The sequence below is a fragment of the Gymnoscopelus microlampas genome (assembly GCF_963454915.1).
Source record: "Gymnoscopelus microlampas genome assembly, chromosome: 1".
NCBI lineage: Eukaryota > Metazoa > Chordata > Actinopteri > Myctophiformes > Myctophidae > Gymnoscopelus > Gymnoscopelus microlampas.
This window is the reverse complement of record NC_139962.1, coordinates 14,862,949-14,986,288: the sequence shown is the minus strand read 5'-3', so window position 1 is coordinate 14,986,288 and position 123,340 is coordinate 14,862,949. Positions and strand designations below refer to the sequence as shown.

At 42.3% G+C, this 123,340-nt stretch overlaps 5 protein-coding genes and 1 pseudogene across 8 annotated transcripts in view; 2 read left to right on the top strand and 4 right to left on the bottom strand.

Moving 5' to 3' along the window:
* Nucleotides 1-9,610, bottom strand: part of fbn1 (fibrillin 1) — an 81,934-nt gene extending 72,324 nt beyond the window's left edge. Inside the window, exons 1-6 of the mRNA XM_084053879.1 lie at nucleotides 9,296-9,610; nucleotides 8,262-8,592; nucleotides 5,091-5,173; nucleotides 3,518-3,616; nucleotides 1,939-2,034; nucleotides 1,624-1,719 (exon numbers count right to left, since the gene is read on the bottom strand). Coding sequence (XP_083910005.1) covers nucleotides 1,624-1,719; nucleotides 1,939-2,034; nucleotides 3,518-3,616; nucleotides 5,091-5,173; nucleotides 8,262-8,455 — 568 coding nt within the window. The 5' untranslated portion in view covers nucleotides 8,456-8,592; nucleotides 9,296-9,610. The remainder of the gene's footprint in view (nucleotides 1-1,623; nucleotides 1,720-1,938; nucleotides 2,035-3,517; nucleotides 3,617-5,090; nucleotides 5,174-8,261; nucleotides 8,593-9,295) is intronic.
* An 18,343-nt stretch (nucleotides 9,611-27,953) lies between these two features.
* LOC311033395 (SHC-transforming protein 1-like) lies at nucleotides 27,954-41,912 on the bottom strand. Of its 2 annotated transcripts, XM_084040904.1 has the most exons (14): nucleotides 41,738-41,912; nucleotides 41,430-41,501; nucleotides 40,792-41,354; nucleotides 39,878-39,948; nucleotides 38,957-39,020; nucleotides 36,613-36,732; nucleotides 36,445-36,498; nucleotides 34,982-35,033; nucleotides 34,433-34,559; nucleotides 33,454-33,637; nucleotides 31,766-31,838; nucleotides 30,081-30,156; nucleotides 28,852-28,999; nucleotides 27,954-28,739 (listed from the first exon to the last, which is right to left on the bottom strand). In XM_084040904.1, the coding sequence occupies exons 2-14, from the start codon at nucleotides 41,476-41,478 to the stop codon at nucleotides 28,611-28,613; spliced, it is 1,710 nt and encodes a 569-aa protein (XP_083897030.1). In that variant the 5' UTR covers nucleotides 41,479-41,501; nucleotides 41,738-41,912; the 3' UTR covers nucleotides 27,954-28,610. The 2 variants fall into 2 exon arrangements, with proteins under 2 accessions (XP_083897030.1, XP_083897031.1); XM_084040905.1 differs by lacking the exon at nucleotides 41,738-41,912 and having other exon boundaries at nucleotides 41,430-41,515.
* Nucleotides 41,913-44,073: 2,161 nt separating this feature from the next.
* On the bottom strand, nucleotides 44,074-71,025 carry secisbp2l (SECIS binding protein 2-like). The gene is made up of 20 exons (XM_084059676.1): nucleotides 70,804-71,025; nucleotides 63,495-63,706; nucleotides 59,593-59,920; nucleotides 59,256-59,439; nucleotides 58,156-58,287; nucleotides 57,279-57,502; nucleotides 56,088-56,112; nucleotides 55,148-55,263; nucleotides 54,800-54,928; nucleotides 54,090-54,200; nucleotides 53,814-53,981; nucleotides 52,663-52,804; nucleotides 51,871-52,031; nucleotides 51,101-51,233; nucleotides 50,783-50,945; nucleotides 49,498-49,718; nucleotides 49,064-49,218; nucleotides 48,205-48,424; nucleotides 46,230-47,655; nucleotides 44,074-46,088 (listed from the first exon to the last, which is right to left on the bottom strand). Exons 1-19 carry the CDS (start codon nucleotides 70,822-70,824, stop codon nucleotides 47,006-47,008), a joined length of 3,495 nt encoding a protein of 1,164 aa, XP_083915802.1. The 5' UTR covers nucleotides 70,825-71,025; the 3' UTR covers nucleotides 44,074-46,088; nucleotides 46,230-47,005.
* Nucleotides 71,026-72,705: 1,680 nt separating this feature from the next.
* cops2 (COP9 signalosome subunit 2) lies at nucleotides 72,706-85,702 on the bottom strand. 2 transcript variants are annotated; one of them, XM_084062003.1, is made up of 13 exons: nucleotides 85,560-85,702; nucleotides 83,278-83,391; nucleotides 83,025-83,102; nucleotides 81,756-81,881; nucleotides 81,566-81,655; nucleotides 81,396-81,473; nucleotides 80,565-80,739; nucleotides 78,704-78,882; nucleotides 77,947-77,999; nucleotides 76,582-76,679; nucleotides 76,395-76,477; nucleotides 75,438-75,496; nucleotides 72,706-73,208 (listed from the first exon to the last, which is right to left on the bottom strand). In XM_084062003.1, the coding sequence occupies exons 1-13, from the start codon at nucleotides 85,617-85,619 to the stop codon at nucleotides 73,064-73,066; spliced, it is 1,338 nt and encodes a 445-aa protein (XP_083918129.1). In that variant the 5' UTR covers nucleotides 85,620-85,702; the 3' UTR covers nucleotides 72,706-73,063. The 2 variants fall into 2 exon arrangements, with proteins under 2 accessions (XP_083918129.1, XP_083918130.1); XM_084062004.1 differs by having other exon boundaries at nucleotides 85,566-85,702.
* A 13,195-nt stretch (nucleotides 85,703-98,897) lies between these two features.
* Nucleotides 98,898-99,295, top strand: LOC311063558 (multifunctional methyltransferase subunit TRM112-like protein; annotated as a pseudogene). Its single transcript has one exon. The product of its transcript is annotated as a multifunctional methyltransferase subunit TRM112-like protein (transcript).
* Nucleotides 99,296-120,249: 20,954 nt separating this feature from the next.
* On the top strand, nucleotides 120,250-122,524 carry LOC311050286 (X-ray repair cross-complementing protein 5-like). Its single transcript, XM_084064294.1, has one exon. It carries the CDS (start codon nucleotides 120,254-120,256, stop codon nucleotides 122,441-122,443), a length of 2,190 nt encoding a protein of 729 aa, XP_083920420.1. The 5' UTR covers nucleotides 120,250-120,253; the 3' UTR covers nucleotides 122,444-122,524.
* Nucleotides 122,525-123,340: the final 816 nt, after the last annotated feature.

The window sequence follows — 123,340 nt, the reverse complement described above, 5'->3', positions numbered from 1 at the left end:
ACCATGTATTTACTCTGAAATGTAAAGAAGGGAGCACTCTTATTTTAAAATCTAATCACTTTCTGTCATTCACATCTGGCCAATGGGTAACTTGGCAATGCAAAGCTAGTTAGGTTGCTTTGCTGTGGAAGACACCAGCAAAATGTTTTTCAACCACTAGATTAGTTCTACTTCTATGTCTGTTCTCACACACACTTTTACATCATTTTGTGGTCGCTATCATAATCAACCTGTCACTCAACAACAAGGTAAAACAGGTGATAATTCTAGAGTGTGTTGGAAATCCTCCTGGGCGTTTAAAATACTGGCAAAATTGGAAACAATTTTCTCATGAAGGATGAGGATGAGTAGGAGACACCATCTTCTATGAAGATGAACTCTAAACATCCACGTACACACACACACACACACACACACACACACACACACCCATCCACATGTACTCACACAACCAGCCACATCCACATATACCAATAAACTGCACGTCTGTTTCAGAAACCATCTGTTTCAGAAATCAACACTGAGCCGAAGTGTACCTAAAGCCCTTCACATACAAACAAAAAAATGAAGCCTTCGCGACGCTGGCATAAAAAATCCAGTGACACCACTTCTTAAGAGCTTCTAAACAGCCTCACGGAACCCCTAGCCAAGCTTCTAGCACAAGAAAGAGTGGAAACTTGAATCACAACGTGTAGACCAGTACTAGATAAGACTGGGCTCTGAGTTGCCATGGCAGGCTGATATCATCTTGTTAGTTCCATGTTTAAAGGGGACACTGAAGTAAACCAGAGGACCAGTGTCCTCAGCCAGGGCCAACTGACAGGCCTTTAAAGTCTGGCCTTGTTAAGATCGATGTCAGTAATTAGAGGGTCTGCTGCCAATCCAAATATTAGCTTTACAAGGTCATTTGTGTGACCTCCACGGGTCATCACCACAACAGACCCCCAGCCTGCCTGCCTGCCCCCTTAGTGTTCGGAGATACATACATATACACTCCACACATGCCTACACACGCATGCACACAGACACACACGCACACACACACGGACACACACGGACACACACACAGACACACATTTGACACAAACGCAGGACAGGCAACACTCACTTTGCGTGTGCTTGTATACTTTCGAGACCTTGCTTACATGTGCCAGAGTTGAACCACAGGGGGCGGGGATGTCTCCGGTTTACAAACAGAACACATTCAGAGAGACATTACATTCCCCAGAGCATCGTTTGAAAGCAGATGTGGAAAATAACGGTCATTTCTGAGCACCGGGCTTGACATGCGAGTGTTCCACAACAAACCACATAGCCATGAACATACGCCAGCTCTGTGACTATATACACACGACCTGCTTTAAGCTCAATTTGTACTCCATCACACACAATGGTGTCTCTTGCCGAAAATAACTGATCTTCAAGCTATCAACGCAACGCATTGCAACATGAAGTTAACTGGAAGATCTGTTATTTTGGGCAAGTCTCCTGTTACAGAGTAGAACTGAGGCATAAAGTCACACTAGCCACCAGCATTCAGCATGAGGTCACATATTTTTGTACAAAAGCGATACATTTGTCAGTACAGTGCATTGCTTGCTACTGCAATGTGTTACTCATTACCTCTCTCGCACTGAGCCCCGGTAAAGCCATAGGTACACACGCAGCGGTTTGGAGCCACACACCGTCCACCATTAAGACAGCCACTTTCACACACCGCTGAAGAGAGAGAAAAGGAGAAACATGTGAGAAAATGGCAACCGAAAATTAAATCAACTAAAAGCATATACAGAATGGGAGAACTAGGACAGAGGTGCTACGTCCTCCCGGTGGGGGCTCCTCACTGGAAGGTGAGCCAATAGGGTCAAATAGCAGTGGCGAGCCGTGGGAGGAATTAATTGACATATATGGTCATATGGTTGGTAAAGCGGTCCTTACGTTGGCCACAGTGGTTTCCCACGTAGCCCTTCTGGCACTGGCAGTTGTCCTCGGCACATGTGCCCCCATTCATACAGCGGATGTTACAGTGCTGAACTGTGGGAAGAGGATCATACACACACACACACACACACACACACACACACACACACACACACACACACACACACACACACACACACACACACACACACACACACACACACACACACACACACACAGAGAGAGAGAGAGAGAGAGAGAGAGAGAACAAAACGGACACTTTAGAGGTTACACTTACAACAAATGCACTGTAAACCAGTTTTCTTTTTTGTAAATCACGTTCAGATATTCCCAGAGCGTTATTGTGAGAAAACATTTGAGCAAACGTGCTGTGAGTTGAAACATGGAAAGAGATGTTGATTGTGGATTGCCTCCAAAGCACACACGCCCATTCCACATGCATGCCCGCAATGCACGCACGCACGCAAGCAATGCACGCACGCACGCACGCACGCACGCACGCACACACAACAAAAACAATCCATGTCAAGAGATGGTCCACTATTTTCAAGAGCATGATTGCAACATAGATCAATTGTTGCAAGTTTGGGTGAATATCAAGCACTGTTTTGAGGGGAATCTTTGGCCAAGTATCATTATGGTAATGTGCATGTACTAAAGAATCATTATGGCAATATGCATGTAATATAGAAGAATTATGGTAATGTGCATGTGCTATCCAATCATTATGGCAATGGGCTGTACAACTGAATAATGCTGGTAAGTAATTTTTTCATGTAAACATGAAAAAAAAAAGGAGAGGATATTACACAGTAAAGTCCTCAGTGTTAATTTACACTACAAAATTGACAATTTGGTTAAGTCTGTGCACTCTCAGAGACACAAATCACACACTCATCAGTTGCAAAGGACATGGAGAGAGCGGAAAGATTTCCATCCAGAAATATTCTCTGCCTGTATGGTTTTTCAACACATACGGTAGGCAAATACACCACAATATTAGCCTAAATAGCTTTTTTCCCCCACCAGCCCTAATTGAATATGGTCAATTGCTTATAATTGTTTGTGTGAAGGGTTTGCTAAATCTCTCCATAACATTACTGCCCTTTGTTTCAAAAGGAAAACAAAATGTACACATACGTTCTAGTGCTGTTCTCAAATAAGCATTTGGCTAGCTTTAATGTTTTTATATGCAACATAATATTATATAATATTAAACCATAATATTCAATTTTTTTTCTTTTTTTTGTATGCTGTATATACAGGTATTGATTTGGCCACCTAAATGTGCATATTATAAACACAAATCTATCAACTACCACTGGCAACCAATCAGCATAATGCTGAAAGGTGTGTCCTGGGTGTAACCAATTAGCATTATCAGTAACCAATCAGCATCATATTAAACGGTGTGTACTGGGAGTAACCAAGCAGCATCATAAAAGGTGTGTACTGGGAATAACCAAACAGCATCATATTAAAAGGTGTGTACTGGGAGTAACCAAGCAGCATCATAAAAGGTGTGTACTGAGAATAACCAAACAGCATCATACTGGGAGTATTGGGAGTAACCAACCTGACTTGGAGCCACAGGAGGCTGAGATCTGACCGGTGGGACAGGTGCACATGTTGGGTCTGGAGCAGAAGCCATCTCCACATGAACTCCGGCAGATAGCTGCAAACATAATCACGACCTGCAGCTTAAAATGTGTGGTATAATAACAGCTTAAATCATTGTGTTCTAATTTGTTTGTTTTTTATTACAACAAGTTAGCGGACAGAGACAGGACAGCTAGGACAGAGAGGAAGGATGACACCATGCAACCCAGGTCCAGGCATCGAACCGGAGACACTGCAACCACACACTGGGTGAGTCATCAGTGGCACCCCTCCTTCATGGGCTTGGAGAGGAAATCTATTGGCTTATCGACCTGCCTCTCACAGGGTTAACAGCGTTTTCAGTTTAGAGTTTCTAATGGCAACATAATCCATGAACTAAATCTCATATAGAAGTCAGATCTATAATACTTAAATACTGTAACAGACCCTAGTCCAATTATAGCGGCTCTGCTTTTATTTGAACCCTCATCGTGGTTTAAGGAGACCACTTGGCAGAGTGATGCTAAGCAGTGCTTTTTCTTTCTTTCTTTCTTTCTTTCTTTTTTGACACTTACCGTAACTAAAAGCCTGTGTGTGTATTTTCGTGGCGCTTGCTGTTTTGAACCTGTTGTTCTGTTTCCCACAAGTCTATTGTTGGCCTGGTCCCCTGCACCCAGCTCCCACCAGGTAGAGTCCAACCACTGACCCCAACCCCCTGAACCCCACTGCTAAACAATGTCATTAGAGTGCTGGCCAGCCTGTCGGACAAATTACAATCACACAACTCTACAGGCTCTCAGACTTTACTGTCTGGAGAGAGAGAGAGGGGGGGAGGGGGTCAAGCCATCCAGTGCAATTTATTAAGAACAAGGTGCCATTTGACAAAGAACATTGGCAGATGGAACACCAGAATGTAAAAGTACATGTAAATGTGCCTAAATTAAAAGGACAATACCTAATCATTTCCCTATACTATTCTCTGATTATCACCACACAGACGTTACCACATTTGCATCTGCGTGGTGCAGGGGGTAAAGTTCCCACCACCAAATCCTCTGCGGGGCACCCGGCAGAGAGAACGAGACGACGCAGGTTGCTTGTTTTTCCATAGACGCCAGGTTCTATGGAAGAAACAAGCAACCTGCGTCATCTCGTTCTGCGCGAATGGTGGCTCGTTCGCGACATTCAGTGCATGTTTGAGTATCATGAGACTCCACGATGAGCAGGAGTAGAGAAAAAACGAACTTTGCATCGGTTATATTAGGCGAATTTCAGCCTTCCACGCGCCTCCCATTATGCCAACGGAGGGGGTCGCCAGACTGGACGAAGGGGACTCTCTGGAATAACTCAACGTCCCTTTCAATGTTGGTGAGTGATTAGCGACACATCAAAGATAACACTTAAAATGTCCGGATCTCTCCTTTAAGTGGACCTGTAGTCGTGTTACAGAACAGATATGTGTTGCTGCACTGTAATCTGTACTATATGTAAACGCACGTGAGTCTCAGTACAGTGCCATAGTGTTGAATTAGAAATGTAGCGTTACTTACGGACAATGCACTGGTTCCCTCCGGTCAGAGTCTTCCAACCTGGACAGCAATAGGCATTGTTTCTTGAGCCACACACATTGGGTCTGGGGGACAATACATCATCCAAGAGTATAAGTAAAACAGCAAGTTCAGTGGAGCCTTATTGGTAAATCTGTTACACTCTCAGTTAGATTAGAGTTAGAAACTGTCAATTCAATTTTATTATAGTACCAAATCACAACAAGTTGTCTCAAAACGCCCTACTTTGTGTTATGCAAAAGTTGCGAAAATGACAGATCTACAAGCTCACAATGTGTTGCAATGTGGGGCATTGTGAGCTTGTAGATCTGATTTTAAAGTGAAATAAATAAATAAATAACATAAAGCATTAAAAAACACAAAAGACAATTATAAAAAATCAACAATAAACAAAAGAAAAAAGTATTGTTTCGTTTCATGTTCAAAAAGGAGTAGGAAGAAGTATGAACTTATATACTCCTCTCAACCACTGTGAGATGATTCAAAAAACACATAACTCCTATATAAAACCCCTATACCTATATTATCTTATATATCAATATATCACACATATACCACTATATAGATAACTATACTTACTATAATATATCTATACTTACTTTAAATTAATTATATATAAGTATTTATCACCATCTATTAAGTGTTAGTATATATCACAGTGCACTCCCTTGCACACCATGCTCCTATATACTAATCTTAATTGCTTAATTGCTTCTCTTAATTTTACGATTATAATACATAACTCAAAATGAACGTAACTTTCTTGTTCTATCCTGGACTTGAACCCGGTTTCCTGCGCAAGTGCTGAAATGTTTTACCATTGAGCTAATAGAGCCTACCTGCTTATATTGTATTAACATACTCTACTATACAGATTAGGACAAAATTACATTTTATTCATAAAAAAATGTTACATAGTGCCGCTTTAAATATTGATATACTAATTTAAATAGTAATGAATGAATACAGTTGGTATATAAATATATGATTATATATTCATATAATCATAAATATATGATTGATTATATATTTATATAATCATAAATATATGATTATATTTGTATATACTAATACATGATATATTCCCTTTAATATACACATCTATAAATGATATACATCATAGATTATTATATTATAAATTACTCATATCTTGATTATTGATTCAGTCACTAACATTTTAAGTCAAGCCCATTATAAACACCTTGTGTCAGGTACCTACAGCTTTTGTACCTTCTCTACAAATGAAAAGTATTAACAAGAGCTTGAGACAAAAAGAATAGCTATATAACTGGATCCACCGAAACACAGGTTCCTTTTTTACATTTCCTGAAAAGAAACCGTTTTGGACATACAAGCTTTCCACCCGACACAACTTGATAGATCATAGACCTCACGATGAGTGACACTGTCTTGTGTATTCTGTATGCAGTCTATGAACTTCACAGTAATGTTCACAGACAAAACTCCTAAGGGAAACAGTAAAGCCTAGTGGTCACTTGGCACACTGCAGCTGAAATCAGCCAATTTGACACAAGTTTGCATTCTGCATATAGGCTTACACACACACACACACACACACCCACACCCACATCCCTCCCGCCTCCCATCTACTGTGTATGCAGTTGTCTCATGAATGAACTCCAAACATGTCAGGTGAAAGTGCCCGAGGATATTATTCACTTGTCCTGAGTGACCCTTGTGATCAATTTTGTGTCATAATTCACACACACACACACACACACACACACACACACACACACACACACACACACACACACACACACACACACACACACACACACACACACACACACACACACACACACAGACAGAGAGAGAGAGAGAGAGAGAGAGAGAGAGAGAGAGAGAGGAGAGAGAGAGAGAGACACACACACACACACACACACACACACACACACACACACACACACACACACACACACACACACACACACACACACACACACACACACACACACACACACACACACACACACACACACAGAGAGAGAGAGAGAGAAACCTCTCCAGCAGTGACCCACTGTGTACAGCTGCAGATGTGATTTATCCCAAACTGGGGTGTGGTGTTTTTGGCCAGAAAGAGGATTATGCTGTTAGTCTCTCTCTCTCTCTCTCTCTCTCTCTCTCTCTCTCTCTCTCTCTCTCTCTCTCTCTCTCTCTCTCTCTCTCTCTCTCTCTCTCTCTCTCTCTCTCTCTCTCTCTCTCTCTCTCTCTCTCTCTCTCTCTCTCTCTCTCTCTCTCTCTCTCTCTCTCTCTCTGTGCAAAAGACATTCCTACAGCCACACACGACCAATGGCCTCCTTTGTTTGGATGTAATTTATTATTGCAGTCAGCAGGAATGTAATATTCCTGCCAGTATTTAATTACTAAACTTTGCTCCAAACTTCCCATCATAGACAATCTCATTTGTTGGGTTCCATCTGCGTTCTTAATAAATTAGGCTACAGACAGAAAATGACAGAACCTTATCTCAACCTCTGTGTCAGGACCAGGATGTATGGCTACAGTAGTAGTACATCATAGACTAGAGGAATTAGACAACAGCCACCTGCTCCAATCACTGACGTGCAAGTTTCACTGTGCCAGGATACGAATTTAAAAGAAAAGACATTTGGAGTTTAGTGGTTCTCAACCTTCAGGCCTTGACCCCCCAAAATAATCATATTTGAACTGGGGACCCCCCCCAACTACCCTGACAAGCACTTGGAATTGTAGGAGTTGAGGCATTCAATTTTGTTTGACTCGGTTCCACAGCTTAACATTGTGAAAATAGCAGATCTACAAGCTCACAACGCCTTGTGTTGCGAGGCATTGTGAGCTCGTAGATCGTCTATTTTCAACAACAACAAAAAATCCTTCTACTTATATTATTTCACAATTTGGCCAATGTTTCACCGGTTTTTATAGTCTAGTTTGTTGATTACTTTTGATGCAGAAATGGTCTTTTTTCATTTAATTTCTATTTCTATTTTTTTCCCCTTAAATTGTCACTTTTACTGTCATCATGGGGACCTCCCCAAAATCCCCCCCCCCCCCCCCCCCTCCCGACCCACAGGTTGAGAATCACTGGTTTAGATAAACTCATATTTGGCCAGGTACTATATCTATATAGGCCAACATTGCATTAATTACCCTCTGAGTGCATCAGTTCCTCCCCTCCTCTTCGCCCTGCTGGCTCTGGGCTCAGACTGTCTGCTGTCTCCAGTGACCTCCAGGTCCCCAGGCTCCCCAGCCTCTGCACACATCAGCGACAATGAGGCCACCAGCACCACCACGGCCAACTGCAGCAGCCGCCCTCCTCCTCGACACATACTAGTGTCCAGCATCTTTTCTCAAAAAAAGTTCCCAAAACTCCTCCAATGTTCGGGGGAGAAAGCGTATGCAGTCTTCTAAACAGGTCTGTCCGGCGTCGCCCCAACAACTCCAACGCCCTCTGTCTGTCTGCACACTCCCCGAGTCAAAGCTGCAAAACAATAAGATTTTTTGGGAAGACGCGGAGAAAGTGTGCATGTGATGTCCTGCGGGGAACCGGAAGACTCGCCCCAAAACACGCTCGCCCCCCATTCTTTTTTTCGCGGACCAGCGGTTCTTGTATTCTTTGTATTTGTTTTACTGAGGTTAAGGTTAGGAATACGTTTAGGGGTTAGGCATGGTTTTACTGAGGTTAAGTTTAGGAATAAGGTTAGGGTTTTACTGAGGTTACGTTTAGGAATAAGGTTAGGTTTGTTTAGGCAGCATTGTTTACTGAGGTTGGGTTACGTTTAGGAATACCAGGTGAATACCGCCGGATTTGCCCCGGGGCGACTGTGTTTTGGGGCGAGCGTTTTGGTATTCGTCCTGCGCCATGGAAAAAACAACATCCCTGCTGCAATGGTTCTCAAACTTTTACATTTCAGGGTCTCCCCTGATAACTCCGACAGTGTACAAATGGAACCAAATGGACCCGTTAGGTACACTGTCAGGGTTACAGACTCCATTTAGTCCATTTAGACCCCCCTAAAGGAACCCAGAGAGTCCCTGGAATTCCACTTTGAGAACCACTGCCCCAGCTGAGTTAATGAGGTGACGTTAAGTCAAATTGTTCTAATGATCGTTCAGTGGAAAACAGTAAAGTCATGATTGCCAAAGCTTAAAATTCTTATTATCTGAGCGCACCGTTACCTTACCTTCTCTCCCTGGCAGGAGATTCAGCTTCAGACCCGACAGAGGACTCTAAGTCGCTTTTTTACTTGCAGCAGCTATTCCTAAACAAATCGATTGAAGAAATGTTTCTTAAAATAAGAATAAAGCTGTCAAACCGTGCGACGAACCGCTATAGATAAATGCGCATTTTTAACTCTCTTGCCCCGGCGCATCCAAGCTGTGTCTTGAGTTCGCATGGGTATTAAAGTTAGAGGAGTTGGTGCATTCCAGAGGATGGGAATGGTAAAAGTTGACTCTCTCTCTTGCCTATAGCTCGATGTCTCTCTCTCTCACTCGCTCACACAGCACAACTCTTTCCTCATCCCTGCCCTGCTCAACTTTCTCAATAAGTTTTTTTGTTCTGCTCTCGCGATACAAAATATCCAGCGCAAATGATGCAGCAAAGCTAAGGCAATAAGTGATGTGTGAGTCAGGAGGAGGAGAAGATCAGGACGTGACTGTTTGAGTTCTACTGTGTGGAAAGGTGAGGTTTGTTTTACGCATGATGCCAACATGTGTAAATCACGCACCTGTCATGTGTCCAGTGTCCACGCCACAGGGAAATGTTACTGGCTTAAGTGCAATGACTAATGGGCCCAAAGTAATTATGTATAATAAGTAGGCCTAATATTGTTCTAGTGGAAGTTGCATATCGTTAGCCTCATAGCATTTTGCCTAAGTCATATTTGTAAGGCTTTCAGGAAAGAAGACATTTTTAAAAATCACTTTCTGCTTACAATCATGAGAAAAAGTCATGAAGTCATCTAGGAGGTGACTTACAATCATGAGAAAAAGTCATGAAGTCATCTAGGAAGTGACTTACAATCATGAGAAAAAAACTACCAAACTCTACTCTCCTGCAACACTGCAGCTTCATTGTGTCTTAGTGCCCATGTCCTCAGCCTATCAGAATGCTTGTTACATTCCAAAAACATTTCTGCAATAAGTCAAAAAGTTGACCTGAAATCACTTTCTGCCTAAGTCATTTTGGAATGTAACAAGCATTCTGATAGGCTGAGGACATGGGCACTAAGGCACAATGAAGTAGCAGTGTTAGGCGAGTAGAGTTAGGTAGAAATGTCAATTTGGCCAAAAAATGACATAGGCGGGTGGGGGAGCATATAAGGTCTTGGAGCTTAATGAAGAAAATGGAAATGGATCTGGGCTGGCCATAGGAGACTGATGGCCCTGGGCTCTTTATAACAGTGTTGTTCGCCCCAAAATCAGTTCAAGTTTGCCTGAGGATCTGGGGGAGAAGAATGAGAGGATCTGAGTGAGAGAAGCAGAAGTGGCCAGTGATGATGGGAGTGGATTGTTTTGACAGTAAGAGAGCTCCTCCCGAGTTGACTTGGATCTCTCTCTCTCTCTCTCTCTCTCTCTCTCTCTCTCTCTCTCTCTCTCTCTCTCTCTCTCTCTCTCAGAGCAATGCAGAGCAGAGCTGAGATCATCTTGTACAACACAAGCATGACCTGGGCGTGAGGGGCTGAGGTGGGGGTGAATTTGAAAAAGTGTAATCTGGAGTGCACAGAGGTCAGGGAGTGATGGGAGACAGAGAGAGGGAGAGCTGGGCATCATCAGGAGACAACACATCCTTCATTACCTGTCTACATATCGTACTGGTGAGTTTCTGATCCAAAGTCATAACAACTCATGCCCATCATGGCCTAGTCCTAAGCAGCCATCAGCTGGGTGAAGCTGAAACAGAATTTCACCAGAATTATTAACAGTCTATATACCACATTTTACCACCATCACACAAAGCACCAAACCAACTCACTACACGGCAAAAAAAAGGTTAGGAGGGTGTTCCCTGTAATTACCCTCTCTATTGCCATGATACGATAAACACACATTTATCACAACGCATAACACATGAACACCATGACACATTCCATTGCACATGCTAACTAAATTATACGTGGAATAAAACATAACACATGAATGTTCCCCCCAGGCACACACAGCCCCCACCTGAGGGGGCATAACACAGAGTCCCGGGGATGCTGAGGAGAACACCTCCCTCCATTCCCCTGGGCCCGGAGGCACTGATGCCCCAGTGCCCCTGGTGCTGTTGGGGCACGTGCCCAGGCTGCTACAATAAGCAATGTGGTGCCTGTTTCTCACTTCTCTCTCTCTCTCTCTCTGCCCCCCCCCCTCCCCTCTCTATTGCATGCTTCAGTAAACGCGCCTGTCTTGCGTCATTAGTTCTGTTCTGTGTGGATGTATCAGCCAGTACACAGTCATCAGGACAAAATAATTGCACTGGAATATGAATATGAATGATACATGATACATATATAACAAAAAACATACAGATACCACCATTACACCAAGACAGACACACACACAAAACATACATACACTGTAACTGTAATCATGGGGTTTTTATAATCAATGCACCCACTTTTGTCGTCTAAATGAACGCTATAAGCAATTACTAAGTTTTAGATTTCAGAAATTCTTGAGAATTCCAGCTGAAAATGACAATGTTCTTCTTTGACTTCCTGTTGACATGCTCTCCGATGTGATGAACGTCTTCTCGACAATTTGAATTTTCCATGTGATCTTCCATACCTAAACAGATGTCAGGATATTTATCGATGATGGGACATGTTATTGTTATGTTATTTATTTTTGTCCATATTGACCAGCCCTAAATTCACTGATACTGTAGATGAGACAGCTATGACGACATAGCTGCATGTCTAATGCTTTGAATGCTTTTTTATAGAGGCTTTGTTGCTAATTATCTTGTTTAGCTAAGTTTCAAGGTTCCCATCAGCACACACTATCATGTGGGAGAAAGGAAATGAGGAAAAACAGTGCAGGGTTGGCCTGTGGATCTTTCTTGGCACAGAAAAAGTGTCATTTATAGTAAAATACCTCCCCCTGCCTTCCTTTTCTCTTGCCATCATCTGTCTCAATCCACCCATCCCTCGTTTAATCTTTCTACTGTTAGTAACAGAGCGTGGGCTTCATTTTGGGGAATGTTTACTCCCCTGCCCTAAAATGGCTGAACTACAAGGCCTGAAACAGAAGCATTGAAATAGCAGTTGGCTAAACAATTAAACAAGTCAAACTTCTACTCCTGGTTAAAAAAAAAATACTGTCTCTGCATAATCCAAAGGCTTGTGTTAGACCTTAACCCATTGAGACCTGGAACGCATCTGTGTCACTTTAGATGTCTTTGGCTATTCAAAAATAGCAGATATACAAGCTCATAGCGCGGCACCGAGTGCCGCGCTATGAGCTTGTACATCTGCTATTTTTGAAAAATCTATCTTTCTCAAAAAACTGTAAGGATTTAGAAAACATCTTTTAGAATCGGTCCTCAGGTCTTAAGACAAGTTTCTGCCACTGTCAAGTTATCCTGACATAATGTATTCGATATTCCCTCCTTTTCTTTTGCTTCATTGTCAAGCATGATGACTCTCCTCTGCAGCTATGGCACATATGTGCCCACTGCCCGGCACATACCGCCAATACATGTCCTTGTCTATATTTTCTTATACATATCCCCAAGGCAATTTTTAATAGCTTAGATTGGGATCAGTTCTGGCTGCGCTGAGAGCAGTATAACTGTAGCGAGACTTTCTCACACTGTGTGTTGTCTTTGGCTCCGTTAGCCGTGGTTCATTTCCTTTTGTCTTCTGCAGCACAACGGCTGCCAATATTCATGTGAAATATTTCAAGAAAATGAGCTGAAGCAGAAATGAGCCTCTCTCTCTCTCTCTCTCTCTCTCTCTCTCTCTCTCTCTCTCTCTCTCTCTCTCTCTCTCTCTCTCTCTCTCTCTCTCTCTCTCTCTCTCTCTCTCTCTCTCTCTCTCTCTCTCTCTCTCTCTCTCTCTCTCTCTCTCTCTCTCTCTCTCTCTCTCTCTCTCTCTCTCTCTCTCTCTCTCTCTCTCTCTCTCTCTCATATGCCTGTGAATTGTTGGGGAGTTTGGCTTCGGTCTTTTTTTGTCATGAGAATAATGCAATAATGGAATTCTTACACTTGCATCGTCACATATGGTCTCGTTCAGTACGCGCACCACAGGTATACAGCACAGAGCTCAAACACAACCACAATGGAACTCTGGGGAATCTCTCCTTGCCTTTCGCCTGCAAAAGCATTGTTTCGTGCATATATGTGATGTTCATAAGCATTGTTTGAACTCCTTTCAAATAAAAAAAGCCTATTCCAACATGGAATATGTTGCAGCTCTGTATAGCTTACCATGCTGTGGTTGGAAGTCCAAGCATAGCGCAGATGCCTGCTGTAACAACAGTGATGATGAGGAATGAAGGACCACCGAATGGACAACAGTCATCTTCCTGAGTTTAATGAGCGGGGTCCATGCTGGATGGCTCTCAGCCATACTTGTTCCCTCGTTTCTTGTCTGTGGCCAAGAAAACAGAACTTCAATTCACACAAGACGCAGACACTTGAGACTTGATCAGAAATTAGGACTTTTGACTGGACTTGGACTTGGAAGTTTCAAAGTTTTCAAGATTTTTCAAATCCTATATTAAAATTGGCTTATGGGATGACCGGCCGGGGGACCACGGCCACATCACACCCTGACTCAGACATAACCATAAACAAACCTGATACGCCCATATATAGGCATGTCACTATGACTCAGTCATAACCATAAACAAACCCCATATGCCCATATATAGGCATACATGGAGATCCGATTGTCCAGAGCCACAGACGCTATGCACATATATGGTCATGTGCATATACTCGGCTCGCGCATCGGCAAAGATTTGAAGGAGTGCGGTGTCCGCCGCCGAGTTGTTCGGATATGCGGTTGTCCAGAACCACCGATCCAAGCTATATGCCCATATATGGGCATGCCAATATACAGGGTATGGGCATATACTAATGACATCGGGGATCTCCATATATGGGCATAAAAGAAAGGGACACAGGTAGACAGGCAGATACAGAGATCTCCATAATATGGACACAAAAGGGACACAAACAGACGGGTACAACGAGTCCTCTGAAAAAGAACGGCGGTGCACACATCTCGTTTTTCAAAAATAGCAGATCTACAATTTAAAGTGATCGCAAATATGATAACTTTAAAGTTGTGTGGGTAGCGAGCTCTGTTGACCCTGTGTTACTGAAAATGAGTGGATCTGTACCTATACTGATGCATAGACAGTTTCACAGACACAAATGCATGTAGGCCCTACACAGTACTAGACAGATGCAGTACTAGGTATAATACAAACACACAGATTCAATCGGGACCCGTCTCCTCCGGGATCACGGTGGTTAGTATTTTTGGCTGTTTGACCATCCACTCTGGTCTGTCCGCCCACTTATCTACCCTCAACGTACGATTTATGCAGTGTTGGTGTCCCCCCACTCAGATCTGACCATCTTAGGGATGGAAAACATTCCCCACTGAGATTTCCTGCGAGGGGTTCACCACCGCCACCACCATCTGTAAGAAACACTCAAGCACAGATGTAGAGACCCATAAACACTCTCCATGCAAACACGCGCGCCCGTGGAGAAATACTCAAAACGCACGTCATATTAAGCATGATTTTCACTTCATCATATGACGATATTGAATGCCGGAAATAGCCGATCTACCAACTCACAATGCATTGCATCCTCACGTTGCGAGATTGTAGACTGGCTATTTTTGGTATGCAACACCATCGTACAGTACAATGGCGTATACATTAGGCATTAAGTGCTGCTAAGTGAAGTGTGCTGTTCACGTTACACCATCCATTCAAGCCATATAAACATACAGGGCCCTATTATCAGTGCTAGTTTACAAGTGACATTGTTTTTGCCCAGTGCCCATGTTTTATAATTACCAAAATATTCTCTCACCCATCTTGCGCCCAGGGGCATATTGGTCTTAAAATAAGGTGTGGTCTGGCTCATTGCAATCTTACGTACAATGAGAAAAGTCAAAAAGGAATAGGCTCGGCCTGGACCACTGGCGTAGCGGTCCAGGCACCAGGCATATTGCATTAGTCAAGTGCCCATTTGCACCAGATTTGCAGAGGGATGCACCAAAAACCTATTCTCTTCTGTAGATTTCACTTTCACTTTGTGCACGAACAGATCTATTTACTCAGCAGAAAACCATTTGCGTCACCTCTTTTTTTTCTATAGAAATGTGACAGGCGCAATCACACCTCAATATTCTTAAGGGAAATAGGAAAATACTATAATGATTGGTCTAATTAATGTTAAATGCCCAAAACACACACATGACTAATTCAGAGTCTAAATATCCCTTTGTGCCGCGCCCGCGCACCTCCGCTCAGGTAATGCGTTGTTTAATTACCACAATTTGATACCCCCCCCCCCACACAATTGCGGCCTCAAGCTTCTAAATAGGGCCCACAGTCTGTCTTCACAGTGTAACCAAGGCGGCAGCAAGCTGTCAGGATTGGTTCGTACATATGTTCCCTCAGCCCTGTATTCCCTCAGCCATTCCCTTAACCCTAACCCCAACCCTAGGCTGAGGGAACATACTGTAGGGCTGACCAGTTCATGACGAGGGGACCAAAGGAAGTCACATTTATACCTCAGCAAAAATGATGGATTGTTGTCTGAGAAAACGTGTTGCGAGGCGACTGAATGAAGGTGAAGATTGACCAAGGAATGATATGGACAGGATGGAGAATGACAGAAAAAAAATCACCTATGAACATTGCAACTTCAAAATAGATTTTCCACGTGTCGCGTGATTGATTTTCCACTTAATCCACAAGTTAAAGTTTCCTAGGGAGATTACTGGGGAAAAGGGGGTGTGTGAATTATGTTGAGAGAGAAGCTGATAAACAGCCAAAAGACACGCACATCCCAGACCTACTAGGCTGGGTGCTGGATCAAAAACAGTAACAGTATTAAAAAAAAAAAAACGCACACCAATATTGCTGCTCCCAAATGCATGTTTACTTGTGTAAAGTTTCAAGCCACCAGGCTCTTCCTCAGACCTCAGATAAAACATTTCGCACACCAATATAGCCGTCCAGGTGGCTCGAAACGTTACACAAGTAAACATGCATTTGGGAGCAGCAATATTGGTGTTATTCTTATATGGTGTGTGAATTATACCTGTTATCAGTCATTCAATTCAATTGAGGGATCGAATCAGTCAACAACTAGAAAAAGTGCTCCTCGGAGGCAGCACTGGTTCGTTCATGATGTGAGGCATTTTGTTCAAAACGGTCCTGCAAACTTCAGATGCCAATCTTAGCCAATCAGGATGGAATATGAAAAATCGGACAGATCCTTGTTGATCACATGACTATAGAGGTAATCTGTACTGATTTGCGTGATGTTTGGACAAAATCTGTAGGAGTAATATATAATATAATGTTTTTTTTTGCAAAAATCTGCCTCCTGGTGGCGCTATAATAGGCAGATGTGAAAAATGCAGGGCAGGATTTCATTTCTTTGCAAGTCTGCAGTCCACACCATATTTGGGAGTAAGCAGACTAATTTGACCCTTGTTTATTTCAGTCAGGTTGTGTTCCCGCATTATTATTGACGGACACGGATCACTCAAATTAATTGAATGACTGACAACAGGAAGTGATTGATTGAAACCTTTATTTATTCTCGAAAAGAGCTTGGCCTTTATTCTCGAAAAGTGATGCCCATAATTCACATAAGGCCTCATGGGACACCGGAGACTGGTGGTTTGTCAGATAAGGGGACAAACCAGTTCATGCAGTACTGGACAGAGCATGCTGGTGTCAACTGCAGAGGAACAGAGAGCATAGCAGAACAACAATGGTGAAATAGTCCCCGTTTTGATATTGGCCAACGTAGAAGTTTTGATCTGATTCTCCTACGTCTGCCTGCCTCACACGATAATCCTGGAATCCCCCACCCCCTCATCATCATCATTACGCACGCCCGCACACACAAACACACACACGCACACACACACACACACACACACACACACACACACACACACACACACACACACACACACACACACACACACACACACACACACACACACACACACACACACACACACACACACACACACACACACACACACACACACACACACACACACACACACACACACACACACACACACACACACACACACACACACACACACAGTCAAATCCAGTCCACTAGTCCAGAGCAAACAAAACAAAACAAAACAAAACAAAACAAAAAAAAACATTTCAAAGGAAGTGGCAGATAAGCATGGCTGGTAACTGAATAGCAACACATGCATGTACACACATGCAAACATACTTTTCTCTCTCACGCACACATGCACACACGTACGCACGCACACACGCACACACGCACACACACACATAAAGCAGCTAACTAAGAAATGAAATCGTCCTAGTTTAAAAAATGGCAATGATAAAGTGGAACACAGTGGAAAGGTGGACTTTGGGAGACTGTAAAATAACTCGACTTATTTAGTTTTGAGGACTTATCATTTCCTCTGATCCATGGCACCATCAAAGGAAAAGCATTGATGTGTGTGATTGTGTGTGAGGGGATCCCCTGTGCCCCAAGAGATATCCCGCAACAGTGTGCACACACCCACCAACACTCTGGAGACGAGGCGAGCCGAGCCAGGGATATAGGGCTGAGGTCAAAAACTGTGGCTACGCCTGAGGTCAATTATGTTGCATGTGAGAGCACAACTCAAACTCTCGCTGGGTGCACGGCCTGGATGACTCCAGTAGTAGAAGGAAATACCAGCATTCACCGATAATACTGAGGATAGTTGCCTTTAAGTCCTTTTATACTTCATCGTATAACGGATAGCGAAAATAGACGATCTACAATCTCACAATGTGTGAGCTTGTAGATCTATTTTCACTATTAGAGGTTTTTTGAATATATATTTTTTAATGAAATTCCAAGAGAATTAAGATAATCAAATGGGGTTTGGGAATTCTCTTGAAAACGTTTGCACCTGACATGCCCAAAATAGGGTTGTCAAGCCAGTTTGCAAGTGGTTAATGCACAATGCAAGGATTCTACAGTGCATGGTCAACAGAATGTTTCAAACAAACAGAATATACAACCGGATGCCTACTCTGTTCACAGTGGAGGCCCACAAGGGGCCTGATGATCTGGAGAGTGGCCTACTGTCCTTGTCAGAGTACAGAAGTCCTGACGTCACTCGTTCATCCCCTGGGTCGTAAAGTAATATCTCTATGGAGAATAACATTGGGTCATCATAGAATCGTCTCATATAAGAATTGTGGTCCAACAATATAAACAAACTGTCTTGGCGATATTGTCAGGGGAGATGTCTCTGTATCGTTTATGATAGTCAGTCACTCATATTTGAAACTGTCCGTTTCTGGCGAAAATGTAACTAATTCGGCGGAAGTAACATTAGTGTTTTCTCACCGTCAGTTGATGCTTCATATCCATATGAGTAAAACCGCCAGGTTCATTTGTTTATTTTGGGAACACAGTTCTTATTTGACGCGATATTAAACACGTTTATGGGGGTTCCGAACGGCGGGGGAAAAACGTGACCCAGGTAGGATGCATAAATTACGTCAGACTTCGGTGCTCTGTTCAAATGATATTAAACTTGAGTGCCGGTATTTCTTTCCGCCGCTAAGCCTTTGGGTAAACAAGTGCCATAGTAGACTGCGTCGACTCTGTCCGGTATGCAGTGTGGTTTGATCCTCTCTAAGACACGTCGTCACTGATTCCCGTACAACAAGGAGGAAAGAGGAACATACAGGAGTCCTACTGTAGGACCAGGACCAGAAATAGTGCTGAAACAGGTGCGAACCTCATTGAAGCCTTTTCACTCCTTCTCTGTTTCACCTCTGGCAGAGACATGTACAGTAGATGCATAACAACAACACAGCAGCATGGCCCAATATAGCAAATGCTTATGTGCTTCCTCCCATGCAGGTCAGGGCTGAACTCTGTGTGACTCTGATAACATTGAAATGAGGAACAATTTCACGCTGCTGCACTCTGGCTGCTGTTTATGACTTTAATTGTTCGTCACAGTGCTTCGGGGTCTGGGAACACTTTTGTGTGTGTGTGTGTGTGTGTGTGTGTGTGTGTGTGTGTGTGTGTGTGTGTGTGTGTGTGTGTGTGTGTGTGTGTGTTAAAGACAAAAGCAAGCGTTCACTCTCATTTAAAAGCACTCAAAAGAGCCACATTTCTTTACCTTTCATCTTTTGTGTCTGAACTACAATGCTAATAATGCATCATCATCATTACCTCTATTAGGGGCAGTGGTGGAAGCAGCAGGCAACTTTTTATTTTACTGAAGTAAAAATAGCAATACCACAATTAGTCCAGGGGCTAATCCTACATGTCTCTAGTTTATATCTTAGTGTGATAACCCTGCCTATTAGCTTAACAAACCTACCCCCATATACGGCAAAATGACACAACCCTGATTTCTGTATAATTTATTATGACTTATAGGCAACATTTTTGGAATACAATGGTTACAAATAGTTGATCCTAAGGTAATTTTTGTAGTTCAGATCTCAAGAACCACCCGCCTGACCGACTTCAAACTTGGCGTGTGCGTACGTCGTAGACGATCGAGCCAAGCGAGTGTCGAGATGGTCAAATAGGCTGCTACGCCCATATAGGCCTATACAGAGATCCGGTTGTCCAGATCCGCCGATCCGACCGATATGCCCATATATGGGTAAGCCCATATATTACTCAAAGTAACTAGCAAAGTAATTAGTAACTAAAGCTGTCAAATATTGTAGTGTTGCAAACAGTACAATATTTGCCTATGAGATAGTGGAGTAGAAGTATAAAATATCAGAATGTGGAAATGCCTAAAGTAAAAGTACCTCACTGTACTTAAGTACAGTACATGCATAAATGCACTTTATACTTTCCACTATTAGGTATGTAGGTACTTTATTGATCCTCAGAGGGAATTTAGGTGTCACATTAGGAGTCTATTAGGGCTGTGTTTACAAAAGCACATCCCAATTCCCAATAGGATCAAGCTGGATCAAGAGATAACTTGTCAAATGAAAGGATTTTTATTTACAGCAGTAAATAAAAATCCTTCCTCTAGCTATTTGGTGTGCAGATTTAATCTGACGAATGCACAACACATGGCTGTGGCGATTAAGGTAAAGTGTGTAGCTTCAGCTGCAGGCATTTTTCACTGTCTCCAGTAATGACTTCTGTGATCCGAGGATGTTTACTCTAACCACCTCATAATCTACAGTCTATAACGGTCCTGTGATGCTTACTGTTAAGTTGGGAGAAAATATTTGTGTCATGACAAATTGGAAACATTTCAGTGATGGAGACAAATGTATTTGTCATAACTTATCACTTGTTGTCTCCGCCAGGCCAGACCGCCGAAGGCTGGACATAGTGTTTTCGCCCCTGTCCGTCCGTGTGTCCGTCTGTCCATCTATATACATGTGTCTGTGAGCAGCAAATCTCCGGCACTGTTGGCACTCACACTCCCAGTAGGCCATGGAAGAACCTCATGGTGGTGCATGCAATCAAGATGTATCAGTCAGAATCAGTGCAGGCTTAAAGGTTGGGTAAGTGGTTTGCGTTGGTTAAAATAATTGTTAAATAGCTCTATATTCTGATAGTACTCATTGCTATAGAGAGTTTGTTCAGTATTAGGAGTCTCCTTGTCTCTCCACCTCTTTATTAAACAGAAAATGCATTTTCGTTTTAGTTTCAGTTTCATTTCCAAATGTATTCAACCAGGACAGAGAACTCAATCAGGATACAGATTAAACAAGTGAAATTGGAAGTGATGACACTAAGAAATGAGCAGACAAAATTGGAACTGGAACACTATACAAATTAAGCTTAAAAATGGGTACTTTCTCCTGATTGGCTGAGATTTTGACACCTACCGAAAAATGTATTTTCTGTTTATTAAAGAGCTGGAGAGACAGGGAGACATCTGTTACTGAAAAAACACTCTATAGCAATGATTACTATCAGAATACAGTATTTTAACCTTTTAACAAAATACTTTTTGTTTTAACCAAAAAATATCACTTACCCTACCTTTAATGCAATGGCTTTAGGTGCTGCAGCACAGGGCACCAACCTTGGGGGGGGCACCAAACGGCGGGGCAAAAGTGAAAGAAGACTCAACTATCGGCGCCGGAATTTTGAAGAAATGGCTGCAGAAGGAGCGCTAAAGCGGTCGTGGCACCGGGCACCACGAAGGGTTAATCCACACCCCATGGTCAGACTTTTCAGATTCCATTCCAATTGGCGATGACTTTCTTCTACATTTCACGGGCCCTGGCTAAGCAACCCACCCTGGCGGAGACCTGCTGTCTGAGGAGCACAACTTTCTTATTGCCTGTTACAGGAGTAACAATATTTTGTTCAAAAAGATGTGGCGCTTTTAGATTTTGTTCTGTAAGAAAGTTATAATGATGTATAACTCCAAGTCTATGGTCTATTACATTTAGGCTCAGAAACTCTCAGATTGGAACCATTCATGTTCACATCAAACCGCGGGGGTATTACTGTAAAAAGGGGCATTAAACTTTTTTTTTTCCAGAATGAAAAACATTGGATTCTGTGTTCTAGCATGTATCTGCCTTGACACAATAAGAAAATATAGGTGAAACAATGCAATAATTGCATATTTCTTCACCCAGCAGAGTAACAGAAGTCCATGTGCAGCTGATCCGTTTGTTACAGGGCGAACATACAGTACTGTACCTGGCATCCGCAGAGCACATGCAGTTTTAGTGGCTGTGAAATGCAGTAAGGCACCATGGCATGGCTAGAGGAGCAATGATGGTGACCTTTTAGTTTATATGACCTCATCGCAATTTCTTAAAGCTGCCTATGCTCACAAAAACAAAACTGCATGGAGGCAGAAACAGAATGATGCAGCTGTTGTCTGGTGTTTTGTTTTGTTTATTTTTTACCATGAACACATATTTCTTGAGTGCCACAAATCTAACCACTAATCAGTTACTGATTATTCCATTTATTTATTCTTCAACATTTCTAGTCAGTAATCAGTAACAGTAATTGTTCCCTATTCACTGTTCCAGATTAAAAAAAAACATTTTAAAATGTATTTTTTATTCCCCAAACTGTTGCCTGAGGCATTATCAACCACCTCTTTGCTGAGTACTCCTCTGAGCTAATGAACGTGCTGTTAGAGTTCAAATGATGACCTCACAGCAGGTTTGACAGCATATGACCGTCAGCAGGCGGTGTGTGTGTGTGTGTGCGTGTGCGTGCGCGCGTGCGTGCGTGCGTGCGTGCGTGTGTGTGTGTGTGAGACTGGCATCACACACTAGGTCATTGTTGTTCTTAGGGAGTCTGTTTGGGTGAGGCCGGCGTGTGACTCAGCGACTGATCAAATCTGTCTAGAGGGAGGGAAGGGAGGGAGGTAAGAAAAATAACTGCACTGGAATGATGATCATTTATTTTCATCACTCATGAGTATAATTATCCATGCTTATCGTTGTGGTGAGCCAACACTTTCTCTCACAACCACCACATGTATCCCTACTCTGGTTTAGATGTGTGGGCTGATTCTGAAAATATCTAAATATTGATAATCCTGAGTCAGAGCTGCTTCAGTAGAATTAGCGATAGGCTAGCGTGCAACTAGAGATAGTTGGGTGGAGTGCCAACCTGCCAATCACTCAAGGGCTGTCATAACTATTCTAGTGACACCTTGTATGTCAGATGTTATGGGTAATGTGGTTGGCAGTTGTGGAGGGGAGGGGTTGGGCTTCAGGTAACCTTTATATTCCCAGTGTCTCTTGGGTCTTCGGCATCTGCATGTGAGAGTAAGTATAATCAGTAGCCTGTATTAGTGTGATGTCCAAAAATAAATCTGAGTTGGCATTGAATCAGTGCTGGTGTAAACACTACAGTATGAATACCAAACAAAGGCTAATCGTTTTTGAATCCCTGTCTATTAAAGCAAATGAACACACAAGGAATTCTGTGATTGTTCCTTCTCATTAATTAGGGATCGTGGGAAACTGAAAAGTGCATGTTCAGAGCTCCACTGATTAGATTTGTCACGGGTATCTGAACAGACAACAGAAAGATCTACAGCTGTGGGATAATTACGGTAGTTCTCCTCCAGTATCAGTTCTTATCTATTCTGTATAGTTCCTTTAGCAAAGCTCCTTGTCATGTGTCAGCGGTTCCCTGACCCCAATCTGACAATCTGCGCCGTGCAGAGGGTGATTAATGTGGGTGAGACCCTCCAAGATTCTCTCTCAGAGGAGGCCAGGGACACAACCCAAAAACAGTCAACAACATACTTTTAGCACACAGTCATCTTTACTTTCCCTAGAATCTCAGAGTGGCAGACTCACTGAGCACAGAGAATCGTGTCTAAGCGTTCAATATTAATACTGTTCATCCTCTTTTGTTTCATGAAATAATTAACAATTTGAAGTGGAACTAAAGTTGACCACGGTTGATCTTACAAACTATCATTCTAGCTTGGAGCTTTAGGTGTGTGTGGGTTTTACAGATGGCTGAAGGACAGCTGTCGTGAAGAGCTGTGCCCTATTTTGCCATGTAGGCTAGTTTTTGCGGATGGGATGTTACAATGCATTAAAATGGCATAGTATAGAGTGTAATGGCCGCAATGTTTTTCACCAGCGCAGATAGAAATTCCATTAATTTTTTCATGAATGTTTCATGGAAATCCTTTTATTAAGTGTTTTAAGCCTGGAATCAAGCCAACCAGGCTCCTGGTGAATCATGACCATAAAACATTTGATTCTGTTCATAAAAATATTTGTAAAATGCAAAAAAAAGGCAACGGTAGAAGACTGTGTACATATTTCAAGAGTGAAGGAACTACTTCTCCCATGAGTAATTGCACATACCTTTCCAATGAATCCAGACAAAACTATCGTTTAGTTTGCTTAACTGTAATCATTGTCTTTATTCTAGTCTTTATATATATTATTAATACTAATAGTGTTGTAAAATTTTGTAGTTGAGTGGTAGTGAGTTTCGGTGATGATGGGCTGCAACAATTCATCTAACCAATTGAGGGCAAGAAAAATACAAATTTCCAAAAAAATCTAAAACTAGGCCGATCGATCGAAGCCCATTGGGAACGATGCCCGTAGGGAATGCATGCCCCTCTGATTATACAATACCCATTGTAACCATTGTCAGCAGTCTACCTGTCTACAGCTACTTAGTGCAGTACCCATTATCTTAGCTCTTCAAGGCCAGTCTATGATGTCAGTCGAATGACGCAGGCCCGGCGCTAGCCGACAACGGGGCGGGGGGGTAACGTACGGGGGTTTACCGACAGCAGCTGAAGTCCACTGACCACTTTCTTAACACGCTGAGGAAGGCTTGACGCCGAAACGCTATTTATTTAAAAATTACCGGAAGGTTTTTTTTTTTAACTGGCAGTATTGACTTAGGGGGCGAGATGGTCCGGTTGAGGGGCCATCGCCCTTCACGCCCCCCCCATGACACGGGGCCTGATATGATGTCATATTGATGACAGCAGGGATCTCCATATATGGTCATAAAAGGTACAGACAGACAGACAGACAGACAGACAGACAGACAGAGATATTTGAATTTGAAACCGCTGGTCCGACCGACTTTGCATTTGGCACATGATACCCTCGGATCTCACATGATATCCTCTGCAATACACACACAAAGTTTGAAGTTGTTTGGTCAGATGGTTCTCGAGATATGCGGGAGACAGACACACACAGACTGACAGAGATTCTGTGCATTTATAGATACTATAACGAAAATGGAAAATCTACATATAGGATAGCCAGCTGTAAATGAGAGTTCATCCCGGTCTTGTTTAATTTCAACTTCCCTTTTTTACAACAAAGGATTTTACAGTGAGGCAATTTAGGTCATTTTAAATCCAGGATATGTCAAAATAGAATATTAAATTAAGGCATCAAATCATATAAATATAAATAAAAAGCATAATATTTTATAGTTAGTTGAGCATTCATTTTACTCTTATTCGCCAGTCAAGTAAACTTGTATGTGTGCCCTACAGCAAGAAAAATACCTTCATAATGACAATTCCACCATCTAGTGGCTGAAAATATTGGAATAAAAATGTCACTATGCAATCAAGTTCAGTAAGATTGATGTCATCAGGTCTCCCCACTGGAAGCAAGCCCACGGTAGAAGGAGCAGGGGAATGATTATATCTAATGGCAAAGCTCTAACTTTATACAGTAGACTGCTAATTTTCACGTCTTCATCACATCCTGACTCGACTACTGCAATAGCCTCCTATACGGTGCCATCTCCAAAGTCCTCAAGAAACTACAGTATGTGTAAAACTCTGCTGCCTGCCTGCTCACCAGAACCCGATTCAGAGACCACATCACACCAGTCCTCCACGACCTTCACTGGCTCCCAGTAAAACACAGAATAGACTTCAAAATACTGCTCAACGCCTACAAGGCCCTCAACAAGCACCCCCATACCTCTCTGACCTCTGCCCCTCCCGCTCCCTCAGGTCTGGTGATGCCAACCTCCTGGTGGTTCCCAAGACAAAGCGATGAACCTGGGGTGACAGGGCTCTCAGTTTCCCCTCCCTTTGGAACTCACTCCCAGCTCAAATAAAAGCTGCCCCCACCTTTGCTTCATTTAAACCCACCTCTTCAAACTTGCATTCCCCCACCTAATTCCAATCTCCCCTTTGTCAATGATTTTGTTTGCTTAGTTTTTATCCTTTTAACTAGTTATTTTCTTAATAAAGTTGTTTCTGTTTGTTTTGTAAAGCGACTTTGAGTACCCAGAAAAGCACTATATAAATTGGATGGATTATTATTATAAATGGTCAAAATGGATAAGAACAAGTTGTGATTTCTGGTTTATTTCTGTTTTCCTTTTTACATTATTGGGGTAAGAATAGTCACATACAACTCCTTGAACTATCACAAACTGATCAAATGAAATTTTCTTTCCTTCTACTTTATTTTGTACCTGCTCTTCTCAAATGCAACTTTTTGGTAATATTTTATAACGTGTTGTGTCGTGAATTTAATAGTGTAAAGCAATTTGTGACACGTATTTTGAAAATATACCATATTCATTATGATTGCTATTATTTTGAGAGAGAGAGAGACTGCCTGTCATATTCTAACTGTCTTCATTTCAATAATATCGACGGCCACACAACCATCACTGGTTTATTTTGTTATTACCCTGTCAGATTAAAGTGTCTATAAAACCACAATGTTTTAATATGTTATATTACCCTGAGTAAAATATCTATAAAGCCACAATGACCTGATATACAGCAGATTAGATGTGTGGCTCAATGAATCGCATTGTAGTCAATATGTCTGTCAAAAAGGGAGAGAGATCTAACTTAATTAATTTCTTGTAAGGTCATGCAGTTCTATTTTTATGGTTTTATGGTGATTTATGAGAGTTGAACCAGTCAGACTGTGGTTTGAACCACACTGTTAGTGGACACAGCTCCCAGAGAACTGCAGGTCGAGTTGACCAAGGACAGCAGATGATTCCTTGTATACAGGCTGCCAATGACCAAACCACTGTCATTTTGGTTTAGTGCAGATATGTGTGTGTATATGTGTATCATGTTTTACAAAATACGCGGGGACCAAAAACCATAAAAAATTAAGGAACATCGTTCTGGTCCCCATGAGCAAAAGGGTCATTTACATGGTTAAAAAGCTAGGGGTTAAAATTACGATAAGATTCAGGTTGATTTAGGGTTAGGATTAAGCATGTATGGTTTGGTTAAGGGTGAGGGATAGGGATAGGATTGATAGGAGTGAGTGAGTGAGTGAGTGAGTGAGTGAGTGAGTGAGTGAGCGAGCGAGCGAGTGAGCGAGCGAGCGAGTGAGCAGTATGCATCTCCACTTTACTGTATGGATGTGAGGCATGGATCATCTATACAGCCACCCTCTCAGAAGCCTGGAGGCCTTCCATATCCAGAAGATCCTAGGCATCGCTTGGAAGGACATAGTGCCACACGCAGAGGTTCTGGAACAGGCAGGCAGCTGCAGCCCTGAGCCACCACCAACTCAGGGGACTGGGACAGGTCAACCCCTCTTCATTGGAGGAATTTTCTTCCTGCTGGACCCTCTCTGGCACTTTCACTCTTCACAGGATTGGGAATATATAAAACCAGGTCCAGCGCTTGTAACAACCTGTAGAAAAGTGTACAAAGAGGAATGCTCGCAAAGACCCCTCCCCCAACACCCATTTTACATGCCCAGTATGCAACTGCAACTGTGGATCTTGGATTTAAATATTCAGCCCCCAAAGGACTGATTCATCGGCCATCATTTTACTATCGTTATCGGCATTTATGCAGCTGATGTGTCCCGATTTGTAACAACCTTTAACTTGGCATCCCTATTTTGTGCATGTCATTATAGGCAAAAAAGAATCTACCATTTTCAGACATTTTCAAATGTAGCAGATCTACAAGCTCACAACACATTCAATTTTTGAAAACATATTGGAGAAGATGGTCATCATCAGGTACGATGGGCAACCATCAAGCAAGTGTTAAATGAAATGGCAAACCCTTGCTGCCAGCCACCCATTAAAAAGAAATGCTGAATACATATTTAATTATCATTTATTAGGAACAAAACATTGCTATTTGAATACTGTATTTGAGAGTGTATCAGTGTGTAGAGGCTGTCTAATAACCAAGAATGAATAAATAAACAAAATTATCCTTTAGTCTATGATTCTGGCGGCTTAGCAGTGAGATGAGATCAGATAGAGGGGAACAAAAAGAGGAATAAGGGGGGTAGCGGTCAACGTGCAGTTGAAATCCAAACAGAGATGACCGTGATTAAAAAATAAATCAGTTCTCAACCAGGTACAATAACAGATATACAGATATCTGCATATGAATGCAGATATCTGTCTAGAAAGGTGCGCTCCTTGGAGTGCAGACCTCCGCCAGGCTTAAGGTTGCCTACACTATGGGCTGTGTCTGGGGTGCAGCTGTCAGGACACTAGGAAGCTGCGGGGGGGGACAGACGTTGTACAACAGACAATGCAACTGTTTTGGAGGTGACATCTCCCTCAACATGTGATTCCAATTTGGATACGATTCGATGTTGCGTTCATGATATATATGGTTTCTTCTTTTTTTGCCCCTTCTTTTTTTGTGAAGGCAATTACAGGCGAACGGTATTGCGTAGGAAAACCCTTGTTTCAATGTGTGATCCAAATTTAGGGCAGATTGGACGCTCATGATTTGTGGCATGTGCAAATGGGTGTGCATGCAAAGTTTCACGCCAATCGGTCCAGTGGTGTCCGAGTCTAGCTGTACACAGACAGTGTCAGTGTCTCTGCAGGATGGGCTGTCTCAGACACAGCTCGCTGGTTCCAGAGACAATGGGCACCTGACTCTCCATGTGGAAACGCACCAGGTGACCGACACTCAGGAAGACCTGGTCACAGGTTCGTACCTAAACACAAACACACAGAGTAACGCCTGCATTTAGAAACCTCTGCCTGCTTATTGCACGAGTACAAGAAGAACACATGTAAACAGCAGGCAGACACACACACACATAGTACCTGTCCGTGTGGATCGACCAGCAGTAGGTGTCTCACGGTGGCTCCCTCCATGCCACTGAGTACGTATTGTCCGGACGCAGAGCTGCTCTCTCTTACCAGGAAGTCTCCACTACAGCAGAGGAGCAGCTCTGCCTGCTCTCTGCTTAGCCTTGGGATGAAATGAGCAGACAAGATGAGAAAATTGTGTTTACTGATCCCTGTCGGAGGAGAAATTACTTTTCTGCATTTTCCCAGCATATGGCTATTCAGATGGCTCGGATGAGCACACAGGGGAGCTGGAGGGGTTAAGTGTCTTAGGGACACTTCAACATGTAGACTGGGCAAGCCGACGACCTTGCGATTCCCAGCGGGCCGTTCTACCCCCTTACGTGATGCTTAATTTATACTGTGTAATATAACGGTGTCCCTCCCTGAAAATAGTCCCTCTACAAGCTCACAACGGCTATTTTTGGCAGGCAACAACGTCATACAAAAATATAAATCAGACAAAAGGTTATTTCACTTTCAAACATGTTTGGGGTCATTTTAATGTCTACTCTGGGTTTTGTGAGCACCCCAAACAGTTTTTATGTTGCTTGATTCAGTATTTAGATATTTGATATTAATTTTATCAGACACGCCCCCTTCCTTTATAAACCCATTGTAACTTCAAACTCCACTTGTTAGATTCATTGAAAACACCCGTCCTTGGTTCTGATGACTGATGCCTTCTAATACATGATGGGGCTGTGTTTTTTCAATTTATTTGACGTTAAAATGACCTCAAACATGTTTGAAAGTGAAACATCCCTTTAAGGCCCTTGCACACAGTGTATGATGGGATTTTTTTATTGATCAATACGTTTTAACGCATCTGAAAAAATGCAGGAATCAAACTGGATATGATTGAAAAAATTATGGACCGTTGCAGTCACTCATCAGATTGCAATTTCGTGCAAGAGGTCATTGAGAAGACTGTGTTTGTGTGTGTGTGTGTGTGTGTGTGTGTGTGTGTGTGTGTGTGTGTGTGTGTGTGTGTGTGTGTGTGTGTGTGTGTGTGTGTGTGTGTGTGTGTGTGTGTGTGTGTGTGTGTGTGTGTGTGTGTGTGTGTGTGTGTGTGTGTGTGTGTGAGAAAGAATCAGACTCTGTGTACAAGGGCCTTTAAGGGGGACATCGGTGATGATGATGACAGACATAATATGTTTGGTTATGTACTGTAGATTAACTAAATGAAATCAATGAGCATCCACCTGCCATGGAACCAGCCTTCCTCCTTGAGCTGGGTCACACACTGTTCAACACTGATGATGTCCGACAGCCCTGTCTCTGATGTAGATACAGTAGAAAGAAAGAGAGCAGGAACAAAATTACACCAATGGTCAAAATATATCTTGCCACAATATGTCACAATATTAAATGTGACAATATGTATCGTCAAGACAAAAGAAACAAGATTTGTGTGTAGGTGAGCCATGATTCAAGATCAATTTTACATTTTGGTAGGGAATGTAGGGATTTTCGATCTGTTGTTACTGTTAGGGCATTCTCCTGAGTAAAAAAGCATTCTTATCCTTAAGTTTCATAAATCTGGGGGGAACGAGGTCAACATAACTCCCCCTGGTGGAGTACCCAAGCGGAACTTTGCAATTAGGATCTTGAACACTAAACACAATGAAAGATGGGAAATTCGCTCCTCCACCCTGAGCTATCCTATAGACTTCAGGGCCAAAGGAGTCAATTACTTACAGGATGGCAGGGACAGAAGTCTCTGGACTGGAGACAAATAGTAAAATATCATCAGCAAATTAGATTTGTTTGCCATGACTTCCTGTCGGCGAAACTTCACCCCGTGTTATTCTTGGAAGTTGGTTCTCTCGGAATGTTGCGGCTTGAGTTCCCTTTAGACATACCGGTATGTTGACTTATTAGGTAACGTATCAAATTAACTCATTCACTGCCAGAGTAAATGAATAACTAAATCAGCCACTGCCAGAGTTTTTGAGCATTTTTACTAACCTTTCAAGAGCCACAGAATATTTCGCTCCCGGACGATCGACACACAGTGTCGCAAAAGAAGGAGGAGTGTCTCTGCTTCCTTCGGAGAAAAAAAAGCGTGTCACCGCGACCCTCCGTTCTTTAGTTATCTGTTGAATATAGCTCGTTCTCCCCATTAAACGCAGAAAAAAACAAGAAAGCAGAGACAAATGTATTTTTCTAAATTCTTTAACATTAGATCGGACGGGGCTGGGTTTGTTGTGATCACGTAATTTCCGGGTATACTCTTCTCCGGAAGTCATAGGATCACTCATAGGTTGGCGAAGAGCACCATCTAGCGTAAACACTGAAAACACCAAAACACGTCAAACACGTCATTGGCAGTGTGGGCTTTGGAAAAAAACACGTCAGACTCGTCAATGGCAGTGAATGAGTTACGCCAAACTGTCCTAAATAACAAATAACAGAGTGAAAAGCACAAATGGTTTTACGGGAGCGGGGAGCCAGGTGCGTTGCCGTCCTCTCAGTATCATGTCGTCAAGTGACCTCCTTTTCTATTTATTTTAAATCAAGGTCAACTGGTAGTTCGTAACCCCCAAATTCACCAACCTCTTTCATCTTTCATATAGAACAGGACCTCCAAACAATGGTTTGCCTTTCTGTGCAGTAGTTTACATAAACATACACGTACAGTTAAGTAACTACGCAAAAACATTAACTGATAAAAAAAGGCTTTAAAGTGTTTCATTTGGCCAGTATGTAAGTGATATTGCACAAACTGTATATGTTCATGAGGTAATTGTTTATCCCCCAAAAATCATGAAGGCTGATTTGACCTTTGAGACAAATAAGTTTGACAAATAAGTCAGTGTGTCCAAAAAAGTAGTTAATGCACTTAATAACAGTCTGGCAACATATTGATGATTGTTCCAATGTTTACCTGCAGGTGGAGCTAGAGTGTCATCAGCTATGGAGCAGTTCTCATACAGTGAAACAGGCTCAAAGGAACATATCTGCAAGAAGAACAGATGAGTCATACACACAAGACAGAGCTGCGTGCGTGCGTGCGTGCGTGCGTGTGTGTGTTTCACAACTATAACATGTCAAATACCCACTAGCAGTTGGTGTACAACTGTAACAACGTGGCCCTAGATTTTAAATGTTTGTGCGATTATCACTCTTCAAAAATAAGGATATAAATCATTCTCCATTTTACTTAGATTTTCCAGACCTGCTTAATGAGGTCTAGAGCAGTGGTTCTCAAAGTGGGGTCCGGGGACCCCACTTTGAGAACCACTGCTCTAGACGTCATCAGGGTGTGGAACCCCCCGAAGGACCAGGGGTCCTTCGGGGTGTTCCAGGGGGTCCCTAGCAAAATGAGGAGCAATTTAATTTCACTATCATTTCACCAGCTAAAAGAGAGAATGTATACTATAGATATTATAGGTTTCACTCTCTCTCCACTGTTATCTCCCCACGTACAGACAGTTAGATATACACATGTACGTCTGCACCAAATATAAACTAACAACAAAACATCTTCTCTTATGGGGGTCCCTGGCTCAAAATCTTTTCAAATGGGGGTCCACAGCCTAATACAGTACTTATCGGTCTGGGGGTTCTTGACATGAAAATGTGTCAGAGCCACTGCTTTAGAGTATAGCTGGGTTATTGAATATGAACATCCTTTCCACAGTAACTCCATTATATCCCACAATCTTGGTTTATAATGACTCATTCTTATGGAAGGACAAGAAGCCTGCACTGTAAAATCCTGAGCGTTACCAAATGGACACAAATGGATCGGTAACTCTCAGAGTAAAAATAATGCTCAGGATTGTACAGTGTAGGATCAATAAGACGGAAAAAAATAATCTTCACTGCCAGGGGTAAAGTGAGCTCGGTTGTCCCAGACATATTATCTTATAAGAGACTACAGTAGATGTAACGCTAGACGAGTGCACTATTATGGAAAATAACTAGCTAATCTCGTTGTCATCATTGTGGTGTTATCTTTGCCCTCTCACGAAGCTGGATGATGTTGTCTTAAAATGCTCATGTGACACTGTAAAAGCAAAACAACAAAATGCACTAAAGGCTTGGCTGCTTTGGCATCATGTCCGATATGGAACAACACACTATTTAGAGCTGGAGAGGAACCATGTGACTGAGTCATAAGATCACTGAAACATTGCTTATTATTAAAAAAAAGGGGGAAATCATAACCTTTGAATAAATTATAGAGAATTACGACTTGAATTATATATTTTTTTACAGTATGCTCATAAAACTATTTTTGCCAAATATTCTAAAGAAACACAGTATAATTTGGTTACCCCCCTCCCTCCTTTATGAGTGATCATTTGAAAATAAAACAAAGAACATGTTGACCTGTGAGCATGGTTGATTCTAGATTGTTTTAACCACTTAAACCCTATATACTTCGTTGACTGGAGTCCCCCAGGTGTCCGTCCTCGGCTCCCTCCTTTTGTCCCCTCTACACCAAATTTCTTTGCCCATTCCCCAATTATGACATGCCCGAAATAGGGTCAGTAGGGTTCAGGTGGTTAACTCCTGAATGCAATACATCTTTCACTGTCAAGTAACATCTTGACTCATCAGTGTTACCATCAATCCATCCTGTTCAGTTGCTCCACTTGAGATGCGCATGTCCCGTATTCCGCCGGGAGGTGGCAATTTTCCAGGGATGTCATTGTAATAGTCATGGTGCTTTCTGTGTTTGCTGTCCTGCTGATCACTACACTTCTTTATAGGCTTTCCTGGACTCCAGGCACTGATTTCTAGAGCTGACCTGCGGTCACACACACACATTTGAGATATTTATTTATGTCCACATGAACAGAAGTACAAGAATGCCTTGTACAAATTGAGAGGCTTCCTACAATAGCTGATATTGAGCAGTACCTTGCTATTTGATGGCCCCTCAGAACCAACTTGTGCACATACACACACACACAATATATATATTCGTTGCTGTCCGGCAGAAACCAGCTAACTCCATTTTGACGCTTTTGCAACACCCCAAAAAAATATTGAATCAATGAAAAGCATTAAAAAGCGCTTCTGACTAAACCAACTAACTCCATTGGATCCTCAAACCAGCTAACTCCGGTGGAGTTAGCTGGTTTTGCAGACTCCAGGCTCCACCCCCTTTTGACCTCCAGCCTCATTGTAAGCTTGGAGGTCCATTCAGCTGTTCTTATCAATGATGAACAAAGCCTCCTAACACCACTTTTTTCATTTCCTGAAAAATTAACATTTTGGAGTTAGCTGGTTCCTGCCGGACAGCAGAGATATATATATAGATATAGATATAGATATAGTGGTTAAGGGTCGAAACACTCTACATACTATAATGGGACACACACACATACACAGCAAACAGCCCAGCCAGCTGGTCACACCGGGGACACGCTGATGCCCTAACCATTCAGCTATTAGGTTGTCCCGTGTTAATTAAATTCTGAGACAATTGACATCAAGGTCCATTTCTACACTGTCAGACTTAATTTAACACTCAGTGTACACACTGGCACTCGCACATCAACATTGGAGTGGACATCAAGGATAAGGAGAGCATGCTTACCTTGGGATGGCAGTTAGAACAGAGGGACCGTGACAGAGCAGCTGGTGAAAGCGTGTCTCAAAGGCCTGACCGATGCTGTTGATAACCTCTGAGGCCCGACCATGGGGACACTCCAGGATGTGACATGCTGGGGGAAGCAGAGAGAAGACAGTACATGAACATATGTCTGCATAATGAAACCAGCAGGTCCAACAACCAACGCCAATGAGCTCCATATCAATTATGATATTAAGATAATGAGCAAACTTGACCACTTAATCCTATGCAGTCCTCCAGGGGTCTATACTTTGTCCCCTCCATTTTTCTCTCTACACCAAATCTCTTTGCCAAAAATTGCTGATCTACAGAGATTGTACAGTAGATCTGCTATTTCCATCGAATGTTTGCCTATTTTTTCAGAGTGTTTGCCTATTATGACATGCCCAAAATAGTGATGCTAGGGTTCATGTGGTTAAAGTAGTAACATAGGGTTTCTTTTGTCTGTGATTCAGTTCAGACAGTATATTGTGTAATGTGACAGACAGGGAGAGGCACAAAACTATCCCCCACCTCTCTGGTTGACAGGGTCTTTGGCAACATAAGCAATGTAATCTGCCATGTCCTACGAAACAGATTCAGAGAAAAGAAGACAAAAGCATGATTCAAAGAAATCAAATATCAAAAGTGTGCACTATGCATTGTGTGTGTGTGTGTGTGTGTGTGTGTGTGTGTGTGTGTGTGTGTGTGTGTGTGTGTGTGTGTGTGTGTGTGTGTGTGTGTGTGTGTGTGTGTGTGTGTGTGTGTGTGTGTGCGTGCGTGCGTGTGTGTGCATGCGTGCATGTGGCTATTTGCTTTTATGGAGTAACAGTAAGTAAGTAATGCTTTGGTATATGATTACAGTTAATAACCTTCTTGATTAATGGCTGTAAGGTGGCTGGCAGGGGTTTAATGAAGAAACATGCATTTGAAGTATCTCCCTTGTGTAAAGGCCATAGCAACCTACATTATTGCATGGTGTTGCCTACTATGTGTCAAAATGTACTGTTGGTAAAATCCTTGGGTACCAAAACAAGACTAAAATAACTCTAACCAGGGCCATTTGTACTCTCTTCAGAGTTAAATGAACACTGTTGGTTTACTGTGTAGTGTACACAGAGACGTTTAGAATCATCACTCTGTTATCCTCCCTAGAGATCTGTGGGCTGTTGCAGAGTTATAACTTCACAAGTGGAGAATTCAGTTAAAATAAAAGACATATTAAGGATTTAGGTTGGACATTTTTCACTCTACTCATATTAGAACATTTGATTATGTGACCTGATTCTATCCTTGTTTTTTTCCTGGCTCTTCCTCCTATCTTCAATTCTTCCTCCCTTTCCTGAAAACTACAGATGGAGCTAGTACAAAATAATAATAATAATAATAAAATGTCACCCACTTCTTAACACATGCAGACCTGTGATGTTACAATAAAGCTGATTCTGATTCTTCCAACAGAAGGGGGTCCAGTAAAGTTAAGGTAAAAAATAAAGCCATGCTTGGATGGTTGTGAGAAGATACAAGACACTGAGGTTAACATTTTCCCATCACGTCCAATAGTCATGCAGTTGCGGTGGACGGGATATGCAGTGGGATACTACGTGACTTCAGAACATGACAAATTCAAAGTATAGAAGAGGAGAGAGTTATGGAGGGAGGTGAACTGCACAGGTCAACAGGAAACAACCCGACCTCACACTGATGGAAGCCGACCAAGCGGTAATTAGACTAAATTAAATTATGTGTGTGTGTGTGCGTGTGTGTGTGTGTGCGTATGTGTGTGTGTGTCTGTCTCCCTGCCATGTAATGTGTTTGTGCATGTTAGAACTTATGCCTGATTCATACTCTGTTACGCGGGGGGGCTACCGAAAATAGCAGTAATAAGAACAATTCATTGGAGTGCGACCCGTTGTGAGCTTGTAGATCTGCTATTTTCGGTGCGAGACACGATGCACAACCGAGTATACATCAGGCTTTAAAAGAAATAAACATACTGGGTCTCCTCCTGAGGCAAACGAGATGGACTGCATGGGGTGGTGGGCTATGGTCTGAAAAAGAGAGAGAACAGACAGAGAGACAGAGAGGTTCAGCTCAGTGTTCCAGTCAATCGATGATAGATTAACCGTTATTAGAGTCCAAAATGAGGGAGCTGAACCTGTCACCTGTAATAAGCAGGCGGTGGTCAGAACCACACTGTCAGTTGACACAGTGAGGTTGACTTGGCTCCCAGAGAACTGCAGGTTGATTTGACCCAGGACAGCAGATGATTCCTTGTCCGTGGGCTGGTAATGACAAAACCACTGTCATCTTATGTTCATATGTAATTTGGTTTCAAGGAGGGGAAAAACTGTTGCTTCCTGGACAGAGATAATGCTACTTTTGTGTATTCATGTGGTCTTATTCTCTTCTCGAGAGGTGCCACATCATACTGCTGATGTCACTGTGTCCTCGCTTGTCCTTAAATGGTGTGTTCTGTTCATGGCATCAGCTTCAGGTGATGTTGGTCTCCGTGCACTGTCCAGGACATCAGTCTCGGATGACATAGGTCGCATCAACTCTGCTCCTTGCATGGGTATCTCGTATTTCAGTATGGTATAGCGTGGAATCCTCTCCAACACAGTGTGTGTTGGAGAGAACAGATCGAGGACAGAGTGACATCAGCAATAGGATGTGGCATCTCTCGAGGAGAGAATATAAGACCCGTTACCACGTTCAGGAGTTCAGTTCAAGCATTGAACCCAGGTGACATCTTTACCCGGCTTCGGAACACTACAAGCTGACCTTGCGGAGAGTGAACAGGGCAGTGTCGAGTGTAACATCTCAAGGCTTTATTTAATATATAAATGGCTGACAAAATAAACGTTGAGGCAGGAAAAAAAGCAGCACAAGTGGTTGAGGTCACACGAGAACAGAGGTGTGACATTCAAGGTACTCTATCTGAGCCAAAGGAGTCATTGCGTGCGGTCCCTCAGGGGTCCGTACTTGGACCTCTTCTGCTCTTAATTGTTGTAAATGATATATCAGCAGTGAAATGCACACTGTACTTATGCTTTACGCAGATGATTCAGCCCTATAGTAGTGACAGAAAGGGATACTCTACAGGTCTTCTGGAGGACACATTGAGAAAGGAGCTGGAATAAGTTGTGGTTCATTTATAAGTTGTGGTTCATTTATAAGATGTCACTGCACCTAGGTCAAATTGAATACATTGTATTTGGACTGAAAAGGAAGATTAGATCTAGGTAACACGATCTTGGTAACTTCTCGGTGTCAGTTATTTTGGAGTGACTGGATTAGTCTCTCTCAGGTCAGGCTATTGCTTCCAAACGTATAAGCTTTGGTTTGCTGTATATCGCTAAAAAGAGGATTTTGACATTAGGCTTGGCTGGTGTCTGCACTGATACAGTGTCACTGTCATTACACTTGCTCCTGGTCCTGGTATATAGAAGGTCAGTGAAGCTAAAAAGAAGAATGCAGGTACAGTAGTACAGAATAACATTATCACATATTTCCTGGTTGTTCCCCTGGCATAGAAAGAGAGCAGCCACACACGTGTACAGTAGCTCAGATGTATTATCTATTATTTATTTAAAAGCAAGGCTTCAATGGCATTGTCTTCACCAGGGATAAAGATAATACTGTCATATTCTGTCAATACTGGTAAAGGGGCAAGATATTGTTTGAGCTCTTCTGCCTTTACTGACAGTGTAGATAGGACAGGACAATACAAAGAGAGAGACGCAGGGGAGAGGCATTAGAGCCTGACAGCAAAGTATGTGGTATGCGAGAGTATGTGGTATAAGCCTGGACCGCTAGGCCAGCGGGCACCCACGCTCTTTCTTTTATATTGGGAAATCAGATAAACATCGTAGGCAGGCCTACACGAGGTAGATTGTTTTGACTATATTAAGGAATGACTAGATTAAGGAATTGTATTTATTAATAATTATATGTTTTAGCCATGTAAGGGCCAATTTGGCCATTTTCAACCTTTGTTCATATAATTATTATTATTATTAATAAGATCACTCTGTGTCTCAGAAGAGGGCTGTGGACAGTTCAGAAACCTGCCTACCAGTGACATCATGGGTAGGCAGGTTTGGTAAATAAGATTTCAAACTTTTTTTTTTCTTTTTTTTCTAAATTTAGAGTAGCAAATTATTTGTTTGCCCTTTTTCTCCCCAATTTAGTCGTTATGCCAATTGATAGAAGAGTTATTTAGAAGAGTTGGACCACATCGAAAATAAGTCTTCTATGCTCATGTGCGTTGTCCTCCAATCAATCAATCAATTAATTAATCAATTAATCAAACAAACAGACAAACAAACAAACAAACAAACAATCAGTGTGTGTGTGTGTGTGTGTGTGTGTGTGTGTGTGTGTGTGTGTGTGTGTGTGTGTGTGTGTGTGTGTGTGTGTGTGTGTGTGTGTGTGTGTGTGTGTGTGTGTGTGTGTGTGTGTGTGTGTGTGTGTGTGTGTGTGTGTGTCTCTCTCTCAATACAATACCTTTTTCTTTCTTGCTGTTATCTTGGCTTCTGATGTCCTTTCACACAGTCTGCTGATTGCTTCTCTACATATCATACGCAAACACATGCGAACACAGGTACACACAAACACACACATAAGAACATGTAGTTATATTAAAGTTATTTCTATTCTTAACATGGTTGTCCTCAAAGAACTCTCTCACACACACACAAGTAGCATTATCTCTGTCCAGGAAGCAACTATTTTTCTCCTCCTTGAAAACAAATTACAGATGAAGGATGATACCCTGGTCGCACATCCTCTCTCTCCCTCTCTCTCTCTCGCTCTCTCTCTCTCTCTCACTTCATCTCTCTCTCCTGGTCTTCCTTGTTATACTACCAGAGATCATTTGGAGGAAATTCATCTAATTGAATTTTCCAGCCCATCATTCAGTGGTGATATTGTGAACAGAGGTTGTTGTGTACTTCTAGGTTTGGCATCCAGGATGATGATGTCAAAACATGAGCAGAAAGCTCTGTATTATAATATATACACTTATAACTTGATTTGCGAATTATAGATCTGCCAAAGCGAAATAAATGACGAAGATTAAAGTACGCAAAAGGATTTTCCCAGCAAAATAAATGAACAAGATTAAAATATGGTAAAGGATTTTCCTCTTACTATCAGCACCACAAATATGAGTATCAGTTGAGCTTAATTCATACTTCGTTGCACTACCGCGTCACTTGCCGACAATAACAGAAGTGAAAAATGTGAGGGAAAAAAGAAAATCATATTTTTTCAATGAGAGGCATGACCTTGGAGAAGTATATGTCGTACGACGAACGTAGTATGAATTAGACTTTAGTCATAGTTCCCTGGTGATCCTTAAGAATTGAACTGCATGGATTCATACATTTATTGCACGTATAGAGACACTGAAAGAGATGATGTTACCGTGTGACTTGCATTCTTGTGTCAAAGTCCAGGGCCCTCATGGACTGGGTCACCTCCACACTGCCCATGTACTGGAACATAACATAAGACCACTTAACAGACATAGACCTATAGTTACACTCTGCAAACTGGCACAAACACCTAGTTGAATGTAGACCACCCCCCAAAAAGGAACGTTTAAGGCAATCTGTCTCCTACAAGAATACTCTCCGTCTCTAGGTCATCTCTCTCCTATTGGCCTATAGAGCTTTTTCACTTGAACCCCAGCATCCATATTCTTGAGGGAACATAGCTAACAATAGCAGATGTACAACTTACAAGAGATTTGGTGTAGAATTTACTAAGTCTAGAGGGTTTAAGTGGCTAATCGGTCATACAGACACCCCTCTCATTCTGGGACTGCATGGGCTTGTACCGTCACCGGATACGCACGCACACAGTCGCACAGCACACATACTGTACTGTACATACACACGTAGCAAGCAGATCTAGAGGGGAGCACAGAGCCAGGATGAGTCACTACTGCCCACACAGGAAGCTGTGTCTGAGAGGGAGGGGGCGAGTGTGTGGGGCAGTGTGGGTATTAGTACTAGTGTGTGTGTGTGTGTGTGTGTGTGTGTGTGTGTGTGTAGGATTTTAGCTCTGTTGACTCAGCTCTCTAATGACAATGTGAATCACACCATAGAGGTGATGCCATATACACGGCAGATTAAAGTGAAAACGTTATTATGGCTTTAGTGAATAAGCACTGAGCACTTTCCTATATTCTAGTACAGCCTCCATACATGCAATTTGATTAACATATGGTGAAGTAAGTGAAGTAAGATTTCAGATTGGCATCTTGAGCCTGTTGGTGCATGGTGGGGTGGGCTTATAAGCATTGTGCGAGCGTACGCGTGTATGTATGTAGGTACCTTAATGTGACGATGAACCACTCTGCTTTCTGGCACGATCGCAGTGCTCTCCTTTGCTCTGGAGGAAGTTTTCCAACAAGGCAGGCAGTCTCTGTGTAAGCGAAGGGGATATCCCGGAGTCCAAGGGAGACTGGCCATGCAATGCAAAGTGATGGGTCGCTTAGTGCACTGTAGAACCGTAGGGTGACCCTGCCTGTGGAGCGCGGTCAGGGGTGCAGGAAGGGAGGTCCGACCGCCGAGTCTCTGATTAGGCTGCGAGCTCCAGTCCGTCCCGGGAGAGGGTCTGCCGGCATGTCCGTCTGAGGTTCCGTCCCCCTGTCTGTGTGTCTGTCCTCTCAAGCCCAGTAAGGAGACAGGGCTGTGGAGTTTGATGTTGGCCATGCGTGGGATGAAACCCTTTAGGGTGGACGTGCCCTGATCGGAGCCGGTCCGGGAATTGACCTGGGCAGAGTTGTGGTTCAGGCAGAGGTCAGCCTTCAGCGGCAGTGGTCCCTGAGGACGGTCTTCCAAAGAGGTCAGAGAATCGTTGCGCAGGCGGCTGTACTTAGTACGCTGCAGCATGCCTATTTAAAGTCGTAGAAGAATTGTTAGAAACCCGATTGTGATTTTCATTTGTCATTAATTATGAGGCTATATACCTGGTAGTCCTGTCTGTCCTTTGAGCCTGGGCAGGGTCTGCTCTCTCATAGTCAGAGACCTGTTGAGGAACGCTGGGACAAATAGATATTGGATGACCCACTTAAACAATCAGGCCAAGTGGTATTATTCAATCTAAACTTGGCTTCAACATCTAAACGGCAGGAACAAAGGAAAGGAAAGCAAAGATGTGCGTAATGAATAAAGTCCCTCTTCATCGACAATATTGCCTGAAAATGGTTTTGATATATAAAAAAGTCAGTTTTTTAATTTTTTGTATTGCAATAGTGTTGGCTATTAAAACACTCACCTGTGTGTGGCAGAATAAAAGTGGTGGGATGGGTGCTGTCCAGTGGGGTCTACAGTCCAGAGTGATCCAGTCAGGCCAGTGCTGAATAAAGTCCAACCATCCTACTGACTCTCTCTCTCTCTCTCTCTGTCCCTCTGTCACCAGGCTCTCTGCTACACTCCCCCCCTTGCTAACTCTCTTCCTCTCCCTTTACAAGGTGAAGACCAATTGTGCAGGTTTCATGAATGAACTCCCTCCGTTTTATGAATGAGAATCTCTCTCTATGCAGAAGGATGAGTGAATGGGGCAGAAGATAGATTGACAGACGGCCCCTCAGGCACTCTTCCTCCCTCCCTTCCCCTATAAACTATCACCCAATCACAGCCGGGCAGGGTGACTCATGCAGCGCACACACACACACACACACACACACACACACACACACACACAGAGCCAATACAGTATAGGCTACTAGGCGAATGCTCTGTTTCTATACTCTATCATCAAATGCTTTCTCAGTACTTCAGAGATGCTGTTCTGCACTATGAGATTAATGAATTATTTAGCTTGCCTTGTCCCATTAAAGAAGTGACCCATCTTAAAGCTATTCAGAATACTGCTTAAGTGCTTATTGATGGCTATATACATTGGACAAGACATATGGACTATAGACATTTTGTTTGTGTAGGCCACCTAAGACATGTGATATTCAAATGTCCTGCATAAGAGGAAGGGGCCGAAGATATTTGCATTTCCGTATGACATGATCCCAATCAGCGCAAACTGCTAAGCACCCACTGAAGAGTACGGTATGCAGTTGCTGCACGCTTAACATGTAGGCGACGTATATTCCCTCTTTGCAACACCACTAAGTAGGCAGATAGACATTTTAGCAACATACATTTTAATAATATATATAGTAGTCGAAATTCGGAGCTAGGTCTGTCACAATTATTACACAATAGCAATTATTTTGCATATAATCTTCATAATCGTTTCCATGTTGAAAAATGTACATACATTTTCAAATGTTTTCCAAGAATAGCAGAAATAGCAAATCTACAAGCTTACAACACGTGTTGTAGCTATTTCGGCTATTTTTTACATGTTCTTGAAAGCGTAGTAGGCCTATTATTAAATGTGTCAGTAAAGTCTTTGTATATTTAAGTTATTTGTCATATCTGACCTGTGCCATTTGTGACAGCCCTTATTCAGAGCTTAAATTAACAAGAAACCCCTGGATGCCTGCGGTGGCTCAGCTCGTTAGTGCACAGATCATTAGGACCAGGTTCCAATCTGACCAGTCATGCCTCTCTCCTCTTCTCTCTCTGCCATTAGTTCCTGTCTCGAGTCTAGTCTATACTGATATGACCCAACTAAAATAAAGCATAAAGATGCCACAAGTAAATAAACCTGTTCTCATATTATTAATCCTTTAAGACCGGGAACGCATCTGTGTGTCATTTTAAGATTTCTTTGGGCTATTAAAAAATAGCAGATCTACAAGCTCATAGTGCAGCACCGAGTGCCGCGCTATGAGCTTGTAGATCTGCTTTTTTTTTTTTTAAGAAAATCGGAAAATGTATGCAAATCTTTGAATATATATATACATTTTTAACTCAAATCTTTGCTTCTGGGGGCACCTGGAATAAAAAAAATCAGATGGGGGTCCGTGGCCAAATACATATCATTTTGGGAGGTCCTTGACATGAAAAAGTTTAAGAACCACTGATATATAGCAGCAAGTAAAAAAAGAAATAAAAGTTGTTAAAAGGGTTAAAGGAGTATATTCGGACAGTAATAATTGCCATGGAGTGTTAGTTCAGTAACAGGGTCTCCCAGCCCTTTAAAAAGCAGAAAATACATTTTCAGGTGGGTTGCCAGGAGAGACCCCATTCATCAGCTTTAATTTTATTTTATAGTGTACCAATTGTGTCTGCTCCCTTCTTTGTGTCATCACTTACACTTTCACTTGTTTAATCTGTATCCTGTGAGTTCTCTCTCCTGATCAAATTGGTATTCTGACCTAAAAATGCATTTTCTGTTTACAGGGAGACCCCTGTTACTGAACTAACACTCTAGTCTATAGCAATGAGTACTATCATAATATAGAGCTATTTAACACTTATTTTAACAAAACAATATCACTTACCCTCCTAGTTGAAACCATATGTATAAAAGATGGATGTTCATACAGTATGTGAGCTTCCTAGGAAACCAATAATATGAATGTTTCAGACTTATATAACAGCTGACAGTACATACAATCTATATATTGGCTCCTCCTAGTGGAGGAGGAGTATAACTGCACTCAGAGTGCACGTCTCCAAAATGAGGTGACGAGACAGCGGTCAAAAAAGATTTATGTAAACAACATTTTAATGATATTAATTATCAGTCCAGATAGTTTAAGTATGATAACAGTTAATGTATGAGAAATAGCCTCTAACAATGTTGCTAGTGCTGTACAGTCTGAAAGAGACAACCTTAAATAGCCATAGAAAGACATGGGAACACGCTGAAAAAGGTACTTCATTCAACCAATTTTTTTTTTCACATTAGTTACAAGATCTTTACTATTACTGTATTTACATAGTGCAAAGAACACACTTGCTGTACTTGAACACACGTTGATGGAATAGCCAGAAAGAAAAAGCCTAAACACAGCGTACCTCTCTGATCATACAAATAGTTTAAAACCATAAAGGTGTGCCCCAGGGCAGTGTAATACCGACATGGACGTACTGATAAGAGCGTGGCTCTGCTGTGGAGTGCTGGGTGGACATACGTTGGATGTAATTCAGAGGTTAAAGGACGACTTCACCCATTTTTAAACCTATCTTCATATAATTGGTCCTCACTAATGATGATGATGATGATAAAAATGGTACAATTTCTTTCTACTCACTCTGTGTCTAGGAAGGCTGTCAACAGTTCGGAAACCCGCCTACAAGTGACATCATCGTTAGGCAGGTTCTCTTTTTTTTAAACAACATTTACATATTTTATTTGTATTTTTATTAACTCATTTTCTGCCAATAACGCATATATGCGTTCTTTAGCATCCATCACTTGCCTGCCAATAACGCATATATGCGTTTTTATATGCGTTTTTAGAAAACAATTTTTTTTTTTTTTTAATTTGACTCAAAGACCTCAAAGAAGGAGATATGATTTTTCGAAGATCTAGACTCCTATCCACTTCCTTGTTAACTTACCTGAGTACTTTTTTAATTTCAATGAAGAATCTCTGGCAGACAACTGCAAAAAATCTGAAATAACTCAGGCAGGTTAAGTGTTAACGAGAGAACAATGGCTTCCATTATAAACTTTAAAGGAATACAAAGCCTGGAGTTTCTATTAGCTTGGATTCCCCATCGCTGATGTCTGTTCCCCATCGCTGAACTGTCCTCAGCCCTCCTCTGAGACACAGACCGAGTAGAGTAAAATGGTACAATATTATCATGAGCATTAGTGAGGACAGATTATATGAAGACAGGTTGAAAATGGGTGAAGTTGTTCTTTAACTGCCGTCAACTGGCCTGTGTGTGCATGTACACATGCACAATACCCTCTGGTCAATTAAAATCGATGGTCAACTGCAGTTAAAGGATTATTCAAGTTTTAAGATGCCCATCTTACTCACCACAAACTTGCAGTCCTCAATGTCCATCCAAAAGGTAGGTTACTTCCATCACTTTACGATTGGTTGGGAGGGACTAGCATTAATATTAGCTAAAGCATTTTGGAGGAAGCAACTTACAGGTGATAAATCAGACAAGCTTGGAGAAATAAACAGATTTTTTTGCTTTTGCTTTGCTGAATGACAGATTGTGTAAAGGTACAGACCAATAGAATGGACCAGGACAGGAACATTATACGGGACACAGAAAGCAGCTAGCAACTCAAGACCATTCCACTCAGAAAACAAAAAAAGAAAATCACCCCCAAATAGTTTCACACTAGGCAAGATCAACGAGACAAGATTATTACAGAGTATTAGAACCATCTAGACATGTTATATACACATGAAGTGTGTTTCACTTCTTATTAGTAAGTCATCATGTCGTTGTTCCTATGTTATTTCAGTTGAATAGAGAAAAAAGGATGCAAATTAAAAAAACATAAAAGAAATAAAAACATTCTGTGCAGACTGACGAGTGTGAGTGGTTTCGGTAGAATGACAGAACCCCTGACACTGTCATATTCTACAAGTAGAAAACAATAAAGCAGTGAGTCAATAGTCAACATAACGCATGCCTCCTTTTATGTGCTGGAACAGTGGGGCAAAACGCATCATGTAAGGAGATAAAGCTAATAAGCACAGCAAAGGGGCAATGCCAACTATGAGCCTGCAATAGGTAGTACACAGCTTCACACACACACACACACACACACACACACGCGTGTACATACAGTACATACAAACACACACACACACACACACACACACACACACACACACACACACACACACACACACACACACACACACACACACACACACACACACACACACACACACACACACACACACACACACACACACACACACACACACACACACACACACACACACACACACAGCTGTGAGCTTCTCTTGGCTCAACACAAACACGTAAAATGGAGCCGAGGCCATCCCAACCTTCATTCGCTGAACAGCAAACCATTGGAGTAACAATAGATAGACCTTTGTCGATCCCACAAGGGAAATTCAGTTGTCACAGAGAGAGTGCAGATTCGTGTTTTGAGCACTGGATCTGCAGCACTCCCTCCCCTATCCGCCCCCTCTGCATCCATAAGCAGTTTCAGAGGAGGAGATCAAACCTTTTCCTCTTCTTTCAAGTGTAAACAGGTTGTGGGCTGAAGACGTCAACGGCACCCCTTCACCACCAAAAACAAAACGAAAAAATAGACAGGTGTTTTAAGTTTGACGAAATGACCGTCTTGTGTTCCAGAAAAGAGGTGGTGTCGGTCTTCAGTCCACGTGAGCTGTATAAGGCTTGTCTACCACTCCTGTGTCTGTATGGGTGGGCCTGTGACCATGTTATTGGTCTGTGGGCATGTATGTGTACGACTGTACTGATTGGTTGGTTGGTTGGTTGGTTGGTTGGTTGGTTAGCTGGTTGGATACCTGAGATTATGTCTGGTGTCAGGGGCTAAAAACGAAAAAAAGGAGAGTTGCTGGTTTTATGAGAGAAGGATATGTGAGAGAGACGGAATGAGTATGAGACAAAAAAAAGAGGGATAGAGCGGGGGACAAAACAAAAAGGAATAAATGAGGCATCATCAACCGTTGTTCTTCTTAACCTCCGTCTTCTCCTTGCCGTCCGTTCTCGTCGTCTCTGGGAGGTCGGCTGAATCCAGCTCCTCCTCCTCCTCGCTCTGCCTTCCCCCCACCTCCTCCTCCTCGTCGTCATCCTCGTCGTCCTCGTCCGTACTGTCTCGGCTTTTCCCCAGCTGCAGGTTCTCCAGGGTCTTGGAAACCCAGGACTCTATGCGGCTGCTGAGGGCCGGCACCTCCACGGATATGGGCTCGGGCGCGTAGTCCTCCTCCTCCTCCTCCTCCTCTTCCGCCTCCTCCAGCATGCCGGGCACCAGGGTGGAGGTGGTGGAGGTGATGGAGGAGTTCAGCTGGTCCCTGCAGCTCCCGTCCAGGGAGCCCGTCTCCGTGCTCTGCTGAGAGGCCAGCTCCAGGCGGTCGTCAGCACGGCCCTCCTCTCGGTCCCCGGGGCCCTGGGTCGGCGCCGCCGCTCTGGACTGGGGAGCGGCGGTGCCAGGACCGCTGACGCTGACGCTACTAGTGTTAGCGGGCGTGGCGTTGGACGGGCCAGCGGCGTCCCTCTGCAAGGCCGAGGGGGGGGGAGCAGGCCGGCTTGGCTCAGCCTCCGCTGGCTCCAGGCTGTCTGTAGGCTCCACCATGTTCCTCCAGTTGGTCTCTGCAAAGAGGACACCACATGTTTGTTTTCAACGCACCGAAACAACCACTTACGCCGTATTTTATCCATTCAATGGTTTTCAAGAACAGCAAAAATAGCACATCTACAAGCTCACAAGGGGTCGCTCGCAGTGTGTGCTTGTAAATTTGCTAATTGCTATGAACATTTCTGAAATCTTTTGAAAATGTTCACCTATAATGACGCGCCAGTTTAATTATAGAGCACATTTCAAAACAACCAAGTACTGTACAATATCAATCAATACAAGCATTGTAAAAAGGCTAAGGCTATAAGGCTATAGGACAACCAAATACGTAGCACCTCAAGTAGACTACAAATGCAAGGGCTTTAGTGTCAGTGGTAGGAGGCTAGGAGCAGACCTAATAGAGAAAGTAGTTTGTTCCACAGCCTCTGGGCTGCAACAGAAATGCCACAATGCCCCTTAAGCTTTAACCGTGGAGGTCAAATGTTCAAACAACATTTAGCTGAAGGATGTGAGTGACCTACAGGTGGAATGGATGGCAGAAGAATGAATGAGTGATGTCTTACCGTACTCCTTCTCGTTGACCTCAGAGATGGGCTCAGAGATAACGGAGCAGAAGGAGATTGCGGAGGCGGCGGAGGGGTTGCGGGAGTGGCCCATGTGGTGTGTAACTTTCTTGACGTTCTTCAGGGCCTCCTCAGCCTGCTCCTGCTCCAGAGCAGACACCATGTCCTTGTAGGCCTTCCGGGCCTCTTCCGTCAGAGACACCAGCCGGTTAAACAGTCCCTGAAGGACAGTTTGTGGCATTGAAAATGGTTGGGGAGAGGAGTGAAAGACATGGGGGGAAAAAAAGATCTAAAAAAAAAAGTCAAGTCACATTTATTTGTACAGCCTTTAAATCACTGTTACTGGCTCAAAGGGCGTTATGGACCCACATTTAACTAAGGAAACAAAACAACACACCCTGTCCTTAGACCCTCAATTAGGTGAGGAAAAACTCTCACTATTTTCGCCAGTAGCTTACCCATTTTCCCTAAACTTCTTTGCCATTTTTTACTATTTTTAAAAACATTTTCAAATAGTTCAAATAGCCAATCTACAAGCTCACAACGTGTCGATGTAGATCGGCTAGTTATACTTTTTGGAAATGTGTTTAAAAATGGGTAAGGTACTGGCGAAAATAGGGCCCTAACTCTAAACTCTTGATGGGAAAAGAAACAGGAAGAAACCTCAGGATAGATGACATAAGAGGACAAAATAGGTGCAGAAGGGTCACATTAGTACTTTGTCCTGTGGGCATAACAGCTAAATTAAATAAATGAATACTACTACTGATAATATTACCGTAATAACAATAATGATAACAGAGTAAAACAGTTTAGATAAAAGGTTTGGTTGAAAAAAGTAATAGTTTTATTGACTAACCTCAGCTCCAGAGAAGTTGAAGATGCCCACCACGCTGACAGGCACTAGTTTGTTGACACAGCGGCCTAGAGCCTTTCTGCCCAGGGCAAAGACAAATGGTATCTCCTGGTCCCTGGCCATGGCAATTACGTTGTATAGTGCTTCATCCAGACCACCTGCAATACACAACAATTAGCACCTTCACAAGTACAAGATTCGAAAGGATAAAATGTAAAATGAATGGCAACTACTTGAAGAATAAAGTAAACACGTTGATTATATATTGAGTTTTAAGAAGGATTGGGGTCTCTGTTCAACATGTAGGTTTTTTTTCCTCCAATACTACTCTACTGCCCTCTGGTGGTTGTGTCCAACACCACATGTAGTGTTAAAGACACACAACTTGTGCTCCTATTATGGCTTTGGTGCTGAAGGGGTTCTATTGTCCTCCTTACCTTTGGCCTGGATCTTCTCACAGTTGGGGGAGATGATGACACACTTGATCTTTTGCAACTTCATGTGTTTGGTGACTTCTCGGAGGCCCATGACCAGGCGGCGTTTAGACTTAGCCTTGGTGGGGTCCTTTTGGTAGACTCTCTCTTGGAAGCGCACCAGCTCCTGGAGAAGCATCGTCACACTCTCATCAATCTCCTTGTTCAGCACCTGGTTACAGTACCTGTGGGGGCAGGTAAATATAGATGTATACATTTAACAGATGTATACAGAGCAACAGACATTAAAGTAACTGTATGATAAATCAGAGTTGCTTCAGCTTGTTTACATAGAAAATGTGCTCTGCTTAAAGCGCCACCCCACCAAGCCTCCCAGTTGTCATGATACTTAATTCTTCCTTGGATACAGAAAGATTCTCTTTTTACCCGTGGCTTGTTGCACTGCAAACAGAGGCATTAAGTGTCTATTGGAACAGCAAAGTAGTGAGGTTACTCGAATACTTGGCCCACCTGTCATTTATGAGATAGTTTTTTTTTCACATATCACCATGTATCCTATTCAAATGATGCATCATTATACACATTGCAACAGATTAAATCAGTGTGCGCAAAAACAAAATTCCATTTGTCGAGCAAGATTCAGTCTTTTTTCTGGTTCAGGAAAAACATTCAAATATTGCCGTTTATTATAACAGCAGACACAGGATAGCATTTGCACGCCCAGAATGGCAGAAGAATTATCAATCAGAGGGCTACGTAGTGTGGTCTGAGGGAGAGCCCTGGTGGTCAGATCTGAGGGGAAGGGTTTGACTCCGGAGGTCTTTAAATGCAGTATGTGTTAGAGCAGGGTGGGCTGAGACAATGGGCTACAGCAGAGGCTGCCCAGGGACAAAGGCCTGTTTGTGAGCGCTGGCATACATTGTGCTGAGAAGGGGCAATGTGCTGGGCATCTGTGCCATACCCTCTACAATTCTTTATTGTATATTCCAGACCTTCAGCTCTCTGTCTATGCTTGGCACAGCCGAGACTGTGATTTTTGGGTGGAACAAATATTTCTGTTGCTAGTCGTTTTGTGTAGTTGACACCACAGCGCGTACTTTTGACATTCCAAATTCCAAGGGAATGAAACGCCCGTTCCGTTTCAAAATCACACAAATACCCATCTCCTCAGGATTCTGTATTTAAGTATATACTGTACGTGTAGGTATGTGTGTGTGTGTGTGTGTGTGTGTGTGTGTGTGTGTGTGTGTGTGTGTGTGTGTGTGTGTGTGTGTGTGTGTGTTCTTACTCTCTAAAGCGACGACTGTGGATCTTGGTAATGGCGTTAGAGGCCATGGGACTGCCAATGCCAGAGCTGGCAGGAGAGCCCTGTGATACTGGAGTGATGCTGTAGGGAGAGTTCTGACTGGCAGGAGACAGGGATGCATCACTGGGCATGCTCAGACCATTCTCTGCAGAAAGCCCAGGCATAGACATTAGACACACTGTCACAACGCACAGCATCGTGGAAAACATACATGGCTGCAATTTAGTCAAGTCAAGTCATCCTGATTTATATGGCACATTTAAAAACAGCCGATGATGAGCCAAAGTGCTTTCCAATCACCCTCTTGGGAGGCAGGTTCTTGCGTGAGGTCATCTGTGAAGTGTTGCTCCTCGTCCGCATGCTCCTCCTGGCCTGAGGAGCCTTGATCGACATTCGTCTTCCCCTTCTTCCCTTCACGTTCCTTCAAGATAATCTACGGACACAGAATGCCCAGCAAGGGTGAGGGGAAAGGTTTACAGAAACATGATGGCGTTAGTTGTCTTCTGGTTGAACGTTGTCTCTCTGTGCCCTTCCCAAATCAGTGACAGTGTTGATTTTGTCGACAAAAACTATGACTACGACTACCTTTTTTCACTGACAAAACGAAATAAAAACTAAGCTACGATGACTAAAACTAAGACTAAATATATTGACAATTTTATCAACAAATACAAACTAGACTAAAATGTTAGGGAGGGACTAGTAGAGAAGAGATCCAGTAGAACTAAAAGACAAGTCATTTTATGTTTGGTTGCGCTCGGGTGTTGCGCTCTGAAAATAGCAGATCTACAAGTAGATTGGCTATTTTCAGCATGCAACCAAGTGTAAAATCAGCCATTACGATGACATCAAGGCACCGCCAAAATACATTTTATTCGACTAAATCAACTGTCGATTTAGTCGACTATAATCTTATGATATTTAGTCGACTAAAACTACACAAAAACGAAAACACTTCAGATGACTAAATAAAACTAAATGGAATCTTATTCAAAAGACTATGACTTAAACCAAATAAAAATGTGCTGTCAAAATAAACACTGATCAGAGAACCTATAAACTCTAGTTACCTTCTTGAGGGCAGTGGGCCGTTTGACTTTGGGAATCTCCCTCTCCTTCCCTCTCTTGATGCGGGGGGTGGTGGAGTCCAGGGCGTTGTGAGGAGTCGAGTACGGCTGCTTCGGTGGCACGTTGGTTGAACCGGAACCATGGAACAGTGCCGTCGTACCCACTGGAGAGTAGAGCGCAGCAGGCTTGTGTGTTTGTGTGGATATCTACCGTATCTGTGTTTATATGCAACCACCTGGATTTGAATTAAGGACAGGTCTCCCATATGGGAAACCCAACATCGACCGCTCACCCAAAGGCAGTGGTGTAAAGTAACAGTACTTTTACTTAAGTATAATTTTGAGGCATTTGTACTTTACTTGAGTATTTCCAATTTCCAATACTTTTACTTCTACTCCACTACATCTCAGAGGCAAATATTGTACTTTTACTCCACTACATTTATTTGGAAACTTTGGTTACTAGTTACTTTGCAGATATAAATTATTACATTATAAAACATAAATTAACCACTTTAGCCCTATTTTATACATAGGCTATTTGAAAATAGCCGCTCTACAAGCTCACAACGCATCGCAACACATTGTGAGATTGTAGATCTGCTATTTTCAAACATTTTAGTACTTTTACTTTTGGTACTTTAAGTACATTTTGATACCAATACTTTTGTACTTTTACTCAAGTAAATTTTGAATTCCGGACCTTTATTTGTACTCCTACATTGCAGTATTGATACTTTTACTTGAGTAAAACATTTGAGTACTTTTTCCCACCACTGCATACACAATACATACCTGCAAAAGTCAATGGCTTGGTGTTGGTGAGCTGTCTGGCCTTCATAGCCTGCTGATGTTTCTCCAGAGCTGCCAGCATGTCCCCCAGATCCAGCTGGACTGGAGTTTTACTCTTCTTCCCTGCTGCTTTGGTGAGAGCCTCCTACCAGGTATGGGCGTGTTTTTTTGTTTCGGGGGGAGCGGAGCAGAAAAAAAAGAAAGCTGGGTCACATCACTGGTCCAGTCAAATGTAAGTCAAATCAACACCGTTCCACTCTGATTAACCCATTGAGACCTGAAGCCGATTTCTACATGTCTCCTAAATCTCAACAGTATTCTGAAAAACGTATGTTTCTGTATCAGTGGTGCTCAAACGTTTTCATGTCAAGGACCCCCAAAATGATATGTATTTGGCCACGGACCCACATCAAAATAGTTTGTTCCAGGGCCTCTCCAGAAGCAAAGATTTTAGTTAAAAATGTTCGCTTTAAAAATATATATATATTCAAAGATTTGCACACATTTTCACGAATTTTAAAAAATAGCAGATCTACAAGCTCGTAGCGCGGCACTCGGTGCCGCGCTATGAGCTTGTATATCTGCTATTTTTGAATAGCCCAAAGTGTAAAATAATGCTTTTTAGCTCAAATCAAAAAATGACACAGTTCCAGGTCTTAATAGGTTAAGTGCATGTTGGCAGTGCTGATTTTGTCGACTAAAACTATGACATAAAATGTTCGTCGATTACCTTTTTTCACTGACTAAAACTACATAAAAACTAAATCAAAGCTGAGCTATGATGACTGAAACTAAGACTAAATATACTGACAATTTCGTCAACAAATAGAAACTAGACTAAAATGTTAGGGAGGGACTAGCGGAGAAGAGATCCAGTAGAACTAAGACAAGTATGTTTGGTTGCGCTCAGGTGTTGCACTCTGAAAATAGCAGATCTACAAGTAAAATCAGGCATTACGACGCCATCAAGGCACCGCCAAAATACATTATAGTCGAATAAATCAACTGTAGATTTAGTCGACTAAAACTAGACGAAATCTGAAACATTTCAGATGACTAAAATATGACTAAAACTAAACAGAATGTTATTCAAAAGACTACGACTAAAACTAAATCAAAATTTGTTGTCAAAATCAACACTGCATTGCTGGTACCTGTAGTTTCCTCTGCTCCATGCTGATCTCAGAGTACTCCTGTGCAGTGGCCAGGGCAGCAGCGAGTGCCTTCTTCCTCTGGCTCTTGGCCCTCTTGGGCACAGAGGTGGTGATGGGGATTGGAGTCTGAACGATGTTGATAGGAGAGTTTTCTGGCAGGTTATCCAGCTATGTGGACAAAAGAAAACGCCATTCGGTTAAGATGCATAGTAAAGTAAAATGCCCCTCTGAAGGACCCTCAAAGAGAGAAGTGTTCTAAGTTGTGTCATTCCTCACCAGGTTCTTAGGGAGTTTGGGCTGCGTCTGCGTTTGGGCTGGGGTGGATTCTGGTTTGGTGTTGCGCTGGACCACCCCTCCTGTGGCAAGCTCGGGGAACTCGTCCTCATCCTGACAGACACAGAAGACCGTGCATTAAAGAACACAGAATACACTCAACCTAAAATGTGCTTGAATTAACTATATAAATCAATAGTGTAGTTCAGTGGTTCTCAAACCTTTTCATGTCAAGGACCCCCAAATTGACACTTATTACCCCGCGGACCCCCATTTGAAAAGATAAGCCAGGGACCCCCATAAGAGAAGATTTCTACGGCTCTAGCAGTGATTCTCAACCATTTTAATTTCAAGGACCCCCAGTTTGACATGCATTGATTAGGCTATGGACCCCCATTTAATGGCATCTCTATCTCTGGGACCCCAATTCATATTGTAAAATCAATGTTAATTTAACTCTGAGAGTGTACAAATGGAACCAAATGGACCCTTTAGGGTCCATTTGGTTCCATTTGTACACTCTCAGAGTTACAGACCAATAAGGGTCCATTTGGTTCCTGTCCATTATTTAGCTGGGGACCCCCTGGAACCCCCTGGAACCCCCTCAAGTACCCCTGGGGGTCCCCGGACCCCACTTTGAGAACCAATGGTGTAGTCTGAAAGTGCCAAATTAACAATAGCAATAAGAGTTTGTTCATGTCAACTTCTGTTACCTCAAAGTAGAGGGGTTCCGGGGTGAGGTCTGTCCCAGAGACCACTCCCGTCTGTAGCCTCCTCTCTCCTGGGGTAGGGTTCATGTTCAGGTTAGGGTGCACACGCCCTGGGTAGCCACTGTGGAAATCCTACGTGGGTAAGAGGAAGGAAAGATGAGGTTGGCTTATCAAAACGTTTTTTTTTTTGTTTTTGGCAAAGCCTTAAAAAAAAAAGGTTTAATTAATCTACACAATAAAGTCCCTTTTATGAAACAGGAAAAGGCAGTGGAGAGGCTGTGAATATTATGTGCCTCTTTACTCAGCTATGTGTACACAATGTTCACAATGTTTAAATGGGATGGGCCGCACCTGTGAGAAGTTCCTCTGGTCAGGATGCTTCCTCTGGTCTGCTCGTTGGAAGGGGCTGTTCCTCTCCCCCCAGGGCTTCTGGGTAGCCTGAGAGGCGACGTTTACCCAACTCACTGCTACAAAAAGTGCAAGCAACGTTATCATACGCTCTACCATTACAGTATACGTTTAGGGCTGTCACTTTTTTCCAAAAGTCAACTTCAAACTAAAATGGATCCCGTGACCACATACTGTAGTTGCAAACAGGCAAGCCCAATGGGTCTAGGCAGCAGTATAAGCAACTGAATTAACACTATAGACTGTTAGCTAGAAACACTATCTTTTTTAATTAGGATTAAAGTTAATTTAAAGTTTGGGATTAAAAGTTTAAAAAGAAAAAGTTTGGGGTTACCTTTCCCCACAATAACAGAAAACAGAAAAGACACTAGCATTGAGCACTGAGGGACTCCAGTTACCCATATGGGGTTTAAGTGGTTAAGTGTTTCTCTTTTTATTTACAATTATTGCCCGCTGATCAGAAAACCTGCTTGGAACGCACGTTTCTGGTACGTACAGTTATGTGTGGCACTCGGTTTCAAACAGCCTGCTGTGCGCCAATTTAGAATTATATGCACCTTTGTTATGGTTGAATTTTGAATGAAAAGTAACAGTCCGAGTAATGTCTCTTCACCTCATCACATATCATAGGTAACGAACAGAGTACTGAAAGCACATGTGTGTTGGAGAGGACAAGAGGAGAGAATGGAAAACATTTACAAGAGAAATAAAGAAGGGGGGTTGGGTCAGTGCAACTTTGGTAACTGGGAATGATGTCATGGAAGAAAGGGGACATGAGAGAATGATGGGTACATAGACTCCACATAGATCAAAGCAGACGATACATGTGAGCCAGATTTGTAGAAAAGTAGCACTTTTATCCCTTCTTTACAATGAAGCTTACCAGTCATTACGCCTGCTTCTACTCCCTGCACAGAAACAAATAGAGAAAGAGAGACAGAAAAAAATAAGAACAGTAGTAAATAGAAGATGGAGTATGCAACTGATGCTGATAATATATTGGGTGTTAGTGTTTTTAAAGCATTGATTAATTTGAAAGCCAAAAGTAATCCTTTGACAAAATATTGATTTACAAACTAAATTCAAACATCCATGATTTTTTTTTACTCTAAATGATTCAGTTAAGTTTAGTAATGTTTTAAGGACTATATAGTGTTCAGCGCGGTGCCCCCGGGACCGACCGGGGGGGGGGGGGGGTTGCTGCCCTGTGCTGCGCTGATTTTATCCGCCAGATTGGGACATTCACGGCATATTTTGCACCATCACGGTGCGTTCATCATCGGTGACGAGTGCCTGTAACACAGCCAGCAGCGTGCTGCGTGCGAGTCGCGCGACTAACTGTGTTTCAGGAAGTAAATTCCGGTCCCAGCTGTTGGTGCAAGAAAGCGCTTCCCTTCGTCTGAGGTGCCGCGCATCATGCATTTTGACGACGCATTCGCACCTGCGCACCAGTTATGTGCACCCCTGATTATGGTAATTTTCTAAAATTACTTTTTATAATAAGTAGTACAGAACAAATATATAGTCCCTTCCGTTGTGAATAGTGATCTATGTGACACTGTTCAATCTTAGCATCAGTCTCACTCTTTAAGACCAAACTAGGAACAAATCCATACATTTGATCCTATGTCCCTGTGTTCACACTAGCGGCGACAAAAGCTACAAAATGAGCAAGTGTGGCCAGCTACACGGTCGCTTAGTCGCTGTTGAAGTCTTGCTCCAGCCACACTGCGTAACTAGTTACCAGCAAGAATGAGATTTTCATGAAACAGGGCAGGAATTGTGGGGAGGTAGAAGGTGAGTGGAAATGGTGAAACAAAAACATATGATTGACGCTTCACTGCGTCACTGGAGCACAGAAAAAAGTTGAATGCCAGCTGAACTTTTTTGTAGCGTGTCACGCCTGTCATGCAGCGACAAGTGTCGGGCGTCAGTTCGTAGCTCCATGTCGCTGACTGCCAAAATTACTTAGTAACTTAGTAATTACTTAGTAGCCTGTTGCTTTGTCGCCGCTAGTGTGAACGCAGCATGAGGACTGCAGTATAGGTCAGATATTTGAAGTGTGCTGGGGTACCGTGGAGGCTGAGGTGGGTTCTCCTGTACGCTGTGCAGCCCCAGTACCCTGGTTGTGTTTGGGGCTGCAGTAGCCGCTATCGCTGTCTATGTCTGCCTCGCTGGCTCCCTGCTCACTGTAGCTTTCTGCTGGGTGGGACGCTCTTCTCCTTTTTGTCCGGTTCTTCCACAGCAGTGGGCTGGCTTGTTCGGTACTGCCCCGCCCAGACACTTCACCGGGGAAATCTGAGCACAGGAGAGATGTCCTTTAGACCTCATTTACATCTGGTACCGACCATAAATCATGTGGTGGCCATTTTGCCCTCGACTAACAATCGCCTCAAGTTCGTGGCGCACCACGAGGTGTCATGAAAGTGAGTGTTACCGTCTTAATCCTCAACTCATCCTCAACTATTCCGATTTAACAAGTAATGTACAAATTCATGATCAGTTAAACCAACTCCTTGATTGCAAGAGATGAGTGAACATAATACAGGAAAGGATGGCAGAGTGTCATCACAGGGCTGTCACCAAGTTTTGAGGTCCAAGACTATATGGCTTCAGTACACTGGAGTCCAAATGATTTTGGCATGTTTGATAGCCAAGCAAGTTATCTAAGGCCCCCCCTGTCCACACTAGCATGGATATTTCCGTTTAGGCCTCTCATACACTAAAAGTTTCTCCCTAGTAAGCCAACATGCTCATTGTCCTGAACAAAAACTGATGAGCGTTGGCTAATGGATTGTTTTATTTTTATTTTGGGAAGCATTATTAACATGTAGGTTTCCTTCTGAGAAGTTCAAGAACTATAGTTATTTGTTATGGTATCTGAACATCTTAAAGTACATTTTATATAAAATAACTGTTCATTCTTTCCATCCTCCTATAATTTGACAAACCTCTGTAGTGGTGCGTGGTGTAGTGGTGCGTGGTGTAGTGGTGAGGCCAAAATTGGTTCTGCCCGTTTCTCCTCAGCGGCTCAAGCAATTGATCTGAATTTGCACACAGCCATTGACCATTACCATGTGCACCTAACAGAGAAGCCAGTTTTCCGATTACACAAAATCTCAGCTGTTTATTAGCACTTTTGTGTTCGCTGGCTCCCGGGTTGCCAGATAATGTGCGCATATCCCCCCACGGGTATGGTCTAGTAGTGTGATTAATTCCCCCAAACAAACATTATGGTGAGGAGTATCGAACAGTGTATTGATAAGCAGTATCGGCATTATAAAAAAAACACTAACGATGCCCATCCCTAGGCATAGGTGAGCAGGTACTGTGCTTATCTGGCGAAATGTTCACAATGCTGGCAGCACCAAAACAAGTCCATTGTCGTTAGCATGAGACCTCAGAGCGAGGCGACGTCACACATCACATCGTCTGCACGCGAAGCCTCATCCAACTAGAAAACCTGCATTCCTGCTCTTTCACATGTCAGACAACCTCAGCCACTTAAACCTGTTGTCGACTGACCTTTATTGCGGGAATTGCCCGGCTCTAACTATCCCCTTTATTTTCCTCGTTAACAAGACAGATTTCCCTCCCCGCAGGCCAACCAGCCAACATCACTTTGAGTAGTTCTGGAAATTTAAAAAAGTTTCCCTTCAATGACAACTTGACAAGATGGTAAAAAAAAACATCAGTGATCGTAAGCTTGTCTCTGAACAATTAGTTGGAACATAATCTGTGCTTTTTCATTTCTACTGCTGAGACGTTGTTGACATCTGCAGCATTTTGTTCCATTATTGAACAGTGTCGTTATTAACACCACATCAGTGATAAGAAGAGACTCAAAAACCCAATTCGGCAGCAGTGTGTCTACAGATTAAGTACGGTACATTGCTGTGGTGACTAACAGAGCTGGTATCTACCCTCCTAACATCATTAAGGCTTTCTGTAATCAAATAAAGAGGCTTTTTATTAACACAGCTACACCGTTTAATAGGCATGGGAACACTCTCTGAACTGGGTGTGTCTGTGACGTAGCAGTAATAATTACCGGTCTGCTGCGCAGCATCCACCAGCAGAACCGTCTTGGTTCTGCCGTCGGGTCCTGAGGCACACACTTCCTTCTGCACAGCTACACTCCGGGTAGGAGGCCGACGGCCCCTTAGGGGCTGACACACCCCAAGCTGCTGCTGCTGCTGCTGCTGCTGCTGCTGTTGTTGCTGCTGCTGCTGCTGCTTCGTGTGATGGAAGAAAGAAAGAAAGAAAGGAGATGAGGCATGTTCACAAGTGGCTGGATGGAAGAATATCAGTTACTGTAGTTGTAGTAGATCATTTGAAAAAAAATAGCCCTGCAAAAGCAATGTGATAATCAGCTGATCTGTCCTTACCTTGGGCAGAAGAGGCGGTCGGATCATTCCTCTCCCCCTCTGACTTGCCAGTCCAAAGGTTTGTCCGAGAGGGGGGGGCCTGTCATTGACATCCGCAGATACAGGGTTTACCACACCAGCCTGCACAGGCCCACCATAGGGGCCAGGGAAGGGCTGGTAGAAGCCCATCACAGGGGGGCACGGGGCAGGCATGATCTGGTAGTAGGCATAGTCGTTGGAGACTGGAGGCTGGGGGGATGACAAGATGGGGTAGGCCAGGTATGGACCACTAGGGTTGGGGTTGGTCTGCTGCCAGCGCATCTCCCCTCCATTATACATTGGATGCTGCCTGTGAGGGACAGAGAGGAATAACCGACGTCTGTGTTCATTATCAAACTTGTTAAAGGGAAATGTTTCGAGCCCATGCTCTTCTTCAGACACTCAGTCTGAAGAACAGCATGGGCTCGAAGCGTCACTCTCTGTTAACAATGTTATAAAGTTTGGCAAAGGGAGCTATAGTGTGCCGCTCCATTTTTATTCTTTGATCTTAGTTCACGTCCGGGCCTGCAAGAGGTCGGATGTGTGCTACAACTCTTTGATCAATTAAGATTCTCCAAACAAGCAGAGAAATCGAGGACACTTAAAACTATGCTTAGGGGGAAAATATTAAACTCCAAAGATACGAAAGTACAAGAAGAAAGGTGACGCCAAGGCCACGGCCAGTGACCCCCCGTGGTGTGAATTTTGTTTGATTAAATGATGGGGTGGTGGTGGTGGGGGGGTAAGTGTACGCAACTATAGAGTGGCTCCTCGTTGATAAGGATCCAGACGACATTTTAAACAGCCAGCGTTCTATAGCGGGCATTTCCTGGTATTCAAACTGGAGAGGAAGGAAACAATGGAACGGATGTAGTGCAGGATGCAGCAGATCACCGCAGACAAAGAGAAAGCCACTGGAAGGCTCAGATTGTGGTTCCACTTGAATTGTGGAAGGGAATGTGTCCATTCAGAGCTGAGCAGTCCAGCGACAACAGAGGCACTCTGATGACTCTAATCAGTTACACTGTACTGGTACCCCCCCAATGTCAGAGTATGTGATCATCCTGCAGCCTGATCAGGAGTAGCCTAATCAGGCTGCAGGATGCATGTTACTCTGCTCATTACATAGGAACAGTATAGTCAAGACTGGTGGAACCTATATGGGACAGATTCAGGGAAGCATATGACAATGGCCCAAGAGGGGCAGACTTTCTTCCGGTTTCTCTATTCTATCCCATTGTAATGTCTTTCCATCATGCTGTGTCTGTTTAATGTCTACAGAGTGCTTTTTTCTTACCCTGTAATCGGAATTTCATTTAAACTGCTGTACCGTCTTTGGCGACTGAATGTCCCTCGCGGGTCCATGTGTACATGGGATGATGTGCTGCTAAACGACGACCCGCAGCCATAGGTATGACTGGCTCATTGTCAAAGATCCATTCTGGTGGTCTGGCATGTTTGGCCTATTGGCTACCACTCACCATATACTTTACTGCTGACCATTTTCCATACTGTAGCATACTGTGGTTTATTCGGTCTTAGACGAAGCCAATGGTTCCATTCATTTCAGTATGGTATGATTTGTGGGGATTTGAAACTTTCTTGAGAGGATCTCTACACTAAATATAACTGTGTCGGCGATGTTACTCAAAGTTATGCTGCGTTCACACTAGCGGCGAATGAAGATACAAAAGGTCCAAGTGTTGCCAGCTACATTGCTGCTGAGTCGCAGTTAAAGTGTTGCTCAAGCCTCACTGCGTAAACGAAATGGGTAGGGTTAAATAGTACAGCAAGAAAACACATTTCTTCCATTTATGGAACTGAGCAGGAATTGTGGAAAGAGAGAAGGAGTGAAAATGGTGAAAGAAAAACATGTGATTGATTGACGTAACGTTTCACCGCGTCATTGGTGCGCTGAAAAAAGTTGATTCCAGCTCAACTTTGTCGGGCGTCAGTTTGTAACTTCATGTCGCTGGCTTCCATTGAAAATGACTTGTAGCCCGTTACTTTTTCCCCGATGGTGTGAACACAGCCTTACATTATTGGGTTAGTGTTATAGTGCATTTTAAAGCGCGTAATGATTTGAAAAGTAATAATCCTTCTATTAGAACCTGTGGCAAGGGCCATGGAGTGCCAGTCAGCGTTGTGCCGGGTCTCACAGTACATTGTAATGTTATGTACTCTATTGCTTGATTTTCTTGTGGGGACTGCGGGTGTAAATTAGCATTATTGCTAAATCCGGTGTATTTACATTACATTGATATATATTGTTCATTAATATGCGGTGTCCTATATAAATAGACAAATAAAGTAAGTAAAAGTCAAGTTGAGTCTGTATACCCAGTTAATGAATGAACTGATGGTGAAATGAAATGTGATATACAGACAACTGATGAACATAATGTTAGGTCAGACTTTTGTTTTATCACATCAATAAATGTGATAACGAGTGGCCTGCTCAAGGCATTAAATGCCTGGCCCACATTGTTTCCCAAGTCCAGCCCTGCTGAAAGATGCATGCAAAATAGAATGGCCTATTATGGACAATGTCACTGATTATTCATTATAAGGTGGGCACATAATTAGTTGTAGCAGGCTATTCCTCATGTAATGACAGCATAAGATATTCTCAAATAACTTCTGCTTTTCTCAAATACAAGATCTATATGGTTTACACTCAAAGGTGATGGGGACAGATGGGAGGAAGCCCAGTAGTGTCTGGGGGTAACCGGAACAGTGGGCCTCTTGAGAACACTGGCCACCATTCTTTTAATATATACATTTTTTAATGTATTTATTTTATATTTTACATTTCATTTTAGTTTATAAATCAGTGGCCAAATACATATAATTTCAAATATTACATTTAAGGCCCCATATTTCTACAAATATTTCAAATTGCTACAAAATGTGTGACACCCAGTCAATTTGGGGATAAATAAACGGTTGCAGGGTAAATTTTGGTCTGATAATGATTTCTTTACTTTACAAATTCATGTGCATCTCGGGGGGGGGGGCTTTCACGTAGGAAGGAGCCAAAGGGGGATTTTTTTCTAGTAATAATAAACAGCTCTTTTCAAAGTACTCAAAACAGATGAAAAAACTGCAAATACGAAAAAATATATATTTACAAACTAAATTAAAATGTCTGTGACACATTTGCTCAACTCTTTAGGAATTTCTAAGGAATTTTAAACAACAGCTGCTGCCTCTAAAATGAAGCAATTAACTGCAAAATGTACAATAGATTGCCAAAGCTGTGAGTCAGTAGACAATGTTGTGTATTAGATGAGTATGGTCCTTTAGCCACTTAAACCCTAGCATACCTATTCTGGGGGAAAACATTTGCCGAAAATAGCTGATCTAAGTGTTATCAAGTGTTAACACATTGATTGCCAATATATTAAACATAGTTTTCTATCCCCTTGCCAGTGTATAATTACCTCAATCCGGTGATATTTGAAACCCCGTGGAACCGACATTGTGTCCCAAAAACACAAACAAAATCCCCGTGGGTTAGCGGAGGTATCTGTGTATCCATAGGAACGACAACATTCCGACCGCGATCCGCCATTTTGGCGCTTCGGCCCGCTGAAAAGTGGTTTTCAATGCAAAAAAAGTGAGTTACAGCTGTAAGCTGTAAGCGGGTGGCTTCCTGTTTTTTTGGAACGACGTCACATCCACATTCTACTTCTCTGAGTGACGATCGATCATTCCAAAGCTGTGTTAGGTCGCCCCTTGTGGAATTTTCCCCCAAAAATGAAAGAACGCATCAATGCGATCATGGCAATCAATGTGTTAAACTGGGCTCAGTGGATTGCCGCTCTTCCTTTCCCCCCTGCTGCCTGCCCTACGGTGTGATGAGGACAGAGTGATACCAGTACCTGTTGGGCTGGTTCTCCTGGACGAAGGGGTAACAGGTAATCAGGTAACTGGGGATGGGAGTGGTCTCCACCCCACCTCCGCCTCCTCCACCACCTCCTCCTCCTCCTCCTCCTCCTCCTGCATCACTGGAGAGACTCATGCCGACGAGGGACACTTCCAGACCTTTCTTCTGCGGGATGAATGGTTCAACTTCAGCTGACAGCTTCACATCCTACACAAAGAAAAACGAAGAAACTGCTAAGCAATGACTCTCTCCCATATCGTAGGCTAGTGAGAACTTAACCCATTAAGACCTGAGGCCGATAAAAAAAAAAAAAATCTAAATTTTAACAGTTTTTTGAAAAAAAATATATTTTTTAAATGTCATGATTAAAAAAAAAATAGCAGATCTACAAGCTCATAGCCCGGCACTCGGTGCCGCGCTACAAGCTTGTAGATCTGCTATTTTTGAATAGCCAAAGAAATCGAAAAAACGACACAGATGCGTTCCCAGTCTCAATGGGTTAATGACGAGGTCATGTCCTGGAAAGAGAAATATGGCTATGCATAGGCACTAGGCCTGGGCTGATGTTCCGTAATATTGAATACAGTGATATTAATGCCTAATAAGCACATCCGTTCATTTGTATTTTTATCACATGCAGTAGATACTCGGCCAAGCCACTGTGGACGCTCCACAGTGGATTCAAAGCAAACTGCTACTAGGGCTGTCCCCATTACAAATTTAAGTTGACGATTAATTATCACTCAAATAATCGCGATTAACAATTTAATTGCGTTTCTGTCGTTGAAAATTAATGGAACATTATGAATAAAAATGACATTTTTGTTTCTGTGGCTTTTAGTTTTCGTAAACAAAAGTTGCACAGGGCAGATATGACAAATAACACATATTTAATTACTGTATACTTAAAAATAAACATTAATAGTGGAAATAGCCGATCTATAAGCTCAAAACGCGTCGCATCGCGACGCGTTTTGAGCTTATAAATCGGCTATTTCCACTATCTTTGACATTTTTTGAAAATATATTACTTTTTTTTAACATGGAATTGATTATGACGATTATGACGATAATGCAAAAAGAATTGCGATTATATAAAATAATTGCGATTCGACGATTATTTTTTTATTTTTTTTATTTTTTTATCCCACAATTTTGTAACCCACATTTTTTCACCCAGTGCCAATTGCCTATGTAATCCTGGGCACTACCTACCCTCTGCCAGCCTAGGGAGAGCCCAAGCTGAAGCTCATGCCTCCTTCAATGCATGAGGAGCAAGCAGGCCGCTTCTTATCACCCGACAGGGGGGAGTTTCCCTGGTTGGACATAGCGCGTGGAAGGAACACGTTATTCCAACCAGTTCCCTTCTCCTCCATCAGGCGCCCCGGCTGACCAGGGGGAGGCAGTATAGTGACCAGGATTACTACATGTTTTTGTGAGGGTATTAACTACCCTAGGAGACACGGGGAGAACATGCAAACTCCACACAGATTCGACGATTATGTAATAATTGTGACAGGCCTAACTGCTACCTGAGCAGCACCTTCACTCACACCTTCTCCACACCTCCTTCCTTTGGAAATGATTGATTCGACCATGTTGAGAGAAGGTGGTTTTCAAGGTGTTGGCCAGAGAGCCACAACAGTTCATTATCAGCCTATAGTCATGGAAAATCATCAGCACACTGATAATGAATGACCGATGACTAAGACGTCCTGTAACGTCACAGCCTTATTCAATGTTATGACATACAGGGCAATTTATGTAATCTGCCTGTCACTCAAAAAGAAAGTCATTATCCTGATACAATGTAAAATAAACAACAGAGCTTCCTCATTTGTCTGATGACAATCAGACCCGAGCATCCAATAGCGTGCAACCTTCAATGCTTACAGCCACCAATGAAAAGTTATCACATCGTCACATCACATCGTCACATCACATCGTGACGCGTTGTTGTGAGCTTGTAGATCTGTAATTTTCTTTTGCACCATTCTTTGCACGACACAAAGGATGAAATATGGCCTGAGTGGTTAAAAGACCCATCACCTGGTATGTCTGGTATATTTAGCCCAGGCCATTAAATATGACTCACCATATACTTACATCATTACAGCTGACCATTTTCCAAAGCATAAAATAACGTTTGATTTTCAAGGAAGCCATTGGTTGCCATTCATTTCAGTGCGGTAAGAAAATCAACTTGCAGAGACTTGAATCTAACTTGCTTGAGATACAGTAGGCAACCCACCTTTATTTTTGACTAAGATACAATATTGTTAAGTACAATATTGTTAAGTTTTGCATTTATAACACATTGATTTGTGGATTGATTTGAATGGTCTAGCTGAAAATAATTGGACAAAACATTGATTTATGATGATGTAATGTTTCAATGACTATAAAGAATGTGAAATAAAAATAAAGCCACTAACAGGAAAATGGTCTATATTTATGTACGATAGATATAAGGCCAAATCTATGCATAGTAGGGGTGTGCCGATATATTGTGCCGATATATTGTGCCATGATATATCGCGATACGTTTTCATGACGATATGTATAGTTTTGCTGGGGGAAAAATGTTTTTTTTTTTTGTAGTAGTAGTATTTGTTTGCATCCCCCCCCCCCCCCCCATATATTTTCATAATAAAAAAGTGCCATATATCGTATCGATGTCGTGAGCCCAATATCGTATCGGCACACCCCTAATGTATAGACAATGACATGTATTGACAGCTGTGAGGTCCTTTAAGATAAGCTCCAGTAGACATTGGGGCAAAGAAGAAAGAACCAAGCTATTTGTCTACAGTCACATGTGTCTGTGACTAAGACAACTCTTTCAGGTGATAGAAAGGAGACTCACAAAGCTCTTTTTCCCAATAACTGTACAATTAATTAGAGGTACGTGACATTGCTTTGAATAAGCCCCAACTCTAGTGGGGTTTACAGTAATTTGGCCTTTTGCAGTGCTCAAACCTCATGCTTTTTACTTTAGCTGATGATAGCAGATAAAAACTGAGTACCATGATCATTGCACGTCCAAGCTTGAACAAATTGTATGTCACACAATCTTGCAAACAAGTAATAAAAATAGAAAATAGGCTAAGAGCTTGAACGAAAAGTAGTTATGACTGGTTAAGCAGTGATAACCTAGCCTGACACTCAGCCTGAATTTTCATTTCGTTTCACTCCATTATTCAGTCAGAAAGCCCTCTCGGTGCACATTGTTTCCTCTTGTCATTTTGTGTAGTTGCTGTCTGTGTCTTTGGTCCATATTATTTTCAATCATTCATTTTAAGAATATACATCAAAGGATAGTAGGATTCTATATCTAATCATTAGGACGTAGCATCCTTTTGAAGAAAATTATTATTATTATCATTATGATTATTGCATATGAGCACAGGGAAGACATACATGTCATGCATATATTATATCGGATGGCATTTTATTTAAGTCTGGTGGTTATCACTAGCCTGGCTCCAGCCCCTGAATCGATAGCCTCACATTCAGGGTCTGGTGACGCTGTCAAAGGCTGGGTTTTCTCGGGTGAAAATCTACCCGGCCCAATCGGGATCGGGATAATCCAGTATGAACCAATCGCCAAAGAGTCCCCCCTTTGGCCACGCCCCCACCTCAGAAAACTGTTGAGAGTAGATGTGATGTGACCATATCTACAACATAGCATCTGGCACACATAGTACTGTAAATCAATGTTTAAACCCAATAATCAAAGTTTCTATCTGGTCAGAACTGTGTGACATTTTTGCAAGCTACGTTTAGGACTGGTCTTAGACTAGTCTGGTTTTGTGGGTCTCTAGTACAACAGCAGTAGATCAGCAGAGAAGGAGCAGACTACAGAAAGGCCAGAACTGGCTAGGGTTCAGTCTGGAGAAAGAAAAGAAAAGCGGTAAATAATCTAGTTAGCTAACATCTCTGCACATCCAGCTACTTAAAGACAAGAGAATGTGTCTTGTAAAACTTGGCCTAATGTGGGGAGTACATCGATATAAATACATTAAACCAGCTATTGTAAATGGTTTTAATACATTTCTTGAGTTTGTGTACATAAGCAATTGCACCCCCTTGCAATTCACTAAACCAAGTAGTTTTACTGCCAGATCCTTAGGTTGTCTACCTGAATTTAGCCTCTCAGGCAGCACTTACTTTCAGGCCATGTACTGCACCCAACAAGCTCAACCAATCAAATGCTTACTGCACGTTTAGGTTAGAGATCTTAACCCTTTAAGACCTGGAACGCATCTGTCTCACTTTAGATTTCTTTGGCTATTCAAAAATAGCAAATATACACTTACTTGCAGATCTGCTATTTTTTTTTAATTTTGAACTTTAAAAAAAATATATATTTTCCAAAAACTGTTAGGATTTAGATTTTTTTAAAGAATCGCCTCAGGTCTTAAAGGGTAAGCTAGTGGCAGGCCATGGTTGTTTGTCAATAAATCAAGAAATTGGGATTTATGCCAGCCAGAGGAAATGCTGAGCCGATTTTGGATCATGTTGTGACAGAGGAAGGAGATTCATGAGAAATGGATTTGAAGCCGATTGAAAGCACAGAGGAGGTGTTGCTCATGGCCAAAAGAGCCGCTACTGTGCCAAACTCACTCACTTCTATTGTATTTCGTATTGCTTTAATTAATATATTTTCCACTGCAGGGCTGTGTCCTCTCCTGTGTGCATTTTACACACGTCTGCCAAAGCTATCACCGCTGATCACCATTTGCCATCATGGTACCATAACCATTGGTCTAGCTCTCATTCAGGGTCAGGCCAGGGTGGCAGCTTCGGCTCAGAGGGCACATCCAACCCTCATCCGCTATTTAGAGGGGAGGATGAGGAAAAGTTGACAGGGTTCAGAGCACAAAGACGCTCCTTCCATTCTCTGAAACAGAGGTTGGGATGCATGAATCAAGCATCAGTACAGCCAGCAGTTGTCATACAGACGACCATTGTTTCCCGTTGCTACCGTCTGTGGGCGGTCTTCCTAACCTAAACGATCATGACCCATCCACACAGAGCTGTGGCAGACAGAGACAGTTCTGCCAGTTCAGCAGAATGGGCAAACTTGTGCAGTGGTTAAGAAAGATTTTAAATAAAAAAAGGGCAGTGGTTCAAGACTAGTTTGAGAGTAGTCAGTTGGTTTTGGGCTCTAAGATTGAAGAGTTTAGCTGATAGGGCTTTGTTACGGGATTAGATCTTAGGGGATAAAGGAGGGAGCATAAGCTAATTACACGAGCCATAGTAGTGTAGTGTGCTGAGGCCTTGCTCACATCAGCTAGAGCTTTCATTCTAAAGCACACTAATAAAAGTGTAATGACCGTAGCCAGTAACAGAGTCAATCAAGGCAACACTTGATTAGTGCTCTATTCACAGCCAGCTTTTTAAGAGGTGAAGCTAGAACAAGCAAACATAGATTGTGTGTGTGTGTGTGTGTGTGTGTGTGTGTGTGTGTGTGTGTGTGTGTGTGTGTGTGTGTGTGTGTGTGTGTGTGTGTGTGTGTGTGTGTTGAGTTGTGCATGTGAATGGCGTTGATTGTGGAAAAGGCATTGAGGTCACACCCAGATGTGCAGCCAGCCACTGGTTATGGCAGAAGTAGGGATGGGTAGCCCGGGGGCTACTAATCTCACAAAGCTTTGTTTTCTCAAGCCTTTGACGTTCACTCTCGCACTGCTTTCAAACATTAGATTGTTATCTGTTCTATTGAGAATTCTATGGATGGGCAAAAGAAAACAGACGATACAAACAAAGCAAAGATTGCATGTTAATGAATTCAGGGTGACATTAACAATAACAATATCACAAGACCTTCCAACCAGAGAGCACCATACAACCTAAATGGTTAGGAGGAGACAGGATTGACTGCTTCCTGGAGACACAATCTTCTGAACTTGGGAAAGCAATTGTTAATATGAGCCACTGGGACAATAAGCCACTCCAATACATTTATCATAAACCCACTGAAGGAAATGATGCATTTATCATAAACCCATTGAAGGAAATAATGCATTTATCATAAACCCATTGAAGGAAACAATGCATTTTATCCTAAGCCATTGAAGGAAGCACAACAGAGGGCAGAGTGCTATGCGTCCTGCATAGTGAACGACATGTCACTGGAATGCCATCAATGCAGGAGAACCAGAAACTCCTCTAGTCTACAAGATGTCCACGAAACTAAAAGGCATATAAACACTGCGTTTTGCAAGGCTTGGCACCAGTGGTGTAAAGTAACTGAGTTCAATACACTTTGGAGGTATTTTTTTCTTTACTTGAGTATTTCCAATTTTCAATACTTTGACTTCTACTCCACTACATCTCAGAGGTACTTTTACACCACTACAACCAGGCTATTTGAAAACTTTACTAGTTAGTAGATTTTGAATATTATTACAAAACGTACATTAACCACTTCAACCCTATATAATAATGTATATAATACTGTAGATCGGCTATTAGAAAATAGCCAATCTACAAGTTCACAACACTTTTGAGCTTGTAGGCTACATATTGAACTTGTGAAATGGGACATTCATCATAATAAGTATTTTTACTTTTAATACTCGAGTATATTTTGATGCCAATACTTTTACTTGAGTAAAACATTCGAGTACTTTTTCCCACCACTGCATATCATCAACAACAACAACAGGCCTGGCACCATTCAGTTCTCCATCAGTAACTTCAGAGAAACTCAGGTCATTCCCCCAGCAGAACAGTTCCGCTGTCACGCGCCCGGGTGATTTCACCCTTCTGCGTTGCGCAGAGAGTGACGGACAAGCAGCCGTCAGATGACAGCTGGGACGGACACCCTGGAGCTAAACCCCCGGCTAGCCGGGGAAAAAAGCATCCATTTAATCAAATAAAACCTTAAACGCCATGCCATACCATTTGGTGAGCTGTACTGTGCAGATAACAGAAAACCCCCCCACTGGTCACAGACGGTAGAAAAAGAAGTGTTTATTTACACTAGAGGCAGGCTAGCTGTTTCTCTTTTAGGTTAGCTTTGCTACTAGCAGCAGTGTTGGCTATGAGGTTAGCCAGCTAGCTGGTTCAGTTATTATTGTCAGTGACAGTCATATAAACACGAGCCTAGTGTCACCGCACTGCCACCATTAATTCACTGAACTGACGATACCTCACGTCACAGGTTAAAAGGGAGCAGCTGCTTTATAAAAACAATGTGTTTTGGGGCCTGTTCACAGTACACAACAGTACCCCCCATTACACAAGCTAACGCTACCAACACCACAGCCACCCCTTAAAAAGAAGAAGAAACGCGTTACCTTGTTGTCACTTGCATCCATGACAGTCACTGGTGCCACCGTAGAGCCTCATTGACCACAGCGTGGACGTCAGGAGACGGTTTCCTCTTTTATTTTCTTCATGTTAAGTGTGTAATGAACCCTTGGTGCCTCTTGTCTTTCACACTCCCTCCTTCCCACTAACTGCACTGTGTTGTTGCTGCTGCTGTATGCTGCCTCTGCTCTTTGACATCAACGTAGCTGTGCAGCTCAGCCGCTGTCAACGTAATATCGCCAGCCCTCTGGCTGCTACGCGATATTACCGGCCTGCTACGTCACAAATGGGGAGTAACCACCTACTTTTTACTGTCTACTATGGCAGTGGTTCTCAAACTTTTTCATGTCAAGGACCCCCAAATTGACACTTATTAGCCCGCGGACCCCCATTTGAAAAGATAAGCCAGGGACCCCCATAAGAGAAGAATTTTACGGCTCTCTAGCAGTGATTCTCAACCATTTTAATTTCAAGGACCCCCAGTTTGACATGCATTAGGCTATGGACCCCCATTTAATGGCATCTCTATCTCTGGGACCCCAATTCATATTGTAAAATCAATGTTAATTTAACTCTGAGAGTGTACAAATCGGGTCCATTTGGTTCCATTTGTACACTCTCAGAGTTACAGACCCATAAGGGTCCATTTGGTTCCTGTCCATCATTTAGCTGGAGACCCCCTGGAACCCCCTCAAGTACCCCTGGGGGTTCCCGGACCCCACTTTGAGAACCAATGTACTATGGTAACCACTAGTGGTGAACAAAAAAAAGGCATGGGTTCCCGAGGCTGCTAGTGGTGTAAAGTAACTAAGTGCATTTACAATTTTGAGGTACTTTATTTTACAACTTTAGTTTCAAGTCACTTTATAGATTTTGATTATTATTGCAAAACATACATTAACCACTTCAGCTCTGTATACATTTTGGCCATTTGAAAATAGCAGATCTACAAGCTCACAATCGTGAGCTTGTAGATCTGCTATTTTCAAAGGATTTTTATACATTTTATATATTTGAAAACCTGTGAAATGGGACATTTTGCATAATGAGTACTTTCACTCACCCTACCTTTAAGTACATTTTGATGCCAATACTTTTGGACTTTTACTCAAGTAAATTTTTAATTCCGGACTTTCACTTGTAACAGTTTTTCTACATTGCAGTATTGATACTTTTTCTTAGGTAAAATATTTGAGTACTTTTTCCACCACTGGTAACCACGTTAAACCTGGACCAGTCACTCTCAACCTCTTAATTTCAAGAACCTGTTTGATTTTCATTGGGCCACTGATTGTGCCATTTGATACGATGTTTTTCTTTCTAATCACTGGGACCCTTAACTACACTGTAAAATCATCAGTGTTCATTTATTAACGAGTAAAGGGTCACTTTGGTTGCCACTATCAGTAATTTCGCTGGGATACTCTCAGGGAACCCATGTTGAGAACCAATGGTCTTCTAGACTACCAGAGCGAGAAAGTCCGGCCAATGGGAGAGGCATAGGGATTGACGGATGGGAGAAAAGGAGTCAGGGGGGTGAGGGAAGGTAAGGGGAGAACCTCAATGTACCGCAGAGCAACATGTTGTCAGCTCAAGAACCACAGCAACACCAAGCAAGCTGATGATGCCTTCTGCTTGTAATATGAATGACACTATGGTGGTTGGTCATAAGGATGTCAAGATGGAACAACGGCCATGTATATAGAGCTCATGTCATGTATATAGCATAATCGCAGATGAAAGACTGTGTTGCATATTCGTTAGGCATACATTCAAATACTGTTTTATCAGTGTCCCACTCCCAACCAATCTAAAGTGGACAACATTTGGAATTCATCATACAATGAATGCATCATCAGTTCAAACACTGTGGCTAATCAAAACGTCTGTGCTGGGGAAGTCGTGTTTATTACCAACAAATTAACAATGTACATCAAATACTGTGTAAAATATTGTATACGCAGTTTGGAAATTATTTCCCCAAAAAACAACTGAAGCAACTGGGTGCTGTATACGAAACATTTTTTTTTCCAATCTGCTACATCATGAACAGAATGTTTTCTTCTGCTCAGACAAAACAACAAACTTTTAAAAGATTATTCTTATAGGTGTTTGGAAGGTTTTTCTTTCATGTGACTCTCAAAGTCTGTGCCGCATGTCTCTTAAGATCTACATGGAGAAGCACAGTAATATATTTGTATGGATGCATTCAAACATGCCAATTCCCATATCTATTTTCCATATCTATCATGTGAGTTTGCTGACAATAGCTTGGTTGAGTGAGTTCAGCTGGTTTGTCCATTTGTCTAAAGCAGTGTAGCGAGCTCCTCCTCTCTTCTGATAGTCCAGTTCTAGTAGCTGGTTAACCTGGTCAATGCGCCCATGGATTGTACTGAAACAAGAAACAGGCAGGAGAGTAATCAGAACAGAGGAACAACAGTGATGTTACAACATTAATTAATTAAAGGTCTAACACAACTGAAATCACTGAGGTTCTGATTCCCTCTCCAGATGATTTGGTCAAGCTCAAGCTTTTGAATTCTAATGATAGGAAATCACTGGATAATTCCTGTAGCTCTATATCTGAACGGACTGCCAAGAAGCCACATGCTACATAATGTGTTCTTGTGAGACAAGTGTGGTCTTGCAGGCAATGGTAACAGCTTATGTAAACGAAACTCACTATATTGTATGCCTAACGGGGGAGAGCCATAAATGTGCGCCATCACACTTTGGAATATATATTCTTATTTTCTAACTGTTTTAAATGGCATGTGTCTATAATTTTCATACTGCCATTAGGGATGGGCATTTTATTTGTGAATACACTTGGGAATGTTGGTGGTTATCCGTGGTTAACCGTAGCATGCGTCAGATTTATAGATCCAACAATGCAGTTTATATCACTACATTACATCACTGATTTTATGTTATGCAACTGACATAGTTTTATGCAGTAGGCAGACAAGTTGAACAGCGTTCAAATAAAGTAATTTGTCACCTGTCTTTCTGGAAATGTTCTCCACTGCCCTGAGGTTCCTAGTTGTCTCTTAATCAACTATGGTTTCAGAGCTAAGTTTTGTTTATTTATTAAGCCAACCCCTTCCAAATAGGTCAAACTTAACTGGGATTTATTTAAAATACAAAGCCAAAATTGGACTGCTGGACTGAGTAAGATGGTATATTTAAGGAAAAAACTACATTCCCAATAGTCAAGGTGTATTAGTTCCCCAAGTTACATTAAGGCAGAACGACTGCTTTTAGCATTGTTGTAATGCTGGTCAGAAATGTTCACTGTAAATATGCTTTTCATTCAGCGAAGTTAACAATGGTTTTCCCCAGTTTAGATTACACATGAGAAAGATATCGACTTCCTAATTGTTGTCTGAAATGAAACCATTTTACCAAATCAACAATGGATTCTGTTTTCTTTGCAAGCCTTTTTTGTAGGATAATCATGAAGCATGGTCGCAAAATGCACTACTTTCCCGTGGCATCCTTCTATAAATTCATGAAGTCTCTGTCTGTGAGTGTATCCGTCCTTTGCGCATCTCAAGAACCGCCTGACTGGTCTACTTCAAACTCAGCGCAAGTATTGCCAAGGACCCATGTGAGCGCGGTTCTGGAAAACCGCAAATTTGACCGATATGCCCATAATATATAGGCATATACTGTATGGAGATCCGGTTGTCCAGAACCGCCGATCCGTCCAATATGCCCATATATAGGCATAAAATGATGACGTCAGGGGTCTGGGCATTAAGGGACAAGGACAGACAGACGGATACAACGTGTATTGCATAAACAGGGAGCATGCATTCCCAACAAGCATTGTTTAGTAGTCTAGTTTAAATAAGACTTTGTTTTTTGAATATTATACTAAGCATTTCCAAATGGCTTTTATGTCTCACTATCATTAATTTTAGATTAGTTGTGTAATCGATAACAAAAACATTAGAGCACAATCCCTAGTTCATACCCGATCAGAGACCTAAAGCCTGGTGCATCGACTAAATTTCCTCACTTTGGTAGAAAAAGCAGTGTGTGTCGCATATTAGAACCAAACGCTTCTACAAACAATTAAGGTCCATCCAATCTGAGAACTGTCAGCCAATTTGAAAACAGAATGTGTGCAGCATTGCTAGAGCAGCACAGTATTGTATGAGAAAAAATTATAAATATAATACTTGGTTAATCAGTCCTGATAGTGAATTACTTTCATATACACCGTTAACCTTCCGCTATTCTTAATTACCATGTTATTTTGGGATTTTTTGTGCTTTTCATAATGGATGTCAGCCGACCGTTTATTCACCCCTACAACTGTCAAAGATGTTAAACAATGGCAGTTATGCGTTTGTAATTACAACAATGTAATTCCTGTTACCGTAACATCTCAAAACTAATATGGTAGACTAATAATGTAGATAGATAATAACGCCAGATCTTACATAAGGGTACATGCTACCAATTACATAAGACAAAACTGCCGACTCATGCCTCCTGGTTTGACTGTAGGCCAAGGGACACAAACTATGAGGAACTGACGCTATTTATGATAATGGAACTTGTTTTTGTTATGAGCTCATTTCACGGTGGAGTTGTGAGTGTAGCAACCTACTTGTCCAATATGCACTGCACCAGCAAACTCTCCACATCGCATACATCAATGTTCAGCTCCTGAAATAGCAGGGAGAAAAACAAAATATATGTAATATATGTAAAAATAAAAAATAAAATAAAAAAAGGATATATTTATATATAGTAAAATATACTATATATATATATATATATTGTAACAAACAAAACAAATCAGTCACAGGAATACTAATGCAAATGACTACCAGAGGATATAAAAGGCCCTGACACACTGAAAGCATCAAGATGATCGTGTCATCAAATGTGTCCATTGTTTAACATAGCCGTTGCCACACTGGTGACGTCGAGTAGACACGTCTTTCAGAGCTCGGTTCCATTTTGGACAGGAGCATTGATGCGTGGGCACACACCATCCAAAATGTGTTACATCCCTTTTTATTCTAAACTTGCATTGCCGTGTATCCGTGTTTGTTTTAACTCGATTGACCGTTCTAGAAACCAGTCAGTTTTTTTATTAACCCATTAAGACCTGAGGCCTATTCTACAAAATGTCTTTTAAATCCTAACAGTTTTTTGAAAAAAACTTTTTCATGTCTAGGACCTCAAAATGTATATGTATTTGGCCACGGACCCCCATCTCAAAATATTTGGTTCCAGGGACCCCCCAGAAGCAAAGTTTTGAGTTAAAAATGTTCGCTTTAAAAGAATACATGTATTCACAGATTTGCACATTTTCTAAATGTTTCAAAAATAGCAGATCTACAAGCTCAAAGCTCTATGAGCTTGTAGATCTGCTATTTTTGAATAGCCAAAGTGTAAAATAATGCTTTTTTAGCTAAAATCAAAAAATGACACAGATGCGTCCCTCCCAGGTCTTAATGGGTTAAACAGACGATGTGAACAGTCGGACTCGTCTGATGCTGGCGTCAATGACGCTTTCAGTGTGTAAGGGCCTTGAGGGTATATCATCTAGGCTCACCTTGGAGATAAATGGGATGTGTATTCTTGTGTATGGTTTGATGAGTTTGATAAGTACTTGAGTTCTAATGTTCCGGAGGAGTTCTGAAAAACAAGATGTGTATTCGTTTAAGTATGACACACACTATGATCACACACACGCACTATGATCATCGTCAATATGGACTGAAGACACGTTCACCACTCACCCTCTATGTGCTCTCTGATGAAAGGGTCATCCATTATGTTACTGTGATTTGTTTTTAAGATTTTCTCAAATTCAGTGATGTCATTATTCTGGTAGGCGCTGGGAGTACAAAAGAAAGTGTCATATTGTTACAGTCTGTATACACTGTGTTCTCACAACCCACAACAAACTTTCTCATCCTGACAAGTTTCCACACCACATTTCCAAATGCAAGTCAACTATGTAAACACCCTATTCTTCTAAATGTTTGAGCTTTGTGTTCTCAGTCATTTGTTTATATAATTAAAAACAATAAAGCTAAAAATGTAGGCAAGGAAATAAAGCAATTGCAGACAATGCCTGTTTTTCACTTAAAGCCGCCCTCCAGCTAATTTTACTTCCTGCTTTCTCCCGTAATATTCTTGCCAAGCCACGTACATGTTTGTGGTTTGTAATCATAATTAAACATCAGCAATACTACAGCAGGCAGTCACTTTTAACCAAATGCAAAAGAAAATTATCTAGAACAAATCAGCGGATACGGAAGCAATCTGTGTGCGTGCATGCATGTGTGGATGGAGATGACTAAATACAGTGTTGGAGTATGCAGGCTCAGACTGGCTCTAGCACTGGTTAAAATGCATTGGAAACCAGACTTTTCCACAGGTACAGAAAGCCTGGGTACGCACGTTTAGATGAGGAGAGAGCTCACTGTTTGGCTGTTAAGCTTGAGCAACTCAGAGCATGAGAAGGGAAAAGAGTGAGCAGCAGCACAGGCTGACAGTTAAACTAATGAAGCCTGACGTCATTTCAGTTGTTTTCCCCATTCTAAATCCCATACACGTTTTCAACATCACGTCATGTTAGAACTGTGTTCCAAAAGTAAACAAACAAGTCTGGTGATTTTACTCACATGGATATGAAGCATCAACTGACGGCGAAAAGGTACTAATTTATCCAAAGAGTTTGAAAATAAACACAACTCGACTACAATTGCTTAAAAAATGACATAAGAGTACGTCTCCCATTACACATGCATGTCATTTAATGTATCATGTAATAATGATTATTACTTTATTTTCTTTCTTTTTTGTGTGTATTTCTCTCTCTCTCCTCCAATTGGCTACACTGTCAGCCCACACTTTGAAAACCTGTGCATTATACAAAATACAATGTAAACTACAGCTAAAATACTGGAGAGGGACATTATGCATGTGGAAATTCTGGACATCAGAGTATCAAAAGTGAAACAGTAGGCAAGGAGAAGCCTGACAACCCACAAGATGCAAGGCTGAACTACTAAAGTCACACAATAACATGATAATCAAGTCCAACTGATTATCACCATATTAATAACTTGAATCATGAAAACACACTTGTCACTTACCTTACTAAATTTGTCATTGCTAGGATCTCTGGGTCATTTTTATAGGGTTTGGCCTTTGAAAGAAGAGTGAGAAGAAGTCATGCTCAGCAATTCAAATTTAGATTTTGCTCCAGAGATAAAGGGCTGACTCAATACACCTAAGAATATCCCTAAATGATAGGATGCCATACTAGTGTACGCAAGCAATCTGAATGGCAGGAGAAGATGCATTCTGACCCAAAAAAAAGAAGCAATGGCTGCTATAATGGCAACAAAGTTAATTGCTCTTAAAGGTGGCGTAATAAGTACATATTTCTGTTTAAATAAGTGTTAGATAGCTCTACATTCTGATAGGAATCATTGCTATCATTGTTCAGTAACAGGGGTCTCTACATCTCTAACAGAAATAACAATGTCAGGGCAGGATACCCTTTTCATCCAATCAGGAAAGAGAACTCACAAGATATAAATAAAGTTGCATTGGAAGTGATGAACCAAATTTTTATTGGAACACAATATAACATTGAAGCTGATAAATGGATTCTCTCTCCTGATTGGATGAAATTGCTGATCTACCTGAAATTTTATTTTCTGTTTACTAAAGATCTGGAGACAGGGAAACCCCTGTTACTGAACAAACACTCTATAGCAACAATTACTATCGGAAGATAGAGCCTCAACTTTAAACCAAAACAGCACCTGTAATTATACTCTACCCCTTAAGGGAAACATTTCAGTAAGTACACTGCTTTGTTTCCAAATTCAAGTGTCTACATACCTCCTGAGAGTCAAAGGGGTTGATGCCTGACTTCATCAGCATGTTGGCAAGGACCAGGTACTTGAGGCAAGTGGTTCTCCTTGGGCTCCCCGACTCGTCATAGTTTTTAAAGGCCTCAAAGAAGTCTGTGTGAGCCTTCTCAAACTCGCCCTCCCTCAGGTGCATCTTCCCACCACATTCTGTACCAAATAGAACAGCTTATTCAACAAGCAACTACAACAACACATATAACAAAGTACCACATAAGACTACATTATACAAATATTTACTAGATATTTTACTCAGAACACCAAGTAGTTTCGCTGAAAGACCCTTGACTGATCTAGTGTGACCAGGCTTTTCTGAAAATAGTAAGCACACCCAGGTGAGCAACCATATCAAGTCAATCTTGATAGGCTTTTTTGGTTGATTGTGGAGGAATCTAAAAACCCAAACAAAAACTACCATTCAGACCTTACGCTGTCCAATCATACTCAGGCTTAGGGTTTGAATGTGAAGTGAACCCTACGATTTATATCAGGGGAGTGGTGCAGTGCAATAAACATGGGAATGGCCATGTCCCTGGCAGCATATCAATGGTCCAATGACCGGTTTAGTACTATGGTATGTTAGTACTACTTTTCAAGATAAGACTACAAGTGTTGAGAATTAGTTTGGGAAGAGACACCAAGAGACAGAAGACATACCATTTCCACCCAGAATGGGGAGATAATAGTTTTTTTCATTATGTTGAATGGAAAATGCATTTGTCACAACTGTGCAGCGACGGCAAAGAAAGAGCACTTGGAACGACACTTTCTGACAAACCATAAATCATTTAAGAAGACTTTTCCAGACGTTCCTGCTTAATTATATTGTTCATAATCTATTTATTCTTTGGTGTCATATTGTCAAATAAACCTCTTGATGACTGAGAAAGTCTTCTTTCCTTTGTAATCTTTCATTTTAAAGACCAAGCCGACATAATTTGATTTGTATATAAAACAGAATCCTGTGCCATCATCACACTGTACAATAGTCCAATATACATATGTTTTAATTCATTATTGTTTGATGTACATAAGACTTTTCTCTCCGGATAGCCAGCATTTATGTTAGCTTACTTTCAGTTCATATTCATTTATTGACATGGATTGTTCACACTAGCAGCGACAAAAGGTGCAAAATGTCCAAACATGGTCAGCTACACTATAGATAAGTCGCTGTTGAAGTGTTGCTCAAGCCACACTGCGTAAATGAAAAAGGGTAGGGTTGAACAGCACAGGGAGCAGGTTAATGGCAAGAATTACTTTTTCTTCCATTCACAGAACAGAGCAGGCATTATGGGGACAGAGAAGGTGAGTGGAAAAGGTGAAACAAAAACATGATATATTGATGCTTCACTCCACCCCTGCTGTATGACCTCTTTCTCACATTGGGTCAAAAACATTTGTCATAAGCACCTTCGTCTTTCAGTGTGACATACATATATATACCAGCTATATACTAAATATCAGGATTTGTACCGTATTGTGACTATGTATTGGTATCGGGATATGTATTTTGGTGAAAGGTCCTTGCCAATATCCAGCCTTAATTTGTAACAGCCTGAGATGAAGTGCTACCAGCATTTCCTCAGGACAAAAACGAAATACCGTCTGCAGCCTTCTCGCAGATTCAATGGAGGCGTATGGTATCACCTTAAAGTTAAGAGTTGCGTGGATTTTGAATTATGGCTCTGTTGTGACGGTGAAAACACAAAGGGGGTACCGCTGTCAGCCAACAAGAGCTGCTACTGTGCCAAACTCATACATTTGTATAGTATGGTTTGACATCCAATCCTACAGGAGGACGATATACTGTATATGAGACACCATTATACCTCTGATGACTCCCATGATGAGCGGGTGAGGGATCGCTGACTTGATGTGAAGAGACTGCTCGTACAAGGCCTTCAGTTTCTTGTTATTCTTCTGTGCAGTGTACATCTGGATCTCCAAAGCGTATATCTCTAAGAGCTGTGTGCCTTTCTTCAGGTCATCCTCTCCATCGTCTGTCTACATTCAACACAGAATGACCATTTTCAGTAATTGGTAGTTGCGGGTTGCTGTTTTTTGGGCTGGTTTCGAAAGTGTACTTGCTTATTTAGGCTTGCTTCCAAATGATTTAATTATTATTTAAACCAGTGGTTCTCAAATATTTTCATGAAAACGTTTTGTGCAACAGGGAGCTTTTGTGTTGTTAGAATGTGTCGGCAAATTTCCAACATATGCTCAATAGAGACAAGATTGTCTTTTTGTGATTTGTAAGATTAAGTATTGCTGTTGGTGGATACCAATTACCTAATGATAATCTGGGCCAGACAAACTCAAAGATGAGTTTCATTTATTCACCTTTCTCAATAAGTAACGTAGCAATATCTTTGGTGTGTACACTTATTTTCAAACTCTTTGGATACTACAAATTACACATTTAACACAAATATAAATCAATGGGCATACAATTGCATAACTGCTTTTTCTTAATAAAGTTGGTTCCTTCCTTTTCTTTATGTAAAAGTACTTTACATAAAAAAAAAGTAGAAATGAATCTGAGCTATTATCATTATTATTATTATATGTAGCAATGATAATAATAATACATAATAGCATTATCAAGTTAATCGTTAAAGATAATTAAAAAACACATTTATGTATTTTAAAAATGTATTTACCTGACACGACTGGTGCAGTTGTCTGAGTATCTTCTGTAGTTTTCCATACTCCTCCCTCTCCAAGTACAGTTTCCCCAGCTATAGAGCAGCAGCAGACAATAGTTGCAAAATTACATCACTTAACATCTCTTTACCCAAACAATAAATGGTGCAATCAGACTCAGACGTACCTTTGTGTTTGTTTTAAACCATAATCTGTCATTCTTTGCATCTTTCAAAGCCTCCAGAGTAGTTTCATAGAACTCCTGTAGTAGGTCCATCTAATGACAAAGAATACATGACAAACACAGGCATTCTAAACACGGTTAAACAAGACAATGTGTTACTAATACTATCAGATGTAATTTGGTTGATCTATACCTGTTTGGAGGTGGAGATGTAGTCCAAAATGGAGTTGATGGACTTCTCTGAGTAGTTCCTGGTGACAGCACTCCTGATATACGTCAGCAGTTGCTTGTATCTGTTCATCATTTCTGGAAAGTTGGTCTGCAAGGTTGAGGCACACAGAAAACGTCATTTCAAAGATTGTCGCCTAATTGGATCATGCAGTCAGTAGCAGGAGATGGAGGGCCCTATAATCGTCCATACTAGCTAAACTCACTATTTGAGGGTTTAGGAGTGCGCAAGGGGCGTTCTCATGCAGAAGTTGCTATTTTGGGAGACCTGCACTACCCCTTACATTATGCATAGGTGTGACTTGGGCGTTACAATAATAAAACCAATCAGCGTGCCAGATGCCATTGCCTTGAACACATTCCCTGGTCTGCTTATTATAAGCTACATTGGGCTTGTTTTTCTGTAAAGTTGCTTGTAAATAATGGTAGTTGCGATTGTGAGCTTGCAGATTGGCTATTTTCAAATTGCCAACATGTATAAATATGCACATTGTTTAATGGCCGACATATATAGGTTTGAAGTGCTCATGTGGCCTATTATAGTCGCTTCTTTTGAGCTTGTTTTCATAGCTACAGTATGGTTGTTTATTCCTCTCGCTAATTCTGGCAACACTGCTCCTGTCGCTGCAGCCGCACTGAGGGGATTTAACATTGGACATCATACACCCGAAGTTTACAAAGTTTTTATAGGCTCTAGCCTTTGATTGCCTTTCAATAACACCACATTTGATAGACATACATATCACCTACATGTTACTGATTAGAGAGAATTTAATATTTTTGTAATCAGTTTATTATTTCCTGCGTAATCGATGAATAAAACTGAAGTGTGTAATTTGGAGAGAATTGCAATTAGGAGAGAGATATCTCGAATGTTGTGCCGTTGTGTGCGCCCTGGCCGACTCCAGACATGTCCATTGCAGGCGTGCGCTCTACCAAACCAATTTAGCATATCGGGTGGTTTTAGATTCCGCTATGCGCTGTCCCAAACGTGTGTGGTCAAAATAGCAATTTGGGGGATAATGCAACAACACGCCCACGGCCTCACCTCCAGGCGCAAATAGTGGAGTCGGCATAATGAATAGCGGGTATAGCGGCCGCAAAATAGCGTTTAGGGACAGTGCCAGCTATCCGTAATTCACGGGTAGCGGGCAGTAATTCACGGCTAGTGGGCAGCGGGTGCGGGTATAGCACAGTGCCAATTATAGGGCCCGGAGTGTATTACACAGCATACCAGCTTGAAGTTGATTTTGATCATCTGTTTGAGTGCTTTGAATCCCCATTCTCCTTTCTCTCCTTCTAGTTCCAACACCTGTGGGCACACAACACACTCATAAGTCAGCATTAAACATCCGCGGACTGAAAATATGACTTGAATAAATAATGTCCTCTGTAAAATAAATATGACAGTGTGTAAACTGTTATTAGGAATTATTATTATTAGGAGTGGTGACCATCTTTGGCCCAAATGTCAATGATAGTTATACCTTTTGAAAACTGCTGAGTGCTCCTTTGGGGTCATCCTCCTTCAGCGCTTTGGAGTTGTAGTACTGGTTCTCTAGGTCCACATTGGGTTCAGAATTGCTGTCCTCTGAGTATTCCTACATTGGACACATATAATGCGCTACATCATCAGGGGTCTTCAACAGGGGGTCCGTGACCCCTAGGGGGGTCCTCAGAGTTACTACAGGGAGGCTGCTAAATCTTTGTGTGATAGGAACTTTTTTATTTGTTTAACCCTAACCCTACATTAACCACTTGAACCCTAGCATCCCTATTCTGAGGAGAACTTTGGTCAAAAACAGCAGATCTACAAGCTCACAACGCCTCGAGGCGTTGTGGGCTGGTAGATCGGCTATTTTCGGCAAAGAGGTTTGGTGTAGAGGGGGAAAAAAGAGAAGACCAAGTACAGAGTGAAAGGTCAAGTTTTGAGGGTTTAAGTGGTTAAAGGTAGGGTAAGTGATTTTCTTTGGTTAAAATAAGTGTTAAATAGCTCTATATTCTGATAGTACTCATTGCTATAGAGTGTTTGTTCAGTAAAAGGAGTCTCTCCAGCTCTTTATAACTCGTTTCAGTTTCATTTCCAATTTTATCCAATCAGGACAGAGAACTCAATCAGGATATAGATTAAACAAGTGAAATTGGAAGTGTTGACACTAAGAAATGAGCAGACAAAATTGGAACTGGAACACTATAAAAATGAAGCTTAAAAATGGGTACTTTCTCCTGATTGGCTGAGATTTTGACACCTACCGGAAAATGTATTTTCTGTTTATTAAAGAGCTGGAGAGACGGGGAGACATCTGTTACTGAAAAAACACTCTATAGCAATCACTACTATCACAATATAATGCTTTAACCTTTTAACAAAATACTTTTTGTTTTAACCAAAAAATATCACTTACCCTACCTTTAAATGTCTGAAAATACACATTTAACGTGAATCCAACATACACTGATGATAGTGCTGTCAAACAAGTCTACGTAGCCATCTATGAAACCAATGAAAAAGTTTAATCTGCAGCACAATTTTATACAATATGTAGTGGTGGGGGTCCCTGCTTCATCTCTCTCTCTACTATGGGGTGCTTGGCCTGAAAAACGTTTAAGACCCCCGCACTACATATTAGCTAGTTAGAAGAACTGCAGTTCATTATACATGCATAACATACATACAAATTCATGTAATATATAAGATATATAACTTGTCAAGGAAACGCTGACAGTTTCCTTGACAAGTTGACATCATGCTCAGTGTTGCCAGCTACCATTAGCCGGCTAGAATGCAGTGTTGCCATGTCGGCTTATTATAAGCGACTTTCGGCTTGTTTGTAAACATTAGTTGCTTGTAAACATTGGTAGTTGCGGGTTGCGTTTTTGGGGGGGGGGGGGGGGGGGGGGGGGGGGGGGGGTGTTTCCAAATGTACTTGCTCATTTATAGGCTTGCTTCCACATTTTATTATTATTATTTAAACCAGTGAATCTCACATTTTTTCATGAAGATGTTTTTTTTTGCCAGGGAGCGTTTGATTTGTGTTAGAATGTTTTGAAAACATATTCCACAATTCATTGCAATTAGCTTTCGCAACACGTTATGAACTTGTAGATCACACATAGTAGTAGGTTTACAGTGCTCGTGTGGCCTATAGTTGCCTCTTTTTGGACTTGTTTCCCTAGACCTGGTTGCTCATTTCTCTCACAAAATATGGCAACACTGCTCATAAACACAGCTATGGGCCTGTAGCTGAGCTGAGCCCAGTTAGCCAACAACGCGCATGGTTATTAATATTTCACAATGAACAAAACGCTCAGCATGTGAGCTATAACCCGGGGCCGGCTAACACTCTGCAGCTAAAAAGACAGTTTAGCATGCTAGTACTAATAGCTTCAGAGTCAGCTTAGGACACACGTTAGGTGCCCTTCTTCTACCTTCAACATCTAACCGTTAGCGAGCTATTAGCACCAGTGTTGCCAGATTCTGTGAGAGAAACAAGGAACCGGGTCTTGGAAAACCAGCCCAAAAGAAGCGACTATGGGCCAACATGAGCACTTTAACATATACATCAGCTGTTTGAAAATAGCAGATCTACAAGCTCACAACGCATCGGCTATTTTCAAATGAAATCTTGCGGGGAAATTATAATAAGCAGATCTGGCAACCCTGATTAGCACGTTAGCTTGTTCTGCTAGCCTAGCCACCTGTGAGACAGCACTCTCTCTGCCCTAAAGAAGAAGATCAACAGCATTAAGCCCTGCTGCGTGTAATTACTGTTACCAGATCATAGTCCTCTTCATCGTCGCACATAAAATCATCCTCCATGTCAGACATCTCGGTGGTTCTCCTCCTCCTCGTCTTCCTAACCCAAGCTGCAGCCTTTAGCCTACTAGCCTAGGAACAGTCACCAGCCTAGACTGTGTTGTGCTGCCTGCCAGACTGATGTGCAGCGTTGCCAGGTCTCGCGAGAGAAACAAGCAGCCAGGTCTAGGAAAACAAGCCCCAAAAAGAAGCGACTTTAGGCTACATGAGCACTTTTAAACCAGTGGTTGGTTCTCAAACTTTTTCATGTCAAGGACCCCCAAATTGACACTTATTAGCCCACGGACCCCCATTTGAAAATATATGCCAGGGACCCCCATAAGAGAAGATTTTTAGGGCTATAGCAGTGATTCTCAACCATTTTAATTTCAAGGACCCCCAGTTTGACATGAACGAGGCTATGGACCCCCATTTAATGGCATTTATATCTCTGGGACCCCAATTTATATTGTAAAATCAATGTTAATTTAACTCTGAGAGTTAACCCTAACGGGTCCATTTGGTTGCATTTGTACACTCTCAGAGTTACAGACCCATAAGGTCAATTTGTTTCCTAACTATCCATCATTTAGCTGGGAACCCCCTTGAACTCCCTCAAGGACCACCGAGAACCAATGTTTTAAACCATCGGCTATTTTCAAAAGAATCTGGGAAAAGAAATGTGAAAATGTGGAACATTTTTGATAATGTTTTTCAACACCATTTGCACAGATCTGATTTAGGGTCTCTCTGGCACAAAATGCTTCCAGTCTGCGGGAAAATACATTAATTTGGGGAGTCCTTGACATGAAAATGTTTGAGAGCCACTGGTTTAAACAGCATTTAGGATGGAAGCCCAAATAAGCAACTAGACTTTAGAAACAAGCCCAAATAAGCATACACTTTAGAAGCAAGCCCAAATAAGCATACACTTTAGAAGCAAGCCCAAATAAGCATACACTTTAGAAGCAAGCCCAAATAAGCATACACTTTAGAAGCAAGCCCAAATAAGCAACTACCCTTTAGAAACAAGCCCAAAAAACTACCAACTACCAATATTTACAAGCAGTGGTGAGCTGTGGATTTTTGAACTAAGGGTATTGTATTTTATGACGTCACGTGCACAGGCATGTGCACATAGCCACTTACTAATACTGTATTCAACATGTGATTATTAATGTATATATATTTCTTATTATTTTGTTGCATTGTTAATTTGTTGTTTTTATTTTTGTTTCAATTAATCAATTATTTTATTTTCCTTTTAGTTTTATATAAAAGCCCTTTACATAGACTCACCCACACATAAGCAGTTAAAATAATCAGACAACTTGTCTTTGTCTTGTCTCAGAGAACAGGGTCCTCTGCTAAGCGATCCCTTCACACTCTGCAGTGCAGAGACTGTTGTCTCTCATTGTGAGAGGAATGTAACACATTCAATTCAAGTCCATGGCTTTTCTCCAGTAGCCTAATGTTATGCAAAGCAGCCAGGTAGACGCTATTGAGAACGGCTCGCCACTGACGGCGCGAACCTTCAGAGGCTATTGTTTAAACTTTAAGGTGTTAACGACCACCGCTGACGGTGAGTGCATGTGGAGCACGCGCGAGCCCCCAGCCCCCACAGTCTCAGAACTAACGGTACGCCGTACCCGCCCGTACCCCCTACAGCTCAACCCTGTTTACAAGTAACTTTTCAGAAAAACAAGCCCAAAGTCACTTATAATAGGCCGACATGGCAACACTGCCTGATGTGCGTGTTGGACAGTGGAGCAGGTTACAAGGACATTATTTTGCCCATAGATGGCGCTGTTTGATAGCATCAAATGGACTCGTGAATAAATACACCTGCAGCCATCTAGTATAGTAGGCTACTCTCTAGGGCTCTAGTCGTTCCCAAAGTGGATTTCAGGGACTCTCAGGGTTCCTTTAGTAGGGGGGTCTACATTGACCCTTACGGGTCTGTAACTCTGACAGTATACAATTGTGGGTCCATTTGTAAACTGTCAGGGTTAAGGGGGGTCCTTGAAATGTACAAGTTTGAGAACCACTGGTCTAGAGGTAGCTGCAAAAAAAGAATGATTTGTACCTCTGGCCAGAGGCCAAGTTACAATGTTCTTGTAAATCTAAAGAAGTGCAGTGTGCAGTGCCGTATAGCCTATTATTTGTGCTACACTTTAACATAATAACTAATGTGCTCTAAAGGGAACTTAATGAAACTTTGGGTCTTATAATGATCCATAAAATCATTACAAAGGAGACCCATCTATCTGTCTATTTGGGTGCCCGGTGCCCACCTATTTATCTGTTTGTGGGAGATGGAATATTAATATTTATTTATTTTATTATGATATAATTTATATATTTCATGAAAGTACCTTAACTTAAATATTTTTACTGCTTAGTATTACTTGTTTTGAGGTTTGACTTGAGGTTTTATGGACAAAAAACAACAACTTTAGTAGCAGTAAAGAACTTTTTTTTTTTCTTTCATCTCTGCTAACACTTTCTGATGACAGTAAAATATTACATAAAATAGGAGTGGAAACAATACAGGCAGTCAGTGTACACACACGCGCGCGCGTGTGCACGCACACATGCACGCACCTATGGCAGGCACACACGCAGGCACACACGCACGCACACACACACACACACACACACACACACACACACACACACACACACACACACACGCACACACGCGCACACACACACACACACACACACACACACACACACACACACACACACACACACACACACACACACACACATAAAAAACGGCACGCTCAACCCCAACCCTATCATTAGTGCATTTGAACCATAAAAGGTGTGCTTTATTGCAGTTTAAGAATTTGTTCACAGGAATGTCAACAGGTCAGACGTAATGAGCAAAATCAAAATTTGGCAAGGACTTTTTCTCTCTTAGCAACTGAACTGCAAATATAGCTACAGTTTTTAATCACAGATATTGCGTGATAGGCCCACCGGTATGTATATGAGATTTCAGTCAGCTTTGTGTATCAGGTTCGTGTTAGATGTGTTTCGTGACTGCCTTTTTAACAGCCTTGGCTGCCACTCCAAGAGAGAGAGAGGGGGGGGGGGGGGTGATTGGCAACATCAAATATCTCTCCAACCTCTCCCACTCACTCCACGGGGTCTGATGTCCTCATTCCACATCAGGCCCTGCGATGGGTTTCGCATTTCTTTGTAGACTGATTTGAAATTACACAATCACATTAAGACATGTGTCATAATGTTATTGCGAAATCCAGATGAGTCTGGGTAATACACTTAAACTCCTTATCTTGTGCAGTCAGTTTGGCCATAATATTTATGATATCCAGCAGTGAATCCAACTCCAAGAAAGAGGGAACTAAGTACTCAAAGATTGATTGATAACATAATAACTCAATGCCAATTGTAACCCATGTTCTTGTTTGTGTACAGTGTGTTTGTGTGTAACAGAGTGAAGTATTTCAGCGATCAAGAGTATCTCAATGTGCAGTGCACTGTCATTAAATATATAATGTGTGTAAATTGAGTACTGTGGTATTGTGTAGTGTACACAGACATGAGCCACATAATCTATTATACACCTGTAATATATTCATTTGACCTCTATTCAACGTTCTGGTCAAAGTTTAACCCAGGGTTCAAGGCCTTATATTTAGTCAAGTGGAAGGTCAGCAGACACCTTGTGTTATACTGTAATGAATAATAAATAACAAAATGATAAGAAGAATAGTGTGTACAGTATGTGTGTGTGTGTGTGTGTGTGTGTGTGTGTGTGTGTGTGTGTGTGTGTGTGTGTGTGTGTGTGTGTGTGTGTGTGTGTGTGTGTGTGTGTGTGTGTGTGTGTGTGTGTGTGTGTGCATGAATATGTGCACATGTGCATACATTAAAATCTAACAGCTCCAGTACATGTTAGTCCGCTTGCCAGAATGTGAACCCGGACATGTTGAGTACTCCAACGTTTTATGTTAGAAATGTTGAGTATGGGTCCCCAGCATGTAAAAACTGGCGGATGCTAACTTGGATATGTTGAGCAATTTTCAGAATTAGCGTAATTAGCTTTTATTAGCATAATCACCTATATGGACAATATTTCAGCAATAGTCCCGGGCCTTAGGGATATTTTCGCGCTAATAAGTCTTAAATGCACCAAATTTGGCCCAGATGTAGCCCAGGGCATGCTCTAATGATTTAGCTAGGGCGCCCGAGCGGGCGACCTTTGGGGTCGACATAGCGGCCAAATCCAAAATGGCCGCCATGTAAAACGGTTTTGGCTGTAACTTTTGAACCAGATGAGCTACAAATACAAACTTGGTGTCTATTTCATGTTTTTTGACCATTGCAAACACATTGGAATGCTTATCATTACGATTGGGAGTGTCTGAAACCCTAATATGCATATATCCAAGATGGTGGCTATGTGCAAACGAGTTATAACTTAACCTTTGACACTTTTGGAAAACTTGGTGTCGATTTTAGTTTTTTTTTAAGCATTAGAAACACATTGGAATGCTCCGATTAATGATTAAATCTATCTAGAGCACTCTAATTAGCTTAAGGTCAATATGACCACTATCAACAACCTAAAAAAAAGCAACCTATGTATGTTACACAATACAATTTTATTGAAACAATAGAAAGATGGAGTGGAGCACATCCCTATTGATACAGATAATAAGCCAGTAGGCTAGAGTATATTAAACAATACAAATAAAAATGGAAATGCGGTGCGTGGAAGGGGGGGGCGCCCCTCCACGCACCACACAACAAGGTTTGTTGTGTAGAACCTCAATGTTCCTCACATCCACGTGATGAGGTGTAACAAACTCTGGCTTTTCCTCTCTTCCATGCGTTAGCAGGATGTGATACTACATCAGCCTTCCTTGGCCATGGGAAAAGAGTGCATGGGCAGCTTGGGAGGCAACCCTGGATCTCACAGTAGCACCTGATTATGTGGGTGTGAGGATGCCTCACCAACAATGAGGGGTCCAGATGACAACATATAAGCACAATGGATAGACAGATACCTTTATTGATCGCACAGGGGCAATTCAGTCACCCAGAGGCAGCACAGCAGTCAGAGTTACAGATACAGAGTAAGGAATGTACATGTTACAGGGAAATTGGAGAAACAGGGAAATTGGAGAAGGAGCACTCGTTTTCACCGCCTGTCTTCAATCTCCCTGGTTCTCCAATCTTCCTGTGACATGTACAGCAATACAAAGGTAAAACATAACAATAAGATGCACCATCACTAAAGAACAAAAGTATACACCTGTACAAACTATCCTGCACTATGCAGAAAAATAACAATAACACCAGGTTACAGTGTCCTGTCAAACCGTGCAACCAGTACAATCACTGCAATGCAAAGAAAAGTGACAAAGTGTCCAAAGTGCAATCAGTACAATAACTATCTAAGTGTAATTAGAGGTCAGAGTCCTTGGTACATCTTTTATTCCAAGTTATATGACCGGGAGCAGTATGGGTTAGCGCCCCCAGCCTGTGTCTTCCGTGAGGAAGAAGCCCAACACACCCACGGTGAGGCCTTTAGGAGGGCCATTCAAGCAAACCGGCCCAAGGAACCATCACGCCAGAAGGAAATGTTTGGATCGGGGTGTTGCAGCGGATCTGGTGCAGCGGATCTGGTACAGTGCTCAGGTCCTGGACCTGGTGAGACGAAGGAGGAGCCCGGCCAGGAGGCCACCCACAGATTCAGTCCCTCCACGTGCCAGAGCCTCCCCGAGTTCCGGCAGAGTAGTTCCAGAGAAGCGGACTGAGTGGCCCTGTCTTTCCCTATAGGACTGACCGTGGGTCCTGGCACGTAAGTTGGGGCTTGATCAACCCCGGCTGGGTCACCTGGGAGAGGGTGTATGTTGCGAGACCCGAAACACCCTATGACCCCAGGCTACAACACTGATGATACGTCCCAGGTGCATCCATGTGATGTATTCTTTATAGACCTTGACCTGCCAGAGCGACCAACGTGTGTCTCGTTGTAAATCCTCATAGCTACCTGCACAAAAGTCATGCCAAGTCTCAAACAGTTCCACCCGGGGTAGGTGAATCTATCCCGGGATGCCCCACTATATCCTTGTGAAGGGAGAGGGACGTGTTTGCCATGATGGCGTCCAGCCTCCTCACTGTACGCACCTTAGCCACCCCCTCCAGTGAGGTCCCCACGACGGAGCCCACCTTCCTCACCAGCCATTTACAGCATCCTGTTGCACACGCCAAAACATCGGAGTCTTCTCAGGAAGAACAGCCTGCTCCTACATTAGAGTATGTCAGACCAGTCCAACAACCTGTTCAGGTGCACTCCTAGAAACTTGTAGTTGGCTACAATCTCCACCACCTCAGCATTTATGGTGCTGGGGACCGGAAGTAGCCTCTTGGTCGTGCCATAGTCCACCACCATCATCCTTGGTCTTGCTAGCATTGGGCCGGAGGCGGTTTGCCTCTCTCCAGTCCACAAAGTCCTTGGCCATGCTATCGTGCTCAACAGTGTTGTCACCTGAGATGCAGCTGACCACCGCAGTGTCATCTGAGAACTTCTGTAGGGGCCATGTCTTGGAGTTGATCGGAAGTCAGATGTGTATAGGGTGAACAGGAAAGGTGACAGCACTGTGCCCTGGGGAGGACAGCCGTGTTGTTCACCAGCACCTCCGACTGACAACCCTGCAGTCTCACATACTGCGGTCTGCCCGAGAGGTAGTCTGTGATCCATGCCACCAAGCCGTGGTCCACATCATCAACGCAAGCTTCTCAGCAAGCAGTTGTGGCTGGATAGTGTTGAAGTAAAAACACATGATTCTGACTGTGTTGCCTAGGGTGTCAAAGTGTGTGAATGCCCTGTTTAGCATGTAGATGGGCATCATCAAATGTCCGCCTGGTATGCAAACTCACTCACCATCAGTCTCAGTTCATTCAGTACCAGACGCTCAAAGGTCTTCATGCTCTTTGATGTCAGAGCCACTGGCCTGTAGTCACAAGGTGCAACTTTTCTTAGGCACCAGGACAATGCAGGAAGATTGCCACAGTTGCGGCACCCTCCCCGTCTTCAGAGAGAGGCATATCGTTTGGATCAGCAGTTCTGGACAACCGGATCTCCATACATGCCTATACTATACTGATACGCCCAGCCCACGTATGCACGTACAGAGTTTTTGTGCATTAATTGTAAGATTGTTTCAAATACTCCTATCTATATCAATAGGAATGTGCTGCACTCCATTGTTCTATCTTTCAAATGCATTATATGTGTAACATACAAAGGTTGCTTATTAAGGTTGTTCCTAAAAGTGTTCTGGTTGAAAATGTTGAATATCTTTTTGGGGATAGTGTTGATATTGTTAATAAGTAAATTAGAGTGCTCTAGATGGATGCAATCAGAAAATCGGCGCATTAAATATGTTTCTAATGCTTAAACAACATAAAATCGACACTAAGTTTGCCAAAACTGTCAAAAGTTAACGTTTTCACATAGCCGCCATCTTGGAAATATGCAAATTAGGGTTCCAGACACACCCAATCGTAATGATAAGCATTCCAATGTGTTTGCAATGGTCAAAAAACATGAAATAGACACCAAGTTTGTATTTGTAGCTCATCTGGTTCAAAAGTTACAGCCAAAACCGTTTTACATGGCGGCCATTTTGGATTTGGCCGCTATGTCGACCCCAAAGGGTCGCCCGCTCGGGGGCCCTAGCTAAATCATTAGAGCATGCCCTGGGCTACATCTGGGCCAAATTTGGGGCATTTAAGACTGATTAGCGCGAAAATATCCTTAAGGCCCGGGACTATTGCTGAAATATTGTCCATATAGGTGATTATGCTAATAAAAGCTAATTACGCTAATTCTGAAAATTGCTCAACATATCCAAGTTAGCATCCGGCAGTTTCTACATGCTGGGGACCCATACTCAACATTTCTAACATAAAACGTTGGAGTACTCAACATGTCCGGGTTCACAATGGGGCTCTATGGGCTGGCAAGTAGACTATGTGTGATGTCTGTCAGCATTTCAGTAATATTGGGTTTGCATCAACAGGAGCACTCAGCTATGAAAAGCTATTTCCTATAATGGAGGAATAGCAGAGAAGAGCTGTGAATCTGGGACAAAGAGATAAGGCTTGCTTGTCATTTGCTTTTGTGTCATCACAACACCTGCACAGATGTTCCTCAAATTAAAGGGCATCACGCTTGTGCACTTACTGAAACAGTGTTATCACTACAGACTGAGCCGCTGTCAACACATAATCAGACTCTCAAAAGACAGCACATTTCTATCAGGCAGGCGGTGCGGGGAAATAGCGAAAACTAGAACTGGAAAAACATTTTAGTTAACCGAAATAATGAATCTCGCCCGACTACCCCATTTTACATTAAAAAACAAAAACAAACTAATAAAAACTAAACAAAAACTAAGCCTTTTCACAAAACAAAAGCCCTTTCAAAAGCCTTTAAACTAAACTAGGAAACCCGCTTTGAAAACAAATCAAAACTAAACTGAATTTGAAAACATGAAGTCAAATGAAATAGAAATAAAAATAAAAAACGAATGAAAAATTAAAAACTGTAATAACCTTGGTGGGAAGGCACTGTGGGGAGTCAAGAGTAAAGGAGGACACCCTGGCCCACCATCTCTCTAGTCTAAGTCTACCTCAGGCCCTGATTCTGGTCCAAAAACCTTTTCATTTATCAAACATACTCAGGGAGGACTATTTCTCAGTGTCAAACCTTGCCATGTGGTTTACATGTCAAGGTTCGACACTGAGAAACTAACCTTATTTAGTGAGAAGCATTATAAACATTTCACATCAGGCCTTCTCTTCTCAAACAATCTCTGTTGATTCATTTGATAAAGCTTGTACCTTGATAATAGTCCCCTGGCATTAATGTATACAATGGGTTTTATCAGCCGTTTAATTTTTGGTTGCCAAAAACTGTTTTATGAGGTACCCAACCGCCATAATAGAATTAATGTAATCTTGTTTCTGACAGTTCCTTAAACATGGGCTGAGGTTTTAATGCACCTCCAGCGTGGCATCTGGCAGAGAAGGCCTGTGCACCTCTCTCTCAGCAGGCTGCTTGCTTTTATGCTTTTCCTAAGTGGCCGTCACCACAAAAGAACTCACGGAAAGGGCCCTAACTCTGCGTTCCTGTGCCAACAAGATCATTATACATACATGCACACAGACATGCATACCAAAATGTACTGCATGTAAACATTATACTACGCACATCGGCGGTAATCACGCTCATATGTGTGCCAAACATACACTTTGCAAAAGCCACGCACATCATTGACCTCGTACAATTTACCCCTGAGGTCATCACAAGCACTCTGTACTCCTCAAGCTGTGCAAGATGCGTGACTAGACATTTTGTTTGCTTATTGCTTTTCTCTTTTGTTTTTACAAGGTACATAGAAGCGTGTCTTGATTTTATACAACAGCTTTTGTCTAGTGGGGCTGTTATTGCTCATCAAATCACCACTCCAAGAGCTGAAACTCATGCTACAGCCAAGTCCACACGCACCCTCTCTGCATCGCACGCTAGCACGATGTGGTATGTGTGTGGTATGTGCTTTGAGTGGGGTGTGTGGGGGTTGGAGTTTGGGGTTGTGTGTGTTTGGGTATCTGGAAAGTATGTGTGTATTATACACAGAGGTTGTCAGTCAGCCTTTGTCATTCTAAACTTGGGTAGGCATAGACTGAAATCATGGGTGGAGATGTTGGGTAGGCTCTGGTCCTGCTACTCGAGATTTGAGATCAGGTTATGGTCATCTAGTAAATGATCACCTAGAAAATCTATATAGAAAATAGAATGTCAAAGACAGTTTCTAAGCCCAACTTCACAAAGAGTAAGCATTCAGATTTGAAGATTTGAAACTTTTTGTCTCAGGTAAATATATCCCAAATGATTTGTCACACAACTGTGGATGGCATATTGCTTGGTCAGTATTAAGTGTTCAGTTTGGTGGAGTGGGTTATTGTTGTTTTACCCAAGGTGCAGATGGTATTTGGAATAGGGCAACTGTTTTGATACAACAGAAAGAAAAAGGAAACATTTAACTTCTGTGATGCAAAGTACACAAAACTCAAATTCCATGCACAACTGTGAGTTTATATGTAGCAGAAGTCTACTGATGCCCTATGCCTAATGCCCAGAAGCCTGCTACTATATCCTCCTTCGTCAAGGAGGATCCCCTTCGGCTGACCAGTAGATATTTGATTTGTCATGCAGGAGAAGCAGGTTCCATCCAGGTGGCTACAATGGAGGCTCATCTAGGATTGGGTTTCCCAGTGGGGTGGAGGTCAAAGGGAGCTTAAGTAACGCAGCAGAGTAGCTCCAGGGCCCAGAAGCCTACAGTATTTAGAGTAGTCATTTACTTTTATGCTTCCATCATAGCTTCCATCCTCCCATTCAACATTCCCTGCTGACATGCAGGTGCCGCCCCATTGTTGCAGTTTTCATTGGTTAAATATCTTTCTTGCTTAAGGGAGGACCGGCGGGCGGGCAGGCGGGCAGGCGGGCAGGCGGACAGACGGACATCGTCACGCTCATGTCACTAAGCCATAACCATATAAGGAGTTTCCAATGCAGGTACGCCCAAATGGAGATTGTTGTCTAACCTCGACGTGTTGTCATGGCATCAGGTGGAAACAAATCAGTCAGCTCCATATATGGGCACAAATGGAGGCTGTATTGATGACATCGGCGATCTCCATGTATGGGCACGAAAGGGACAAGGACTGACAGATACAGAGATCCGGTTATCCAGAGCCACAGATCCGACCGCTATGCCCATATGTTTTTTTTTATTGATTGAATACTTTATTAGAAGTTTGCAGAAAAAAGCACATGAAAGTACAGTTCAATACAAGGTCAGTGAATAGGATTTAAAACCCAAGAAAGCCTATGGTCATGTGTGTATATGTACATATACTTCAAACTCGTCGTGCGCAGCGACAAAGACTCAAGGGAGTGCGGTACCCGCCGTCGAGTTCGGATATCCAGTTGTCTAGAACTGCAGATCCAACCAATATGCCCATATATGGGTATTCCAATATATGGGAATATATACTGATGACATCAGGGATCTCCATATGGGCATAAAAAAGGGACAAGGACAGAAAGAAACAGATATCTCCATATATGGGCACAAAAGGGACACAGACAGACTGTACAACGGGTACTCCGACAAAGCCCCCGACACCAAGACTCAGACATATTGGTCGGATTGGCCAAATCTCTGATTGTCTCTAGTTACTAAAACCCACAGACAGACTTAACCACTTACAACCTGGTGTCCCTATTTTGGGCATGTCTTTATAGGCAAACATTTTCAAAAAATGGCAAACTTAGTGAAATAGTGAGGTTGTAAATCGGCTACTTTTGCTATTTTGAGCGACAATGTCATATGACAGGAAATATAGGTGAATAGGTGTGGCTCCACTTTGGAGCCACACACATCGTTCCCATGTGGATCCTGAGATCACATGATTCAATTATCTTTACTGAGAGGGTATACATATCTGTATTCTTATGTTGATTTTGAACTGATTTTGAACTGTTTGGTTGCTACTATATATGTCTATGAAATTAATTCAAGGACCCCAATGGAAACAAGCCCGCAAGGACTTTTTTGGCCGGACCTTTTAGACAAAAGCATTATAAATGTAACTGTGTTGTTTTACATTCTTTTGCCTAATAAAAATTTCAATCAATCAATCAATCAATCAAAACAGTAGGAGACAATGAGAATCACCAAAACATCTTGGCAAAGTGCATTCTTCTTCAGTGCCTTTTATAGTTTATGTCTACTATATGTCCAGCTAGAGACAAGGCTTTTAAGCTTATCATGCATCACAGAACAGGAGACCACCCCTATCCCGTTCACTATTGTGACTTGCTGTGATGCTGAAACGACTTGGTATCATCATCAAGGTGCTGTGCTCTGCCCAGTGTTTTTGCTCCATTTTGTCATTGAAAATAAAAGCAGATGTGTAAAAGCCAAAGTGCAACTTTCAGGTCACAGCCCAGATGCCAGGATGTCATTCTCCAAATTACCCTTCATGTGCCTTTTCCTTTCGTCTAATTCCTTCTTTTCTTCTCTCTTCTCGTCCACCATCTCCTCTCCTGGTGCACTCATCCCTGTCAGTTTGGCTTAGAAAATCAAGCCAGGAGACAGGGTATATTTAGGTACCTTTACATATTTCACATGCCAGAGCTGAGGCTATGCCAGCAGTGGTTTTCAACTTAGCATTCACACAAAGCAACAGGATAGCCATGGCCTACATGCATGACTAGACATACCAACTGTTTGAAAATGGGCCAATTTGACATCAATCCTGAGACATTATCCTATCTGCTGTCAGACATGATGGTGTGCATACAGTGTGCTTTTGGAGCGGTGTAGCGCATCCCGTGAGGGAGCTTGCCTTGTCGTTAACGTTGCCAAACTGTCAGCGAGAGCAGAGTGATTTATGCCTTTAGTTGACAGTCAAGCTCAGTGGAGCTGTGGTCATGAAAGCACTGTCAAAAGGTGGAGTAAACCCATGGCGCATAACTTTTGACACGCATGTCTGAGTCTGTAGCTTCTGCAAATTTGATATTACTGTCACTAAATGCTGTGCTTATTTCTGGAGGCTCTGTGCATGTTTGCTGTACATGTAGAAGTGTCTTTTTCCGCCCAATTTATAGTTAGTCATACGACGCTCTTGTGGTGACGCATTTCATTGTGAGTTTGTAGATCGGCTAGCATCATAAAACAAAGTATAAATTAACCTGACACAAAAAAAAAGTCACACATTCATGAAGATTTTCTGACAGTGGCTGTTTGAGTTGCAAAAGAGAGTGATCAATTAGTTAATGCAGCTTTAATCAAATTTCCCAAAGAAAAAACATGTTTTTTTTTTTTTTTTTCTTAGTATGGATAGTTTTTTCTTTGATTTAGTTTTTCTCTTTAGTCTTTATGTCATCTGTCTACTCCATGTCCTTTTTTATGGCTCTAACAGCTGCCAGATAAAAACAGAGCCTATAGAGCCCTGGGCTTTGAGAGACACCTGTAGGCCTACTAGATCCACCCTACTGTACATGAGTACAACATAACCTTTAAGTTAAATTGACACTCCAAGTGTGGACAAGTCAATCATACTTCAGGTCCACATGTAAACGCTTCAGCGTGAATGTTAATATTGGTGAAATCAAAATCTGAAGTAAATACCAGTTTTACTGAACAGAGACTGTAAGAAAACCAGTTGAATCGTAGTTTTGGATTAAACATTATATATCTATCGGTTTAAAGATGAAACTACTGACGCACAACATGCTGACGTCTCACGCGAAGGGAGTTACCAAAGGCTACCCTCTGGTTATCAAGGCTACAGAGGTGAAGGTGAACGAGGTGGAGTTCAACCCACAGTTTGTCAGTCGTATATGATCCCCAAGCAGGAGTGGCGCGCTCTGGTGCAAGCAGCTGGGGAGCTGGATCAACTACCAGACCTGCCTACTGACCTGATACCAGACTGTGAGAAAAATGACGAGTTCTTGAAGAAAGTTCACAGGGTGCTTGAGGTGGAGGTTATCGAGGGGTGTCTGGAGTGCCCTGCAGTGCCCTGATCATGGATGTGAATTCCCCATTTCCAGAGGGGTCCCCAACATGTTGCTGAACGAGGATGAGGTGTAGAAAGAAGCCCAAATACATGTATAAAATTTCTTTTTTTAGGATTTACTCAAAGGTGGTCCCTTACCTCTAGTGCACTGTGTATACACATCATCACCAGTTCTCACATACTCCTTGCTTGCCTCATTCTTAACCAGAAGTCATAATGGGACTGCGGGATTTCAAAAAAGTGTGTATTGTGAGAAAATGTGCAGTAATGTTCAATTGTTTGAAGTTAGGATGTCTGAGATGTTTGGTGGCCGGCGCTGCTGCTGGGAAAAAGAGAAATGACGCGTAGTGGAACGACCAGCTCTTAGTGGTGGTTTTGTTTTCTATTTATTCTTTTTTTTTTATTCTTCTATTCTTTGTGACCAGTGGGGTTTCTTTTTTTTTAATACAAAACTGCATTCACTATGTTAAAAAAAAAGAATGACACTCAGAATTCTGCAGCGTAATAGAGAAAACCAAATATTCTTTTTCACCCTTGCTCTTCAGTGTGGAGGGCCAGTGCAATGTGATATGCATTGCATGAAGGCTACATGTACTGTATACTGTATGTTTCACAGACAGGGACGTGCACAGATAGACTCTAGGTGTTGCTAGAGCACCTGCCCTTTTGACCAGAAGTGCCCTTTTGAAAAAAAAAAGAAAAAAAGTTTTTTTTTTCAGTTTACAGCAGGGGTCTTCAACAGGGGGTCCGGGACCCCTAGGGGGTCCTCAGAGTTACTACAGGGGGTCCGCCAAATCTTTATGTGATATGATTTTTCTTTTTACCATAACCACTCGAAACCTAGCATCCCTTTTCTGAAGAGAACTTTAGCCAAAAATAGCCGATCTACAAGCCCACAACGCCTCGCAGCGTGTGGGCTTGTAGATCGGCTATTTTTGGCAAAGAGGTATAGGTGACGTTGAAGACCCCTGGTTTACAGTATGTAGCCCATGGTGACATCGATCAATTCTGGATTAAAAGCTTCTAATATATTAACAATTCCCCAAAATGTGCGTTGCAATTTTCTTCTATAAATCTCACACTACTAAGGCAGCCGGCGGTTCCGCGCGCCGCGCAAGGTGCCCTTTTTTTTTTACTTGAGCACCTGCCCCTCAAAATGTCTGTGCACGCCACTGTTCACAGAAAGCCGCTGATAGACAGCCTGATGTCACTTGTATGCATGTCTGACCTCTTGGCTGCCCTCAGTGGCTCCTCTGTACGAGGTGGAAGAGAGTCTATAGGAGCATCATGTGGATCAACGAGAAGCCCTAACACTCATCCATTAGGATCTACTTTGTTTACATCACTACCATAGAGCATATGAGATTTTCCACTGAGGGCTGGGGTCACAAATAGTAACTTTCCATTGCATGGAACCAAGGTCCTCGCACAGAGTTCTTTGATGTATCTTATCTATCTCTAAGTGGTTTGAAAGTTTAATGACAACAGAAGTGCAGTTCTGGGAAAGGCACAGGGCATTTAAATGGGAGGGAGGCATCCTCATCATAGTGTGGATAGACAGCCATAGTCACTGGCCCTTTTGTGTGTGTGTGTGTGTGTGTGTGTGTGTGTGTGTGTGTGTGTGTGTGTGTGTGTGTGTGTGTGTGTGTGTGTGCGTGCGTGCGTGCGTGCGTGCGTGCGTGCGTGCGTGCGTGCGTGCGTGCGTGCGTGCGTGCGTGCGTGCGTGCGTGCGTGCGTGCGTGCGTGCGTGCGTGCGTGCGTGCGTACGTGCGTGTGTCTGTGTGTGTGTGTGTGTGTGTGTGTGTGTCTGTGTGTGTGTGTGTGTGTGTGTGTGTGTGTGTGTGTGTGTGTGTGTGTGTGCGTGCGTGCGTGTCTCTACTGGTACCCACATGCTTTTGGGTTGGTTCATGTGTACTGTATTGTGTCCAAGCCTTGACCACATTTCACAACATCACTTGAGATTGATATCTACAGTGATTCTACGTTTCTCCAGACTTGACGCTCTAGTGAAGTCAGCGGTTAACAGAATGGGACTGAGATCCATCCCGACAAGGCGACTCACGGGAGTCAACACTCATTCCACTGCTGCAAGTTAAGCAAATATTAACTCAAAGAAATCATTTCAGTCTTCACAGAGCACTGTAAACAGAGACATTTAACAACAAGAGCCGTGATCAGAACCACATTGCTTTCATGGGGTTCCCATTCCTCGGCACAGGCAGTCCATGTTTAAACTCCTACAGATGACGGTGCGGTTAACAGCAGTCAGACAACCAGTAAGGAGGGTAATGTGCAGGACAAACAGCAGCTCGGCGTAGCCGTGTTAACCAGACTCTCTCTGTTCTTGTGGTCCCATCTCAGCCTGAGCCTGCTGGCGCTGGGCGAAGGACAAGAGACGAAGCAGAAGCTTGAAAATGAGCTCGGTGGGTGGTAAAAGCTGGAGCTGGCCTGGAATTAGCACTAGTGTGCGCTGGAAGCAGGGGTCATCCTGGAACTAGCGCTAGTGCTACAGTAGGTGTCGGCCTGGAACTAGTGCTTGAGGTTGGCCTGGAAGTAGAACCCGGGCTGGCCTGGAACTAGCGTTCAGTATGAAACTGGTCCTATAGTCGCCAACTGTGTATCTACGGCTACTGGGACTTGAGTTGCACAGGCTAGACCACCGCTGCATCCCGTGACAATTTGCGTGCAGACATTTTTATGGTTGCCAAAATATTATGTGGGGCAGTATAATAAAACAAATGTTATTACATGCATTACCATCTATTAGTGATTTAGATGAGACATATGGCTCAGGTTTGGCTTCGATTACAGTAGAGGCTGGCCAGCTGCCAAAATGTGATTGTAGTCTCAGCTACACCAGTAAAGAGGGAACAGTCGAACACTTCGAAACGTTTCCCTCTCTGGAATAAGAATAAACCTGGAGTCTTAATGAGTAACATACAACACAGACACAACACAGTACAATACATAACTTTCACGCCGTTGTTTTCATGTAAACTGTCTGTTGTGCGCTGAATTCGCATGACCACATATTTACACAGAAGCAACAGCCCACAACTCTGTGTGCAGTGCTCTCAAAATTAATTGGAAAGGAATTCTTGCTTCAAAATCTCGCTAAATATATCATGTTTTGTGTAATCACAGTTTTTTTTTCTTCTCTCGTGACTGGCAAAATACAAAGGTCAAGCACTTGAACAGAGTAACCTAATATAGAAATGCTGAGTTTTACAATCTGTAAAGAGTTAGGAGTCGATAGAGAAGAGGTCTTCAACTGGTTTTGGGCACATTTCCCACAATTGCGGGAATTCCACCCTGCTTCACCAATCTGGAGATGTTTACCTACAAAATCTGAATGCATGAGGCTGTCTATGTGTGTGTGCGTGCATGCATGCATGCGTGCGTGTGTGCGTGTGGAATAGGGGATGGGGGAGATACCATCAGGCCCTGATTTCTGTGGTTATGATGACATCCAGATAATACAGGACACACAGACACAGACACACATAAACTCAGTCACACGCACGCACGCATGCACACACGCACGCACGCACGCACGCACGCTCAAACACACACTCATACACACTCACGCACACACGCACACACACACACACACACACACACACACACACACACACACACACACACACACACACACACACACACACACACACACACACACACACACACACACACACACACACACACACACACACACACACACACCAAAGTCTGCAAATTACAGCTTAGCATGCAAGCGTTGAGCAGATGGGTTGCCTAATGACTGTTGTGTACAGTGCAGAGGGAGTGTGCTGCTTTCCCATTACACGTCCCCCCTTACAGCTCTTCACTGGACCCCAACACTATGGTCTGGCTTTCATTTAGTTTATGTCTTAACTGGCACCAGCATGACATATGGAGTTTACAGGTGGTCAGATCATGAAAACACAATGAAAACGTTTCACATATTGGAGACTGCTCTCTCTGAACTTGATTTCTCTGGATTATGAACATCATCACCTGTCAAATGTGGTTAACAATTTTCTCATTCACGGCAGTGATTCATTTGACCAAGCAGCATTGTTCAAAAAATGTTTCATTGTATCTAACCTATTAAGAACTGGGACGCATCTGTGTCACTTTTTGATTTGAGCTAAAAAGCATTATTTTACACTTTGGCTATTCAATGCTAAAAATCGTGAAAATGTGTGCAAATCTTGGAATATATATTGTTTTAAAGCAAACATTTGTAACTCAAATCTTTGCTTCTGGGGGTCCCTGGAACAAAATATTTTGAGATGGGCGGTCGGTGGCCAAATCATATCATTTTGGGGGTCCTTGACATGCAAAAGTTTGAGCACCACTAGTATAGAAACATACGTTTTTTTCAGAATACTGTTGGGATTTAGAAAACATTTGTAGAAACGGCTTCAGGTCTTAATGGGTTAATGGAGCATTACAAATATAAATATATTACTGTCAAACTGCCCCGAGAATAGCATTTTAGACAAATGGGAGAGGGCTTAGATGACATCAGCATGATAGCGTGAGAGTGAGAGGTAGACTGTGGAAGATCTGTGGTGACTGCTGTCAAAGGATGATTACTTTGAGATGATCTCATTTAATGACCTAATATTTTCAGACAATATCGCGCCGTTCTCCAATCTAATAGCCTCTCGAACTCGAAGTCTGGGCTACTTTCTTCCTTTGAGAATACTTGGACACTAGCCTACTCTCACTCTCTCTCTGTGAGAATTTGAATGTGGATCAATAGAACATTGCACAAGAGTCCATTATAACCATGGGGTGTATATTGTTGTAACAAGTTGAGGAATGATTCAACTGAAATGCCATATTTCATTGCCTATTTAAATTTTACGACAATTGTTCCGGTATTATGCAAGAAATGGTCAAGTTATCAAAGACTTTGTGATGAATTCAGGCTTCTCTTTTTTGGGTGTCATCCATTCATTCCATAACTCATCTGTTTTCCTATTTCTCATTCATTACACAATACTGTATAATTTAGCAGAATCTATAGAAATAGCTCTAACCAGCTCAGTGGCCTTGTGGTTAGAGTGTCTAGCCTGAGACTGGGAGGTTGGGGTTCGATCCCCGGGCGGGTCAAACCAAAGACTCTAATAATGGGACCCAGTGCCTCCCTGCTGGGCACTCAGCACCAAGGGTCAGATTGGGGTAAATCCCTGCGACATACTAGCGTCATGTCCAGGGGGTGTACTTGTACCTCAAGCTGCCTCACGCTAGGGAAACAGGAGATAGGCTGCTGCCCTATGGCCTCAGGGCTTGGCAAGGCTTACATTTTTTATATAGGAATAGCTCTACACACACACACACACACACACACACACACACACACACACACACACACACACACACACACACACGTGTGTGTGTGTGTATAAGTTCGGAAATGTGTGTCTGGTAGACTATTTCTCTGTTGTGACAATAACTTAACAATAACTTGTATACCGTTGCAAAGCCTGGATTTTGAGGAACATAGATTTGTGGGAAGCTGAGTGTGTTGCGCCCATGAAAAATCTTCTCTGCCAACGCCAAACAGCTTCTTCTGCTGTGGCTATTGACACTTGTTTTGAGCATCCTACCCCAGGTACCTGGGGTAAAGGTACCATGGGTAAAAATGAAGGTCTGACCTTTGGATATGATTAGTGAAACAGCCCCTTAATGGCCTGGAGCCCCCAGATACCCTAGGTACCCCATGTACCGGTACATGTAACCCATAAGAGTCAATATAGCAACAGCAGAATAAGCTGTTTGGCATTGGTATTTTTCAAGGGCGCAGCCCACATACTCACCTGTGTGCTGCTCATCTCAATGCATGTTCCTTACAAATGGGCCACCATTTGAAACTTGAAAGGTATACAAAAAAAGGCTTTCCAAGGGTGTGCAAGTTATTGCCAAGAAGTATTGTTACAATAGAGAAATAATCTACCTAACACACATCTCCGAACGTTTTGTGTTACAGTATGTTTATATATGAGAATCGTCATTGTTAGAGCAACAGAACACAGCACAATGTTCAGACAGTTAGTAACTGTGGACATCAGAAAAGTAGGTTATCAAGAGTGGATACAATCAAACCTTCTTACATCCAGTATATATTCACACACACACATGCACACGCGCACACACACACACACACACACACACACACACACACACACACACACACACACACACACACACACACACACACACACACACACACACACACACACACACACACACACACACACACACACACACACACACAGTAAAACAACAGTAAAACAGCCAATTCAGACAAAACACACATGCATTTACACACAACTATCTTTCTTGCTGGCTTCAGTTAAGAGAGATCCATCAGCAGCCAGCTCAGAGCCGTAAGAAGGAGAGCGACTGATGTTGTCTTCACATAATGTCTTCACCCGCCTTTATGCATGTAATTTGTGTATGTGCGTGAAAGAGGGGAAAGCACACAAGGCCCGTCTGGGCCCCTAGTCTGCTCTTGCATGCAGGAGGTGGCGTGTCAGACAACCATGAAGGTAACTGCACACGCACGCACGCATGAACACACGCTAATAGCTGCACCGCATCACGTCACCGTGCGAGAAGGATGCCCTTGTTTCTGGGGAAGACAAACACATCCACATGAATGACACGGAGGCTGGTTGTAATTGAGACGTCTAAGCGGAAGCCAGGCGTGCCGAAGGTCTGTTAGTCTCAACTCTACTCTTCTCGCACGATATCCCCATCCATGATACCTCTCCCGCAAAGTCTTTCTCGCCCCCTCCATCTTCCTCTTCTTCTCCATCAGTCTCTCTGTGAGGCACATAGTGCTGTGATATCCTATACAGGCTGCACTTTTGACCAACATCCCTGGGTAATGGTTTTCAGATTCTTCAAGGTGGCCTGAATCTATGCCAGAGCCGAAAAAGGGAAAGCAAACACGTGTCCACCACCCTCTGTTCCTACTTAACTCCAATGTAAGCTGATTATTCAGGTTCTTAGAAATTGTCTGTCACGCTTTCTTTCTTTCTTTTTTTTTCACGTGAGACTCCCATTCCTCAACAGGCAGACTGGTGGAGCGTGAGTTTGTTTTATTACGGGCCCGTCTTTATGTAATATAGTCAGCTATGCAGAAATCAGTCATTAGTTCTAGAGTGTGTGTGTGTGTGTGTGTGTGTGTGTGTGTGAGAGAGAGAATCTCTGAAATATGTGTTGCCCTCCCTCCATATGAAGCCCTTTACATGTGTGAGATGGGGCTTTCCTGATGGGGCAGCTTATATGTAATGAGGAGGTTAGCTGTAGCACATTGTGTTTAGATCTGTAATAGGGGTGTTGTCCAGAGTCTTACATGAACCAGTGTGCTTCTGAAGGCTTTCGCGAGGTACTGTACCCCCACATCCCACATGGCCTTGGTGTGGGATTCTTGGTAACCATGAAAGCTCCCGTCCCTCTGTCCTAACTATCCTGTGGTTTGGTGTTTCTCTTCCTAGCACGTATCATCCTATGGATGTAATGGTACACGTATTTGTACCAAACCGTTTCAGTATGGGGTGTTCGGTTCGGTACAGGCGTGTACCATACTGTGTTGTTGAAAAAGCATCAGAGACTGTCAAGACGTTTTTCTAGTGGGACCCAAATGCGAGGAAGTCAGAATATTGAAGCGGAAGACAGAGTTTAATAAACAGACGTTTGTAGGAGAGCAAAAACAGCAAACGCGAAAAGACTTGGAAACTCAGGTAGCAAACACAATAATCCGACAAAGCATTCAAGGAACAGACAGGGAACTAACAAGACACAGGTGAAACTCAAGAACAATCAACACAGGGATTGGCTGGGGCAAACAGGACAAAGGTGATAAACACAAACCATAAATCAGGGAAGGTGAGACAAGACAGGTAACAACCACAATGGAAGACAGGAAACACAAGACTATACCTCAAAATAAGATTCAAGTACACACTTCCAAAACCTGACAGAGACAACAGCTGTACTACTGTAGCATGAGTTCACATAGCGTGCAGGTGAAACCACGAAGATAGTCATAAAGATGGATACATGTACATGTAGGTGGAATGCACGGTCCCAACCATAAAATGTTACCACTGGAATTGAAAATCTATATGAGGAGACTGTACAAGATCTTCACAAAAGCTTATTCAACTTTCCCAAAGCTGCCTCTAACCACAGACCAACACATGGACACACTCAGGACATAATTGTGTTATTGTCACTATAACTGTAAGTAGCCTATATTGTGATTTAATGGTATGGCCAGATGAACCAAAATTGATGATGCAATATTTTGTTGGGAAATCATTATGCATGCAGCTATGGACACAAAATGTGCGATTGTAATGAGCAATGGCAAATTAATCCCAAGATGAAGTAGTGTGGACTTCACAGAAGCTGAACACATGACACAATCATGTTTGCTTGTGCAAATATCTACACTGTCTGTAAATGTCCTTATCATCAGATAGGCCATTTGTTATATAATGACGTCCACCATGACAAAGCCTCCCGCTCACTCTGTGTTGCGGCGAAAAACGAGCGCTCCTCCTTCTGCCTTTCCTAGAACTAATGTACTGTAACATATAATATAATATATATATATATATATATATATATATATATATATATATATGCCTCTAACCAATGCCTCTCTCTCTCTCTCTCTCTCTCTTCCGAGCTTGCCAGATTTTACAGGGGCGAATGGACTTTAGTGGCCAGACATACAGTACGTGGGTCCGACCGTTCAGAGGTCACACACTTCCTGCTACTACTCCTACAAATTTTGTCCAACACTCACACAAATCAGTACACACAAAAAAAAAACATAAATAGGAGCATAAATTAATACATTATTACTTGACATAGTAACTGTAATAATATTACCCAATTTGTGAAAGTAATATTAATTGGTTACTCATGAAAGTAATATCATGTAAATGCCTTTCTCATGTAATCACTGTGCTATTCAAAATAAATAAGTAAATAAATACATTGTGAAGTAGACATTGTCTGAAGTCTATATGACACCATATGCCTGTAATGTCCTGGTGAACACACAAACATATGGCATCAGGATGTGTCTTCTACTAAAGCAAATTGGTTCTCAAAGTGGGGTCCGGTCCTTGGGGAGGTTCCAGGGGGTCCCCAGCAAAATTGGTTAATATAGCATCATTTTATCCACTTTAACCTTTTATACTTTGGCTATTCAAAAATAGCAGATATACAACTCATAGCGCGTCACTTCGAGATCTGCAACCTATGAGCTTGTAGATCTGCTGTTTTTCAAAAATCTGGAACATGAGAAAAAAAAACATTTTTAATCTTTGCTTCTGGGGGTCCCTGGCACAACATATTTTCAGATGGCGGTCCGCGGCCAAATATATATACATTTTCCTTGACATGAAAAAAAAAAGCTCCTTGGTGAAGTGTCTCAGTGTCTGTCTGACACTGGGGTTCTGGCTGAGAAAGGGTTTGTTGGAGCTGAGGCTAACTGAAGATCACATCACACTGGTTATGAAACACTCAGGTTCAACACCCTGCTCTCTGCAGCCAGACAGTCAGGAGATAGGCCTAGATATTAGATTAGATTAGATTAGATTAGGTGTCCTTTATTGTCCTCAAGGGAAATTAATGTTGCTCAGGTCACAACAGACAAGACGATAAATAAATACACCAGAGTTAAAAGACACCACACTTAAAACAGTAAAAATAGGTGTTAACTATAATTTCAAAAGCCGCTGGCATGCAGACCACACCAGCAGAATCACCTTCTCAGACAAAGCAAACCCTGTCTGTTTCAAGACCATTTAGGGGCACCACGATGACCTGGATTCATCAGATTTAGAACAAACATGACCGGCATAAACCAGTCATAGAGTCCAATAACGCCGTGGCCTCTCTGTCCAATCGTTAGCTAACAATAGTATCACCCCCCCTAATCACAATGCTGTGTTCAGTGGCAAAGCGGCACAGTCCCTTTAGTCAGGGAGTTCGCGCAGAGTGAGATCCAGTCTGAAGCAGGGCAAAAGTGCTGGTCCAGACGGCATTCCCCCAGAGGTCTTTAAGAATTGCGATATTGACGACATCATCCTGGAGATCTGCAACCTTGTTCTGATGAAAAACAACAAACCTGATACGTGCGTGGTCTCTCTCTAACATCAACCCCAGTGCCTAAATCTGGAGATCTCTCAAAATCAGTTAACTACCGTGGAATCAGTCTGACATGTATCGTTGCAAAGATGTACAACGGCATGATTGATACTAAACAGGATACGGTGCGCCATCAACCCCCACTTGAGAGAGAAACAAAATGGATTTTGAGAGGGGAGAACCACCGTAGACCAGATCTTGGCCTTAAGGAGGATCATCAACGAGGTGAAGAAGAACAACCTGACAGCACTGCTGTGATTGATCGGTTTCAAAAAGGCATTTAACTCGATACACAGCGGCATGATGATGAAGCTATTCAAGACTTATGGTGTTCCTCTCAACCTACTGCGGGCCATAGGGACCATGAACTCTACATGGTACAAGAGCCGAGACGGTAACAGTTGACATCCTGCATGGCGGAGGGGTGTAGCAAGGGGACACCCTCGCCCATTTCCTCTTCATTATAGTCCTGGACTATGCAGTTAGGCAGGCCATCAGTGGACAGGAGCAAAAACTCTACAAATAAACAAAAATACTTTTACACCTAGGAGGTCTAGACTAAGGCCATGTAAATAAGGAAAGACTGTCTTGGTCCGATAATAACAGCTGGCAGATTCAACGCACTAGGAGGCAAACTGGAACTGGAAATTTGATGGAATGCATTGAAGTCAATGAGGGACGGATGACGAAGCGTACGAACAAACACTATTTTTGAATGCTTGCAACCATTGTAAAATTATCTGTTTAGGAAAATAAAAGAAGACATGGAGCATGTTGTTTTCTGAAGTCTTGTTTTTCTATGGCGCACTACATAATTTTATTTGGTATTTAAATATCACAGTGTAAGTTTCTGACTGTATAGAGCAGAGGTCTTCAACAGGGAGTCCGGAACCCCAGGGGGTCCTCAGAGTTACTACAGGGGGTTCGTCATATCTTTGTGTGATACTTTTTTTTACATTAACCACTTGAACCCTAGCATCCCTTTTCTGAGGAGAACTTTAGCCAAAAATGTAAATACCTGGGCTCATGAGTCAACTCGTCAGAGCAAGATGTTAAAGTGAGTAAGGCGCTTGGAGGGCTCTGGGCGGTATCACCGGTAACTAGGAGTCCAACCTCCCCCGACATATCAAGGTCAACCTGCCCTGCAGACGTCCCCATGGATAGGTGCTTCATCACAATGCTGCTCGGAGTACTAAACATCATCCAGAATGAGCAGATTACCAACAGTCAGCATCCAGGTGCATCCAGGAGAATGTGGCTGGTCGCAACATGTGGTGCCACACCATAAAAAATAAAACATATCTGCTGAGCAGACCACATATCAGACTTTAATTCTACCGTATACTCTAGTTCACAAGAACAGCTTTCAGTGCTGAATATCTCTGTACAAGCCATGAAGGTAAAGGCTTTAAGCACAGTTTGAAACAGTCTTATGGTGAAAAAAAATGTATGTACAGTGTAAGTAGTTGATACTGGGGACAGTGGGGAGTAATCAATCTTTAGAATGTAATCTACTGTGTCCAGTAGCTGAGTGAAGGGACATCCACACCAATCACTATAATCATATATATTTCAAAAACTTGTTCTAACTCAAGTGGATGGCAGTGTCCACATAACAACTAGCTATAGTCATAGTCATAGTCATATAGTCATAGTTATACTTATAGTGCTTGGTGTGGATGGCTGAAGGCCAGAAGTGGAATGGATAAATCTGTGGCTTGCATGACTTGTGATTTAAACATTTTTTTAATGGAGACAACAATAGAATATTCAGTCAATGAAAAATGGCAGATTTCGGTTTTCTTTTAAAGACTTTTTGGGGTGCATTACTGCATTTCTGTAGTAGAGACAGGAAAGCAGGGGCACAGATAGGAGAAGTAACACAGGTCTCCAAGCCTGAATCAAGCAGCTTATTTATCATGAGGCATTCATTCATTGAGCCCCTGGGGCACATTTTAGTAGTTGAAATACATTTCAACAATAGGATCCAGGTTTCACAAAAAAACAGCAGGCAAATTAACTCTCTCAAATAGTATATAAAAGTATGATAGATGTCCAGATGTATCAAATACAATGCAAGGCTTCACCGTTTCATAAGGTATTTGGAGTTGTTGAGCACGTTTAACATAAAAAGTTAAAGATTCATAACCATGGGAAATATTTATATGCTATTATATTTTTGCAATTACAATGCTTGTGAGCACGAATGCACGTGATGTGTTTGTAGATGTCTAATTGAGCGGCACGCAATTATTTACCCCTGCAAAGACATCAAGGTGTGGCGTGTGTGTGTGTGTGTCTGAGTGGGACAAGAACGGGGCAGGCGGTCCTGCAGTCCTGTGAGGTGATGAGGCCAGTAAATCTGCTCTGAAGGGTGGTCTCTGAGTCCGCCCCAGTCTTGGCAGGACCCCTGGGCTCAAATTGAAAGCAGACGTGTTTGGAGTTCATTCTCTGAGTTACTACTGTTCAATTGTGATTTACAAGAGTGTGTGAGATATGGAAATCTCTCACGCAACTCTAGATATGGGCTGAGTGAAAGCACATTGTGAAACACAGGCCCCTCCACCCTGTGGGAAGGACTAATCTGTGGACGCATGCTATCCCTCCATTTGGTCAAAGCTGTTTATTCAATGTTTTCATCCCCTCAGCCTGTCATCTTTTCAAGTGGGGAGCAATGTCTTATTTGGCTAATGGAAAAAGCATGCTTACAGGCAGTCTCACTTACTCTATATATATATATGTTGTTATAAAAATACATGAACTGTTTTATGCTATTAGGCAAGACACATTACAAAACAGCAATGCATTAACATTTGTAAAACCTCAATTACAAAAATGTAATTATGTCATACCTTAATAGTGGGTAGCTTCACAAAATGATCAAATTCCATTAAATCACAAGTAATTTGTGATCACATACTCATACAATTATGTAAAGTACAATTACAAGTGAAGTGATACAATATTAAGTGCTCAGTTTCACAATTATACCCAGGTATTTCATGATAATAAAATATTAGTTCTGGAGTGAATAAAACCTGTTATAAGCATGGCATTTATTTGTGGCAAATTAATGGTATATGGTATATTATATATTTTTTTACTATTTCTATCAACACTCTATGTGTGCTTTGTTACTAAGCAGAATGGCTAATAAAGAGTAGTTTTAAGTGCTTTTTATGACTAATTCTCTACAACAGATGTCACAGCTAATCAGAAACACATGTCCCCTCCCCCAGTCGAGCAGTTTGTTTTGTTGAAGCAGACGACAGCGGCACACCTTGAGTTATAAACCGAGCCAGCTCAGGACATAATTGAACACAAAAGATATTTCCGCTGGCCTGTACCATGGCTGCTCGCGTGCCTGTCCTCCACATATTTCAATGAGGCATGAGGTACATGCTCACACACACACTCACACACACGCACACACACCCACACACACACACACGCGCACGCAGACGCAGACGCACACAGACACACACGCGCACACACACACACACAAATGCACCAGACCCCTTTCTCCTGAAACCGCACCTGCTCTACTCACGAACATCTCCTGTTTGTTTCTTTGTATCTCTGCAGGAGCCTCTTCTCTCTCAGGGAAGGCCTGGCTTTGGAGGCGTCAGAGGGCTTTAACCCTTTTAGACCGTGAACGCATCTGTGTGTCATTTTTAGATTTCCTCAGCTATTCAAAAATAGCAGATCTACAAGCTCATAGTGCGGCACCGAGGTCCGTAGAGCTTGTAGATTCTGTGGATTTTACAAATGTCTTCTAAATCCTAACAGTTTTTTTCCCTATTTATTTACTTATTTATTTATTTAATACTTATTATACTATAATACTTATACGTTGCTATATTATCAATGGTTTTCAAACTTTTTTCATGTCAAGGACCCCCAAAATAATATGTATTTGTCCGCGGACCCCCTCCCATCTAAAAATATTTTGTTCCAGGGACCCCAAGAAGCAAAGATTTGAGTAAAAAATGTATATAAAAGATTTGCTCACATTTTCAAGATTTAAAAAAAAAAATAGCCAAAGAAATCTTGAAATGACACACATGCGTTCCCTTCCCGGCCTTAAAGGCTTAATGAAACACTTAGAAACTGTGACCCGTGACCTTGCGAGAACACCGCCACCTCTCAGCTCAAACGACCAGGATGACGAGATGGATGGCTAGACGCGTTGAATGACAGAAATAAGTTATATAATAATAATGTTAGGGGGAGAATAGGGGGTTAAGCCAGAATGGATCCAACTGCCAGATCGTCACGCACAAAGGCCCACACTTGGATGAGAAAAGGTGAGGCTAGACAGGTATGGCTGATAAATGGTATAACGGTAGTGCTTTCCACTGTATGATGAGTTAGCTGTTATCAGAAGTGTAGTCTATATAGATGACATGTGTCTGATGTTCTTCCAACACCAGCTCCTGGTCTCCAGTTCTCCTTCTCCCACCCCCGCCATTAAAAAGACATTCATCCCCATGATGAGACAAGGACAGAGGACAGTGATGGAGAACCACTGTTATTGAAAAGCTACAGAGAGGTGCTTTTCTTGTCAGACTTAAAAACCCACAGATAGATGTCCATTGTCCACCCATACGCACACACATGCGCGCGCACACACACACACACACACACACACACACACACACACACACACACACACACACACACACACACACACACACACACACACACACACACACACACACACACACACAAATAGAGAAAATGAAACACCAGGGACATTACATCCCGTCTTATAACCAACTGATATAAACACAAATAGTTCCCAAATTTTGATTAACGGTTACCATATGAATTCTGAAGTGTATATATGTGTGTGCGTGCGTGCACGTGTGTGTTTGTGTTTGTTTGCACATAAATGGACCTGTCAACCTTTTGTAATAAGGCTTATGAAAATAAAACGCAAAACACTGGCACTCATCATCTTTTGTCATAACACATGACACAGACATTCCTGTCAGAAGCCAATGAACAGTTGAGTGAGTCAGTGTTGTGGTTATGTTATGGTTATGGCTCCAGTAAAGCCAGTAGCTATGAGAAGATTCTGGATTACTTCAGATGTATCCGGTATGAGTTCTGCCCCAAAAGGGGTTTGATTTGGCACTTTCCCTGGAAGCTTCGGATCAAAGAGAGCAAAAATACTGAGTGTTAATTGAACTAATTTAAGTGCAATAGACCCATTGTGTAAGTTATTTCAGTCTAATGACAATTAGACAGCTAATTAGCTAATTAAAGTGTGGTGCGTGTCTGGTGAATGCCCCCCTGTGATCAGGCGTCTGTATTCTTGGCATCCTAGTCTCACGTCTTCTCCCCATGCCTCTACACGCTGTCTATATGGAAGCACCCCAAAAAAAACACACTACAGTCTGTCCATTTTTAAACGTGACGCTGTCTGTTGCACCGCTTTAGTTTCGCACTCGTAATTCAAGTTTCAGTTCACATGTTGATTTCTTGAATCTTAAACAACCCAAGTTTGAATTGCACAATTCTAACATGCATGAATAACGGAAAATGTTTTTAAGCAACAATAGAAGATAACAGTGGTGTTCTTTGTAATTTGTGTACAGAGCAGTGTGCTTTAAAGTATCTATGCAGGACTCCTGGGGAATTATTTATAAACTGCCACCCATTTATTCAAGGTGGCCATCTTCACTTCATCCATGATCTGGTTTTAATCTGTTCAGGTACAAGGATCGTAACATTATTTTCAGGTCGTAAGCCATTCTGTCCTAAATGCAACGCAGCAATATTTTATTTTTTTTGCAATTCTTTATTTATGAAAAGTGTGTACATCCTACCACATACAGTAGTTTCACCTTAATAGTACGGAACATTATACAAACACCGTGGTAAAGGATGAACATCTTAAAAACTTTGACCCTTCCCAAAATACCATCCTTTAGTTTTTTTCCCCATTCTGAGCCCAGGGAAGCACAAAAAAATAGCCGGCGCTGCACCTTAGTGAGGCAGGAGATACTTTTATACTTTTTTGAGCATGATACTATAAAAGATATTATGGTAAAGAGACCCAATGGCATATGGCATCATATAATGAAGGAAAGACACTCACATGATACAAAAGACAAAGACATAAAGATGAGACAACCAAAATCCAAAAGACCTTAATATATCATCTCTCTAAAGCAAAACCTAGATGTCATTTACAATATCTGCTCAGTCCTCCATTTTAAGAGGGGCAGAAAGCAACCAATGTCTGGTGATGTTTTGTTGAAAGCCAATAACAATATATGAAACAGATATTTATTGAAGTGTCCTGTATGAAAGTCAGTTTTCCCTAGAATGAAAATGTCAAATTGAAACGTTATTTCCACCTTAAATACAGCTTCCAATGCCTTCTGTATTTCTGTCCAGAAATGTCTTATTACCGGGCAGTCCCAGAATACATTATGTGCAGCGGTATTCTTTAATCTAAATTAGGGCTGTCCTCGACTAAAGAAATTCTTTGTTGACTAATACTCATCGGCATTTGCTGACTAATCCATTAGTTGATTTACCACTTTCAACCTGGCATATAGTTGAACTGCTATGATTATAGGCAAAATGTTCAAAAACATTTCTAAAATTGTCAAAATGTTCCAAAATAGCAGATCTATAAGCTCACAACGCATCGTAAAACAACATGAGCTTGAAGATCTGTTTCAGCTATCTATTTGGATAAAACAAAAGGTTTTTTGTTAAAAGGTTAAAGCTCTATATTCTGATAGTATTCATTGCTATAGAGCGTTTGGTCACTAACAGGAGTCTCCCCATCTCTCCAGCTCTTTAATAAACAGAAAATACATTTTCAGGTCGGTGACAAAATGTCAGCCAATCAGAAGAGAGTAAACATTTATCAGCTTACTTTTTATAGTGTTCCAGTTCCAATTTTGTCCGCTCATTTCTTTGTGTCCAGCCTTTTCAGGTTGGTGAGGTTGAGATCTGAACATTCTACACAGTATGTTGATTTCACATGACTACTGACTATTGTAAGTTTACAACAGATGTGCTCATCAGTTTTCAAGAAATATTTAATTCAGAATGAAAAAAATCTCACAAAACGTCTTGTATATTATTTTATATTATTGTTTGTCTTTAAATGTCTCTATGAATTGCATACACAGGACCACAATGGAAACACACCCTTAGAGCTTTTTGCATTATCCTTTTAGCACCATTGTATAATCGTACCACTGTACTATTTGCAAACTGTTAATAAGGTATTCAATCAATCATCAGAGGTGATTCAAGAGCTGGACTTACCGAAACTGTGCTGAGGGCAGTTCATTTCAAAGTAACTAAACTAATACTGTGAGGTAGGTATAAGTATTGCTGTAACATCCATGATAAAGTCCCCCACCCCTACACTCTGCTGGTTTACCCTTAAATTAAGGTATAGTCTACAATCTAAAGCCTGATTCATATGTTTTTGCGTTTAGCGCAGGTGTCGGGCACAGAAAATAGCCCATCTGCAAGCTCACGTGCAACGCATAGTGAGCTTGTCAATCGGCTATTTTCAGCGCACGACACCCTTGTATAATGAAGTGTAAATTAAGCATAACAGAGAAGCTACAATGAAATCATAGCAATTACTATCAGGCAACGGCTATGAAATGAATGTGGCTTTTGTATTCTGCTGAAGCCGCTACAGTGACCACGTTATGTCGCATTTCACGGCTATTTCGCAATAGTGCCAAGTAACCATCAAGATTCAGCTTGATCCAATTTTCACTGGCTGATGGTGGAATTCATTTCTATGTTGTGAATGTGGGAGAAACAACAAATCTCCAGCTCATTAGTTCCAGAAATCCCTGAAATAACTAAATGAAATCCAGTTCAAAATCCTCTTTATTTTATCAAGCCATGGTAAATAAAAAATGTAGGTAATTAATAGATTTTGTTTACGTTCATAAGTATTAGTGATTATGGGGAGTTGTGGAATTCTGTGGTGAAGGTATACTTCTTTCTCTGTTGTGATTCTTTAATTCCTATGTTGTTATTGTTGCTATGTCGAGGAACAGAAACCAAAGCATTTCACAGATGTAATGACTAAAAATATTGAATCCTGAATCTTGAATTGTGTGCAATCTAGAATCCACAATAAATAATATATTATTTTATACATATTTTGTTATCTTTGGATAAGATTTTGCCCACAAGTCCAGGATGTATTGAAGTTGATACCATAGGAGAGATAACAGGCAAACATTGATCAATATAACAATTCTTCTAAATTCTCTAATTATGTAGACTTCTTGTAAATGAAGTAATGCAGATGTTTAACGATAATTGAACTCTTGAGAGTGTCAAATGAAACCAAATGGACCCGTAAGGGTCCATTTGGTTCATTTTACCCTCTCAAGAGTTAAAGATCTATAAAGGTCCATTTGGTTACCAACTCTCCATCATTTAGCTGGGGACCACCTGGAACCCCCTCAAGGACCACTGGTGGTCCCCAGACCACTGGTTGAGAACCGCTGCTCTAGTACACACAAGTGAGTCAAGAGTCAAGTGTTAAACGAACACTGTGGATTTTACTGCGCGCATTACCCTACAGCGTGCATGTCCCCCTACTGCCAGGTACATTAAGTGCCCCATTTACCCCAGTGCAGACCCACACATGATACCTTTCATGAAGTTAACAGGCTGTTATTAACGTGGTATCCCACCGTTCTTGATCCCATACACACCCTTAGGATTAGACAAGACTGTGGAGCAATGCGGCTGGATCACTACCACATTCTTGCGTATGTACACTACATATACCTTTATACCTTTTATGTACATTTTGTGGGACGCTTACACAAAATAATTTCACCACATTCCTTTATACTTAGTGTAATCTTGTGATGTGACAGTAAAGTCTGAGTTTTTATTTCTTATTATTTTAATGAGCCTTGCCCTTTTATTAGCATGTTATTCATTAGCATGTTTTTATAAGCATGTTGTTCACGGGCCAAAACGTGTTATTAATGTAAAACAACCTGCACCACAGCTGTAATTATAGAGTGAGAACGAGGCGGATGCGCACACTGAGAGAAAGAGAGATACACACGGAGAGATGCAGGGAGAGATTTGAGAGAGTAGAATAAACAGGAAAGAAACAGAGAGACAAACTGATAGTGACGGACTGAGAGATTGCGACTGAGAGGAAGTGAGAGACTCATCTGGAACCATTTTGTGCCAGAGAGGAAGGAGACTGTAGTTCTGAAGACAGTGGTGATCTCCCCCCCTGGAGGAAACCTCAGAGAAGACAAGAGTCTTATCTGACAGTTTTACATGTGATAACTCCTTCTTAAATCTAGGCTGCTGGGAGCCATTACACACTGGGGCACAGGAAGGCTCCAATAACCAGCCGTCCCCCCGCACGCACTGCAGCCCCCTCTGGTCAGTCATGCATGTTAACGATCGCTTGTAGCCTGGTGTCATTTTTGAACAGTGAATCAGCACCTTCCATTTTGCATTGTTGTACCGCAGGCAAACATGGCAGTTTACAAACGAGATCACCCTCGATCACCCCTTATTCTCTTATAGTCTACTAGGGGTTCGGGCCGCTACACAGCCCTCACACCTACGTTGCAACGCCGATCAGAGATCGTCCCAGATCAGAGATCACCAATTACAGATTTTGACAGATATTTTGTCAAAAAGTGCAACATTTTCAAATCAATTTGAAAAACTTAAATTTGAACAAGTTTCTATTTGAGAACATTCAACTAGAATTAATCTAATTTAATGTATTTAACCGGGAACCTTTCAAAAGGCAGCTCTACCTCCTGAGACACTGCCGCCCTCTTTCTTTCTTGGAGTCGCTGAAGATTTCTTTCTCGCCAGAGATGTCAAGCACAGTTAGAGTGAGCTTCTTGGCCTGGCCCATCAACTTGTCAAACTTGATCTCAACAGACACACAAACAAACACCACTCACTCACTCCTCCACACATTTATTACTCCCCTGAAAATACTCATTGTCAGCACTTTGCATTGATTTACAGAGATTACATAGAGTTTCGTGCATCAGCGTTACTCTCTCGCCCCCTAGGGACCGGAGGTCCGGGGCGAGGCAAATCGACACTCCTTCACGTCTGTGTTCCAAGTTAAGGTTTGTAACCAATCACGTCACTTATATTAGCTCATATGAGGGGTTGGCCTTAGCTTACAAAGTTGCCAAATGCTTGAATTTGTCAGTTTGTAATCAAATCTGATCTCCTTGTTGTTGTTACCTCAACTCAGAGTAATGATTTCTTTTTGCGTAGTTTTCAGGGGTTTTTTTGTTACTATTTATTTTCACATCCATGGATAAATTCCACTGTGTGTGCGTGAGTGTGCGTCTGTGTCTGTCCTCTGTTCTCTCCCAAGGTAGGCTATGCAGTTCCACACTGACATCATCAATATACGTCATCATCATCAATATCACTGTCTGTGTGGGTCTGTCCTCCACTCTAGCCCAAATATGGAGTTCCACACTGATGTCATCACTATGACCTCAGTCTTGCCCTACTATGGAGTTTCATGGTGGGGGATAAACAGGTTGACTTAACATTGACCCCCACCCACCAGTATTTCTGCAGCTACTATGCCACGCCCCCCGTGGTGACGACACGTTGCCAAGCACTATACTGAGTGGGACAGGAATTCAAATTTTCAGCTCCAGTTTGCCTCCTATGAATCGGCCAGCTGGTTGCTGGACAGAGAAAATAACGTAGATGTCCGTTCCTTCGTCCTATCTTCCTTGGGGTTACTGAGGTACAGAATATATTCATGCGACGCGGTATCTAGGAAGAAAGAGGGAAAAGAAAGAAAGAAAGAAACCATGCTACCAGCAGCTAAGGCAGCTTTGGTGCTGTGCATGGATGTGGGGTTGTCCATGTCCAACTCTGCTCAAGGCCACGAAGCTCCTTTTGATGAAGCCAAAAAAGTCATTCAGAAATTTGTTAAGCGTCAGATTTTTGCTGAGACAAAAGATGAATTGGCTTTGGTTCTTTTTGGCACTGACGCTACCAAGAACCAGCTAGCACAAAGTGGCCAGTACCAAAATATCACTGTGCATCGCAACCTGTCGATACCTGATTTTGAGCTTCTGGAGGGAATTCAGAATCAGATCCAGCCTGAAAGTCAACAAACTGATTGGCTCGATGCTCTTGTTGTTTGCATGGATCTTCTTCAGAGAGAAACACAAGTGAAAAAGTTTGACCGGCTCAACATTGCCATCCTGACGGACCTCAGCACCAAGGCCAACCAGGACCAGCTGGAGGTTATCGTTCAAAGTCTGTCAAAAGATGACATCAACCTCCAGTTCATTTTACCTTTCCCTGTGGAAGGTAATGATGGTAAAGAAGGCGAAACCGATGGGGACAGTAGTCGATCCAGTCATGCAGGCAGAGGCAAAAGTTTGTCCAAGGAACAGCAGTGCGGCCTGGATTTGGTCAAAGAGATCATGCTGGGTCTGGATGACGTAGATGGCTTGGATGAGGTTTACTCCTTCAGCGGTGCCATTGAGAAGCTGGCCATGTTCAAGTGTGTTGAGAAGAGACCTATGGCCTGGCCCTGTCTGCTCACCATCGGCAGCTCTCTGTCCATCCGCATTGAGGGATACAAAGCAGTGGCAAGTGTGAAGCTCAAGAAGAAGTGGACCACAGTGGATGCTCAGTCCCTCCGCAAAGAAGATGTGAAGAGAGAAACCGTATTCTGTCTGGACGACGACAATGAGACCGAGGTGCAGAGCGATGACACCATTCATGGATTCCTCTATGGGAGCGACATTGTTCCCTTCTCCAAAGTAGACGAGGATCAGATGAATTACAAGCATGATGGGAAATGTTTTGCTGTCATGGGCTTTGCCAACCAGAACCTGATCCAGAGACATCAGTTCATGGGAAACCAGGTTGTCAAAATATTTGCCCCCAGCGATGATGAGCATGCAGGAGTGGCTCTGTCGGCTCTTATCCGGGCACTGGATGAACTCAAGATGGTGGCTATTGTCCGTTACGCCTATGACCGGCACAGTAGCCCTCAAGTAGGAGCAGCCTTCCCTTGCATCAAGGAGAAGTACGAGTGTCTCATGTATGTTCAGCTGCCCTACATGGAAGACCTCAGGCATTTCAAATTTCCTTCCTTGGAAAAAAAAAAGAGGTTCAACCCCTCAGAGGCTCAGCTGTCAGCGGTGGACTCTCTGATTGACTCCATGATGCTGGTAGAAGAGGATGAGAACGGAAAGAAGGAGGATTTGTTCAAGGTCCACCATATTCCCAACCCTGCCTTCCAGAGGCTCTTCCAGTGTCTGCACCATCGGGCAATGAGCCCTGGCACTCCTCTGCCCTCAATAGAGCCATGGCTAAAGGCCATTCTGGAGCCACCCAGGGCGATCAGTGCATGCTGCAAGGCTCCACTGGAGGAGATGAAAAAGCTGTTCCCTCTGAAGGAGGTAGAGAAGAAGAAGAAGCAGTTGAAGACCAGTGCTCAGATTTTTGGCAAAGGCTCTGAAGAGCCTGCCTCCAAGAAGGCAAAGGTGGACGAGGAAGAGGAGGAATTCAATTTGGCTGACATCAGTGAAGGCACTGCCACTTCGGTGGGTAGTGTGGATCCAGTCAGAGACTTCCGTTCTTTAATCAAGCAGAAGACACTTCCATTTGGAAAAGTCTGTCAGCACCTAACTCAAAGGATAGAGAAATTGCTTGGCAACAAGAACACACACTACTTCATGAAATGCATCAACTGTATCCAGACCTTTAGAGAGCAGTCTATTACGCTGGGGAATGCTGCTCTGTACAATAGCTACCTACAGTCCCTGAAGAGGAGCATTCCAGACAGGGGCCTGCAGGACTTCTGGGATCTGCTTGTTCAAGATGCCGTAACTCTCATCAGCAAGGTCGAGGTCGAGGGAAGCACTATATCCAAACAGGATGCTGCTCAGTTCCTGGTTACAGAACAGCCGAAGATGGAGGCAGCAGCCCTTGCAGTGGAGGATGATGGAGATGTGGATGACTTGCTGGACATGATGTAAGAGGGGAGGTGATGGGAAGCCTCTCGAGCACACATAGTGGAATGAGAAGAAGGCATCCATTCAATCAGAACCAAACCCATTCTGCCGTCCTTTGTTCTGTCTCACACTTCGAAAGGAGTGTGTGGCTAAAGTCATTAGACTTTATTGTAGTTTGCATTAGTGTAATCTTTGAATGTTAATTGTAACCAATAAAAAAAACAGTGCCATTGAAAAGACGAAACAAAAAAAGAAAGCATATATTCATGCAGTGGAAGGATTGTATCTGGGATAGATACAATCCAAAGGCGGCACAATTTGTGCAAATGGATGTGTAAAAAAATGTGTAAAACATTTAACATAAAGATTAAAAAAGAAAAGAAAAAAGAACTGATAGTAACAAAGTTAGTGAGCACATAAAATATCATTTTGACCACAGAGAGGTGGGTATTTTCCTTTTCCCCCCCAATAATTTCAACAGTGAGCTAAGGCAGTAGACCTTCCACTGACTCAGTGCCTTACAGCTTATTTTAGAAGCTCTTTCTCCCCCTTAAAGCCACTAAAGCAGAGTGTGTTTTTACAAGCAATGCTCTTTCTTTTTTCTGATACATGAAGCAGATATGAGGCCGTGTGGTGAGCAGCTAAGACTGTGATCCCTAACAGCTGTTCCTGCATTAGGTGGGATCACAGTATTCCCCCAGCACTGGAGCACAACACTGGTTCGCATTCTCAAACAAGGCCCTATTACAACAGGCCATGACGCAGAGCTGAACCTGCGTGCACAGCATGGTGTAATAATGTGCAACAGCGGTAAAAAGCATATAACATGCGCAAACCACACTGACATGAGCTTTGGTTCTGAGCCGAGATAACAAATCTACAGCTTAACCCTTTCAGCCCGGGAACGCATCTGTGTCATTT

What these genes read in the sequence shown, in the direction of transcription:
- LOC311050286 (XM_084064294.1), top strand. Translation starts at nt 120,254, where the DNA reads ATGCTACCAGCAGCTAAGGCAGCTTTGGTGCTGTGCATGGATGTGGGG.
- LOC311033395 (XM_084040904.1), bottom strand. Translation starts at nt 41,478, where the DNA reads ATGAGAGAGCAGACCCTGCCCAGGCTCAAAGGACAGACAGGACTACCA. An exon ending in TAACAGCAAGAAAGAAAAAG is followed by an intron (nt 36,733 to 38,956) that starts GTATTGTATTGA and finishes TGTCATTACCAG; the next exon opens with CCCACGGACAAGGAATCATC. An exon ending in CTGAACAGGATGGATTGATG is followed by an intron (nt 31,839 to 33,453) that starts GTAACACTGATG and finishes TTCTTCTTGCAG; the next exon opens with ATATGTTCCTTTGAGCCTGT.
- cops2 (XM_084062003.1), bottom strand. Translation starts at nt 85,619, where the DNA reads ATGTCTGACATGGAGGATGATTTTATGTGCGACGATGAAGAGGACTAT. An exon ending in CATCATGGGAGTCATCAGAG is followed by an intron (nt 78,883 to 80,564) that starts GTATAATGGTGT and finishes TATTTGGTACAG; the next exon opens with AATGTGGTGGGAAGATGCAC. An exon ending in ACATCCCATTTATCTCCAAG is followed by an intron (nt 75,497 to 76,394) that starts GTGAGCCTAGAT and finishes CTGCTATTTCAG; the next exon opens with GAGCTGAACATTGATGTATG.
- secisbp2l (XM_084059676.1), bottom strand. Translation starts at nt 70,824, where the DNA reads ATGGATGCAAGTGACAACAAG. An exon ending in GACCGCCTCTTCTGCCCAAG is followed by an intron (nt 59,440 to 59,592) that starts GTAAGGACAGAT and finishes CATCACACGAAG; the next exon opens with CAGCAGCAGCAGCAGCAACA. An exon ending in GGCCCACTGCCCTCAAGAAG is followed by an intron (nt 51,234 to 51,870) that starts GTAACTAGAGTT and finishes CTGTGTCCGTAG; the next exon opens with ATTATCTTGAAGGAACGTGA.